Source organism: Thermobia domestica, chromosome 10 (assembly GCF_964235325.1).
Source record: "Thermobia domestica chromosome 10, izTheDome1.hap1.1, whole genome shotgun sequence".
Lineage (NCBI taxonomy): Eukaryota > Metazoa > Arthropoda > Insecta > Zygentoma > Lepismatidae > Thermobia > Thermobia domestica.
Window position 1 is genome coordinate 166,854,105 of NC_137463.1, and position 144,179 is coordinate 166,998,283.

The 144,179-nt window shown below is 35.0% G+C and overlaps 2 protein-coding genes across 2 annotated transcripts; one reads left to right on the top strand and one right to left on the bottom strand.

The window, feature by feature from the left end:
- Positions 1-2,004: 2,004 nt before the first annotated feature.
- Positions 2,005-43,694, bottom strand: LOC145661659 (uncharacterized). Its single transcript, XM_081726984.1, has 2 exons — positions 43,094-43,694; positions 2,005-2,117 (listed from the first exon to the last, which is right to left on the bottom strand). The coding sequence occupies exons 1-2, from the start codon at positions 43,692-43,694 to the stop codon at positions 2,005-2,007; spliced, it is 714 nt and encodes a 237-aa protein (XP_081583110.1).
- Positions 43,695-44,152: 458 nt separating this feature from the next.
- On the top strand, positions 44,153-62,604 carry LOC145661660 (uncharacterized). The gene is made up of 2 exons (XM_081726986.1): positions 44,153-44,831; positions 62,339-62,604. The coding sequence occupies exons 1-2, from the start codon at positions 44,153-44,155 to the stop codon at positions 62,602-62,604; spliced, it is 945 nt and encodes a 314-aa protein (XP_081583112.1).
- Positions 62,605-144,179: the final 81,575 nt, after the last annotated feature.

Consider the following 144,179-nt stretch of genomic DNA (forward strand, 5'->3'; position numbering starts at 1 on the left):
GATTAGGAACGTTTTGATGTCAGCAATCATATGCTAACGTGTGGACGTCTAGTGCTATTTGGAAACATAATACTTTGTACCAGGTTGGTAACACTGACAACTCAATAACTTCAAATGTTGATTAGTTTCATTTTCTATGTTAGTGTAAATGTATTTGCACAAGCATAATTCCACTTGATTTTATTATTCCTGTAATAGAACATTTTCATTCATTTTTCCATAGTGAATCATTGGAGGGACTCAACATTTGAACACCCTGTATCTCGGAAACGAAGTGGCATCGGACCCATGTTCATAGAAACATCTTTACTTATTTGGCAGTCACTTTTAGCAATGCACAAAGGCTGAAACATTTTCGTTTTGTCCAGGACATGCTAATATGGCACGATGAAATATGATTTACTAAAAAAAATGGACCAAAAGTTAGGAATATTTGTGTTTCTTAAGTCGCATGATCAAAGCTCTATACACAACTTTATTATACTCATTGTAAATGTAGAAAATTGCAAAATACACTATATGAGAAAAACGTACTCATAGGTTTGTTATCAATAGATTATTACGAAAGATTATAAAAAACCTTAATATCTAGAACTGCTTTCTAATTAAGTATATCAGTGATTTTCATTACAAAGAAACCTATATGTGTTCATTGAACATTAAAACATCTGATTACGAATAAGTACAATTGTTCAATTACTATTAAACTTATACTTCATGCAATAATATTTGGAAAGTTGATTAAAATAGTAATGTTGCCAAAGAATTACTTTCGTTCATGATTTGGAAAGAAATAATAAGGCTAAATAGAATGTCAAAACCGAAAGTCGCAAATTCAAGGTCCGAGCTCACGTGGTTGAGATCCCATGTTAAGCTTTGAATCAACGCCTTACATCGGTTGGTCTTCGGTAGGTCAGTGCACGAAATGGCGTTACTGTCTTAAATCTCAGGGTCTATGAGTCATAATCGATCGACTAGAACGTCATTTGACAAACGACAGTTGAAACTAGTGGGCGTGAAAAAGTGTCGGAATTTATACCATCTGAGTAATGTTAGAGAACGTTTCGTAAACTGTGCTACATTTTAAATATTTTATTTCGATAAAGGTGCAAATGCTATGCAGGCGTATGATTAAAAAATGTGCTGTTCATGGAAACGATACGTCATCAAAAGCAACAGCAAGAGATGGTTAAGTCGCTTTCGTTTTTGACCTTCCAAGATGCTTCCCACAGTGGGCTAGCAATCACAGCAAATGTTGATGATATTCTGACAAAAGTCGAGCATAACTTGCAAGCAAGCAATCATGACGACGCCAATGATCTAGGCATCCATCACGTAACAGTACTAAACTGGTTGCAGAGAGATGGCTACAAAAAAAAAAAAGAAAAAAACGCTCGACAACTGAGTGCCATATGATATGATTCAAAAAATATTAACTTGGTCGAATTTATATCTGCGCTTCTCCACTGAAACAAAACGATCTCGAGCCATTTCTGAAGCGATTCATCACGAGTAATGAACAATGGAATACAGCATGAAAGTCTGTTGGTTATTCGATGCCTTTGAGTGTACATTTTGTATCACGAACTGCTGCCACCGACCAGAATGGTAGAGATTTGGACCCGTACTGTCGATAGCCACCACGATTGCACCTAGGAATTCAAATGAAACGCCCAAAACTGGTTAACAGAAAGGATATCTATATCATGCTAACAATGCCAGACTGCATACATCTTTCATGAAATTCAGAGAACTTGCCTGGAATATTTTTACGATAAATCGTATAGCACTACTTGACAGTCATACTAGTATGTTTTGGTATCTGCAGAACTTCCTCAATAATAGTTGTTCCTTAGTTTTACAAAAGGCCTACGTAATCAAGTGTTTTCTTCTTTCTTGACAAGAAACAACAAAATTCAGTAGCAAAGGACTAATGGTATTGCCAGGAAAATGGTAAAATATCATTGAACAAAATGGCGTATATGACGTCTCATAATGTTATTTTCAAATAACAATACATGGATTCTCACTTTTGACCTCCAAAGGTTCAATGCAGTTTACACAATCTGATATAACCTCGATACTGAAGAGGACGTTGAACTTCAAATCAAACAATCCTACAAATAAGATAAAACATTCACATGTATAATTACAAAGCTAGCGAGGCTCTAACGAAACAAGGTCGTCAGTCAAACTCTGTTTTTTAAGACATTTATGACATGAAGGCGCGTACTGTTAGGTGAGTAGATTGTGACGGTGACGTTCTCCAATAAACTGGGAAGTTCAGTAAGACGGTAGTATTGAGACGGAGAACAACATGGTTTCATTGTTAAAGTATTGTATTTTACATAAATTGTGAAAGCAACTCGCATTCCGCCCACATTTTCGTCTACTACCTTGTCGTCCTGTCCCAGGAAGAAAAGTCATAGTTGGCTTCAAAACTACGAAGCAACAGATCAAACATGAAGAATAAATAGTAGTGCAAGAAGTGCTAGGGCTCTCGAAAATGTGGAGACTACGCCTTGCGATGACAAGAAACCTTCAATGATCTGTCCCGCGTCATAGCGCTGCTCTTGGAACTTCAAATCGAACACTGGGAAAAGTTTAGAATATAGCTATTCACAAATGAATTACAAAATAGAGCTTTGAAGTTTATCAAAGTATATCGACTATTAAAATATACCATATTCAAATAAGAAAAATACTAAAACCGTTTTCTTTACCATTAAATATTTACAGATATTTTGAACTAATTATACATAAATAATGTGTAGTCAAACATTCAAAAAAATGTCATTTTCTACTTTCGCTATTTGGTATATCTAGAAATGTTACAGAAGTCGAAATTATTTTATTTACGACAAGAAGTTTAATGTAACCAGGCAGTAAAATGTGAAAAGAGCATAAGTTCGGCAGAAATGGTTTGCTTATTTCAATTAAGATTTCTTATAGAACTATTAACATTAGCCATATTTTTTAAAGTGCAACTCCTAAGAGAACTGTTGTGTAGAAAACGAAGGAAAAGGAAATTATAAAGAATGAAGAAACACATCACGTCAATCTTAATAGGATGCGTCGCACTTGAAGTTGAAGAAGAAGGAAAAATTGCGTTCATTTTACAAAGATTTGCTAGCCAGTTCTACATAGGTTGAATAATAATAAGAAGGTTGTGTCTCAGCATTACAAGATTTCCGTAGCTGATATAGGAATGTGCTGCAATGAAATGTGGCGAGTGGTGATAGCTCTGTGTTATACAATCAAAGCCACCGATGTCGGGAAAAGAGGAAGAAAGTGGAAGCGCCATTAACAACATGTTTGGGAAACACGAATAACATTAATGAATTAACACTGAAGTAGCACGTAGGTACAGTGCACAACATTTGTAAGAACTTCTTAATGACGTTTTCGCCAAAATGAAGAAAGAACTCGGGAGTACTACGATACAAGAGAAAGCATTATCGGTTCTGTATGGCGGTTCCTGCTATATATCGACAAAGATTGACGCAGTGATGAAGTACAACGTCTCCAACAAATGTATTGTGACAGAAGATGACAGAGATGGAGTTGATTACACTGAATACGTGTAACAGGCACTCCTCTGTGCATAAAGCCAGGTACGAGTTATAATAATATTGAAATCACTTTTTCATCTAGCTCTTCTAGAAAAAAAATAATATTAAATGAACTGAGCAAAGAGACATCATATGCTAGACTATTTTATTTAATAGCTAAATGAATTTATAAATATTTTTAAAAAGTTATTAGTGTATCTCTTCTTCATGCTCCAAGAATGTTGTCATTTGAAAAGAAATGATAAAAACAAGAATATTTACGAAAACAGATTTTATTTACTCTCATGAAACCGAAATGTTCTGAAACGTCAACTATATATATCATGCAGAATAATGCCAAAAGTAGATATTAATGATATACTTGCAGAACAAGGGGGATTACTATCGTTGAAATACGCTTGAGAACAGAAATATCCAATTAAAACAAAACACGTCACAACATACAGAGGTTGATTCATTCATATTGAGTCGAATTTGGATGTGCCACTTACCTAGAAAATGCCGTGTTTCTATCACCGGTTAAGTTCAATCTGCAGGCTACTCCTGCTGACTATTGACCGCCAATGGAGTTTATTTTGCAGAAAACTGTGCTGCAGCTGGACTATGGTTATTGCATAACACTCTTTTCGTAGGCTTTCCCCAGGCCGCAAAAGATGCGGACTTGATGGGACAGGCACTACTTGAGGAGTCTAAAAGAACAATAGTCCATTGAGCTGTCATCTGGACTCTCGACATGGATGTCAGAGAAAAGAATTGGCGGAATTCGTTTCCTGTTTCATACAGTGACAAAATTCCAGCGATATTATTGCCTGTGGCTGGATGTCTTTCCTTATTGCAGCTCAATCTGGTTCATGTTTTGTCTATTTTGCTGAGATTTCAAGCTGGTACACTTCAGTCAGGACATGAGTCTGGTATTACGCAGCATTCATTTTGATGTTTTGCTCCAAACATCTTTCGGAGACATAGTTCATCCCTGTCCGAGAAACTGGCCACAATTATGAAGCTTTCTGTGAATCTTTCTATGCACTGGGAGAAGAACGTGCTTCGGCCCTTGGCGTCTAAAGGTTTGTACGAAATTGCACGAATTTTCTCAAAGTCTGTAAAGTAAATCTACTTATCAAGAGTAGCAACAAACTTCTACAGATCTCTCGCGAGATCACGTTCATACAGCCTGCTGTAGTTCCTTTTTCGCTCAGCTACAAAAGATGGTTTCAAAGCATGAACACTGCTCTTGCGAACGACCGTGAGGTGTAACACCTGTCAATAACATAATTATCGTATGCGATGTGCGGAATTTGCTGGCCATTGCACGTCGTGTGTGTGGAATTTTTGGAGGTCACCATACCCCGAACCACGGCCAATAGGGGCAGAATTCTCTTTATGGGCGGCCAGTTTCTAGGTGTTCGCGTCCGTGCTTCTCATATTTCCGCTAATATGATTCACAGTTGCAAGACTTACACAAAAATTACGCACTTGGCACATTTCTACGATGAGTGACGCCGTGAACGTAGCGTCGGAAAGGGTCACAATGAACCTTTTTCAGATACTGTTCAGTTACGGTGGCATCAGACTACTCTCGACCACTGCTCTACTGTGAGACTAACGGGATACTGATGATTTTCTTGTGTCAAGCTCACGGCGAGGGGCCATGCATGCGCCATGTAGTTACATATTGACTTCGGCTCAATATAAATGAATCAACCTCTGTATTAATTCAATGAAAAATATATTTTCAAGTAGAAACATTCAAATGGCTTTGAGTACTTTTTTTATTTGGTTATTAGAAATTTTATACTACATTCTAACTAGAAAATATTGTAAAATAAGTTAAGACGAAATTATATGTCAGCTCTGAACACAATATGAATTTCTAAAAACATGCGTATTATATGTCTATAACTTAAATGAAAATATATAATTTTATATAGGTAAAGTTATAATTAAAGATTGCTAGTTCAACCAATGTAAAATGTACTCTGCTAGATTCATTTGATGTACATCAATCAAGACAAGGAAGTTCCAGATGAAAAGATACTGTATCTGTGTAATCTTACATTTTGAAGTTTCCTGCTACGAGAGCAAGAAACAGAGATATAGAACAATTGTGGTCCTTTTTCACGCATAAACTATTACATCTTTCTTTCCAATTGACCTAACAAATTGATTACAAGTTGCAGAACATACAGCGAATGCTCGCTTTGCATTAAGTCGAGAACTATCTTTGTCTGTACTGAATATAAAAGCGTATAAAATCCTCCTCGTCGAATTTCCTTTTTTAATTTTATTTTATTCGTCACTTGTTATTCCACGCTAGTGGCTTTTGTCGTCATGGAAGCTTTTTCTGTAGTTTCTTTCTCAGATTTGCTGTGTCACGTTTTACGCAGTTCAAAACAAAAGCAACGTTCTTTCACAAGAAGCATTAATGGAAGAGCAGTATGGTCCAATGGTAGCGATATCTTTCGGTTGTTCTGCATGGCGTTACTGTGTCGATTATATGCAATATAATGTATGTAGTAGCTGATTCAGAATATCTTCTTGAAACACCTAAAGTTTTATAAATAAAGCGACAACTATTCTTACACTATTGATATGCCGTTATTAAAAGATACTCATATGAATGAGTCGTTATATTCCTTTAATTTTGTTATATAAATCAAAAAGATAGCCTACTCCTGTTGTCAAATGGTTAGCGGGTATGAAGTTTCAAAGCGTTAACATATCATGTACTTTCGGATAACTCACAGACATTTTAGAAGTACGCACAATACTATTGTCAGGAATTAGGAAAATATTAATTCTAAAGAGAAAGAACTACAGTCATGAGAGTAGAAAATTACGGCAACAGACGCAAAACTCACTTGCAACCGTTTTAGTACATACCTTCTTTAATTTGTAGTGTCAAAGAATTGTGTTTGTCAAATTAAAGCAAAATTTGAACAAAATTCCCACAACGATCCATAGAGGCGCATGATCTATTACGTTTAGTATAATTTCGTATATCCAAACACTAACAAAATTTATTCATTTTGAAGAAATTCTAAATATGGAATTCGAAACTTAATAATAATAATAATAATAATAATAATAACAATAATAATAATAATAATAATAATAATAATAATAATAATAATAATAATAATTATTATTATTATTATTATTATTATTATTATTATTATTATTATTATAACAAGAAGAAGAAGAAAAAGAAGAAGATAATCCGTTTTTTTCACTGGTATGGTAATCAGTATGTGAACCATTTGTGCACGTATTCACATGTTCAACTTTTAATAAGACAGCATTGACATTTGAAAGCATGATGATTCAGATTTTAACCACGGTGCTAAAAAGTGACGTTAATGTTAAATAAATAAAGAAACAACTAGCACTTCGTGCACTTTATCAATTATAGTTATGATTCATTGTTTCATGTCACGTCTCATAACATATGGATTTAGAATCCTTGTTTCTTAATATCAGTTTCGAATGTAAGAAGTATCCAGAGAAAGTACTTATTCGCTACTTTCGCTAGGAATCATCAGACACAATAGTTCGATAACTAAAATTGCAGAAAAAATCGAAATGCGAAAATTCTAATCATTGTCAAGCCAAATGCATATAACATTGGTAGAGAGCTTGCGAGATGTCTTCGTTGACTTCACTCTGATATATCTGTATAAGAGATGTTGGGAAACATTGAACTTATTTTGCGTGTTTCTATCTTTAGTAATACCTATAATAAACTATGTGTTTAATTGTCGTAATTTGAGAGCAAACCACACGGAACAATAAAACTAGCAATACATCTTAAAACGTACGTAATACTAGGTAACGTTACTTCTGTTTTCGATAACAGATTGGCTCGTGTTTAAGAATGACTTCATTATTTGTTCCAGGTATACCACAGCGACGGAATCGACTCTGTTATTAGTAACAACTTTGCGTCTTTCAGCATTTCGCTTGCTGTTTCAAGCATCAAAGACAAAATTTCAATTAGATTTAAATCTAGAAAATTTGGTGCACAACGCGATATGGTGTTTGAATGTTCTTCAAATCATGTATACCATGTATACCATGTTCTTCATATCATGTTTTGAGCCACGTGAGCACGACATATTTAATCTTGGAAGATAAGGATGTTTACTGCATATTAATCATGCTAGGAAAAGAAAAGAAAGAGAAAGAAAGAAACGTTTAGTATCTAAAAATATTCAAATAAACACTGGTTATGTTTGCGTTTACCTGTATGAGTGAGCATATTTCGTTGAAAAGAACGTGTTTACAGTATCACAGAATTTTGTCAAGTTTGAACAACTTACTTTACTGAACATTTGATACACTCGAGAACTTGTATCATTGAAATACAGACAGAAAAAAGTGCGACTCGTCGGACAACATTACACGTTCCCAGTGTTATAGTTCAGTCTCTATGACCCTGAGGTCGATTGAAGATCTACAGCCTTACTTGTGAGAAGTGACTCCTTTCGTGGTACTGGACTACAAATGCCTATTTCATTGTATGAAGTTGTCTGTCCGAAATTGGTTTGAATATATAGTTATATTCACAAAATTAAACAAGGAAGAGAAATCTTTTGTAAAACTGATCATTATGTTCAGACGAAAAATTTCAATGTCAAAATGAAGAGGTTACACTGAGAAAAAATATTGTAGGTGGCTTACATAAAAAGGTAGGTTACATGCGTAATTCCTGTAATTTTTGGACTTAACGTACAGCAGACGTATAACTGAAAACGCATGTTTTATAATACTTTCCATATAAGTGTTCCATCTATACGTACTTTCCGTATGAAACAATATAGGCAGTCAGGATATCACATATAAGTGGACGTACGAGAGGACATATAGCTGAGGAATGTAACATAAGTATATTCCTGTGATATAAGGAAAACTGTTAGATGTCAGACATCCTGCAAAGGCATGATGTAACATCTAAGGGCAGTACGTATGTAGCACATAAATAATGTATGCTCCATACTGATTTCTGTAGTAAGTAAGAGTATACCGTATATTTGTACAACATACCGCTGTCCGGAGAACCGATTTTTCTCAATGAAGTTAAGGGCTAATGTGGATAAGATAATCTAGAATGGCAACCTTCCAATGGTGGCAGAATACATATACGATGGTGATTTAGTCTAAACAAACAGTACTTTAAATCTTACTTTAATTTTTATATCTATTTCAATGTAGATAGTTCTATATTGTTCTGTGCATGGAGTTGTGTTGTAAATATTCACAACTTCCTTCTCAAAGTTAGTATTGCTAATATCCAAATTTGTGTCAAAGCGAGACACAGGAAAACAATACATTTCGACTGCACGGATAACAGCTAATGTAAGAGTATGAAACCAACACATACCCTTATATACACTCTTTCTTTCGTCATATAAAGTTATGTTATGCTGATTTATTACGATTAGTATGTTGTAAACTGAAGAAAGGTATTTTTATACGAGAGGAAAAGAATGAATAAAAAAGGAAAATTACAACCTTAATGGCCACATAACACCGAGAAACAAAACTGAATAATGTTCACTAGAGAAAATGGTAATAATATTCGTATTCAAGATTATAAAAATGAAATATGTGGTCTACAAATCATCAATCACCCAAACACTTTTACTTTTCATTACTTCAACGTAATACTTTAAAAAAATGTTTTGTGAAAAAAAAATAATGCAGATTCTAGACATACTTAATTACTGCAGAAAACGGTCTAACTTTGCATATTACATTCACATTATTTTGATGAGAAACACGTTCTATTGCAACAGCTATATAAATGTTGATAGTAATCTGTCTCTGTCAGGTTTAGTCATAAAATTCAGTTTTATGACAAATTTTGTATATATAATTTCCAGTCATAATCTGCAGATTTGTTTGTGGTAAGAATACCTCATAATAAAATCCATTCTCAACATTTCATGCGTTTGCTTCAAACTAGAATCATGTGCTATCACATTTTTATATAACGCGTAAACAATAAGAAAAGCTTATGAGTGTAATAAAGCTATTGTCGGGAACTCCTTAAAAGGCAAAACGAAACTGGAGCAAATAAAGATATCTGCTAATGAAAAGTTAACAAGATGCGGCCAAATAAATATGATAAAAGACCAGTATATCCATCTCACATCCAACGGATATATAGTATCACACGGTAATACTCAATTCTACTGAATAAGAAGTGCATGTCAAGTGGGTATTTACAGGAGCAGTGGCAGATCCAGGACGGACTTCTAGAGGGGAGATGGGGACAAGCGCAATTAAATATAATTTCTCTTTCACTTTGCTTTTGCAACACTAGTGCCTGTTCTGCTAGGGGAAACAAACGACCCTTCGCATCCCATTTTGATCCGTCTATTACACAAGATACATACATGTTCAAGAAGTATAGTATCTTGTAGAAAACTACATTTAGAGTCACAACTAGAAATTAACTGCACGTAAAGCATGTAGATAAAAAAAACTTTTTCTAATAATTTTTCTAATTTTCCACTTACCATTGCACACAATTTTTTAATATTGAATAATTATTTCAATGTAAGAGCAAATTTAGAACATAGCTTCTTTTGGTGTACCACAGCTTGGAATCAGCCCGATATATATATGTATTCTTCTTAGTACAGGTATCTTAGAAGTGTATTTTTCTGCAAGAATTCGTTGTCTTGGACACCCAGGAAGTCCGTCAGAATATGCGTTTAACCCTTATCCGGGCAACCGGGGCCTCCCAGGCCCAGTAGCTTCATTTTTCTAAAATTTCTCAATAACCATACATATTTCGAAGACATAAATTACTGAATTCTTCTATCTTTCGTCGAAGTTAAAATCATGAACATATCGAGTTGGTAAAGCTTTTTGTTAAATTTGAAAATCTTTTCCTGACGTAACCGGGCAACCGGGGCCTAGGAGGCCCCGTATAACTTTAGTGAAATTCCTGTCAAATATTAGATCAAATTGTCACATAATTATATATTGAACATGTGACTATTGTAACCTTTAGTCTGAACAGTAAGTGACAATAGGCATTGATTTTGTGTATTCTGCACTTAAAATATATACTGGGCCTCACAGGCCCCGGTTGCCCGTTTACGTTACAAAAATGTCTTGCCCAGATAAGGGTTAATGTTAAGTAGTAACACAGAATACAATGCGGACTAGATATAATGCTGTGTGATGAAGAAAATCACTTGACCAAGTCAATATTCTCTCAAATGTGTTTCTGTTCATGACATCATTCGAAATGAGAGGCTTGCTAAAATCTCTACTTTCGTCAGTTGCTTGCACGTAAACTGATGCTTGTTTAACTTCCTGTACAACTTGTTATCGAGGATAGATAAATATAATTTTACCAATGATAGGATTCTGTGAAAGCTTTCATTGAATAACTAGAGCTTAAACAAAGTAACTTTTTTCATTCTAAAGCGCCAACAGTTTTCAAAGACGAATTTTGTAAATTGTGCGTCACTTTCTCGTCATGTTCTTCTTAGTACATTTGTTTGGACAGCTTTCATTGTCTTCTTCTAAATAGATAATTTGTGCACTTTGACGTGACAAACGTGGATCTCACTAACGAAAAGTGTTCAGATGGTATGAGTAATTACAGGCACTTCAGAAGCTGAGTACGTACAACTCTGGAGCTGATACAACTGAAATTCTACCGAAATAGAACTGTAAATACCACCCAGTTGCTTAGTAAATTTCGTATCCTTGCAAAATTGTCGATGCGTTCATTTGACTATGACTGTTATGCTCGTGTAATTATGTATCAATGGTTTTGACGTACATATCATAATCGCTGAAAGAACTGTAGTCCACTTTATTTATTTCTTCTCTATCTATGTCGTAATCAACACTGACCAACCTTAACTGCATTCAAAAGTTCTAATATTGGGCTATGTGAGCGCAAAGTTCTAATGTTGGGCTCGGTTTGAACATGGTTTACATTGATGCTACGCACATACGCTTAAGCACAAACATTGATATCTTTGTTAGGACCTACAGATATTATACACAAAATTGGTGTAAAACATGTTTCGAAACCGAACTTATTAAGTTAAAATCTTTCCAAATATTAAATAAAAGAGTGCAAAATATAGCTAAATGTTAGCTCATGTGCTATCAGCATACAACATTTCACATTCTATTTCAGATGAGAACATACAACGATCAGTAACAATTGTTGTGAAATCTGGGGATGGTAGGACACGGTGGTACCTATCGTCATGTATATATTTTACTTTAATATTAATTGAAATATTAAAGTTACGTTTCTACTTTAGCACACACACAAATACGTATGCATAAAATAATTACAATTAGCTCTCGGCGTAAGCATAGGGGAGTTTATGCAAATAGTTTCACTCTAGGTGTATATGCGTATGTGATATGTGCAAAAATACCATAGCCAAATGGATAAAAAGTGTTATATTAGGTAGCCGGGACCAAGTAGACTTGTCTCGGCTGAACTTAGTTGTATGTGGCACTTCTCGGTAATTACTGGCTGGATCCGAAAGCGGGCAAATCGTCTAGGAAATAAAGATCGCTATATCTGGTAGAAGGGCTCGGTCGGGGAGAGGCTCGGATTGACAACAAAGGATGTGTTCTACACTCTTTGAACGTCGGTAGTTTCTGAGTTCGGTTCACTTCGGCTTGTTTCAAACCAACTTGTGAGTCTCGACAATTCACGGACGTTAGATAGCACAAGTGACCGTAAATATGGGTCTGGCGCCTAGTTAATTTAAGTCCGTCGGAAAAATGTTCTCAAGATATATATATATATATATATATATATATATATATATATATATATATATATATATATATATATATATATATATATATATACACCTAGGTATATATAGTACAATGCAGTGATGTCGAGGCTTCGTCGTAGTGAGAGGCTAGATAGTTCAGGAGATTTTTAAAGCAAATTTCCAACCAGGAGGCTATACCCAAACTGATGAAACACAAGATCAGAAAAATGTAAGAACGTGCAACAAAGTCAATTCATGGTTCACATTAGCTTTGAAATCACAAAACAAACCAACATTTATATAAAATAACTTTGTGACAGTTTCCACTGACGCTGATGAAGCCCAATATGTTCAATTAGTGGGCGAAACTGAACATAATTATTATTTTAAAATAAACGTTACTTTGTCCAGTGATTTGTTTTCCTAGGTCAAGAACATGCATTTCTCCCGCTTTGATGTCTGGTTTCTGGTGAATCAAATCTTAAAACCTGTAAATGAACATTCTCTATTTTTTTTATTAATGTTTCGTTGTATTACCGCGTATACAATATACATTCTGTTCTTTTAATTTACAGGCTTCCTTCTAGAAAAGAGATACTATTAACAAAAATAAATAATAAATAAGTTGTGATTAACTCACAAAAGATAAATGTATGTAACTGTGTTCCTTATTTAGGTGGCGCAAACCAGAATTTCGTACCGTTTTGTTATAGTTGCACGAATAACCTTTAGAACTTGACGCTTAACTATTCAAAATTTCAAGCTTTTAATCGTTCATTGTTTCTTGGTTTTCTTGTGAGAAAAGTAATTTGTGACACTGGACATTGAAGAAATGGTGCAACCGTAGAAGTATAATGTGCTGTAGTAACGTTTCAGTCTGCATGTGCTGAAAAGTTGTTGATATCCGTTTCCAGTTTAAAAAATGTTTTAAAAAACATTCCTTTCTGGCTGTACCCCGTGCGAACGGGTGCGTTAATTTAAGGGAGACAGAGGCCAACTGAAGTCTCTCAAGGTCCTGGTGTCCAATTTGCGTAATTACAGCAAAAATCGTTATCTTAAAATCCCGCCATACTGCTTTTTGAACCTGTAATCTTGCAGAATTCCTTCATGTCACTGTGGAAAGAATATTGGCAGTATATATAAAGTTGTCAAGGTCAGTTTATGTTGAGTCACTCGAAAGCTGAGTAAAGGAGAATTACGAATATTAACAGTTGTCGGTCTTCTCACAAGGAACAATATTGGCAATGGCCAATCATTGTAATCTATTATCACAATGGATGAAATATTTATTCCTCTCCCAACTTAATCCTGAGGCATAAAAGTAGTCTACAGAGTGGAAACACTCCTCTCATTTGCCCCCCCCCCCAAGGATTGCTACAATCCTTCAAATGAGAGTTTTTGTGACATCTTTTTGAACAAATGTAGGCCAATTTCTGTACCGAAGTGAGAAATGATTATCGGCAATTCATTATTCAAACATTGGTTAAGCAAATAATATCCAATGTCTGGACAGCGCAGAAACATCGTTTAACTTCACAAATCAGGTTTTTCGTCTACTAGAACAATGCACAAAGTAACAAATTCCTAACATTCACTTTTGTGCCCTTCGAAGTACTTTTTCCAATATTATATATATATATATATATATATATATATATATATATATATATATATATATATATATATATATATATATATATATACACTTCATAGTGCTCTTTGCAGTATTAAAGAGTATTCCCGTTCTGCAAAAAAGCCTGAAGATATATTCTATTACACACTAAAGTACTTGCACGCCGTAGCGAGATGTACCAACGAAATACTTACCTTCTTCATCATCATCATCTTCTTCTTCTTCTTCTATTATTATTATTATTATTATTATTATTATTATTATTATTATTATTATTATTATTATTATTATTATTATTATTATTATTATTATTGCAAGTTGAACTTCTATGCGCTTGACATGTTCCCACCATCCGTAAGTGATGTCATCGATTTCAAAAGAGGCATTCAAAAAATCTTAACAGAAGTTTGCAAATGCAGTTCAAAATTTTTAACCCTGTTTGCTTAAGAACGTAATCTAGAGTATATTTGAAAAGTAAGAAAATATCTGAAATTCCAAGTAACTTTTCCTCTTATTTTCAGTATCGTTTCAACTTTTAGTATCTTAACTATACGAGATAACAGGCACGTTGCCATCACAAATTTCAAAGGCAACATTAACTACAAACAAATATTTACTAAAATATGGTTAAACGAGTAATGAATAAACAGCAAATAATAATTTACTGTGGCATCAGTACTTTAGTGATGGTTTACAGTATTATTTTTCTATGCTGAAAATTTTATTCATTATAACATTTTATAGAATCATGTTTTTCAAGATCCTTCCTCTGGATTGATTTTAGAATGGATACCAGAAATAGATTTTTTATTTTGTTTCGGCAGTATGGCAATCTTTCTTCTGGCGAACAATTATATATCTTTAAATTCCCAAAATTCTTTGCCTTAGCTGGTTGATCTTTTAGAGTTGATAGTACAGCATGATTTTTCAGGGTTTTTTTTTTTTTTTTTTTTTTTTTGTTACTGTATACGGTCTAAGGTAATAGCGTAAATATTTGGCTATTTCGTTTCTTCCAGCAGAAGAGATGTGGTGCGTCTTCTTCAAAACAGAATTGACAAGTTTTAGTGTCACATTCCGTTTATTTTCTTAAGCATCTATGTTTTAATAGGTAATACCGGCTTTTGAACGGCAATCATTTTCTCGTGAATGTCCAATGGGTGCTCTGAATAATTGATCGATTGAGGTTTAATGGAGCGTCTACGTCACTTGTTTCCGTCATCGTTACGATCAACATCATGATTACGATAAAAATAAACATCAAAATATAACAAAAACTGCTGTAAAAAGAAACAAAAATCTACATGAAGAGATAATAATAATAATAATAATAATAATAATAATAATAATAATAATAATAATAATAATAATAATAATAATAATATATATGAATAACAAATATATAACAATAACAGTAAATTGGAAATGTATATCAATAACACTAAATAGTAATAATGGTAACAATAGGGAAACAATATAAAAATAAATTATAGAAAAACGATTTTAAAAATCCGAAAGTAACGCTTAACGCAAAATGAAAACCTACAATAAAAGATAATATAAGTAACATCCTCATCATTTTCATCTGATAATGTACAATTTTCACAAAATCAACAGGAATTTTTACCTCTAATATTTTCAGATGGTTCGTCAGGGACTTATAAATATTTTAAATGGTACATCGGCATACTGAAAGTTGTGAGCAACATTTTTTCATAACTGTAATCTTTATTTGCAAATGAAACCAAATATATAATCTCAGCCTACAGACCATTCTTTCATTTTTCCACATAGTCTCCGTTTCTTGCACACATTTTCCCCATCCCCGATATTCAAGTTTGACAATACCCTTGCGATAGAATATTGTTCCAGATGCCCATAGACACTGACGCACTGCTTACCGACAATTCTCCAGTGTCTCATAGCGAAGACCTCGCATCTGTTCCTTCACAAAACCGAAAAAGATTTTAGTCGGAGGGTGACATGTCGGGTCTGTAGAAAGGATGTGGAAATATTTCCCACCCAAATATCCTAATCTCCTCCATAGAGGCATGTGTAGTATGGGAACGCGTATTATCTTGTTAAAGGACGGTCTTCTTTGCAGAAGTTTATCACGCAAGGCACGTCGGAGCTCCAAAAGTGTCTGGATGTAGCAGCAAGAATTTATGGTTTGTCCAGGTTCTGATAGCAGCCCTCCCACACAGTCTATAAATGTAGAACTCCAATCTAAAATGTTGATTCAGAAAATGAAGTAGCCACAGCAATTCAGACATAAGTGTAGTGTCATTATGTGTTATTACATTTCAAAATGACGGGTTAGGTTTCAGGAAGAAAACCTTCGCCGCTTATGGCCAATTAGTTATGTATACTTTCCAAAAGAATTATTTATCCATATATATACAATATATTCTTTAATAAGTAACAATATTGCCCAGGTAACTTTCAACGTTTCTTTTATTATAATATTCTATTTAATCTGTTCTGTAATCTTTTCTCCTTCATAGACGTAGTCTTGAATTGAGTTAAATTTCCTGTTGCAATTTCTTGCTTCAAAAAGTATAATTTAGTGACTTAAAAGTAATTTTCGGATGTGGTTCAAAATGTTAAGCGCTGTCTACTTAAGAACTAAGATGAGAATATATTTTGGAAAGGAAAAAAGTTCATTAAAATTCGAGTAACGTTTTTTCTTCTTTTCATAATCGTATTAACATCTGAGTATCTTAACGGTATCAACCAATAAGCACGCTGCCAATGAAAACTTCAAACACATCATTAACTACAAAAAATCTTAACTAAACTAATATGTGGTTAAACAAATAATGGACAAACAAACAAATAATCTACAGTAACGCGATCACTTTAATGGCACGTTACTCACTAAATTCCACGTGAGGCTAACTTACCTTACTTTGTCCCAGAAAATAGGCTAATTCGTTAAGATCGAGTTTCTTACCTGTAGAAAGAAGAAAAATGAAATAAATACAACACATTATATTAAAGGTACGTACGAACAACAGTTACTTCATAATTTTTGATTCAATCTAGAACTGTTGGTTTTATATAATGCAAACAATATTAACAAGATTGTCATATTTAATTATTACAAAGCGGAGTTAGAAGATCTTAAGTTCACGAAAGTCAGTTCTTCAAAGAAAAATGCAATGAAATTAGTATAAAAGAGTCTGTAAAATAAAAAAAAATAACTATAGCTTTCAAATTCCCAAAAGACGTATTTACTACATAGTTATTAATCTACCTGTTGTGCTGTGTGGTTGCGAAACATGGTGGCTTACTCTGAAGGAAGAACATAGGCTGAAAGTATTTGAGAACAAGATACTGAGACGAATGTTCGGACCCAAGAGGAATGGGAATGGGGAACGGCGGAAACTTCATAACGAGGAACTACGTACATAATTTATACGATTTACGAAACATTGTTAGGGTCATTAAATCTAGGAGGCTCAGATGGGCAGGTCATGTAGCCAGGATGAAAGAAAGTAGGAACGCTTCCAAAGTCTTAACTGGAAGACCAACTGGGAAAATACCATTAAGTGGATCTAGGCGCAGATGGAGGACAATATTAAGATGGATCTCGGAGAAATAAGAATACAAAGTAGAAACTGGGTCCAGTTGGCTAAGGATACAAGTCAGTGGAGAGATTTTGTGAACACAGCACTTGAACCTACGGGTTCCATCGGCCATATAGTTAGTTAGTTAGTTACTTAGTTATTAATATAAACAATATTAATGTATGTAAGTCACTAGCATTGTGCTAAGTGAGAAATTTTTTAGGTCAATTTTAATATTTTAGAAAGCAACAAGCAATATAAAACCACTACCATTAAAATGCATAAAAATTGCATGGTGAATGTGTTTCATATCACTGTGTTACATCACGACGTTATACACAATATGACAATTAGACATAATGTCTATTACCTCCAAATAAATTAATTAAACCTGAAATGATCTGGAGACAAAAGCAAAATAATGATTACATATTATATCTACATATATATATATATATATATATATATATATATATATATATATATATATATATATATATATATATATAGTGAGAACAATATGGTACTTAATTTAAGAACTCTTTGATATGTCTTATTTCCTGAAGCAAAGCTATAACTGTATTTTAAAGCAATTCAAAATGGAAGTAAAATAAGTGGAAAAAATGCATTTCAGATGTATAACTATTTTCTCTGTGTTTGTATCGAGAACGGTTATAAATTGGGCAATTATATCTAATAAGTTAGTCAGTCGTCGTCAATAAATTAAGAAAACTTGCGAAAACCTATTTTTTTTTTAAAAAAAGCAATCTAAATAGGTGTAAATTTTTTACAGTGGGTGCTACATACGGCGAAGAAATATTATAATCCACACCTGAGTACTTATTTCTTTTCTATAAATATTATGTTAAATTGTGAATCGGTTGTACTGTATAATTCTCATTTATATACTTAGTGGCATAATTATGCAAAATATACCGGTAATTAAAGTGTAGGTTAAAAACAAGAAATGCAGATCGAAGATGAATGAAGTTCTATATATTCCCTTACTTCATTTCCACTTGAAAGTGCATTTCATTTTCTCTAAGTTTGTGAAATTACTTGCATGAATATGTCTATCAATTGTATGAACAGCAGTATTCTTAACTTTTTGACTGAATGTATATTCAAACTCTCCAGACGTTATTCTTAATCTATATAAATCAACTGAGATTGTGATGAAAATGTAAAAAATTCAGTAACCTATAAAGTTAATCTTTTCTTTCGTAAATTAACATAAGCCTTCCATAAGAAGAAGTTTCTTCTATGCCTACCGAATTAATTTATTAAAACACGATTGTTGATTCTTTTTAAAAGTTGTTTGTCCAATGCGATAGGACACTACATTCGCATTCGCGCGTATACGTATTGTGTTAGTGATTCTAGTTACGAATTCGTAAAAACTGATCGCCTGTTTTCATAAATTTTAAAGGAGAGACAACACATGCTGGCTCTCGATATGAAAATTCAATTAACTTCATATTACATAGATGTTATGCACCTAAAGCTAATGTAAAATCCGAACCTTTCATCAGGAAAGAACTTTAACAAAATCAGAAAATTGAATGAATAGAACGCAAATTAAAAATAATGTAACCTTCTTGCAAAATTTCGCACATATTTATTTGTGCATTATGTACAACTTACGACAAGTTACAATGACAAAATATTTCTTGTCATCTATAGTTCATTTTATCTATGATTTAGTAATTATATTCACGTCAAAAAATATGTTAAAGGAGAATTAGTCATTGGTATATCACGTAATTTACTCCATGAATGCTTGTCATTTTGGAATGCTTAGTCAGTACATTTCCATAGTTTATTAGTTACCCTACATTTTCGCATCTGAAGATGAATGAATGAGCTAAAGCTAAAGCACAAAATTATGTTGCAAATCAAGCTTATAAGAAAAGTGGACAAGCATGTACTAACCTCTACAATTAAAATTAGAAAGCACGGTACTCTTCTTCTCATGGGAAATTATCACATGTATTTGGTTATTAAGTTAGTAGCATAAAGTTTTGAAACAGTTAGCTAATTTATACGAAAAGCAAATAAGCAGACAGCTGCATGAAACGAGGAAGAGCTTCCTCCCATTTAACTTAAGAAGTATGATTGATTTAAATCACTTTACATTCTGCTGCTCTTAACAAAGCGAGGCAAAAAGGGGAGTAGTATAAAATATATCGCAAAAATAAAGCAGTCTTCTAAAATAAATAAACACTAACTGTGGAGCCAACACAATAACTCAAACATTATTGTGTATTACTCCTACGGAAACTACTTTAATATAAGTGATGTAGAAGGAAACAATATTTCATTTGTGGTGGGTCAAGTTGGAGATCACTTGAAAATTATATTTCAAATACCAAAAAGCTTGCACGAAAGCAACACGATCGTATCTTTTAAGACTATAAGTAGTGTTGCATTAATGTCTCGTAGTACCTTTGAGGTGAAGAGCTGGATGCCGGATCTGTGACTACGTGGTTATTGCCAAAAGTGGGTAGATGATTAGTTAACAATTTTTCGCAACAGAATGAAATCAGCTCTAATTATACATACATCATTCTGAGGATAAGAACTCTCGGAGCATTTCCCGCTGGTTTAATGGCTACATGACAAAAGGTTTCAGTCCCGGTTAGAGAGCATTAAACACCTGCACACATTACAGTGGTTCGGAGTCCACCTCAAACTGTACATACACGGCACTTACACCTTGCATTGAGAAAAGGAACGATCAACTTTAATGAATAAGTAAACCCTCCAAGACACAGCATAATATGCACTTAAATCAACTTACATATTCTATTGGTCCAGCGTCCAACCAATAATGTAAACGATGTTGTAGGGTTTGTTATGCTTTGCGAAGAAGATGTCAGTAAAGCCAAAATGCAATTGTATTGCGTGGCCCTCTGTTCGATCGTCAATTTGTGCAATTTTCTTTTGGCCATTGCTTCCCCATAAGCATCGTTTTCGTAGCATCAAGCCACTAACATCAATATTGCAAGGAAAGGCGCTTTCGCGTAGGCCAAAGATATGTCCTGTTTGAATGCAGTCTCCACTTCATACTGTGCCTTTTGACGTTAACGAGACACGGTGTCACTTGTCCTCATATTTCGCGTTTTCTTTTACACGCTTCATTACCTCGGTACCTCATAAAATGTCTGCTCGAACTTCTCCCCAAACTCAGAACTTCGTATGCATCTGAAGTCACACATACACGTTCTTGCTCTCATTCTATAACACAAAGCTTAGAGACACTCCCATCAATTCTTTCTTGGTGTTTAATTGGTAGCAATTCTCACAAAAAGCAATATATATGAAAGGGAAAAGTTGTCAAAGGGTTTTATGAAGATGACAATAATAACTACTGGCTGAGAAATCGAACTCAGAAAAACTACAGAGCTATTAGTCTCGTGTTATATGCAAAAGAAAAAGTATTTTCAAGGAAAGTATTCGCGTTAAGAAACAAGCATACTGTATCTGCATGAATTCATATAATATTTTGATTCTCTGAATGTGTTGGTGGGTATCGCTTCTATTTAAGACTGTGAAAACGTGCACTAACCGACACTGGAGTGGTAACGGTACACGCGAAACACAATACAAACATCTAGACTATAAACACAAGTAAGGACTGTCAATACAGTGCTCAAAATAATGTGAATACAAAACGCATAGTTCAGCAAAGCAAGTTGGTCACACAAAATAACACACTATCATTAATATCGATACTGAAAGCCACAGGAATGACACTTTTGATGCTATTCGCAGATTCCTCAATATTGTATAAAGTGATCTGGCATGCGTAACGGAGACCTATAGAGGTAAAACGTACCTTGAAGAATACAATAGTTGAGCTTTCCATTATCGTACTAGTAAGATAACATTACACAGTGTGGTTAGATACCGCTCAAAATTAATTAACTTTAATATTTGTTCAACGATAGAAGTCTGCGAAGGTGAGGCATATGTTTATCGATAGATCACATGGAATTAAACAAAATGTTGTTGTATTTGAGAGTAAATTTTCTAGCGTAGTTTTCATAAAAATTGAGGGAACGAACTTTTTCGGTGTTCAAAAGTATACATCGTTCATTGCCAACTTTATACAGTTTATAGAGTTAATTCTGCTGAAGTAGATTGTTAATTATTAAAGATACAAACTGCTAAACAGCAGATTACATCTGTTGTTGTTTGATTTCTCCTAACAATGACATGCATACTTCTAACAATGACATATAAGTTCCTAACAAATACAATCCTAATCCTAACAATGAAGCACATTCTACTTTAATAATTAAAATGTACGATTTTGGCCAGGCTCTAACTGCCATGCGTTACTCAGGACGTTACTATAACTTATTATCAGAGGCAAGTGTATATTTTGTTCTATCCTAGCAGGTGATGCTTTGTAACTTCGGTGCAGTACGGCAATAGTTATGAAGATGCCAGGGACTCCTGAATGCAAAGCCTTTTGTGTCTTGAAATTCACAAGGAGCATTTCAGCAATTGGGGTGCAATGTGCTTTTCAGTGGGAAAATGAATTTGATTCCCCGTCGAGTGACATACGAAAGACAGATAAGCTATTTAAGAATACGGAATGCCCGGATGGCTGGAACAGTCTGCCTTGTTTCAAAGTTGAAAGCAAATAACGTGAATAAAACTACAAATATTTTTAGAGGAGTTTAGCTTCCGAAATTTGGGTATTACCATTCGTGGATAACACTATAAGATTTGTATTAATTTTAGGCATGGAGCTGATTGACAGACAAAACTCATGGTTTGTTTATATCAGAAGTCCTGAACATTTAGGTTATAAGGTACAAGACCTGAGTGAAGGAAAGATTCCACACTTTCTACATTTCACCATATGCACGGGATAATGTAGTCAGTACAACAGTCTGGCTTTCTCATTAACCCAAATTTCTCTAGGCACCCATTTTACAGAAAATAGGTGAATTTTGAGTTGCATTTTAACTTGGGTAGAATGAGAAAATAATATTCTAACAACCGGGATCGAAGCCAGGCTGCCCGTTGGTAGACAGACAATTTACTTATCTATTTATATGTTTTAAATGGAATATACTCAAAACATTGAATTTGATAGGACTCGTAACTTCTAACGCACTACATGTCATTGCTCAAGGTCTCGGCATAAGTTAGTTCTGAAATTTTCATTCAAATATAGTTGATCGAATTACAACAATTTTAGAAGTTGAAAGGATGTAAAAGTCTATCTTCTCTTATGAGCATACGAGTTCGCTAAATTTAATACATGTAAATTAGGAAAGAAAGAAATGAAATCCTTGAGCACATATAGCATCATATTATAACCATATCTTCGTTTTATCTTATGCAAACAGTTCTGCACACAGTTTTATCGTACTTACAGTCATGGTGATATGCATTGGTGCAGAGAAGTTGTTCTAAGCGTAATCTAACAGTATCTCGCTTGCTAATAATTTGAATACCCTGTTTTCTATTCTAATCACGTAAATGGTTGGAATGTTTCATTCATTACTATTCAGTTCAAGAAAGGTCGGACGATAAATAAGGGAAGCTCTTCTCTCATTGTTTTTTTATCTGGAGATAAATGTCAGAATGGGTTAAACGACAAAAATTGCAAATTGAATTTCAATCTTATTCCTCTCAAATCATTCAGATTTCAAATTGAAGCTTTCAAATCGATTTAATCAAGAATAAACGAGGGGAAACTTATTTAATTTTCGTTCCTAGATAATCATTCGTTACCATATCTTTCTGCCCTTTTTTAAATATATTATTCTTGTGTTTCGCTGGATCTTCTGTCCCTTGATATGTGTAATCCTTTACCTAAGAAAATTTAATTTCACTGGGCAGTTACAAAATATGCTGAACATTTAATTAGAGTGAAAGGCTTCTTAGTTTCTTTTATTCTTTGAAGGTAACTTTATATATATATATATATAATGCAGTATATCTTTAACAATTATTTTAGATTTCTATTTCAGGTAGTTCAACGGAAAAAGGAAATGGGGAAATACGGCTGCAAGGAGAACAATTAAATTAAATAAAGAACTTCAAATATTCAGGGTCATCTGTTGCCAAGAATGGTGATTTGAATGTGCAAATAACACACATAATGCAAAAAAGATAGCGAAAATGGAAAGGAAGTACAGTATGTTGAGTTCTGTGTGACCGCAGAATTCAGTAAGAATAAGAGTATGATTTACAAAACAGTGGCTAGGACAGCAATGATATACGAAACAGAAACACGACCAATAAAGAAAGTAGGGGAAAATATATTGAATGTTACAAAAATGAAAATGCTGCACTAGGGGTATGGAATAACAAGAAGAGAGAGAGCAAGGAACGAACGAGTCAGGAGAACGAACAACAATGGTTATAATAAATAAGGAGTCCATACAGTATATAAGGAGTCCAAGAAAGATGACTGCGATAGAATGGTATTTAATAAGAAGAGCAAATGACTATGTGATCAGAAAAGTGATGGCAATGGCAGTTCATCGGAAGAGAGGAAGGCCTGAAGGGTACAAGAAGGAAATTGATGGATGTGATTAAGAATAATTTCAGAAAGGAAGGTGTAACAGGGAGAGATATCCGAGACTGGGTTTTATGAAGAATAATAATCAGAAACGTATATCTAACATGAGTGAGAAAAAATTGAGAAAAAAAAAAGACAAAGAAGAGGAATATATTAGAATCCCTCATTAAATTATTAGTTCGTGTCTAAAATATGTTGAAGGGAAACGTTAATTCTGAAGAAAATATTAAACTACAACGTGCTTTATATTGGTTTTAATGTATATTCTACCTTAATTATTGAGAATTATTACTATTAGTTTGTAGAAAACATAATTAATTCTAGCACTCTTTACGGTGCCCGAACCAACGATTATGCCTTGTTTATATTTGTTTTTCACTTGTATTCATACACGTATACATATTTTATATATTATTTATGAATATGCGAATACATATTTCAATGGTTTCAAAACTTCCCTTTCTAAGGGTGAAAATAAGAAATTTCTATTCTATACAAATTACTCTTTATTCAGAAAATACCGAATTTTGGGATTCGCTTAAATTGTAGGTGGAAACTTTAAAAATAATAAAACATGTTCCAACATTTTTGAAATTTCAATTTCTGAAGGAGAAAATGTGGACAGTTTTCTTTTACGATATTCAAATATCCTCCTTTATATTTGTTACTTATATTTTTACACCATAATCTCGTGGCGTTCCAAAATGTGTAGCTTTGCTGATAATCTATAACTTTCTTTAACGGTAGTTTAGAAGGAAAATTAATTGAGTTGATTTTAGTTTAGCGTCCCTTTCAGCAGCGAGGCTATATGAGACGTGGACCTACTGATTAACGTGGAATCCGAACCACATGAGCTCCCGCCGGGAATCGAACCCGGGACTCCCACGCCAAAGGCGCGTACGCTAACCGCTTAGCCACGGAGGAGCGCAGAAGGAAAATTAAGTAAACATATTAAAAATTGTTTATTGTTCGGAATCAAAAGTTTTATTATTCTTTATCATTACTATATTTACAATAAAAATAATAATAACCCTATGATTGTTCTTGTTAATTTCACCTAAACTCCTGAATCAAGAAAGAAAAAGAAAAGAACAATCATTTTGTACATCCATGTATTAACTTTATTGGTACACTGAATGGTACGTTTATATTGTTTATGTTTCTCAAAATGTCGAATTGAGAAATGTCAACGGAAATAGATTATCTTATTCCATACATTTAAGAACTGAAGTTTATTTCAAGATTTCATACATTTCTTTAGATATCGCAGTCCATTATCTTTAACCTTTAAAAATCTCTCAAGTATTCATGTAAAGATGTCCTGTCAAGATTTAGTAACTTCTCCTTAAGATTACTCCAACAGAGTGCACTCTCTTACTTATTGAGGACGTGATAAGCTTCTTACTTCCTCGAGGATGTATATTGTGTTTCTTTTCATGTGAAAATATATCATTCCGTATTAATTTTTGAAAGCATCCTTGTCAGTTGACGTGATCTCATTTTTATTTCGTTTTATAATCCCGAAATATCACATAACGTGGCAAGTATTTTATAACCAATATCTTTCGCTACGAACCATACAGAATCGATCTCACTGTGTTGATATATATATATATATATATATATATATATATATATATATATACACAGAAAACTTTTCTTTCTTTATTTCTATGGAGAGACTTTGCTGAGATTCTTGAATAGAAATATCGACATATTTTACGACTTCAGATTCACATCCAGACTGGAAGAAAGTTGACCCTGATGTTTTCAAGAAGACTTTCACATACAAACAAGAAAAAAGGAGAAAAAGTATGTGTAGGAAGAGAAAGGAAAATAAAATTACGAAAGTTTTGTAAGTACGCCTTAATTTGCATAAGGAACAAACATTTATCTTAACCCCATAGATAGGTTAATTAAAAAGAACATTCTTTTATCCGAAAGGGAGCTTAATTTAAATACGTTGTAACTAAACAAACTATGCATCTCCAATCCAGCAAGACTATATTTTCTTTTTAGCCAACTCCAAAGGAGAGAATATATTCGGTTAGACGTGATATATGCAAGGATCATTTCAGAAGTCATGTCAGCGTGCTACAGGCGCCAAAACAGCATCGTTATTAAGCTTTTCCGCCACCACTTTGAATTTCGAGATAATTCCTTTTGCATTCTCTTGAGCTCTGTTTGTGGGATATTTCCACATTTTGCACACCAACAAAAGTGGGTCAACAATTGCCTCCAAAATGGCCGAAAAAGCATTGCTGTTATGTCAACATTGAATTTAGAGATCATCCCACGAAACGTAGAAATAGTTACAAAAATCGGTACAAGACAAGCACAAAACGAAGCAAAAGGCATGATATATCTTTTCGATGTAAAACAAATGCCAAATTCGCTGGTGTTGGAAGAATATAATAACGCTCAAAACAGTCTCAGCAATAGCAATACACTATCTGTATTCCAAAGCCATGAAACATGCTTTCGAGTGATTTAATTGGTGGTGTCTATGTACAGGAACTAACTGCAAGAGCAAATGCAAGATAAGTATTACTAACCTAACAATTTCGTGGATTTGTTTTGTAAAGTCGTTTTTGTTGTGTTTATATGCTGGTATTGGTTAAAGGAGTTTTCAGAAGCAGAGGCGGATCTAGGAGGTAAAAACTGGGGGGCCTGATGGAACACAGACCATGATAGGCATATCAGGCATATACAGGCCTGGAAAGTCAGAAATAATGAAACCTGAAAGCTAATCCGCTCCGCTCACCATGCAGTACTCAGTTGAACGTGCTACATGTGGCTAGCCATAGTCCTTGGATTGTAGTAAGTTTACTACCCCTTCCTATCTGTTAATTTCATTAGTATTTCGAACTAGTATGACTAAAGAAAACTGAAAAGAATGTGACTTGTTTCTTGTCCCCTCTGTAATTCGGCTCACTTCTATGTATTGAAATAAAATGCTGTGATATCACAAGAGTACACAAAAGTCCATCCAGTCATGTTGCTATATTTCAGCCGGTGACGCATGGTTTACACGACTGCTTTTATTAAGTATGATTCAGTTCAGCATATCCTTTTGGTTTTCATGAAACATTGTATGTGAAAGTAAATCAGTACGCCTGCCAACCCTGCCAAGTGACTGACAGTTGTAAAAAATATGGAAATTATTTCACAACTCTGTCACATGCACAGATAAATGAAACGAGTAATATATACGAATTCACTGTTGTGTCTACATTAAACATGCAAAAATTAAGACGAAGTACAAATAAAAGTATGGTACCTATATAGCAAAGGACTGAAATCCAAATTTCCATAATATTCATACGTCCATAACATCCATAGTGCTAAACTTTCCTGCGATGTTTTGTGAACATCTATGATTGCCATAAAATACGGATGTATTACGAAGGTGCAGTAGATACATCTGCGCGTAGCATGACCCTGCCTCAACAATTGCCCACAGGTGACTGAGATCGGTCTCGTTCCCAAGCTTAGATCCCCCACCAACTTCGTCGCCCCGTCAACCAGCGTTGCCAACTACAAATAATCATTTCGTGAACTTCTGGGACAAACCCTGTATATATGTAAATACTTGGGACTGAAAGTATTAACACAATTGAATGAAGGTACGCAAGGAAGCCAACTCACTGCGAGAGAAAAAGAAAACTACACCCGATATACAAGAAGATGTTAATAAAATGTTAATGACTAGTAGCTGAAATAAAAAAAAAACAGTCTTAAACAAAATTTTGTACTAATATTCACTGATCTAAACAACAAGAACATGAACAGAGCTGATGTAATTTTTCAATGTGTTTCTTTCTTTTCTCCTCTTTTTCTTTTGTGATTGCATAGTAGTCAGAAAAATAGACATTTTCCCGTGATCCATATACAACAGATGAACAGTGATTATGAAGAGGACAGAAAAGAAAATGATGTAGTCAATTAAGCAGTAAAGTTAAGATCCGATTATATGCATATATACAAAAATAGTAGAAAGTGCTATACATGTACAAGCAAAATTCATTTTCGATATCACTCTACTAACGGGTGATTGAGCTGGGTCAGCTTATTCCTGTCTACGCCACTGATAAAACTTTGTAATGTTAACTTTTAATAAAATATCCCCTTTATACCAATGCGTCTCGCAGAAGTTTTAATTATGAAATTTGTTAAACTATTGCAAACTACTGTAGGTCATTTAGTGCACTGAGGGACGTGAAAAATTAGATGGAGTTTAGAACACCATCAATCAAAAGTAAAGTATCATTAGGTGAAAAGTAAAAACATACATATAATCGAATTGTAAAGCCGACTTACGAATGTAGTGCACGTCTGACAGATTATGAAATGAAAATTTCGTTGTTTGGATTTTCTTGTTTGTTATTTGGAGAGGATTCATAGTGGACCTGAACAGGTATTATAAGCTTAAGACTCTTGAGTGAAAAAAATAAACAAGCATAAAAACTGTAATAAATACGAACAATTTGTTGAACTTGTGAAAGCTCCAAATATTCTATCACAAGTTGGTTGTAGTTACTACACTTTCATTAAGGTTAATAATGAGCTTGTCGGAAAAAGATCACATTTAGTCGTTTTTAAAATTTGTTGTATATTTCAGTTGCATTTCAACTTGCTCCGTTTGTCCGTTACAAACCTAAGATTCAGATAATTCTGAAGTTTTCGTGGTGTTCTTGACTTCATGAAATGTCGGGCTCTCCTCACTGGTGTAGTAGTTACTGTATGACTTGTATTTTGTTGCGCGAGATCCTGGGTTCAATTTCCGGTAGGAGAGCATCAAACACACTATAATGGTTCAAATACCACTTCTAAACTGTCTTGTCCTATATAGCTCAGCTGCTTCTAAGGGACGTACATGCAAGTAAATCAATCATGAAGTATATTGAGATGCAGTAATGCAATAGTGCATGAACAAACGCCTTAGTTAAGGGCACCTCTGCAATCTTATATAATAATTTGCTTTGTTGAATGCGAGATGTATGCCATGAACACAATGCAATAAAACTAAACACATAACATTTCTTTCAATCAAAGTATAATAGACAACGGATTTTTCGAGTCTAATGCAAGTAGTATCAGTGTATCTCAACGAGATCGATAGTGAGTCCACAAAAAGATATTGAGAATTATGGACCTCCCATCGCACACACATCTTTAAAATCATAGTAACTATTCCGATGTCAACTTCAGAAACCAAAAAAAGTCCTTTTACCATATTACAGAGAATGAAAGCAATTAAAGAAATGATATAACTCAGTATTATCTGTATATTGGCTATACCATTAACAGAAAAATAATACATTAGACTATAAAAATTTGTAGAAAAGTTTGCTGCCTAGAAGAAAAAGAGATTGGTTTGCATATGCAAATAAAGTTGGACGTTGGTTATGAATGGATATTATTTAGATACACTAATCAGTCGAAACTTTACGACCACCCGCTACTTTTGAAATAAATCGTTGGTCCGATGTAAGGGGCATAGAAGACAACTGAACCACCAGACACACGGTAAACAGGGATCTCACTCACTCAGTGTGATGTTTGTATGTAGAATTGGGAAGGCCAGCGATACATCAGAATTTAGGAGGAACAAGATTGTAATGGTCAGACCGCTGAAAACGAGCATCTCAATAAAAATTTTCTCTTTCCTTTAAATTTGATCATAATAGCGATTTTCGTTTCATCTGTTTAATCAAATAAATTAGAAGAATATGACCATAACCAAAATAATTTATTTTTTTCAAAGAGTATATAGAAAGTAATTGCAACCTTATTATAATTCGTACTTGGCTTTATGCACAAACGAGCACTGTTACATTCCTTTGATGTAATCGCCTCCCATCTTTTTCACTTTCTACCCATGCGTAGAATGCGTGGTACTTCGCTCTGCACATCAATTTTTATCGATACCTCGCAGGGACGGCCATACGATATAGATGGCTTTCTCTTCTGTCATAGTGCAGATTGAGTCCTATTGCCACTTTAATCTTCATGCACGAACGCTGTTCGTCTTTCCGAAACATATTGTTCTGAAGCTTCCACTTGCCTCCTGTATTTTACGACACTGCTGCTTCTTTTAACTGAATAACACTTGCTACACGTCATCACTTTACATTGCCTTACGAACTACAAACTGTTGTAATGTTGAGATACTCCCGTTTGATGTAAGAACGATATTGCCATTACTTTTGATCCAACCTGCGTAGTTTCCTGCTTACTTTTAAGTTACACGATAATACGTTTTACCGGTATTTGCTGAAGATACTTCAGATGATCAAGGAAAGTTGTAATATGTAAATGAAAATGACATTGAATGATAAGTTAATTGAAGCATTTACTCATCCCCATATTTAAGGAAATATTCTTGTTTAGTTATTAATATCACCAGTATGAATACCAGGACCAATTGCCGAATTGGGGTTTGGGACTTAAAATCGAGCTTTAGCCGAGGTGTAGTACGTTCAGCAGAATTTGAACTGTAGTGTACGAATTAAAGGCTGTCGAAGACACTAGTACAGGAATATTCCATAATATTTTCAAAGGGGGACACTGTGTCTCAGTGGTAGAGCGCTTACCTCTGGTGAATGGGATCCCTGGTTCTATCCTCGTCCAAGCAAGTTTGTGGTGAACAACATCGTGTCCAGGGGTTTTTCAGGGTAATTTATTTCCTCCCACTTTCTCATCCCACCAATTCTCCCATCATTCACTTGCCTTAATCATCTTTCTTCCTTATCTGCAAACGTATAATCGTGAGACGGTAAAGTGAAATATTTCATTTCATTTCAATGTTGCCATAGGTTCAATGAATGACAATTAAATCGAATCATCAGCTAGGTTTCTAGAATTCGAGTTATCGATTAACAGCAATGAGGTTTAGATTTATGTAAAATTGCAATTAACATCTCACATAATAGGTTAAAATCTGTTTATATTTAACTCTTTACTATTAACTGAATACTGTTTACTGAAATATTTTTTGTTTATCTATTAACCACTCTAGAATACATATTGTATTTACGGACTTCATTATACAGACCACTGCATAGATTTAAATCATTGAATACCAAAAAATAGTGCAGGTCGCGACATCAATTAATTTGAGTATTTATTATTAGAAATAAGTGTGAAGCATACGCTGCCAGCATAGAATCCTTGGTTCGGTCCAAGCTCGCGTCAAGTGGGCTTTGTGGTGGACAAACACCATGTGCATGGGTTTTCTCGAAGTTCTCCCGTTTCCTCCCACTTTCTTCATTTCACCACTTCACTCATTTCTCTCATCACCGTCTCCTTTATCGTAGCACGCATAACTGTGGAACGTAAAACTTTCCATTTCATTTTCACAGGCTGCCAGACTGGGACATTAGCTTTTATTAGGAAAGCAGATATATGGACGACACATAACGCTATCAACTAAAAAATGAATATGTTTATGTGATGCTTCAAGAGGGCAACAAATATTGTTTCAGCATTAAGGATGCATGAGTCTGCATACAAAACCTTTGTGGCCTAACACGTTAGTATCAGTGAAATATGGAATTATATCATGTCACATTCGAAAGTAAAAATTTCCATTTATTTTACTTAGAACTCTCATTTAAACATATAACCAAATTTGCCTTATCGAAGAAATACTTTTACAATCAGCCATGCGACACTAATTCTACTATCTATGTAAAAGCAATAATCACGTAAATTTCATAGAAGTTCCTTGTCTTGTCTTTCAGATTTTATGATTCCTTAGCCATACGGGAATATGCTAATATACTTTGGCTAGGAAAAGAAAATACATAGAGATGAAAATTTAAATTAAGTAGATACCGTAAGTAACTGAGATTTGAATGCTTTTAATTTGCTATAGGGAGAGACGGTCTTTTATGTGAAGAGACTAGACAAGATTTCACCACAGCCTTTCAATGGGGTAAAGTGAAAGTAGAAGCAAGTTCGATGAAATTAATCTTTTAAGAGTGGGAGCCTCTAGAATTCTTCGTAAGAAGATTGTACGTTTATTATGCGCGCACAAGACAGAAAAGTCCAATAATGACTCTCTTTCTGAGAAAAAGGAATTTCACAGTCTTTTTATTTTTCCTTTCTTTTTTCTTTAATTTACATTTAGTATTTAATATTAGGAGCACCTGAACATTATTTATTTTTTTCGTTGAAAAGCAAAAACTTATCCCTTTCGGTTTTATGTGCTCTCTTCAGCTATTCCAAACATTCATGTATTATGTTCTGACAGATTAAGTGGAGTAGCTGCATATATTGATGGTGTAATCATATGGGAGTCAGACTTGAGACAATGTTACGACAGAACGATTGCGATTGCGCAACTTTCAAAAATTAAATATAAATGTTAATGCAAAGTGTATTTTCTTCAAAACAACATCAAGGAAATAGGTTCGACATTGCAAGGACGGGCAGATTTCGCGCCAAAAATAAGCTAACGAAAATTATGGATGCAGAGACATAGAAAAACAAGCTAGAGTTCCAGTCCATTATGGGCGTGATAAAATTTTACATCTGCAGCATTTTTATGAGTATTCAATCCTAATATCACTTCCTTAGAAATGAAATTACTTGGAAATGAAGTCCTCTACAACCAAAATAATTCTATAATATCAAATCACTAGTATAGTAATGTCGGCAAAAATTTTACAACTTTTAGATGGATAATCACTGTTGGAGATAATGATCGATAAAGAACCATTCAGAATAAATGAGCAGTTATCTTCAATCAAGTTGGTGGTAAACTAGTTACATTAGCCTGCGCTTTTTACAAAATGATAAGCAAGTCATTAAAACAATAAGGTCTCAGGAGAATTGCGGACTTTTAACTACATGCCTCTTCATATATTTTCGTCAGTACAAAAACCAACATCACTTATTAAGGTTTCAAATTTTAAACCTTCCGTGTGGCTCTCCATAACAACTCTCAAATTCAAAGAAAGTAGAAATACTGTAGAAAATCCAAGAACTGATTTTACTTATCACCAGGTAATGTAAGAAATAGCTGGTATGTGTACTGAACTCTGCGTCGCAACTTTCTAAAATTCTCAAAGGCAATCCAGTAAAGAAGACACAGAGCTGATTGTTTCATATGTGAATTGCAGACCAATTGAGAACACTACATAGGAAAATGGTGAAGTCATAAAAAGAGAAGGAAGTTATTAAAATACACAAAGAAAAGCAATAAGAATGGAAACACGGAATTAAAAACACAGAAATTAAATAAAAGAACTGAGCAGAAAGAAGAGATCACGACTTATCGTGAGGCACGGTGTAGGGAAGAGGAAGGAAAATAATAGAAAGACAGGTAGTATAAGATGAAGGAAGAAGAAGATCTACAAAAGAGAAGAGAGATTCAGTGATTCAATAAGTTTATAACTCATGAGTCAGTTCTTTCAGTTGTATCTTTTAAGACTTTTATTTAAATTGCCTTAGTAAAAGAGGAAGTTGTAGGAAAGTAAGTCATTTAATTGTAAGTACTACCTTCTATTATAATAAGAAGAAAAACAGAAGCAGTATAACTAAAACATTGAAAAAATATTCTGTAATCATTTTGATGTTCAAGTGCAATCAACACGGAGTCACATTTAATTATTACTATGGTTCAGTGGATATACTATTTAAGCAATGTTAAGTTTTCAATAGTCTTAAACTAATAATACAATTAATCAGAAAACGACAAATGTTTATTCGTATAATAATACATCCGCTATTAATTAGAAACCGAAAGACTTTTATCATAAGTTACAAAGAAATGTCATTAGCAAATGAATATCTAGACAGAAAGAAGATTAGATGTAACTCATCTGCACCTCTGTTAGCTACTTGATAGTGCGTAATACAGTGACTTAAATAAAATCCCATTTTATTAATTAATTGATTCTACAGGAATATTAATTCATGAGCAACATTACATACGAGAGTTAATAGCTAATCATTATCTGGAAACTCGTTGGATGTACGAAATTTTCTTTAAGTTTAAAGTATGGAAGAAAATGGCTTTTCGAAGCTATGACCATCGGCGTGCACTTATATTTTAGTTATATTTACGACTTGTAAATGCTAAACCTGACCTTAAATGTATTTTGGAGACGCTTAGTCGACTACAGGAAACCACCTTTCTATTTCTATTACTCTTTCTTCTCCATAGCGATTAACAATAAAACCCAAAGTGGTTATTTTCTGCCACTTCCTGTTTTACTATAGAGATGAGAGTGGAGGTGGAAAATAATTTTCGGTTGGTTGCTTAATCAATTGCAAAAAATCGCTTCTTGTTATCCTATACCATTTTTATTTTATAATAATCAACGTCAAAACCAGAAGTACTTTTAACCATTTCCAGTTCGAACAGGGGTTTAAGAGATACCTATTAGTAAAACACTAAATTGATTCAATAAAACCGCTTCTTGCTATCTACTAGCATTTCTACTCTATGTAGGTCCTATATCAATATTGAAACCGGAAGTCGTCGTGGATTACTAACGTCTCTTGTTTCAGTAAGAACTTAAGGATATAAATGGAATGTGTTGTAAAGATGCGTTACCGTTGCGGGAAACCGCTTCTAGAAATTAGTTTGAGGTGGATTCTATTCTTGGGGCGCTTAATCGATTGTAGACAACCGCTTCTTGTTTTATGTTACCGTTTCCAATCTATAACGGTCAACGCTAAAACCGCAAATGGTTGATTTATACCATTTTCGGTTTCAGTAGAGATATTAGAAATAGAATATATTTTTGAGATCCTTGATCGATTACAGAAAACCGCATCTCTCTACCCTTTACAGTCTTCCTTCTATAGTAATCAACGTTAAAAGTGAAAATGATTAATTTCTACTACTTTTAATCCGAGTATCGGCTGCAAAAACGAACTCCTTTCCTAACGTTTGACTTTCTACATTTTTGACCAAATTTAGTGATGGTTAGTAGCGTAGTTACTGAGATTTTTTGCGTCCCGGATGGACTTGCGTCCCGGTCCCGCTTAAGCCGCGTCAGTCATATGTGACCGGCGTTTCAAGGTTTCATTTGGAGACATATAAAGATGACTGGCAATTTGACCGGTACGGTACACTGAAGCAATAAACTACTTACCACGCCGTGCCGGTCACATAGGATCGGCACTATAAATTTGCACTTCCCAAAATAACCGATGCTTAATTTTCAAAATGATTATAACAGTCCTCCATATTAATGCAAGCACAACCCTATAGCATGCATGGCGTGAATGGCAAAATCCCAAAATTAGGATAGCGGTCAAAGTGTCAAAAAAAGTTTCTGATATCGCGTAGGTTAAGTGGTTAAGATCTTCTCTAAAACGATAGTTAACCAATATACACAAATATATGAGTTCTCAGTGTTGTAGCTTTATTTGGAATGTGCCTGAAGAATCCGCAAGAAACTCTATTGGTCCCGGGTTATAGAATGGGAAACCGTAAAATGCCGAATTACAGATAGCCTAGTGTAGATTCACTCGTATTCATTTAATTCACTCGTATTCATTGATATGAGGTAAGCCAGAAGACAATACACTGAAGTTTTTCAAGAAGTATTAAACGGAGAATGAAAAAGACTGATCAATGGAGTTTGACATTAAATTTAATTTCGAAGAGAAAATAATTTTTCAGCAAAAATGATGCTTTTTCTTCAGACTGCAATAACCAAAACGTGAATAAGATAAACACAATAGGTAAAATATACGAATTCTCCTATTAAGTTAATATCTAGTACAAAAGTGAATCTTAGTTCAGCTTTCATTTCTCCCTCATCGATCTTTTTTTGAGGTAGTCGAAAAAACTGTCCTGACGGTCCTGCAGTAATAATCTTTTCTTATTAAGATGGAGTAAATAAATTACTATTCCCCCCTTTTTAGTAGTTTTATTTCTTCCTTATTTTGTCTGTTATTATACACAACAATGTTATTTATAATTCTGTATTTACTAACCATACTAATCAGACTTAGCCTAAACAACAGGAGAAACGTTAAAGAAATGGAAAAATTTATTCCGTATATATGCTGCAAATAATTCCATTATGATAAACAGAAACAAAATTGCTGCACCTTACGGCAAATTTCCTGTCATTGTATGGGCATATTGGACAATTGTCTTGTTTACTTCTTTATGCCTTCACTTTAGGTGTTTTCTTTTCATTGTATGTTTCTCCGGGAATGTCAATTATCAAGCGTTTGAGCGGACTCTGGATGCAGTCTTGATTTCTACGTATGTGTAGGAGGGGGGTAAAAAGTTGTATCCCAAGATTTCGTAGAAAAGCGCTCCTTGTTGCTCTCTCCTCTTCTAACTTTGTTGAATGCATATATGATATTGGCATATATGATGAATGCATTTATTCCTGCGGCATTCAGTAGTCCATACAAAATGCACATTGGCCATCTCTTTGTTCTCCTACTGCAGTTGTAGCTGTGGCATAATTGATCAAACGTATCCACTCCCCGTTTTGTGGCATTATAAAACTCAATAATTTCCTGCTTCCTGTTGCCTTATCTGCATCTCGATACTGCCCTTTCATCTGCTTCATTTCCACTGGTATTTCTGCTTTGTTTTTCTTAGAGTTCCTACAACAATCAGCTTGTGATCCTTGTACACCTTTGTTGCTAATGGGATGCTGGTAAACCACTTGTCGCTGGTTATGTTCCTGTTTTGTTCCTCATATAGGCTTTGCCAACTCGGTTGCGAAGTACATTTCGAGGGAAGCACCACTTGACTGTGTACTTTTCCCCAGATACGGAATAGCATTTGCCAGGTAGAAGTTCAGAGTGATTCATTATAACGATTTTGATTCCATATTTGTCCGACTTAGGAATATACGGACGATAAGGACAGTTCTCTCTTAAATCTAATAGTTGTTTATCTATAGTGCAATATACCGATGGTTGGTAGTTGTTCTGACAATGAGTAATAAACACCTCCCACATTTCCCTGATGTGCGCAAAGGCATCATCTTTCTGTCGTTCATCTCTGCTTTCCTTGTCATCAAACCTGAGGCAGTTTGTCAAGAAACAATAGTGTTCTTTCGATATTGTAGCTCTGTATACAGGACGTCTACTGTGTGTCACAGAACTGAGTTATATTCAGACGGTATCTTTGTAAGCAGCAGCAACATACAGTAGTCCAAAATACGCTCTGATTTCATAAAGATTTGTGTCTCTGAGCGTGTGTACGTATTGCGAATATTGTTCACGTTGGCGTACTATTTAACTACAATTTGCTGCAACAAAATATTATCGACAAACAGCTCCGAAGATTCCAACTCAGACTGTACATCACGTTCATGTACAACTGGACCTGGAATTAAGCGGATGTTACGCACAGGTGTTTTTTCCTACTGCATTTGGCTGATTGGAAAGCCAAATATAACCATATTTCCCTTGAGAATTTTCTTCCTTGGAACTATTACAACAGATCCATCTCTGTCTGTGAATCAGTATGAAGCATTTTTAGATTTATTCCTTCGTTTTGGAGCCTTTCTGTCCTCAGACGCATCACGTCCATTGCTATGACATCTTTCCGTCTCAGCGCAAGGGCTGTTCAACTAGCTTCATTAACACTCTGATCACTACCAATAGATCCATTTTCTCCGCTTGCATGTAAATATTCATAATCTTTTAAAAAATGTAAGATTTGATCCTGTGGGACTACCTCTAAACCAGCCTTCCTTGACATACTGTAGGAAATAAATGCCGTGCACAATAAAGAAACTACTGCATATTTTTTCACGGCTTGTGCCACAAACTAAAAGTGAAAAATATATTCAATAAAAAGTTGCGTTATTACTAACCCAGGGTGTATTTTTACACTTTGTTCAATACGGTAGTCAAACTACAAACGTCTGTACACCTCCACTGCCATTAGCACACTTAGTAATAAGAGAAAATAAAATACACGGAAAGACAGTTTTATAGGTGCTAATCTTTTTTGGGGTAAACGAAAATAATTCTCTTAGGTGTTTCTTTATCCAGGGTTAGTAATTAAGGGTTAAAATTGATATAATAGAATTGATGAAATGAAAGTTATAGGATGGAATTCAGGGAAAATTTTCAAATGCGACATTGCACACCATAAATACAACAAGGGAGTGGAACCGGAAACGTTTCCATTCAACCTACTATCGTTGTGCCATCGTGCCCTCATATGTGTTGAATAGTTGCTAAATTGAATAAAGGATATGAAAACTATTATTTTATGCGAAATGTCTCAACAATTATCGTGTTTGATACAGAAGAAAATTATTTTTTCTACAAAGTCACCTGTTACAAAAATGCTCTTTGTTTGCTTGTTCTAGAGCTGTTACAAATTGTAAACGCATCTCTATTGGTAAGCAAGTCATTATTTCATTGCGTAGCAGCCACATCATTTTCAAATTTCTTTCCACGAATATGCTATTTTAAGTTAGGGAACAAATGGAAGCCGCTGAGTGTGAGATCTGGAGTAGTAGGGGTCCCCGTATATCTAGTCGAGTCAGCAAAAGAATTTGTGACGTCATAAGTCAAAGGGAATGACCTTGGCCCAGGGTCAACGAGCTAGGGGTACTTAGGACCCCCCGTTTACATTTTGACAGGGGTACCTTGGCCCATCCTCTAAATTTTGGCAGGGGTATATAAGACCACCCCTTTTAAATTTTGTAAATTGCCAAATCTAAAAATTTGGTATGGTAGCCTTAGACCATATTATGTACCTCTATCAGTATTGGGGATCCACCCTGTTCCCTTTCATGGGTAAAAAATGCCAAAAATTCAAATTTCGGGGGTTTTGACCTAATTTATCCCTTTTGATGAGGTCTTGTTACCTTTATGGTTATATTGGAGTGTACAGAGGTTCATTCCCTTTCATAAGGCATGGGTACATTAATGCACTCCTTTAAATTTTTGGGAAGGGTACCTTGGCCCACTCCTAAATTTTTGGGAAGTTTACCTTGGCCCACTCCTAAATTTTTGGAAATTACCAAATTTAAATATTTGGTATAATAGTATAGAACCCTAATATGTATCACTATAAATTTGGCTGGTCCACCTCGTTCCCTTTCATGGAAAAAATTTGCCAAAATATAAACGTAAGCGATACGTTGTACTACATTTTTTTTATCTAATTTATCCCCTTTGATGAGGTTCTATTACCCTATATAGTTATATGGGCATGTATAGGGGTTAATTCTCTTTATGAGACATGGGACATTAATGCACCCCTTTAAAAATTTGGGAAGTTTACCTTGGTCCACCCCTTCAATTTTGGAAATTGTTTAGTTTAAGCATTTGGTATAATAGTACTGGACCATAATATGTATCACTATTAATTTAGGTGGTCCACCTCGTTCCCTTTCATGGGTAGAAATTGCCAAAATATAAAAGTAAGCAATTCTTTGCAGCACGTGTTTGGTTTTTGGCCCAATTTACTTCTTTCATAAGATCCTATTACCTTATATGGTTATATGGGTATATATACGGGCTCATTCTCTTACAGAAGACATAGGTACATTGATGCATCCTTCTTAAAATTTGGGAGGAGTACCTTGGCCCACCTCTTAAATTTAGGCATTTGTTCAATTTAAGCATTTGGTATCATAGTAAACGACCACAATATGTACGACTATAAATTTTGGTGGTTCGCCTCATTTCCTGCCATGGCTAAAGAACTACCAAAAATCAAATTTCGGAGATTATTGACCCCACTCCCCTTGATGAGTTTTTATTACCTTATATTTTGAATATTGCCCTATTTAGACATTTAGTACAGTACTATAGGACAGTAATACGTATCACCATAAATTTGGATGGTCCATTCGTTTCCTTTTATGGATAAAAAATTTGCCAAAAATTTAAATTTCGGAGGTTATTGACCCAAATTTTTCTCTTTAATGAGAGCTTTATTATTTTATATGAACATATGAATATGTTTAGGGGTTTATGTTCTTTTATAAGGCATGAGTACATTGAGAGTCATCTTAAAATTTGGCAGAAGTACATTGGACCACCTCTTAAAGTTTAGAAATTGACCAATTTGTCATAATGTTACCGGGCCCTAAAAAATATCATTATAATTTTTTTCTCTTTCATGAGTGAAAAATTGTGAAAAAAATGTAAATGAACTCTTTGATAAAGATGGATGTACAGGGATTCATTTCCCTTATACTTTGATGATCACTTTTTAAAATATGTTGGTTACATAGGACCATTCTTTAAATTTGAAAATTACCAAATAACAAAATTCGGTAAACGTTCTCTAGAACCCATTGTAAATGTCGGCGTCCCTCTTATGGCCAAATATTCAAATTTCGAAGGTAATTGACCTATTTTATCTTCTTTGATACGGCTTTATTATTGAATGAGTACAGGATTTATTACTTTTTTCATAAGACACAGGTGTGTTGGCGCACCAATCTTAAATTTTGGGAGGGGTACATTTATTATTGTAATTGTTCTTAAAATTGGGTGGTATCCCATTCTTTGGGTAAATCATTGTCAAATATTAGTATGATCACGTGGTCATCTACTGACCTATGATGGGATTATGGGTCCAGGACATTGGTACATTGATACGTTCCTCTTAAACTTTGTAGGATAACTTGAGAATTGTTAAAATGAAATTACGTCAGCGGTCTTGAATATTCCAGCCTATGGGCCAAATATAAACGTAAGCAATACGTTGTATCACGTGATTGTCCTTGATGAAGTACTGTACAGGGATTTATTTCCTTTTCAAAATTCGTGGAAACTATCAAATAACACGTTTCTAGACAACAGTTACTTTTGCTAAGGTAAACAAATAGACCTCATTGAGACCTAACTACAACATGTAATTATATGATTAATTCTAAGACTTAGGTATATCGAGAGAAGTATGTAGGACCATTCTTTAGATTTGGGAATTGTGATAAACAAAATTTTAGTATCAGGCGCGAAATTTGAAACAATACTTTGAACTTTAGTCATAGCTCATAGTCTAAGATCATTGGTGGTGGTTGATTTTACCTTGAGTGTTTCAGAAATCTGATAGGTAACCTTATTGAATCTTATAACTCACTAGCAGCGTTCACCCCGCTTCGCTGCGGTCACCCCGGAACGCAATAAACTTTGTTACTTAGATAATTTTTACTTTTTCGCTTTCAAGTGATATGATAAAAACCATAGAAGATTGCAGTAAATCTTAACATTATATCGCCTGTCATTTATGTTAACCCGCCCCGCTTCGCTGCGGTCATCCCGGTGCTGGCATATTGTAAAAGTGTCTGTAAAAATAAGCAAATCAATTAAAAAATTTTAAACAGAAGATTCAAGCTATTTTCCGCTGTATATCGCCTGTCATTTATGTTAACCCGCCGAGTGACACGGTCATGCGGGTTGCATATAAATACGTTTATTTTTACCTATGATGAACTAACAAAGGATTTGTGGACACCTGAATGGTCAATTATCTCAAGACACTGGTAATTAAAAATTAAAGTGATATGATAAAAACCATCTAGGGTCCAAATCCTAATAACCCCCCAAAAATGAAAGAAATTGGTTCAGCCGTATTAGCGTGATGAGCGGACAAAGGATTTTGTACGTTCTCTTTTATATATATAGATAGATAGTCTAAAGGCAATACATGCTACAACATTGAAATTTAGTCACAAGGTGATGTAATCTGACACTGACAAATTTATTGTTAATGCAATTTGATTAGATGATCATTATATCTTTCATGCAATAGGATGGCTTGATCACTATCGTGCAATCTGATTGGTTGATGATTTCCAAATCTTAGCTGCATTCAGTTTTAAGTTTTGATTTATCGATTACTCTTTAAAAATCTTGGTTTGAACATTTTCGTTCAATATTTTGCACTCACTGATAAATATGACCAAAACCGTTTATTTGTTAATCGAATAGTTAAAAAACGGATAGTTTACAGTTAACCGTGAAATTTTTAAGTTTGAAAATTGTAAAATAAACACACTGCTGAACAAGACTGCACTTATTTAATATAAAAACACATTTACACGTGACGTTTCAATCTTCTAGCCAAGATCCTCATCAGACGTACACTGAGTGATACAAAAAATTTACTCAAGTATATATACACAATTCATCTCCCTATCTGCTCTCTCATTGGCCCGTTCAAACAACCAATCAGAAGCGTGGAAATCTATCTGAACTGACCAATGGGACAACATAACATTTTACCAGAAAGAAACAACAAGGAGCAAGCAACCATTGAATACATCAACTCATATACATTTTTCTGTATTTATCAATAATATTTCTCCACTCTTTATTAATGGTGATACCCTTGGTCCAATTCATTAAGTTTACATCCCCTTCCTTTTCTATCCACCAGGCCTCTTTCCACTCTCCCGGCCACAATCTTTTTTCCCGTTCCAGTACAATAACTTCTTCCCAGTTCACATCATGTCCCTTTTCTTTTACATGTTTAAAGATTGCGTTAGTTTCTCTGCCATATTTCACATCACTTTTATGTTGTTTAATTCTTTCTTTCAATAATTTCCCCGTCTCACCAATATATTTCATATCACAATCCTTACAATTTATACAATAAATGACACCTTTCTGATCTCTCTTTTCTTTTTTCTTCCCTTTGCTTTTGACCATGTCCAACAACGTTCTGCTACCTTTTCTATACACTTTGACCCCTTGCTTTCTTAACATCTTTTTTAAAATCTCGGTATCTTCTCCTAACCCTATAATGCCTTTCCATACCCCCTCATTGTCCTCCCCACTTTTACTTTTCCCCGAGACCACAGATGCTTTAACGATATCCCGTTTACTATAACCATTCTCATACAGCTGTCTTTTAAAGATTTCCACATTCTCTTCTACATTTTTGTTACAAATTTTGGAAATTCTTTCTAACATATTTCTTATGAAATTAACTTTTGTACTTCTATCTACATTACTTTTCTTATTACAATAAATACCAGCACTACATTCTTTTTGATACCATTGAGTCTTAATGCTCTTCCCTTCCTTACTCATTAAAATGTCAAGATAATATAATACACCTCCCTGCTCTGTCTCTAGTTCTAATTCTATTCCCTTCTCCTTATCTTCAATACTGCCAACGAACTCTATCAACTCTTCTTTTGATCCTTCCCATATCCCAAAACAATCATCAACGTATCTACATAAAAATCGAATTTTTTCTTTCCCCTTTTCTATCACATCCTTCTCCCACACATTCATAATGATATTAGACAATACCGGACTTATCTTAGATCCTATACTTAAACCATCCTTAATCTTGTATATGTCATTCTTAACTTTACAGAAACCAAACTCCCATATTAAGTTGAGGGCTTTTCTAACTTTCTCCCATTTCCAGCCTTTAACACATTCTCCCCCCATAACTCTCTTAATCGTATCAAGTATAGCACTTCTCTTTAGACTAGGGAACATGGCTTTAACATCTAAACTAAACAAAATACAATCATTATTAATTTCAGCATTACTGGTGTAGTTTATTACTTCTCTATAGTCTTTAACTGCCAAAGTCTTTTGTCTGTCTCTAACCCACTCTAACACTGGTTTCAATTCACTTTCTAGCGGTTCCAAATAATTATTCCTACAGTCCATAACTGGCCTAAGCTTTACTTATTTTTGGGTATTTTTGGAAAACCCTTTAACACTGGCACTCTTCCATCTTCATTCATCCATTTCTTAAGTCCCTTCCTTTTACATTCTTCTTTTAATTCTTCTATAATTTCTTCTTTCTTCTTGTCAACTAATTCATATTGTCCATCCACCAAATCATTCACCTTGTCCTCATACCACGCTTTATTCATTACCACTGTCGCCCCTCCTTTGTCAGCTCTCTCTACCACTATGTCCTTCCTTTTCCTAATGCTATCATATCCTCTTCTTTCTTCTTTTGTCAAATTCGAAGATCTTCTATGGATTTCTTTCTTTACCAAAACCATTGCCTTCCTTCTTAACCTTTGGTGGATGGACAATATGAATTAGTTGACAAGAAGAAAGAAGAAATTATAGAAGAATTAAAAGAAGAATGTAAAAGGAAGGGACTTAAGAAATGGATGAATGAAGATGGAAGAGTGCCAGTGTTAAAGGGTTTTCCAAAAATACACAAAAAGGAAGTAAAGCTTAGGCCAGTTATGGACTGTAGGAATAATTATTTGGAACCGCTAGAAAGTGAATTGAAACCAGTGTTAGAGTGGGTAAGAGACAGACAAAAGACTTTGGCAGTTAAAGACTATAGAGAAGTAATAAACTACACCAGTAATGCTGAAATTAATAATGATTGTATTTTGTTTAGTTTAGATGTTAAAGCCATGTTCCCTAGTCTAAAGAGAAGTGCTATACTTGATACGATTAAGAGAGTTATGGGGGGAGAATGTGTTAAAGGCTGGAAATGGGAGAAAGTTAGAAAAGCCCTCAACTTAATATGGGAGTTTGGTTTCTGTAAAGTTAAGAATGACATATATAAGATTAAGGATGGTTTAAGTATAGGATCTAAGATAAGTCCGGTATTGTCTGATATCATTATGAATGTGTGGGAGAAGGATGTGATAGAAAAGGGGAAAGAAAAAATTCGATTTTTATGTAGATACGTTGATGATTGTTTTGGGATATGGGAAGGATCAAAAGAAGAGTTGATAGAGTTCGTTGGCAGTATTGAAGATAAGGAGAAGGGAATAGAATTAGAACTAGAGACAGAGCAGGGAGGTGTATTATATTATCTTGACATTTTAATGAGTAAGGAAGGGAAGAGCATTAAGACTCAATGGTATCAAAAAGAATGTAGTGCTGGTATTTATTGTAATAAGAAAAGTAATGTAGATAGAAGTACAAAAGTTAATTTCATAAGAAATATGTTAGAAAGAATTTCCAAAATTTGTAACAAAAATGTAGAAGAGAATGTGGAAATCTTTAAAAGACAGCTGTATGAGAATGGTTATAGTAAACGGGATATCGTTAAAGCATCTGTGGTCAGAAAGGTGTCATTTATTGTATAAATTGTAAGGATTGTGATATGAAATATATTGGTGAGACGGGGAAATTATTGAAAGAAAGAATTAAACAACATAAAAGTGATGTGAAATATGGCAGAGAAACTAACGCAATCTTTAAACATGTAAAAGAAAAGGGACATGATGTGAACTGGGAAGAAGTTATTGTACTGGAACGGGAGAAAAGATTGTGGCCGAGAAAGTGGAAAGAGGCCTGGTGGATAGAAAAGGAAGGGGATGTAAACTTAATGAATTGGACCAAGGGTATCACCATTAATAAAGAGTGGAGAAATATTATTGATATATACAGAAAAATGTATATGAGTTAATGTATTCAATGGTTGCTTGCTCCTTGTTGTTTCTTTCTGGTAAAATGTTATGTTGTCCCATTGGTCAGTTCAGATAGATTTCCACGCTTCTGATTGGTTGTTTGAACGGGCCAATGAGAGAGCAGATAGGGAGATGAATTGTGTATATATACTTGAGTAAATTTTTTGTATCACTCAGTGTACGTCTGATGAGGATCTTGGCTAGAAGATCGAAACGTCACGTGTAAATGTGTTTTTATATTAAATAAGTGCAGTCTTGTTCAGCAGTGTGTTTATTTTTCTGATTTTATTCGCAAGACGTTGACTATGATTGTGTGTCAGTTTGAAAATTGTGTTTTCAAAAATTGTTTGAAACTTTTTTTGAAATTTTTTGTTTCAATATTTTGTTTGACATTTTTTGCTTGAAGTTTTTTTTTCAAATTTTTAACTTTTTCATTTGAAAATTTTGTTTGAAAATTTTTTTCGTTTCAAATTTTTTTTTTTTTTTTTGAAAATTGTGTTAAACAGAATTTTAGTATGAGGCTCGAAGTTTAAATGTTCAATAATCGATCGATATAAAACAATACTTTGAACATTAGTCACAACTCACAGTCTAAGATCGTTGGTGGTGGTTGATTTTTACCTTGAGCTTTGAAAAATCTGATAGGTAACCTTATTGAAAATGAAATTAAATTTTTAAGTTTAACGTCCCATGGTTATGCCGGTTAGGCTAAAGGTGACGGTGATAATGAGAAATGAGTGAAATGAAGAAAGTGGGAGGAAACTGGAGAACCCCGAGAAAACCCACGAGCACGGTGTTTGTCCACCACAAAGTCCACACGGCGCGAGCTGGGATCAAACCAGGGACCCCAAGCACCGGAGGTGAACGCTCTACCACTAAGCCACCGCGCCCCCTAGGTAACCTTATTGAATCTTATGACTCATAGACTAAAAGCAAAACATGCTACAACACTGAAATTTAATCACAACTCACTGTCTAAGGTGACGTAATTTGATTGGTTAATCACTAGCAAAGTTATTGTTCATGCAATTTGATTGACTGATCACTATCTTTCATGCAGTATGACGGGCTGATTGGCTTGTAAGATATGGAACAGAAACTTCCCAGATGATATTTTCAAAAGGTATCCAACAAAAATCTTCATTTTCTGGCCAGTAGAATATAGAAGGCCCAGAGCGATTCATGAATGTCACTCTGATGTACAAAAATAATTATTACAAAAATATCAAAAACACCCTTTTTATTTTTAAGCAAATAATGTATGTGCTACAATGATTCTATAAAAAGTTTTCAAGAGTTTCACAATTGTAATTTAGGAGTAATAACACAATTTATAACAAAATTTAAAACTGTATATTTCCGTACAAGCAAAATACCAAAAAAAGTAATAATTGCAAAAATACGAAGAGCACCTTTTTTTGTTTTTTAACCATATCATGTATGTGCTAGGATGATTCTATTTAAAAAGTTTCAAAAGTTTTATAATTGTAACTTACGAGCAATGACACAATTTGTATCAAAACTTAAAAGTGTATATTTCCGTACATGTAAAAAAAATCAATAATAACAAAAATACAAAAAACGCCCTCTTTATGTTTTAACCATACCATGTAGACCTACGTACATATTAAGAAGAATGCACAAAAAGTTTCAAAGGTTTCATAGTTGTAACTTTTAAGCAATGGCACAGTTTGTAAAAAACCCTAGAATTTCCTTTTTATGACCATGAATGTTTAGCAGTGTAACCTCTTGCAAGGCTTTTTAAGATCTACTGAAAGAGCAGAAATTAAGCTTTTATTTGAGAGCTGGATGAGCCCAATAACTTCAAAAATAAGGAAGTTATAGTAATTTCAGTTTCATGATGCTGAGTGCCGGAAAATGAAATTGGCGCCAAATTCACATTTTTCAAAAATTTATTCCCGGCCCATTTCTCATCCAAAAAATCGGAAAAAAATAATTTACCAGAATTTCATTGGTGTTTACGTATGAAAAAATTTCGAAGAGAATCTCAGACATTGAAGCACATTGCTCTAGGTGATTTCACACGGAATGACCCTTATATGTTAAGTATTATCCCGGTATTCGCCTAATGTGAATGAAGAAATCCGAAGAAAAACCTCACTCAGAATGGGTGACCTGACAAAGCCCAAACAGTTTTTCGACCGAGTGTCCTCCCCGGGAATCGAACCCGGGACGACTCGCACCAAAAAAGCGAGAGCATTAGCGTCTATGTTACACGGGACCACAGTCGTGTGAGAACAAAATTGAAGAGTTGGCTTGATTTTGAGTTTAACGTTGCTTTCAACAGCGAGGCTATATAAGAAGGGACCTACTGATTTACGTGGAATCCGATCCACACGAGCTCCCACCGGGAATCGTATCCAGGTCTCCCACCACAAAGGTGCGTATGCTAACCGTTTAGCCACAAAGGAGCTCAACAAAAGTAAAGAATAAAAGCTGAATGAAAGGAGGAGAGCTCAGAACAGCATTCGCCTTTTCTCTCTTCTTCCTCTTCTCCTTATTTTAGTTTATTCCCAATATTTCTCCTGTCCATGCATAACCAATTACTTGTATTAAGTTCTTTGTCTTAATGTTTAAGGGATCAAAAATCGATTTGTGCATTCTACGTAATTTCAAATTACGTTGGTACGCTTTGCCTAAGCTTCGAATGCTAGTATTACCTAGAGTCGCCTACGACTGGTACACTAGCTAGGATCTTTTGTTTCATGCAACAAGAAGATCGGTTTAGATGTAATGGAAGCAGAACGGTGATTTTTCCACGTTGGCTGACGTAAGTCATTCAACAGAAAGCTCAAGTAGCAGTGGGGTTTTCGTCCGAAATTTATTGTCTTTTGGGAATGCTGGCCAAATGCGTGCGCCAACACAAGATTTGTAGATAATTTCGTCTGTTTTGCTTTATCTCTCTACCTCTGTCATGTTTCCTCTTGTCTCTTCCCCATTGTCAGAACCTGCATTCTGAATATTCTATCTGTTTCGCATTTGCTCATTTCCAGGACTTCTGTCCTTGTTGCTCCCTTATTCCCAGAAAATAACTTTACCTGTAACTTAATAAGGGAGATATGGGAGCTGCAATGTACAATATGAGGATGTATGTACAAAAGCAATTTTATAATAGAGCCTGGAAGAGAGTCGCTAGAGTGTTTTCTACTATATTCCATCGCACCAACATAAAAAGATCATATAACCCAGTTATGCCACTTGAGATTACAAGATAGGAAATTTAATATGCTATTGATTAGTAATGTAAGAGGTTCACTCCACTGATATAAACTGAGAGTATTACACACAGAAATTTAGATCCTACACCTTACACTGTAATTACGAAAATATCTCTCAAATTGTGATATTATATTTAATGTTTCATGAAGAATTATTAGAATAATAATGAGATTTTTCTTGTGTCTGTTAGATTTCTTATTGCAGTTTCAGAAGCTTTCATTATCTTAGTTGTTTTTTTTCTCAATTTCTTTATCTTGATACGCAAGTAGGACTTATCTATAGAATTAAATATGTATATGTAATATTTGTACATCACTCTACACATGCGTGCCTACTACGTGGGTGCTCCGGAGCTCCAGCACCCACACAACTAATCTTGTTAGTGCGCCGCACAAACAAGATTATTAGTTTGATAGAAACAAAATAAATATTTCTCACTTGTCATTATCAAAAAATAATAAGCAGTTAAAACATTGAGATGTAAGTGAAAATTTCTAACCTCTAAAACATAATTGTTTGTTTCAAATCTGTTTGTGTAAAGACAACTAACCAGCATACTCCCCTCTTCCTTGCCTGTTTCTGGATTAGTCAAAGACAGTCCCCACAATAAAAAAGGGAGCTATATTGTGAATACAATCTTACATAAATTAGGCTATGGAAATGCACAACAACAACTAGAACAGTGGGAAAGCAAATGAAAGGAAATTGATATTATATATATATATATATATATATATATATATATATATATATATATATATATATATATATATATATATGTATGTATGTATGTGTGTGTGTGTGTGTTATTGTGTGAATGTACTATCCCAGTATCCGAATAATGGAACTGAGAAAAAATCCATGGTAACTTCTCGCTCAAGCTGGCCACCAGATTCACACCAGCAATTTTCCGAATCCGAGGTTAATTGACATTTCTTAAATTATTTTCTATTACTGTCACCATTTATTTCATCCCCTATAAGGCAATTTTAACTCTCCCTACCATAAGACAAGGAAGCCCAACATAATTTAACTTTCATGTATTCGAATTATAAGATGTATGCACTTCTAAATCCCCTTACATTAGCTTAACAGGATATATAAATCAATAGATCTTTCTTTTATTACCTTAAGTAAAATATAGCCACTCAACCGTAGCAGGAGAAAGTCTGTGTTACAAAATGTCCACATTCTTGATTTTTTTCTTTTGAATTTTTGGGACTCTCTTTTCGATATTTTTATTTTGTGTCAGTAAGTGTCTAAAATGTTATTTCTCATTAAATAAATATTTCTCCTTGGTTTCCGTTTTGAATAATTAGTGAAAATCATGGATGAAAAAAAAAACCTCTATTCGTCCAATTATGATCTTGAATTTTAAGATTCTCTGTTTAGTTACAGTGAAATGACATAAAATCTGTAAGTTCTATGTCTCACGCTTATGCCAGGTAGGGTAAAGGAGACGGTGATGATGAGAAGTGAGTTCAATAGCAGAATGAATGAAGTGGGAGGAAATAAGTGAACCCTGAGAAAACTCACGAACACGGTGTTTGTCCACAACAAAACCCACTTGGAGCGAGTTGGGATCGAACCAGGGAGCCCATGTACTAGAGGCATGCACTCTACAATTGAGGCACCTTGCGTCCTGTTTAGTTGCAGTCTTTAGTTGGCAACTATGTTGACAAGTGATCGTTTATATTTTCACTATCAGGTGTGGAAAGGTAACAGTCATATTTAGAACTAATTTACAAGTTGCGAACATAGTATTCTTGAAGATTTGAGAGCGTCAAATATCAAAGTACATACAAGTTAGCATGTTATATTAGTTAACTGCAGTATTGAAACCAACAGGTTTCGTTGGCTGTGTATGTATTCTGTCAGACTAGTGTAACATTACCACGGATTCATATTGTATGCTAATTTCAATACACAAGTTCAGAAATAATGAAAATCTAGTTCACTGTTACTTAGAAATTATATTGTAAGAGGAAAGTTCATGTGCACTTCTTTTCTGTGATGAAACGGTGGAAACCGCCGTGATCAAAATTAATTAAGCTACAAAATAGCCAATTGTTTCATAATGACGCTCTGTTTCCAAATAAACTAATATATTCTTGTGTTTTCTTTCATAACAGTGCCTTTCTTCAAGAGAAGTGGTGCTTATAAAATTTCTTTCGTGTGTAAACATCAAGAATACGGAAGTTAAATTAACCAGACCAAGAAACGTGAACATTTCTTTGAGTTCGTACACGAAAAAGAGAGATAGAAAAAAGAACTCAATGAAATGCTAGTTTTCGTGTGATGAAAGGAAGTAATTCAAGTGAAAACCGAAATCAAGAGAGATTAAATCAACTTGTTTGACTTCAAATAAATATCGTTCTCCTATTTTACCACTACTATTATGTTTTTCTAAATTCTGAATATCTTTTATTTTCATACAGGTGACATTTTGATTCTCGAAAATAAATACTTGAACTTTCAGCTTACTTTTAATAAAAAGAACGAAAGTTAAAATGTCTTGAAATCATGTGATAAGCTTCAATTTCAGAAAACCAAGTGTAAAACTTCAAGTTTGTTTGAAAGTAAGGAAAACAAAGTTAATAATTTGGTGTTGTTTGGCGGTGACAGGAAAAGTTGGGTAATTGCTTTAAAGAGAAATTTCATTTCTAATATTTGTTTTAGAGAGTTACGCTACTTGTAGGTTCAAGTTCATTAAACCAAAACTAGAATTATTGCTGCACTAATAACGATAAAAGAGAGGTAGGTAACTCAGTACATTATATTCTTTTTTTAAAAATGTTCCTTTACATTGTGTCTGGCGATCGAAAGCTACGCCCAACACAGTATTTTTGTCTATCTTTCTATGTCAAAGGAAGGTGAAAATTTCATACTTTTTATTTCCTCTGTCTCTCACTTCCATCCATTAAAATTTGGCAACCAATTGGAGGTAAATGTTCCTTAGTAGCAAATCATTTATTTGGTTCGATCCTGATTACTGATAGTTTAGGACAGAGACAAAGAAATAATAGACATGTAATTTTCTGCTTCAAGATTCTGATGATCGTGCTATATAAATCAAAACTAAAAATATTTCTAACGAGGTACATTCGCGAAGTGTCCCTTCGGGATTCGTGTAAAATTCGCGTACCTTGTAAGAGTTTTCTTTAATTCTTAGAAGCAAATATCTGAAACCTTTAAGCTCTAGGCAACTTTAGTAACTTCGTTTATACCAATAGCCTTAAAGGAAAACTTTCTTCTTTTCGACAAAAGTGACACTTTAAGGCAGATACGAGGAAGTCTGTTTTGATTTTCTTTATCTGGTTATTACTGGATAACCTACAATACATTTATAAATATTCTATGTTGAAATTATTCCTGCAAGTCTACTATGAATACCTAGTTTCCGTATACAGTTTCTTAAAATTATTGAATCTATCTAACTTCCTTATTAAAATGATTTTGAATAATGTAAAATAAGGATAGTTTGCGCAAAATTCAACAAACGCATAAAATTGCCAACATTGAAGCAATATTTTTAACAGTAACGTAGTGAGTAGTTGGGTTTTTTGTGCATAATACTAGACCTACAATTATTATGAAAGTGGTTATTCTCTTAGTGATGACCGTTTTTCAAAACTCCTATTTTGCGCGTTCATTCCTGCACAACGGTACGACGGTGGTACTAAGAAATAACCTGACATCATGAAGAAAGTAAGAAATACCGGTACTCTTTTATAGGAACATGACAACTCTCAGCAAATATTTGTATCCAATTACACGATACATTACTAATCGGTAGTATGAAAACAATTTAATTGTTTCGATGCTAAGTGGCCAAAAATTAAAAAAATAAAGTGACAACTCCTCTCATTCACTTATAAAGTGGTTGTTTTAAATTATTTTTGTAAACAGTAAATTAAAAGAGCATAAACTGCATAATTATTGTTCTGGTAGCAAACGAAACAAAAACATGGATTATTCATGAGATATTTGAGTTCAAAGTTTACTTCTGGAAAATTTCGATTTCGGAGTTAAACCACTTGCAATCCAAACTGTTCAATTATTAACTGTACCAAACGAATGCTACCAAACTACAATCAATTCTGAAATATACAGTCACTTAACAGATACCCGCGTTGAAACAAATATTTATCTCAGCCCAGTAGCGAGAACACTAAGATAAGGGAAGTCCAGATTATAATTTGAAGGGCTCATTTGAATTCACCCCTCATGCATAGAGGACTACATTCCAACAAACAAATACAAGTTTCAGGAGTATACAGAAAGTGCTCGCAGAAGTGTTCAGACTCCTTGCCACCCTCTAGCTACAGGTCTGCTTTACCTACAGGAACAACTGTAATAATGGCATATTTTCTCAGTACTCTCTCTAGTATGACGTTCATGAACAGTATGTTATATTAATGGCGTGCGCAATCTGTCATTTCGTTCAATCATTGCCTGCGTGATCTCTCGTACTTCATGATTGCGCGAACCATCCTATGGGTACGGATAACGAATCCGCTTACTTTGAGATGAATTTCTAGAATATTTACCCGTCTCCAATATTTACGGTCTAGCATGTTGATAGAAAATTAAAGCTTTCTGATTATATACATATAAGGACAAAAGTTATTCTACTAGCGCCCTGGGTTCATAGCGAGGTTTTGAGAAACTATGAACATACGTTCATGGAGACACCTGGCCGGGAAACCATAGTTATTCTGATTAAGTTACGGAACGCATGTTCCGGTAATACCGAAATGGTGCTATACTTCGATTTTCTGTTAAAATGGCCAGTGTAAGATATGTCTATTCTAGTGGAAGTTAATGACCTATAAGTGATTATAATTATTTACTTATTTTGTGTGTTTCGATCTGTTAAGTGGTGTTTCTAGTATTACTATTTATAAGTTGATTATCCCACAAAATTAATGATATTTGGATTTACTTCGAAGTATAAGTGAGGTGTCCGTGTGGAAGTTAAGTGGAATGTTCCATTGGGAATTAGTAGGCATATCATATTCTGGCAAATGTATGTATCTTCAGTTATTGTGTACTTGTGGATATACGGATAAGCTGAACTATGTTATTTATTTTAATACTATTATACCCAAAGTACGATAAGAACATTTAATAGTGACTGTTGTATACGAGAAAAGTTCTAATTGAGGATTCAGTGTTACAGTTTGATGGTTAATTTAAAGTGGTTACTAAGAACTATATTGCACAGTTCAAGTTTTCAATTGATATCAAGTTGGATGTATTTTGTATTATTATTGAGTTTTTCACCACGAAAAGACTATTAAATAGCCACTATAAATTTTATGAAGGAATTGTGTTTGAATGCTCCATTGGAACTAATAAGTCATTCTATAATCAAGATACCTCGTATGTTCTTATTACTTTGCACGTTATATTTATGATCACTCAAACTATAATTTATTCAATTTGTGTGAGTAATTATTACTCGGCAGCGGGTAGGTTATCTTTTATGCAAGACGCGTTGTTAAAACAGTGAAACGTCCCATGGTTATACTCTTTAGGCAAAGGGAGACGATGATTAAAGTAAGTGAATGATAATGAAAGAATTGAGAAATGAGAAAGTGGAAAGAAACGGGAGTCCTCTGAGAAAATTCACGGACATATTACTTTTCTAAGTGTTTCTTCATTAACGTATATAAGAAATTTCAAGTTTTTTTGTGAGAACCTTTCAGAAAAAGAAACATATACTTCACACGAATAAAATGCATTTTAGTGGTGTAAAAGAAAACTATAGTTTTTGCCATTAGGGAATTTTTACTTCTTAAATTACCAGTTCATGGTTTTATACTTTGACATTCGTATATTATTATTATTTTATTCAGCTTCTTTCATGGTAATTGTAAGTAATAATTACTACACACACATTCTAGTCTTCACTGTGAAATATTAATAACATGTATGATTGAAATGGCAAGAACACATGTATACAAGTTGACATCAAACACAGAACATAACAGTGTGTGTCGAATTACTCTATATCGTTGTCTCAATGCATAATATATCTGCTGGAAATTATTGAATATTTTTTATTTTGTTTTTTACCAAAACATTTTTTCACTTACATATATGTTTCTTCTATATGTTATTAAATACAGCGTGTCACTATGCAAGAGAAATAAAACAAGATATGAATGATTTAAATTAACATTTCAGATTTTACCCTGCAGGTGAAACCAGAGATGTCAGAAATGAAACTGAATATTTTTTTCTTTTTTTTTAACTTCAGAGATACATATGTTGCATAATGTAATCATAACCCGAAGCATACATGAGGAAAAGATTATAATTCTACTTTTGCTTATTACTATATAATAATAGAGTTAATTTTGTTAATTAATTTTGTTTCTGCAGGATGCATTATTCCATACCAGATTTTTAATCATCTTAAGCTAAGTCAAAAATATGTCAAAAAATTTAAAAGTTCCATGGCATACGAAATAGACAGATAATGTTAATGTGTTTGGAACACATTTATTAAACCAACAGAATGACCCTACAAGGAAACATATTTTCGAAATTTTCGTGCATATTTCATAAATTAACTGTGTACACGATGTTGGTAAAACACATGTATTACTTCCTATCCTTCTAATTGTTAGTCTACATGGGAATTTGTTAAATCCTGAATATCAGCCAAAAATAAATTGGTCGTCCCCTCCCCAACATACACACTTGTAATGCACATTATGAGTTTGTGTATACATAAACATAGCAGTAAAAGCTGAATTTAAAATTTTATCAATTAAAAGAGAAACACTTGTTCACTGACAAGATACTAATGGTTGAATTTTGAGTTGTTTGCGAATGATGTGTTCAGTATTAAAGACCATATCTAAGTATTTTTCTTTCTTTCTTGTTCGTTTAAGGTCTAACGTCCCTTTATAAAACTAAAGCAAAGTCGTAAGTGGAACTAATAATGGTTCTGAAACACATGTTTCAATACCAAACCGAACTGGAGTCTGTATCATGAAAGTATAATGTGCAACACCATGTACAATCAATTGTTGTTTAAGTGGTTATCTGACAGAAACCAGTGTTACGCGATATTAGATTATTCTGTTCGTCATCGTTCTCGAAAATGGGTATCGGCAAATGGCTATTAGTTCAGAATCAATACTGGTAATTTACCTAGCCACTTTCAATATCATGATTTGTCAGAAATCTATACGGTAAGACTTTCAATTTATCTTTAGCACGTGTAAGGTGAAAGAAGCCATCGAAAGATTAATTACAGTACTATTGACAATTTATCTACCAAATAACAACGTTATTACCTCTATGTCTGTATGTAGCATTGATAGGAATTTAGTGTAACTGGATTGCCACTAGAGGCTGTGTAATCGACAAAATAGCATTTTTAGAAGATGAGTTTGGTACATTAATTGAATGTCGCTGAAAGATTGTCTTCTGGTAGCAAGTAATGAATTAATCTGCACCTGTACACTAGACTTAATCAACATTACCTTCACTTGAATGTTCCTCATCTCAATCACATAGCAATGAAGTGCTGGGGTATTCAAATTCCTTTATTATATTATTTCCAAACTATGCTATGCATACGTTGTAATAAAGAGTATTTAAAACATGGTTAACAAAATAATAATAACAAGGAAAACGCTTATTCCCTAACGAATGACTGTGAGCCGAAGGATGCCAGAAAAAAAAATATGCAGAAGGGAATTGCCAGCGCGATATTAAAATGAGGAACTGAAACCGTCAGTTACACTGATTGTAAAACAACTATTGAGTCGTCAACCTAGAAACAAATACAACTATTACTTAGAGCAAAACAATTATATGGTTATACGTTAGAAGAACCTAGAATTTACTTTAGAACATGATAATTAGGTACAAATCACAAAATTAAAGTAGTTATTTAAGTCCCAACTTGAACCCAATCTTGCCAACTCAGGGAGAACCCAATTTTGCCAGGAAATTTGAAGAGTATATGTTTATTTAAACTAACAAAATAAAATATACAAATTTTGGCAAATGCATCTACTGAATGAAAGTAACCGATGTAATAAAATTAACTGTTGTATCAAAAATTTGACTTACAGAGGATTAATGATCAACAAGTAGCGTACTAAATATATATCAATGGCAATTTCTGTTACCGCGTGTATGTCGATAAACCAATAATTAAAGCGTAATTTATTATGGAAATTCGTAAAAAATAAAACTTTAAAATATCAATCTTGCTTCCGCGATGTCTTCTGTGCTTGTCAAAGACAAAAAGTAGCAGGACTTTATAGTGAACAAAATAATAATTCAAATATATCGCTACAGCATAGCAAGCAAACACCCTATACGTACCAACGCACGAGTCGTAAAAGAGCATTGAGGAAATGCAACAGAGTAGCAGGTAACTTGAAAGGACTAGCTCAGGAGAGTAATGCTCCCGGAAGTAGGAACGGAAAACACAGTTCTGATTGGTTGGCGTTATCTATGTCTTGCCACGTTGCATTCAGATGGCAGAATTCAGACCGTCATTGTTGTCGGTCCTCGTGGCCTAGTGGACTAGCGCTATATGCTAGTAACGAAAATCTCTTTTGGCGTGAGTTCAAACCCGGCCCGAGGAAAGTTTTTTTAACTTTTTTTTTTACATTTTTATAACACTTTTTAAATTAAAATAATACGAAAATAATGTTCAAAAATGTGATTTACTCACTTTTGTGCAGATAAGTAGTAGTAGTAGTAGGAACGGGTTAGAAGCCCCACAGGGCTCGTTTTGTTGCCCTTGTACTCCATGATATAAGGCTCGTTTTGTTCTCCTTGTACTAAATGATAGAGATTTTGTGACGAACTTAAAAACAACTGACTAGGATAGCGCGTAAAACAGCTGGCTAGAGTAGCGCGCGAAAAAAAACGTACTTCCGGGAGTATTACTCTCCCGAGCGGGTCGTGTAACTTGAACGCTAGGTGTCTGAAGAACCACCAGCTTTCTACTCAATTGTACAGAGGAAGAAGCAATTTTAGTGGTGGTCTGGAAATCATTTGGGGCCCATTCCGTAATGGTTTGTGTCAACGGAACAGAAAATCTGCGCTTTGATTTGTGATAAAAGTATAACAGTTATAATAAGTGAGTATTGCACGTTTTGCCTTGGGTTATGCTCCGTAATTTCTCCGAAGGTTGGTATGGAATGACGCGCTTGGACCAAAATATACTGTTTCCGTCAATACAAACTTAATTTTATTTAGTATATTTTACCATATTAAGTACTTTTATTTGTTCCGTATCCGTTCTAAAAAATGCTTAAATTGCAATATTTTACGTTTTTCTATGTTATTTTGATACTACCTTGATCACTTTTGGATTCTACTCTTCAAAATAAAACAGGTAAGGTAAAGTTCGGCGAAATAAATAATTGATTGATTTCTATTAACATCCTTCAGCAATGAAGTTATGTAAGACGAGACCTACTTAAAATGGGATCTGACCACTAAAGTGCGTTCGATCCGGGACCCGATGAGCCAACAGTGCGCACTCTGGCCAGTAACTAACGTAAGAAGAAAACTAACGTAAGAAGAAAGAAGTACCAGATATTTATGAATAATAGAACGACAAACATCACACATAAACAGAAGTTAGTAGAGGTCAGGAACGAGTTTTGCAGAGGTCACGCTCAGGTAAGCGGTATCAGGCGATAATAATAACAATTTTCTGCAAAAAGAAAGGCTTTTCCTGTTTCTCTAGGTAAAAATTGTGATTTTCCAGATATTTGAGCGCTAAATTGAAACATGTTTACCGTTTTTCATCATTAGGCATAGTCCAAATACTATATACAGGGTGTTTCGAAACAACACCAACTACACCTGACTTCAAAATAAGAAGAAAAGTATAGACCAACCTGGGTACACAAATGCTTCGAGAAAGTGAACATTAAAGGTCCATGGCTCCAACTCTATGGGACTTATCGTAGTCGGATCAAGACTTCACTTAGGAACTAGTATGTGCCCTATCCAAAAATCCGTATTCCAAGATCCTGCGATTTTCCGCAACAATTTTTATAGAGTTGGTGAGTACTTCAAATTATATGGCAATAGCAAGACTGCCTCCATAAAAATTATTGCGTGAGTAGTACTTTAGAATTCTGAAACATGCATTTTTGGATAGCGCACGCATTAGTTCGCAAGTGAAGTCTTGATCCGACTATGATAGGTCTCATAGTTTTGGAGCTATGAACCTTTAAAGTTCATTTTTCGTGTTTTCAACAGCCTATAACTCCGAAAGGAAGTATTTTTGCACCAAGATTGGTCTATAATTTTCGTCTTATCTTGGTGTCAGGAATTACCTTCCAAACGTTGTTGGTGTTGTTTTGAAACACCCTATATATCAAACTGTCCCAGTTAGCAAATGTCTAATATACACACACGAAAAACATAACCCCACGAATGTACAATGAACTGTGAGATGAATCTCACAATGGCAGTTGCGCAGAAGACACAAACAGCTGTTGTCATCAGCGCCCTCTGTCGTTAGTGTCAGCTCAGTAAAGGAATCAGAGTTAGCCAACCGGAATATTAACGCGATCTACTGAAAATATACAGCTCGCGATCGACGGTTTGGCTCTATGAGGGGAAAGCGTCTATTGGTATACGAGCTTTCCCTCACATCTATTCCGTCTATCAATACAAAACTTGGTACACAAATTTCTTATCCCCTATAGTCTTTTTCCAGATACATTTGGATTGCATGCTCTTGTCCGGGCCACTCCAGAGGAGTCCAAAGTTGATGAGATTGATTTCTTAGGGATTTTCCCGACATTCTAACAATTTTCTCTGTTCGAGTACGTTATTGTCCACAATACATATCCCCTTTGGAAAGCTTGTTTCATGCTGAAGCTATAAACCATGCTATGGACTATAACTATGACTATGAATAGCTATGGGCTATAAACCATTACCTTCCAATGAACAGTTTTGATGCAATAGCTATTTCACTGCAATTCGACGATTTACTTTACACTAACAGGATTAATGAGCCCCAGGGACTTAGACCCTTATCCATGGCGCCTAATTTTTTTGTGCATGAACATATCTTTCTTATGTTTATCGAATGGACTAGGTTTGATTCGGATGTCCGGATAATAACACGTTCATGTCCGTTCCTTGTGAGTATCCTTGTCTTGGATTATAGTTCAATAATAATTAGCTAACATTGTGGATATAAGAGACACATGAAGGATGTTCTCCAAGGAGGAAGCGAAATACTGATACAAAAGCACTGTTGCGAATGTACACTCATGTCCAAAATGATTATCGCATATCTATAACTGCCTTTTTGTAAGAATATAATTTGATAATGATTTTGGAGGGTAGTTTTAATACTGATACTAATGTATAATCGGGAAATGTATATTTATGGTAAATTTCATAGGAAAGGAATTATAAATACAAAAATTAGAATGAGTAAAACAAAATATTGCTGAATGGACAAGATAGTTTTATTTTCGTTTTATTGTTCTTATTTACTGCTCTTTTGACATGAAATTTGCCACATACATGTCTTTGCCGATTATACATATACTAACATTATAAGAAATACCAGGCGAATTTGTTATCAAATTATATGCCTTCAAAACATATTTATAGACATGCGACAATAATTTTGGATATGAGTGTACATACACTTTTATCCACGCTTGCACATAATACGTCGTATAAAATAAATTATTTACGCAAATACCCTTATTAATTACAGGAAGTACACTCTAGTACTATAGTATTTAATAAATATATATATTAAATAGTATAATATATAAGTAAACAGTTTAGGATGTATTGACATTGATTTCCAGAAACTAAACATCATTTGAAAGTTCAGAGCGGCTAACTGCCTCAAAGCCCCAGCTACGAACGTCCATATGGGCACTCATTTTCCTTCACATTATTTCTCCATAGTACCTATATCTTTATGCACATTTCCCCATGATCGTTTGATACGTTACTGCAACCTTCTGAAAAAAGTGAAAATGGACAGAAAATATCAAATCTGAGTGACCCGTTTCCAAATCCAGTTAGAATCTGTTACCCGGTTCTAGACGGAGAATCGGATACAAGATTTCGGACCAATATCCGTATTCAGTTCTAGAACCGAGAATCCAGTAACCAAATCTATAATCAAGAATCGGGTACCCGAAATCGGGGGCTGGATATTGTAAAAAGTGTCCAAACTCCAAAGAAGAAGTAGAAATTTGAATATGCACCTAATTTACTGGCAGTACTTTTCTTTCGATAAAACTGATATTGCATGAATACAAAGTAAAATCTTGTTGAAAACAATATTGGTAACTTATCATTTCTACAGATAATGATTTGTGATACCACTTCTGTTGAAGAGGGGGTGCTCCACTATAATTCCTATGAGAAGAGGGATAGACAATAAGATAGTTTATTACATTTATATTTCATCATATTTCTCCCATAAACCACCATACAGCTTTCTTTTTTCTTCTATTGTCATCATTCTTCGTACTGAGCCCAGGTGTTCACCACCCCACGCGAGCCCTATCTCATATATTTCCAACTCAATGCTTATATGCTAGCGAAAAAAAGAAGTGCTCGTCTTCGCAGGAACAATGTGGTTAATGGAACACAAGCAAGCGAGGGATCAGTGTGGAATTCAGACCTTCTTGCAAGAATGTGCCAAGAAAATTTAAGAGGTTTTGGCGTTGACAAAATTCACATTCACGAAAATGAATGTGAATAAAATTGTCATATTTCTCGGAAGAAAAACGCACACAAAACCAATAGTAGCAAATTTAGAAGTGTAAAATAATCTACCTACTCGTACTTACATTATTTTAGCACGAACAATCAATAAATGCTTAATTAGATGACTTTCACTGTTAAAATTTTGCATTTTATACTTTTCAGTTTCGGTTTAGAATTGCTTTTTGTAATCACTTTTACGTAAATTTAAAGCATTGTGTTACATAAGAATTCATGTGACCAAGAAATATACAATGTACGGCGATTGGACCCTATAAACTTTCCTCGCTTTAACCAACTAAAACCGTTCTGGATAGGAGTAGCTCCTCTTCACTGTAGTTCCATTGAGTCAAGACATATGCAGCGGGTTGGTTTTAGGGATCCTGGCCTTACCAAGACTTTGGACTCTCCCGAAATCAATTTCCCAGTACTTGTCTGCACTGCAGTACTTATAGTCCAGGAAATATACGAGATAACCTAGAACAAATTGCAACTGAACTGATTTTTTTTTCATTTTTGTACCTATGTAATGTTCTGAATAACATATCAAAACTTTACCAAAATCCCATAGGAGGAAATCCGCCATATTGGCCGATATTTTCAAAAGTCTTATTTTGAACTGTAAAACACAGCTTACAGTACAGAATTCACTGTAGCTTGGCTCCTTTCATATAGTTGCTACAAATAAGTCAAAATATAGGAAAATGTTTGCACTAAGCAATGCATATATTTTTAACATTCTACTTACTATAAGCAAACTTTATTATTTTTATTATATTAAATTGTGTAACTTTCCTCATGAGATCAAAAGAGTGGTGTTTGACTGCGAGTAACAAACTTAACTGTTTGAAACGTCTTTATCACTTTCACTTTCGTCTTCTAGTCTAGTGACAAGGCTGTAGTTTGTGTAAGAAATACCTTTGCACTCAGAACAAGCAGGAGAACATTCGATACCATGCTTCCGGCAAGTGCAATGGTTTGATTTACATTCTGATTTACAGCCACACTATACGACGGAAAGCAGAGTCGATGGTGCTGGCTGCATACCATTCAAAATAAGAAGCAATGCACCATTCAACAGTCGTCATCCCCTTCTATTGGTTGTAATGTACAATTTCCAAGCCATTGCTGTACCTGATAGTATACATGAAAGCTATGAAACTTTGCATCCGTTGATGTTGGTGGTAAAGATTTAGGATGCACTGAAGTTACATTTCGCGATATCTTGTGCAAAAAAATCTATATCAGAGTGTGTTTAGAGATTCTGATTTTTCCCCATTATAGATGGCAACTAGGGCTTTTTCTTCAGCAGATGTCACCTCTACTTTGATTGCTGATGATCGATTAAAGATATCAGCACACTCGATTATTACCTGACGATGAGTGGTAAGAAATTTCATCGTATTTCCTTTTCCAATACCAAACAATTGAGACGTTGTATCACATCCTAACAAAGCATGAAGAAATGGTAATATATGACGAATGTCGTCGTCTATTTCTTGTACTACTGAAATTATATCCCAAGTTTTAGACTTCTGGCCGTAGGTCTTGACTTCTGGTTGAAAGAGAATTAATATAGCAAAGTAGAATTAATATATGAGTGTCATCAGCTACAACGATTGTTTCACGTTCAGCAGCAATAGACATCGCTGTATGTACTACAAGAACATAAACATCGCCTGGTGAATGCTTGATCTCGTATCATGCTTGAACGAGACTATTGCTAAGCAAGCGAATAAACTTTTGCTTATTTTGGCTATTTGCTACGAAGTCTTCTTTCTTAATGGTCAATGTAATTTCAGGTGTTATCTTAGCCAGAGGCGTACCACGACCTTTTCTCCGTCGCCTATGTGCTGCGTCTTTAGTGGAAGGAGCCTCTGAAAATCCGCTAAATATGATTATAGCCTTCCTATTCCTTCCCTGAAGCTTCTGTACGTACTTCTGACATATATCTGAAAACCTCATTCCACTCGACCAGAATATTCGATGTAAAAGAGCGTCTCCGTCAATTATGTGCATAGGGATCTGCAAAGATGTCTGAGAACTACAGGTGTAGGTATAGAAAACCAGAACGTATCTGACAATGGTTATTTATTGGTTAGGCAACTGTCAAATAAAGATGCTGGAAAACTACATAGTTCGTAACTGAACATTTCGTCACTTCCACAATTATAAGACGCTGAGCGCCTTATGCAGAGTCGTTTTGTTGTATGATTAGCGTCATACTAAAGGTCTGACTACTACAGGAACCTTATGTTAGTCGAACTCTTTAGCATGGCACTAATCACGTGCCAAAATGACTCTGCATACGGCCCTGAAAGATTAGGAAAGGATCAAATTGAACAATCACACTTGATGTTCTTGAATGGGGATATGTGTTATTACTACCATTGTAATAGCCTGTGTTTTACGACTAAACTTGTAATCCACTACATTCTTTCCTTCATTGATTGCATCACACTGATTCCCACTCTCTCTGCTATATCTACATTTACATTCGCAGGAGCAATCACACTGGAAGTTAAGCTGTGCAGCGATTTATCCGTTTGAAATGAGTTTAGTGTGCTTAAGAATTCTAGGATCTTCCGAACATCTTGAGAATCACGCAGCTGTCTTCGTTGAGAGGCATACTTGTGCTCAGTGGCGTATTTACGATTTTGTTTCGGGAGGGGCTTTGCTAACTTTCAAGGGGGGCTTTGCCTGGAAATGTGAAAATTCTGCAAGATATTTCATTTACTTTACTTAAGTAAGATTTCGGGGGGGGACTTAAGCCCGGAAGCCACCCCCTAAATACGCCACTGCTTGTGCTGTTCACTAGTTTTGTATATGATCCCTGTAAAATCTTGAAGTGCCCTATTAACTTCAGAACAGGTTGCAATTGACTGAACCCATACGTGCCGTTGGTTTCAATCATACCCCGTCCTCTAGTGATTCCACCCCTTCCTTTGATGGATCTCATGAGCACTTGCTCAACTACCAAGTCCTTTGATAACCCACCCCAAAATTGATCACTTCGTCCCACAATGTGAAAACCATGAAGAAACTTTTCATGGACTGCAGGATGAGTGACATGAAGGTGCTGCATGTTCTGAAGATGTAAGTAAATGCATTTTGTATACTGGTTGTGACCTGTTGCTGAATAAACGAAAAGCATGTTGTGAAGACTTTCCAAATGTAGAAGCAAGTTTCCAGTTCTTTCTACAATCAAAAACTTCTTCAATATATCAACCATTCTTGTATACAATATCCATAGCGAGCTCGTTCGACTAGACTCTTTCCTTTGGGTTTTCAGTTCATTCAGGGATTCTGATATTACACGTAACTTGTTCAAAGCAGAAGTATCTGAGTCTGAATCAGAGTTTATATGGAATGTTACTGTGCTGCAAAGATGTTTAATGTCATTCAGATGTGTCTCAATATTCACTTGATCACTTTTGTGTTCCTCTTCATCATCATGTGAATTTTCTACGGACAATTTTACGCTGATATCTTCGACTTCATTGCTGTAAAAATTTGCTGAAGTATTGTCTGTTTCAATGTTTTGAGCTTCAGAATTGTACGAGGCTTCTAGATGAACAGGGATTCTTAATACTTCACCTAAGAGAAGGACATTCAAAGCAGCATCAACGAGGATATATCCTCTTCTTCCTCTGGTTACTTCCTCTCTACTTAACATGTGTGTAACACCATTAGGTGCATAAACAACCTCGAGAATTTCCTGGATATTTTCCATGAGACGACCGATACTATCAAGGAAGCACATCTGGAAATGGTTCCGTAAAAGAAACCATAAAGGAACTGTAAGAAAATTTACCATAAAGGTTCATTAAAAGAAATTAATTAATTTACCATAATTAGAATTCGTAGAGTTTGGAAGTGTTCCCGCCCCTTCAGTGCTCTACAAGTTTTAGCATGGTATTAACTTAGAAGTTATTATTACCTCAAGGGCTAAACTACTTTGAATCGTAGACTACTTTGTTATAGTTAGATTAGTATGAGTATACGTACAAGAATAACCAGAAATTAGCGACGTCACAAAATATCTCTACTGCAAACATATTGCTCAAAAAACTACTTCATATACATACATTAGAATCAAGACTAGTGAGTTATAAGAGGAAGATTATTTTATGAAAATATTTACCTCGCTTGGTGCAATCTTTTCCCTACATTTTAGCATGAGATTTGTAGCAATCTTACGGATAGGAGCCAAGCTACAGTGAATTCTGTACTGTTAACTGTGTTTTAGAGTTCTATATAAGAGTTTTCTGAATGGCGGTCAATATGGCGGATTTCCTCCAATGGGATTTCGGTAGACTTTCGATATGTTGTTCAGAACACTTCATACGACCAGAAAATAAAACAAATAATTTCTATTGCAATTTGTTCTAGGTTACCCCTATTTTTTTCAGTACCGCTCCTGGATTATTAAAGACAGCGAATCCGTGGACACCTATCAATGATAAGATAACGTTTCTTTTGTTTAGCTGGTGTATTACATTGAAAATGAAATGAAATGAAATCTAAGTTTTACGTCCTATGGTTATGTCGGCTAAACTAAGGGAGACGGTGATGATGAGAAATGAATGAAATGGTGGAATGAAGAAAGTGGAAGGAAACGGAAGAACCTTGAGAAAACCCACGCATACGGTGTTTGTCCACCACAAAGCTCACTTGGCGCTAGCTGGGATCGAACCAAGGACGTCATGCGCCAGAGGTGAACGCTATATCACTGAACCACTGTGCTCCCTCCATTATTACAACACTGAATATTTCTTACCGCCCGTTTTGGTGTCATATATAACTTCGCGATATAGATATTTTTTTCTATGGGTAAATAGGTTCAGAATAAAGATAACCTATATCCGGAAGTTTATGTTGGTTCATTTCTCAAGAAACAATGAACTTTTCCTCCTTAAATCTAGTGCATAGTCACACGATTTTAGCAGTATCTTTCATCAGACTATACAAAATTAGAGGGTCGCGGAAAAATCTAAGGAGACTTCACTCTCTCTTGAATGTGTCTAAATTTAACACTAATGGAGATAAAGTAGGAACCCAGAATTTCTGCATATTACAATCGTAAGATGATGGATCATATATGGTTGAAAATTCAATTGCTATTCTCTGTTGGCACAGAAAAATTAATGCAGAAAACCCGTCTATTCAACTTCAATCCATGTAGTCAACTACTTTTCTATATCTTAAATTTAATGCAATAGTCAATATTGCAAATGATTCTTGGTATTTTATTTCTGAAATTCAGTTCTGATATTAAGTATACATTTGTCATGTGAACTGCGAAAACCGTGCGATTTTTTAAACGTTATTTGGTTACACAAGATGCGTATGCGAAAAATGGAACATCGTGTAATTGTATTATTATTTGTGGGTTCGGTTTCGCGTATTCCCAAAACCACTACACATTTTAAATGTTAGCTCATGTACTTCTTTTTAATTATCGCTTTCGTTCATTAAATATGTTATTAGTTTCAACTTGACACGAATAAAATTAGTTGTAATATACAGGTTGACTTCAAATTTGACCGGAAAACTTAAAGAGAAGATTCTACTTGCAAAAATAAGATTAAAATATTCTTTGACATTTTCTTCTCATATGCTTGGTTTCTAAGAAATAAACTTTTGAAAGTTTTCCAGGTGATTTTTAACACACTATACATCTGAAACCAGAAAAAATACACGCACATAAGCACACAAAATGGAAGACGCAATGCTTTAGACAGTAATAAAAATAAAAATCAATTGACTTCACACAGTGGTAAAGTACTTATCTCTGGTGCATGTGTCCGTAGTTCCATCCCAGCTCCTGCCAAGTGGGCTTCTGTAGTAGACAAAATACTATGTGCTTGGGTTTCTCGAAGTTCTTCCACTTTCGTTATTCACCATTAACATCCATCTTATCACCACTGTCGCCTTTAGCCTTCGCAAGGTCCTTCGTGGCTATGTGGACAGGGAACGCATTTTTGTCACAGGAGACCGGGGTTCGATTTCCTGCGGGAGCTTGTAGTGTTTAATATTTTGTAAAGATCAGTAGAATTATTTTTGTATGCATAAGAAAAGAAAAAAAGAGAAGTAATTTAATTGGTGGTATTACATTCTAGTTGAATACACTGAACGTGGAAAAGTTACTCCAATAAGTCAGTTGAAGATGGACGACTCTAAATTAAGACGTCTGTGCAACATTGTAAAAGTTATAATAGTTAAGGCCAAAATGTACTTATTGAATATCTTAATGAGCAATAATTTAACATACAAAAGGTATTAACCCATCCATGAGAGCTTCTATTATAGTGTGTTATCGAAAGAGATTTATATAAAATAAGTTTAGTGGAGTGAGACTACAGAGGACCTTATACTGTCGATAAAGAAAAAATTAACATTGCAAATTGAAGACCTCGACGTGACCCAAAAGTACGTGCTGCTTCGGGTGCCATTCTTTACGTTTGGGAATTGTGGAAAAGTGAGCTATTTCTATGTTATGGTGTTTTGGAACTTATAGTGTTTTAGATTTAAGTGGCCATGTTATTTTGATAATGTTGGACATGAGCACGGAAGGTGTTTGTTGTGACGATAGTGGATATTCTGTGGGTTGTGATGTTTGCAATAAGTACTAATAAAAACATTTTAAGTGTTTAAAAATGACTGAAGAGGGGCGGAAGAATTATACGCAACCAGACACTTCATGGAAGTCCGACAAATGTACGAAAGAAGATATACGCAAGGAAAAGTCGGCAAAAGATGACAAGCTGGATAAATTAATAAGTTTAATGACAGGAATCGACGGTAATATCTAAGACGTGCGTTCTAGACTCCGGGAAATTCGTTTGGAAGTGAAAAACAGTCTCCAGCAAGTTCGTGCTGAAATAAAGAAAGATATGCAAGAAATAAATAAACGTTTAAAAGAGAGTATATTGGAAGTAAGAATAGTCTATAATAGGACTGTTTGTGAAAAAGAAAGTGATCAGCTTCAAAAGGAAGTGGAAAAATTAACGGAGAGATTTGATTCCCTGGAGAAACTTATCAAAGAGCGGCCAGACGACTTGTGTGTTCGTGAAAAGGAGACTGCGAGTAAAACTACAATCTGTCAATATGACGATGAAGTGGAAGAACAGGGCTCAGAGGTGCCAAATGACCGAAAAAAAGCAGGAAGACGTGTGTTTTGTGCAAGTCAAAACGTCGAAGAATGAACACTAACCAAGCTGTAAGTACATCTCCTCAAGGCACATTTGGCAACATACCGCGGTAATACTTTTGTTGCCGACTGTACTAGGAGTTTAAACTCTCATATTGTGTCCAACATCAGTAATAAGCATTGTTCTGCTTATGAAGAGTCTAGCATAAAATTTTAGTTTTCATATAATGAAAAGGATGAAGGGCCTGAAGGATGACTAACCCATGTATGTTAAGTCAAAGTTGATAGATTTATTAATCAAATATAAGGATTTATTCTCGGATGAGCCTAGGTTAGGCAGCTTGGAGCCGTATAAGATTGTTTTGAAGGATGAAGAGATAGTCAATGTAAATCCTTATCCTATACCAATTAACTTCAAGGATAGTTTTAAAGAATAAATAGAGAAATGATTAGCGCTAGGAATTATCAAAGAAGCTACTAGTCCTTATGGTAATCCCATGTCGTGTGTTACCAAAGCGATGGTACAGCTCGCCCTATTCTTGACTGTAGATTTTTTCAATGAGTAAGTGGTATCTCCTAAAGTGCAGGTTGAGTCTACTCAGACTTTGTTACATCAATTCTCAGGTAATGAGACTTAGAAGTCTTGTGATTTGAAGGATTATTATTACCAGCAAGCCGTGCATCCAGATTTGTATGCATGTATTATCTGTCAGGAAAGTAAATGTACACCTATTCTTCGAGTCTGGCATTCCTGCGCTCCATCCATAGAGAGTATGAGAATTAAATCAATCAAATGTTTACTCAGGAGCAAGAAGAAAAGTCTAATTTGAATAAGACATTGCAGAGGGGCACAAGCTATGAATACGAATAATGCATAGTGTAGATAAAGGACGACACCGAAAGGGAAAGCCAGAAACAGCTGCTAAACGAAAAAGAAGAGTAAAAATTGTCGAAGTGGGAACATAAAACAAATAGAACAAATACACCGACAACTCAACGTTCACCAAACCATGATCTTGGTGTAGTGGTTAAGATGCTGGCTTACAAATGCAAAGGACGCCATTTCAAATCTCCGGCAAGTACATTTTTTAATTGTTTTGTTAATAATACATACAGCTCATGAGAGATGGTAAAGGGGGTCGTATTTAGTCTTTCGTAGCAATTATTATTGGTAATGTTTAGTACTGATAATACTTTTTGTCTTTGCGTATTGCTTTTATTCTTGTCTACATTTCGAAAGAGAAAAACATCCGAACAAATGCCACCAAAATTCCTCTTATTTTGAATGTAAACGCCATTTGCAATTAGTAAAGAATAAAAATTGAGGGTTCGAAACACATACTTATGGTTATTAAAAATACAATCACTATATGCCTTAAACCTCTCGACCATGTCTCGACGTTAACTACTAAGAGGCTTCTGTTTAGGTTAGGCTGGTTAATACGTTATGCAAAGAGGCCCGGTTTTGCTCTGACACAGCACAGGTGCGAGAAGGATCCAAGACACTTTTTCTCCCTCCCTCTGTATGACAATCTATCTATCTGTCTGTATTTATATATATAACGCTATTTGTGAATGCCATAACGACCGTAATTTTCAGCGGATTGAGACGAAACTAGGTACAAATATTAATTGTTGAAATATCTTGACTTAGTTCGTTAACCAGAATAATCAGATGAAAATGTTCAAAATGGCGGCCCTTCAAACTCTTAAAAAGTTCCAAGGGAACCAAATTTCGCCCATAAATGGGTATTCATAAATTTAGGGTAACTTTTCCTTTTTTACTGAAATATTTGTGTGCAGGGTTTTGAAATATTGGACCCTATTAATCACATAAAGATGGTTCACGCCTTTTCGATACGGTCAGGCATTTTCTTTTGCAGGGGGAGAGGATATTTTCCTATCGGAACAAGATGATTGTTAGTTAGGATATGAAGTCACACATTGAAAGTGAAGTAACTTGTGAAACGTGTTATTTGAAAAAATAATATATTAAATGTGCTTTCTCCTGACACAGAGAACAGTAAATCATGTATTTCGAGTTCGGGAGCGTGAATGGCGAGGAGTGTTATTTGATTTGCTTTTCAGTACACATTGCATTGCATTGCATTTGATAATGAAATGAAAACAGGACTTTAGAAAAGAAATTTTTATGATGCACTAGTCACAACATGATTGCCTGTTTCTACTCCTCATGTTAAATTGTTTCATTTTAGCTATGCGAGAGGAAGCATGTGTCTCGTCTCGTGGCTATACCAGTGTCATCTCGTGTTTCCGAAACGAGACAAATTGTTATCTCCTCTCCTTTCGCCTAATTTTCTTTCGTAAACCTTATAATTATAGAAGTAAAATTGGAAGCCATGCGACTTCGAAGTTTACAAGGTAGAATTGATAATCGGGCAAGAGAGAACTATGGAATGCTTTCGAGACATTTAAAACGCGATGAGTCAAGACAAGGACATGTCACGTCTCGTCTCGGATTTAACAAAGCCTATATTGTCTCGCCCATGCTGAATTGGAAACCCCTCACCAGAACTGAAGTGGGTCTTGTGTCAAGTGAGACATGTGGGTCAAGATGTGTAAGTCGGTTAATGGGTCGTGGGTCAACATGATGCACCAAGCAGAGTGTGTCGGTGGGTCGTAGTGGGTATGAATGTTATGGTGGGTCGCTGGTTTATGGTGGGTCACGGCGGATTGTGGGTTGCAGTGGGTCACGTCCTGTTCACCCACGACCCACGATCTACTTCATCTCTGGTGAGAGGCTTCTAATTCAGCATGAGCGAGACAATATAAGTTGTGTTAAATCCGAGACGAGACAAAGCCTCTGTCTCGTCTTGTCTTCCTAGACGAGGCGTGACAGATCCTTGTCTGGACTCGTTGCGTTTTAAAGGTCTTGAAAGCATTCCATAGCCCTCTCTTGTCCGATTATCAATTCTAACTTGTAAACTTCATTACGATGCGAAGCCGCATGGCTTCCAATTTTACTTCTATTATTATGAGATTTACGAAAGAAAATTAGACGAAAGGAGACTAGATAACAATTAGTCTCGCTTTGGAAACACGAGATGACACCGGGATAGCCACGAGACCAGTGTCGAATCTAGAAGGTAAAAACTGCGGTGGATGCCTGAATTTAGATTATGCTAAGTATATCATGACCTTACTATAAATTTTCAAAACTATATAAATGATAGCTTAAATTATTTTCGTCAATCTGAAAGTGGGGGGCCTAGGCCCCCGCCCCCGAGCTAGATCCCCCACTGCACAAGATGAAACGTTAGCTTTTTCTCGCTTCTCTAAAACGAGACATTTTCACATGACGAGACGAAACAGGCAACCATATTGTGTCTAGCGCATCATAACCATTCCTTTTATAAAATTCTGTTTTCATCTCATTATCAAGTTATTTCTCAAAATCCGACCTCGGATCATCTTCTTTTTATTGGTCGTCATTGTTTCCTTCACTAACTTGTGTTCATAATTGTAATTTTAAAAAAAATATTCTATTTTCTACGGTTTTCATTCCACGGTCCGTCTACGGTTTTTATTCTACCACGTGTGAAGTGGAATTAACATATGATGGTGTTGTGAATGTTTGTTATGTGTCTAATTGTTTGAAACCAGTGTATATTGAGACAATCGATATTATGTGGGGTTAATTGCATTCATCTATTACTACTTAACTGTCTATGTATGTTATATCTATAGGTGTAGTGTTCTACGTTTCCCTTCGTAGAACAAAGTTGTTTGAAGGCTCTGGATTAAGTGTAATGGAATTGTATAATAGTCTAGGCATGTAACTTTGATGGGGAAATGGAAGTTAGAACTACAGCATGAAGTGTGGAAAGAGGGATCTTTCTTTTTTCTCTTGAAATGTCTGTAATGCATTGCTTGTTCCATTCACAGTATCGCTATCTCTCCTCGCTGCTTCCTCCAGGCGTTATTCAGCGTTCCTCGGTGGCTAGCCTCTACATAGCAAAATTCACGAGTGTAATATGCATGATTCACTGTGTAACGCAGTGTTGCAATAACTTCGCTTTGTCGTTAACAAATATAGTGCTTTTGCTGTCTTGAATATCAATAAAACTGGTTGCGGAAAACAATAACTGAATACGAATCTGCTAAAAGTCTATTATATAGTTTAATATTGTACTCTCAATATGGTCCCTCATCCCAAAACTTGTGATTGTTTTCACAGGACACATTTGGGGAGAGAGGGAGTTGTGTAAGTCACAATATTTTGGCATTCGGGATATTAGTGATATGTTGTTCGGATCTTGGAACCTTAGGTGATAACGCTTGCAATTATAACTTTGCTGTTTTATGGCTGTTTGTATTCGACATTCTTATTATGTAAGCGTCTATTTGTCATTTCTTTGATTTGAATGGAAGCACCATACTCTCAGTTCCGGGAGCATCTCTCTCTTCGTCTTTCTCTCTCCCTCTCTCTCTCTCTCTCTTTCTCTCTCTCTCTGCAATACGCATATTTCTGAAGAAATTTGCCTGTCGTAGAGACTCACATTCGGGGACATTTCTAGTTTTTCCGGTCACCACCCTATGATACAACCTCTGATTAAATATACTTGCTTCCTCATTTTCATTGTCTCACGTATCTAATAAATTTCACCAAAATTTTTAACTCTTTTTCACTTAACACATTAAACGCTTAATACGCTCTTTTACTACCTTTCATGTGTTGTATGCATTATTTAAAAGAATAAAAAACATACTACTTGGAGCAGATTCGAACCGCCGTTCTTTGGATTTGTAAAGCGCCTTAACCACTACACCAAAATCGTTGCTTGGTAATCACTTAGTTGTTAGCATATTTGATGTATTTGTATTTTATGTACCCACTTCGACAATTTTTACTTTTTTTTCTCCGTTTAGCAGCTGTTTCTGGCTTTCTCTTTCGGTGTCGCTCTTTATTTACGCTATGCACTATTCGCATTCTCAGCTTGTGCCCCTCTGCAATGTCTTATTCAGATTAGACTTTTCTTCTTGTCCCTCAGTAAACACTTGATTGATTTAATTCTCATACTCTCCATGGATAGAGAGCAGGAATGCCAGACTCAAAAAACAGGTGTACATTTACTTTCCTGACAGGTAATACATCGTTTCTTTGTGAAGGTAGACAATATATATGGAAACACTTACCCATGGTGTTAAAGAGCAGCGCCTCGATTTTTCAAGCGGCAATGAATCAATTATTTCGATTAGAAACTACCAAATTTCAAGATATAGCTACTAAAATATATTTTTCCTTTTTCGAAACCTTTCGAAATTCAGCAGCTTTGGTATCATCAGATAATAAAAAGCAATTAGGAAAATATAGCTTTTCGAATTTGAAGAAATGTAATTGCTCAGAGGAGAGAAAACGAACTTTTGGGTAAAGAATAAAGAAAGGATGAATAGATTATACAGAAGTTATCTGTAATAGTATATATAGACTTATATAACTGTTAGTGTACTTTATAGAAAAATTAAGCTTATTTTATAGTATTTAGAAGTAAAAAACTAACTACGTTAATTTTCTTCAGGCAGGGAGAGCCTGAAGTGTTAAAGAGTTTGCAAAGATCAGTAGTTCAATAAGTCAGTTGGAGATGTACGATCCTAGTGTTAAGACGTCCATGCGACATTGTAAAAATTGTAATATCTAAGGTCAAAATACACTTATTCAATATATTAATGAGCAATAATTTAACATATGGAAGGTGCTAACCCGCCCATGCGAGCTTTTATTATATTGTGCTCTTAAAGGAGATTTATATAAAATAAGTTTAGTGAACTCAGATTACAGAGGACATTATCCTTTCGAGAAAGAAAAAAGAAACATTGCAAACTTATGTGGTTCATCCAACATTAAGATGTAAGTCCACCTCTCATACAGTCTCAGTGGTAAAGGGAGCCTAACACAACGCAATCAATCAATCACTAAACCTACGTAAGAAATCATTTCTATCAAGCACTGATGACACGATAAGCAATTATTACAATACTGATTTATCATTACACTTCCTTAATTTTCTCACTAGGTAGAACTTCTCTTCTTAATCATCTTCGACAGTAAAAATAGACTGTGGCTCAAGTAATGTTGTTGATGAAAAGTTCAAAGGTAATCCATAGAGTACTATTACTTTCAGTCGATTTAAGTTTGTTTTACAATAAGAACATACGGCAAATTTAGTAGTTCCATCCTCCCTAAACTGCTTCCAAACCACACTTTTCCCCATAGCAAGATGCAACTGCTCTGTATCAAAGGTAACAAACAGTTGTGAAAATGTTTATTCGTAACACACGAATTATTGTTGATCTACATGTAGTTTCTACAGTGGCTCAGCTTGTTTTCAACTTGCTGTCAACAGAGTTCAGTGAATTCACTGTTTGCTACTATTTGGTCTTTGTCAGCTTTTAGCCAATGTCAAACCAAGTATTTATTTACAATCACTTGCAACGGGTAATGTTTAGAGAGTGGAGTATTCCCCAAAGAAGGAACTGGAACATCACAAAAAGCACCAGCCTTCAGACTACCAATAGTGAATGCAAAACAAATGACCTTATTTTCAATACTCAAACTACGATCTTCCCCTTTCGTCGATGTCACCCCTCCGCACATTACCATATTTTCTTCATAGTACTATGAATTAGCTAGGTATTTAAGTCTATCTATCAGGCTCTCTGTTTCGCACACACTTTTTTGTTTGTTTCAAAAGTGTAAATCAAGCTGCTGAACAGAGCACAAAGTGTCTGATGTTCAGCTAGGTAAAGATCTGAATATGAATAATAAGTAATTTTGTGTGCTGTCTGATCCAGCTTTCGTTTTAGAGTTGAAAATTTCTACTGCTTTAATACTATTATCATACTTGATATTCCTATGCAGTATGCGTTTGGATCTGTACAATAAGTACCCGAATCTAAAACCAAGAACTGGGTACTCGGTTTCAGAACCGAAAGTAGGTATGCGGTTGCAGAACCGAAAATCGAGTACCATGTTGCGGAACCGAGAATCGGGTACCCGAATTCAGAACTTCGAAACCAGAACCATTATTACCAAGAAAATGAGTATTTTTGGAACCAGTTCTCGCTATCCCTAACAAGAAGTCCAGATGTGAATCCGTGAAACGCACTTTCAGGAACACACTGCATGCTAAATCTTTGTAGTCTTTGATCATTTGACTAAAAAGCAACTTGTATTTGAAGTCTTTTCGCCCTAAGGAAAATTTTTGGTACTTTCTTGAATCACTCATGTTCCATTTTCTTTGCATGCTTATGTATGTTTCAAAGCTTCAATTTTGAATAAGTTTTGCAATTTGATGGTTCATATATGCACGTTTAATTTTAGCATCTGATAGAAAAAGAAATTTGTCAGGCCTGTTTTTACAAGTTCTTTAAATACGTCCAATTTGATAGAAAGCAGGTAGAAGTATATTTTCGCCAGAAACCGGATTTTCCAATGCATATTTTCACACTACTTATACATTTCATTTAAAAACATATTGAAGACATATAAAAACAGAAAAAGATAATTAGCAGAAATACTACGAATACATTTTGTATCTCCGAAGAATCGAAATAAAGCAACATAATGTTGATATATATCGATACTTTCTCATTGTTACTTTGAAGTTAAAATTCTGCTTTTCGTAAACATAAATTCCAGCTTCTCAAATCATCAGAAATTCAAAAAAAATATTACCAAGTAACTACACAAATTCATTATATTTGATGCAAATAATGATGATTCATACTACCCGTTTGTTCAAATTACTGCAAAACCATCTCTACCAGCGAAATTGAGATATTTACATCTGAATTTACCACTGTAATGGAACTACTAAATCTCATCCAAGAAATAGAACCCCTTAGAACAGTAAATTATCTTTTAAAATCCACTAATTATATCGCAAATTTGTGTATATGGTAGAAGTCTAAATTGGGCGACGGAAAGGAAACATAAATAACAAACTACTTACGAAAAACCGCAAACAGAAGCAAATATATTGACATTGTCTGAGGGGTATTTCACGAATTTCAAACGTTAAACATCGTTTGCAATATAAAGGACATAAAGCCAATGAGGACTACATCTTTGGTCTGATTATGTCCTGATGTTTTTTGTAGGAGACGGCCTTCGATATTTAGTTATTCATTTTAATGCTAGGCATTGATATTACTAAATAATCGTATATTATACGCCGGAAAGTAACATACAAGCACTAGTCTCATAATGAAAATACTGTTCAAAATAATGTAGTTATATGTTACCTAGAAACTACTTCAGGTGTGACGTGACGAAGGAGAGATGTTATTTAACTCACAGAAATTGTAATGATCCACAAATTCAAACTGATGAATATGATGATCTTAGGTACAACATTAGTTGGTGAATGTTAAGTTTATTTAAAATTGAAGTGTGCCAATGAAGATTTGCTCCATTTATGAAATGTTAGGCATAACAACCATTACTTGATTAACCATGTAAATTTATGTAAAATATAATGTACAATCGAAGCAGAATAGGTATAAAAACTTACGTATTCTTGTTACATTATAATTATTATATTTTATAAGTAAAAACCATATAGAAATATAAACGAATACATATATAAATTATGACAATTACTTCACAAATAAGATCTACTCATTGTAGCCATAGATATAACCACAGCATGTCTTTACACTTCTTCTAATTTTTACCAGCATAGACAACACATTTACTTATGAATAATTTGTGATGACCCGTCTATTTATTGCATTTCATCCTAACACTCTCCTCCCTTCTAAATGATTGAGACTTTTATGACCTATAAAAGACTTCAAGATCGACGGATTTTTCTACCTGACTCAGCCATTAAACCATTATTAACCCAAGGGACTTATTGTCAATCTACGCAGGATTATATAACCAACCACACAGAATACTGCTTATGATCCGCATATACCTTCAAATCCACTAAGGATATTTCTCTAGGGTTCAAACAAGATACCATCAAATCCACTAAGGATACTTCTCTAGGATCCACACAGGATACCATCAAATCCACTAAGGATACTCTCAAGGATCCACACAGGATACCATCAAATCCGCTAAGGATACTCTCAAGGATCCACACAAGATATCATCAAATCCACTAAGGATACTTCTCTAGGATCCACACAGGATACCATGAAATCCACTAATGATACTTCTCTAGAATCCACACAGAATACCATCAAATCCACTAAGGATACTTCGCGTCCGTAATACCACTTTCAGCCTTATAGGTTTTTGTTACTAATTTCCAACTGCTCAATCTGAACTTTACTCCTACCCAATTACATTTTCTATTGGTTGAAATTCGTAGTTCTTTACCATGGCTGCGCCATAGTAACTAATGGCGCAATCGGTAGGATCAGGGAGCTTAGTGCTCAACAGGAGCTGTGTGCTTGGAAATTTAAGTGGAGCTGTGCTCAGGGAGATTAGTGCTCAACAGGAGCTGTGTGCTTGGAAATTTAAGTGGAGTTGTGTGCTCATGGTACTTAGTGTTCAACAGGGGCTCTGTGCTCGAAAATGTAAGTGGAGCTGTGTGCTCAGGGAGCTTGGTGCTAAACAGGAGCTATGTGTGCAGAATTAGTGAGAGCTTAATGCTCAGAATTAGTATGGCAAGGTATTTGATAATGAAGGAAGATAGTGCAGAGGTAGACGATCAATTTGGTCTAAGGAGGAAGGAAAGGAGATGGTACAAAACATTGTCTTGCAGAGACCGGGGGAAGATGTTGGGAGATTGGAAAGATGTGTTGATTGCAATAATACTTACCAGATCATTGCAATGTAAAATTGTTGATAAAAGAAGAAAAAGAAGGATGTATAATGTTCTTGTTTATATTGTAGTTTTTGAAGATTCAGTTATAAAATGTATTGGTTCTTATAGCTAAATTTTATATATATGTTATAATTTATATCAGTATATGTGGGAATACAAAATGCTATTAAAATACATGTACACTGAAATGTTTCGATAATGAATTGTTTGCAGTATGGATTTATAACTGATTTATATAAATGTGAGAATGTTTATTTGTAATTAGGCCTATCTAGTAAGCCTAACGATATATCCAAAGTTCTTCTTGAATTATCAACTGCAACACGTATAAAAAATTTGCAATGAACCATCTATTTATTGAATTTCATCGTAATCGTGAGGCTACGTGCAGTATCTTGATATAACTTTTAGTATTGGATGCCTGTATTACGGTTAGGGTATTCTAGTGTTTTCTACAAAGTTTCAATAATAAAATGCGAGCTGGACTCATAATATAAATTCAACATCAGAATTCCTGAATTGTGGAACACCAAACTGGACAACTTCTTCCGAAATGGCCTTTTTGGGCAAACAATATGCCGCCAGATTTTACAATTGGTACAAATGCATGAAACATCTAAGCAAATTGTAAAACTTCTATCTTTCTTGAATTTCAGGCCTCAGTTCCTTCATGTACATAACAAGCATCTAAATTTCACGTAATATGGCATATGTGCTTCGTTTCATAAAGATAACAATCAAATTTTATGTAATATGTCATTTTACACCGTTATTTTATGGAAAAATCTCTCTTAACTCAGGTATTTGCAACCGTCGGCAATTTTCAAATTAATTTCAAGTTTGTAGACTTAGGTATTAGCCTTAGGCAACCTGGAAACTTCGACCCCAGAACCCCGCATTTGCTGGGCCTACAGGCTTACAACGATAATGTATATTTTGTATGCACTTCTAAGTATTGTTTGTATTTACGGGCAGAAGAAGAAAAAGAAGAAGAAGAAGAAGAAGAAGAAGAAAAAGAAAAAGATATAAAGATAATTTTAAAAATTATTTTTTATATCGATATATTTCTTGTTTTTCGTTGCTATGACACTGGAACAAGTAACCCAACCAATAGTACAACAGATGTATTTAAGATTGGAACAAGTGAAACTACAAATAGGATAGCAGATAGGTTCTAAATTTGAGCAAGTAATGCAGTAGATAAATACCAAACTAGAAATAACCGACAATAGGATAGAGCAAATTATCCATAGCTTTGCAGTGATGAGGAGTACCGTTGGCGTAGTAGAAATGCAAGTCAATGAACATACAAATCAAAGACTGCAAGAAGAGGTACAGACCATCAAAGAACAAATTAATACTGCAAAGTGTAATTCTGATCCTCCTCTCAACGTAGTGTATGAGGAACATAGGAGAACTAAATCAAGAAGGCACCAACCTGTGAAGAAGGCACCAACCCCTGTGAAGAAGGCACCAACCCATCAGAAGATTATTCTGAAACCATCTCTAATATCGAGGACAAAGAAATAAGACCACGTCGAAGGAACCACACACACGTAAAACCTAGACATCTAAGGTATTTTAGTTTTAAATATAATCGCGTGAAATTTAGTGAAATCAGATCCTTAACTAAATTCAGCGGTAGAACTGAGGACATCCCGGCGAGTACCTTTTTAGAAAAATTGGAAGAATGTGAACTAATTGGTATAGATAAGGCTAATTTCCTCAAAATATTGCCACATGTATTGTTACGACCTTATTCGGTATGATATAAAACGATCAGATGTAGTTTGCGTAATTATAGTCTGGAGGAAAAACCCTACTTGTGGACCAAACCAAAAATTTCAGTATGTCAAATGTTTATCAGCGGTTTTTACCTCATTTGAGGATGCTGAATCTGAATCTGCCAGGTGTACAAATGTACACATTGAGCATTTTGAGTAATTCAAGATGGCGGCCAATATGGCGGCTGTAAAAGTGATATGAATAATTTTGTATATTTTATCAAGATGGGTATCAAATTATATGTTTTTTGGGTTGCAGATTCCAATAATAATGTCAGAAATGTTATGAAATTGATACAGATCGAGATATTCAATATGGAGTCCAATATGGCGGCTGAAAAAGAAGTTTATGTCGTCATTTTTTATACCTATTTTTGAAAAAAAATATTTACTGACATGAGTAATAATAAATCGTAAATATCTTAATTTTGTGCTCACAGATGTCAGCATTTTCATAGAATTTAGGAAAAATATCTCAGAAACAAAATAAGAGATAGTTGAAAGAAAATGTTCTGCATTTATTGTCACCAAAATAGTAGTTATACTCCATAAATCTGTCTGGTACTCATGTCTGGTAATGGCCTACAACAAATAATGGACTCTGCTTTTGGGGGTACCAGCAGAATGTTGTCAGGTAAAACGTTTCCTCAGAGTGTGAGAGTATTACGCCTGGTTGTTGAAGAGTTACTTCGACCACTTATCTCTAGTACGCATCTTCAGAACTATGAAGATATAATGGCATTACTGGAAGAAAGAGCAAAGAGTAGCCGAACCTGCAAACTTTGGTTGGATATTGTAATTAAACATGTTTTCATTATGATGCTTTACGTACGTGTAGAGAGAGAAGGTGATATTCCGTTACATTTAGTTGCTGTAAGGTTGATGTTACCATAATTTATTTCTGCTGGTCATGTTAATTACGCTAGATATGGTCTTCTTTATCTGCGGTCAATCGAGCGACTTCCAAGTGAAATACTAGAACGATTTATGAAAGGTGAACATGTTCTGCGTCACAAACCAGGTATCTGGAATGCTATATGGTCAGACATGTTCATTGAGAATACATTTATGCGTTATGGCCATGGACCTGGAGAAATAATCGGACTTACACTAAATCCATCAGCAGTGAAGCGATGGGCTTTCAGCCTTCACACCTGCAATCGTTTACTAAATTACCTTTATGCCATGAGAGATCTTGGACGATATATGGAAATAACTAAGCATAAGGAAGAAATGCCATCTCTAGTAAAAGGAGATGCCGCAGACCGAATTAAGTTAAAGGAAAAGCTGTCTCATTGTATAGATCCTCTGAAGACCGATGATCACCCAAAAACTATTGTGGATATTGTGACAGGGAAAATTTATTCCCAGAAAGTGAATGTTGATAATGCTGTTGAGATAGGTGAGAAGGCGTGTCCTTACAAAGAAAAACTACCAACTGGTTTTCACGATCCAATCTCAACAACGGTTCGTAATGTTTCCTGCGATGACGTCAAAAGAACAGCTAGTAGTGGTGTCATTGACACAGAACTCTTGTACACGCGTGCAATGTGTCTCACATCTACAAGATATGTTGATGCTAAAGGAATGATTTCATATGAGCTTTCCGCTGTCCCCACATCTTTGTTTGATGACTATGGGACTCCCAGGTTCTGCAAAAGTAAGTCAAAACTGAAACAAATATTACAGGTAGAGAAGTCTATGAGATCGTACAAACACGAAGATGCTATCATGCTTGATGGTTGTGCTGTTTTGTGGGTGATCAACTGGCCAACTAACGGAACTGTTCTTGACTTCATAAAATTGTATCGGTCATATGTGCTTGAAAAATTGAAAAAATGCAACGTGTACCTGATATTTGACAAATACAAGGAATTCGGCTCCAAGGGAGGAATAAGAAGCGTCAGAACAGGATCAACATGTAGCAGATAACATAAATTGTCTTTCAACACGTCCTTGCCCTCCCAACAAGTTGTGCTGAATGTTACGAGGAATAAGGTCAACTATTACAGGTGATCTGCAAGTATCTAATGGCAGAACGGTTGCCATCAGATTCCACCAAAAGCCTATTCATCACAGGACCTGACGATGTTACAACAAAAATAACTGCTGATTGTATCAAGGAACGTCCAGATATGAAAAACACGAAGAGGGTGATGTCCTAATTATCACACAAGTAGTGATGGTAGCCAATCAGCTGGACAGTAATTGTACAATAAATGTAATTAGTGATGGCACGGATATTCTTCAACTCCTGATGCACCACTACCACACACAAAAACTTACTTGTAACATTTTTATGGAGGCAACTCAAAGTCAGAGAGGAGTTATTGACATTGGATTATCTTTGTCCAAACACAATGATATTGTTTCAAACTTACTAGCACTTCGCTCTTTCTGGCTGCGATACAGTTCCTACTCTTTATGGCATATGAAAGCAGAAGGCGAAGAAAGTACTACAAAGTGGGAAGGAGCTTCAAAAGCTTGGAAATAAGATATCACTACTTGAAGATGTGATTCAGGAAGCAACCCTAGTTTATAGCTTCTTGCTATGGTAGTAGGATAACTGGCCCTACAATGTCTGATGTCAGAAGAGATGTCTGGCTAAAGAAATTGCCAAAGAAAATTGCCGTACGTATGCCAAAATTGAAGAGCTTGCCACCAACTACGGAGTCATTCTCTAAAAATGTAAACAGAGCTCATTTCCAGGCTTGTATTTGGAAACAAGCAGGTAAACCAGACCCACCAGACATGGATCCGACACATTTTGGGTGGTATCGTGATGAGCTCAATAAAACATTGTAACCAGTTACTGTACTACCGGGAACTGTGATGCCACCGAAAGACATCTTGAAGATGGTGAGTTGCGGCTGTTCTTCTGAAAACATGTGTAAAGGACGTTGTGGCTGTGTGGCAAATCATAATAGCTGCACTGGCTTCTGCAATTGTGAAGCCTCTTAACGATGCCAGAATATCTTCACACGTCAAAATACTAGGAATCTAGAAGACGAAAACATGGACACTTCTTCTGAGGAAGACTGACAAGTCACAGATCTGTGATATTTATTATTTTGTTGCGGAGTAACATAGAAACATCGGCATTTTGTATTGTAAATGTGGCCAGCAACATAATCCTTGATTAAGAAAACGCCCAGGAAAAAAATATAAGAAAATCTTCAAACGTAAGCTTGTGTTGTTTGTTTTCTTTTGCACACAGAAAGGAATGGTTTTGTAAATAAGTACAGAGAAGCCCAAAATGTGGAAAAAAATGTTCCGGAGCGCAAACAAGATGAGTTGCGGTGACGGAGAAAGCATCAATACTCAATCCAAAATTTCAAGTGTATCAGATATTTTTCTAAGTATGTACCTAGCTCGAGGGTCGCGAATCTGAATATTTCATATTGAATATATTGATTTCTATCATTTTCATAAGATTTTTCAAGTAACTATTGAAATCTGCAACCCAAAAACATATAATTCGATACCCATGTCGATACAATACTCCAAAAATATTCTTGTCAATTTTACGGCCGCCATATTGGGTGCCATATTGAATATCTCCATTTGTATCAATTTCGTAACATTTTTTAGATTATTATTCGAATCTGCAACCCAAAAAACATATAATTTGATACCCATCTTGATAAAATATACAAAAATATTCCTATCAATTTTACAGCCGCCATCTTGTATTACTCAAAACGCTCAACGTGTACATTTGTACACCCGGCAGATTCAGATTCAATACCCTCAAATTAGGTAAAAGCCACCAAGAAACATTAGACATACTGAAATTTTTAGTTTCGATGGATTTCCTCCAGACTATTATTCAGATCTTAAAAATGCGCTGTTAGCAAATTTAAAAATGATTTTATGTTAGCAGACCAGGATGTCCAGATTAGAAACCGACGTTTTGATCCTAAAGTGGACAAAAGTCTTACAGATTCTGTAATTTCAGCATATAATGACTTGAAGCAGATCAATCCATATCAGTAATAATCACACATTATTGCATCAATAAGATTATTATTATCCTTTAGGCTACAGCAAGTATTGATCTCTTCGCAGTATATTAATTTCAATCACTTAATAATGATAGTTAAAAATTATGAGAGTCAGTCCGGATTGCAAGGTAATAACAACAGAAATGAAGCGAATTATATTTCGGTACGAAATGTCAATGTTAGAGAAGATTGTAGTCGTAGTACGAGAGATGTTAGATTTTCTCATAATGGCAATGTGACTGAACCTAATTTTAGAAGAAACAGAAATAATAATCTTACCACCTTTAGGAATAATTAAATAATCGAGCTACTTTCTGACAAACTCCTAGATTTCGTAGTAATTACATAGATGGCAGAAATTTTCAGAATAGGAGTCAAAGGACTGGTGAAGTCAATAGTATACAGGACTGTACTCAAAATTGTAAAATTAAACGCAACCTAATCGAATCTCTCGACAACGCGAATTTAATCTAGATCCGGCTGACGTGGAATGGGTTAAAGCCACGTCAGCAACTTATTCGCAAGAATATAAAAACAGTGATTTAATCTTAAAAACAATGCTTCAAATCTTTTAAATGACAGCAACCAACAATATAGTGATTTAAATTCATATGGAGTATCTTTGATTAGCTTTACCCTACATGAAACTATTCCTAAAGCTTTAGATTATAGTAATAGCCCGCAATATCTTCATATAAGTATTTGTCATTAGACGTTTGATGATGATGTAGAAGATATGTGTTTACCCGATAATAATTTTGTTTTCTTGAAGACATTTTGTACAGCTAAAATACCTATCAAAATTATTGGTATTCTCCTTCAAGCTCTGATTGATACAGGCGCTTCCATATCACTTCTTTCCTATTTATTTTGGTGTGAACTTACAAAAGAACATTCTAATCCTAGAATACAAAAGGTGAACAATTTAATTTTAGTTGATTATAACGGTAAACATAAAAGAGTTATGGGAAAAACTCAACTAGTAATTTCTATACAAGACTACGAAATTTCGATTCCTATGTTGGTTATAAGAGAATTGAATGAAAATGTATTAATAGGCTGGTTTTTCCCTACACAATTACGAGCGGTTTTAGATTTTGAGAACAAGACATTTTCTATATGAAATCTTGAAAAATTATTCAAGATTTGATTCCCGCCAGTGATGATTTTGCTTGCCAATGCCAACCTCTTATACATAATATTGTTTTAAGTGGAAATGATTGCGATGATCATAAAATAGATAGCGGGGGACATAGGAATGAAGAGGCTGTTATGGACAATAGAGATCGCCAATTTATAACTGTGTAGATGAAATCGTAGAAGCTATTGATAAAGCACATGGAAATTGTTTATCCCAAATCAAGGATATACTTTATAATCATAGAAATGTATTTTCTAAAAGACCTGGATGTTGTAAAAATTTTGTGTATGATATTGTGGTGGATATTGAAACTTCTATTGTAACGAAACCGTACATTATACCATATAGATTTAGAGAGGATATAAGAAAACAAATTAGTGAAATACTACAAGACGGTATAATAAGTCCCTCTCAGAGTGTTCATTTAAATCCCTTACAGGTAGTGCCTAAAAATGATGGTAAACGATTGAGAATTGTGCTAGATTTGAGAAAATTAAATAAATATATAAAACTACAAGTTAGATATCTTTCTGTTGAAGAAATCCTTAGTTCCTTGCAAAGGCCTACTATATTTGGAAATTTGGATTTGATGATGGCGTATAACCAAGTATTATTAAGTGAAAGTTCTAGACCATACACAGCTTTTTCGTTTCAGGGACAGTTGTATGAACATAATTGAGTAGTCTTTGGTTTGATTAATGGAAGAGCCGCTTTAGCTTCATGTCTAAATAAAGTGTTAGACAAGATCTACGAGCAAACGTAATTTTTTATGCAGATGATATTTTAATTATGGAAAAAACACCTGAGGATTATTTAAAAAATTTAGATATTGTTTTGAAACGTTTGGAAGGACTGTTAATTTAGAAAAATCAATTTTTTTAAGAACTCTATTGAATTTTTGGGGTATACAATAGATACCCAAGGAATGTGCTTCAGCGAATCTAAAATACAAGCTATAATGGATCTGCCAGATCAAATAAATCGTAAAGAAACCCGGAAAGTTTTATGATTATTCAATTGGTTTAGAAAATCCATACCTCGGTTTGCGGAATTAGCTCAGCCTTTATTCTCTATAACTGAAAAGGGGATTCCTTGGCAATGAGGTGTTCTAAAAGAAAGGAGTTTTTACAAAGTGAAAGCTTGTATTATGGAAAATATTCGTTTGAACCACCCTAGGTTTGATCGTCCTTTTTATGTACAATGCGACGGATCGTTGTCTGGAATTTCTGGTATTTTGTGGCAACCTAATTCTACTGTAGATGAACCAACAGTCACACATTGCGTTAGTCATACACTGGAGAGTTCAGAAAAAGGGTATACGAAAACTGAAATTGAATTGCTTGCAGTACACTTTGCACTCCGAAAGTTTGCTCCCTATGTAAGTGGTTGTTTTTTTATATATAGTTTTGACTGACCATAGTTCTCTACGACATCTTCCGAGAGTTCAAAGGTAGAAAAATCATCTATTGCGATGGTCACTGGAACTTCAATCTTTTGATTTTGAAGTACAACATATTAAAGGTTAAGTAAGGTCCCGGTTCTCAAGATTGTTTCCAGACGATAATCACCGAGTGTTGTCTATAAATGCCTTCAAAATTTTACAGGATGAGATAGCTAAAATCTCCATAGATGAATTGAAAGAACATCAAAAGAATTATGAAGGTTACTCTAAAATAATGTATCATTTAACTTCTTGCCCTCAGGATTGTGGTTGTCCTCGTAATTGGAATTCACTGTATCAATTGTCTCATGAAGTACTTTTGATCAAAGATTTCAAATTGAAAAATAGAAAGAAAATTTGCATTCTCCCGACGTTGGTGTCTCGTATACTAAAAGCATATCATGACGATTTTGGTCATTTTGGATATTTTAAAGTATATTTCCTAATTAGTAAATCATTTTATTGGAAGTCACTTAGGACGCAAATTAAGAGTTATATTAATGATTGCGAGCAATGTATGAGAATTAAGCATAATTTCCAATCTATATATAAACCTATGATGTCAATTATGCCTGAAAGATCTCATTCTTTCATTTCAATTGACTTGTATGAACCTCTTCCTCGAGCACCTACTGGTGATAGTTTTGTTTTGACTGTCATGGATGTTTTTACGAGGTATTTAGTGGCGTATCCTTTACGAAAGGCAACTTCATCTGCGATTGTGCATCGAATTCTGAATGCGCACATACCACATTGTTGACAAATTGAACATATTTTGTGTGATAATTGTGGACAATTTCGCAGTAATGTATTGATCCGTGCGATGAATAATTCCAACATTAAAGTACATTTTGTTACTCCACACCGTCCAAGTAGTTCTATTGTTGAAAAAGTTCATTGAAATCTTGGTATGTTATTGCGACACTGTTGCAAAAACAGACACACAGATTGGATTAAGTAAGTGACGGAAATTACCTACTATTTAAATTGTTCAGTTTCCGATACCATGGGAGTTGGTCAGGCGAATATTTATAATGGAACTGATCCCATACAAACCATTGAACAGCATTTTAATACTAAACTTATTGAGAATGATGAATTGAATTATTCACACCTTGTCAGTATGGTACGTCTTCGTGGAACACGAAAATTTCTTTCGAGAAACCAAAAGATCGAACATCAACAGACAGGTAGATCCAAATTTCAGATCAATGATCTGGTTTTTGTGAGGTTACGTTCTCAAAGTGATGCCTAGTTGAAGAGAATTTATAAGTTCTTCGATTTATATGTTGGACCTTATTTATGTATTAGACATGTTAACCCTAAAGTTTTCGAATTAAAGGATATAAAACTAGTAATACATTTTTGCGTTTACTAAATATTGACGAAATAAAGTTATAAGTTACAAGAAACAATATGATACAATAAGTTGAAAAATTAGTTCTTACAGAAGTTCCATCTAAGATCAATATAGATAATATCGAAGTTTCAGAATAATCCTTGGTAAAAGTATTTCTTTATTGTGTGATTATTTTTTGTGATATCAATTAGTTTTTGTTTTGTTTCGCTTTGAATATTGTTATGATTTCATTGTAATTTTTACTTCGTTCACATTCTATGCAATCACATCTATATATTAATAGAAATATTGTTTATCAAAGTTAGGCTAACTCTGCCCGAATAAGTGAAATAGGTTATGTTGTATTTTAGTTTACATTGACTTTATTGTTAACAAGTATAAATGGTATTGAATTAAAACATCTATTTAGGACCTAAATAATCAGCAAACTTACCACATTTTGAATATGTCTTTCTCATCAATAAGTTTATAAGATTAAAATAAAATTGATTATGGAAAGATATAAGAATGATATTGAGATAAGATGAAAATAATATATTGTTTTATGAATTGTAGTTTTTATATGCAAAGACAATTCAAAACGTAGAGTAACTATGTATATGAAATGTTTAACTGTCCAAAATTCTTTCTTCAATTCTAATCAATATAAGAAGTCCTACGGTTCGGGAGCCATACATACAACGATAATGTATATTTTCTATGTACTTCAAAGTATTGTTTTGGGCCCCCGTCTAGCGTAGTCGCTAACGCTCTCGCCTTCGGTGCGAGCGGTCCCGGGTTCGATTCCCGTTGGGGCACTCGGTCGAAAAAGTGTAAAACTCTTTTTCACGCCAGGCACCCTGAATGAGGCTTTTCTGGGTTTTCCTTATTCCCACCAAGCAAATGCCGGGATGGTACCTAACTTATAGGTCCCAGGCAGTTTCATTCCTTCCTCCATCCTTTCTTCCTTCCCTTTCCCCGGATTGTGTGCTCGCCGAGAGACGTCATCCCTCGAATCGTGAAGGGCTAAATGGCCTTAGATGCCGAAAGCCCAGAAATCTAAATCCTAAATCCTAAATCAAAGTATTGTTTCTATTTACAGCCAAAGGTGTTTTTTAAAAGGCAGGCACAAGCTGTTAGGAAGAAGAACAAGAAGAGAAAAAGATATAAAAAAATAATTTTAAATATTTTATATTATATCGATATATTTCGTTGCTATGACAACCTGTTTATTTAGCATATGGTAACTAAAAATGATAGAAGGAAGAACCATCTTGTAGGAATGCGATTGTTAATTTTTTCAATGTGACAAATTCGATATATAGTACAAAATATATACTCCGAAGTGTAGACTTGAGGTGTGATTTTATAATAATCTTACGTAGTATATAAATATTCAATATATATTTGGAATCAGGGATTGTAACGGAAGAAATAACGTTACAGGCTCATGCTTCTTCTATTCCTGAGATATTTCTAATCTTAAGAATTTCGAGATATAGCTATTTTATTATAAAAATGGCAACCCCACCTTTTCTTCTTAGTCTCTTTTTTTTCATTCAAAGGAAAACATTAACAAACGATAAGATACATCTTAAGGTAACATTATTCTACTGTTAGGGAATTTCGAGGTATGGTCCAGTTATCTTAATAATTACATCCACAACCCTTCTTTCTCCACGCTGTTTCTTCCGATGTAAGAAATACATCAAAAACATTTAAACATGTCTCTAAATTAAGAACCAAAAACACAAATTTTCATACCTTTAAGGAATTTCGAGAAACGGACATCTTATTTTAAGAATTTCAACAGCACTATTTCTTTCCAAACCACTTTCTTCTTCTCCTTTAGGGGAAATATAAAAAGATGCTGAAACTGGTCTTTATTTACTTTAAATAAAAAAAATCTAAATACAAAATTTCATGTCTCTAACGTTAAAAATTTTCGAGGCGTGGCCATCGAATTATAACAATTATAAACCCAAACTTTTTCTTTCCTTCTAGGGCAAATATAACACAAAACGCTGAAAGACGGGTCTAATTATTTGAAATGAAATGTCCATATACTAAATTTCTTATCTGTAACGTTCAGCGATTCAGAGAATCTGTTCACTTCTGATGGGTGGATTATCTGCATCAATGAACCCGATTCTTCAGTTTTGATCGTAACCAATAACCTTAGCATTGTCGTAACGGATATTTGAAAATTTCTCATTATTTAGATAGCCAACGGAAATTAATCACATATACAAAAAAGAAAGAAACATTCTTTATTTTACTTGAAGAGAAGAGTAGAGAGGAAAGTTCTGAGATGTTTTCGTTTTTAAGGAGAGAAATGAATTTCTCTGCTCTTTGTGTTATGAAGTATCGGAAAAGAGCTGTGAATACGGAAACATTTAACTAGTTGAGGGAAACTTCAATTTAATTTTCTGTCTTCTTCTATTCAACAAAGAAATGTAATTATTCAATAGCGGCGGGTAATGGTTTCAAATTTAAAGCAAGAATTAATTTATCCAAGACGAGTTAGGTACATTTTATGCTTTAATTTTAAAATTTTTAAGATACGAAGGTTTTGTTTCATTACTTCATGAGACGAATATAAAATATAGTCATTCAGAAAAGACCGACAGTTGGGTAACACTTACACTTCTAAGCTCACAACACTGTCAATGCCACCTGGAAGTAAAAATGTTGGCGTAATCAGTACTAAGAGAAACTGTGGGATGTGTGAAACGTATATCTGTAAAAGTTTAAAAATAAGTAGAATAATTAGACGAGAAAGGTATAAATTTATGAGGTAAGGTGTCAGAGATATGTGAGAAGTAAGCTCTCTGTACTAGCTCACATTTAGCATATCATTTTTAAAAGGAAATTCTTGTTTCATATATATATCTTATAACTGAACAAATTTTGTTATCATTCTTTCCCTCATTTGAAACTCAGTGAGATTTCGTAATATTTTTTGTAGCTGTAAATAAAGGTATTCTACATTTCTAGTCATATACATTTCCGTGTTTGTTTAAAGCACATGAACTACTTTACGAACAGTAATATGTGTTGTGGAATTATTAGTGGCACTATCAAAGTACGTAATGTTCTCATGTTGATGTCGATTTTGCCCCAACAACATGTCTGCCTTCTCCATGAAGTTGAAGAAGTCCGACACTTCTTCATCGTTCATTTCAATTGTGGCTGCACAGCCACACATTGCTTTGTGTAACATGTGTTGTATCTGTCAACTAGTTGCAATAGTATACTTAATCATGGGCTATAATTTTTGTTTCTTTAATAATTCATTACAATCTTGTAGTAGTGGTAGTGTCTTTATAGTGTCAGTGTTGCCACAAATAACCCTATTCCCACATTTCTAGCAGTGCATGCATATTTTTTACATTATTCCAATATTCTAGGTGTTTGATAAGTATATTTGAATCTTAACTTTGATACTTCGTTCTACACACTTCCAGCCATCTCTGAATGTTTTCTTTACTTTCAAATAGCTTTGGAAATAAAGAAGGCCTTATAGAAAGAAATATACAAACAGAAATTTTATCGCTCCTACCATGGAGACTTCTAATATATTTTTATTGCGATATAAAATACTTCAGAGCTACTCGGTTATGGAAGAAACTTCACTTAGCTTATGCGTGATTCCAACTAATGGAATTTTGTGATTGAATTTCAGTCTGTTATTGGCGCTTAAAACAATGATCGGCATGTTTGTACGTCATTTCATGGTTCTGATTCCATGCTTCAAGGGAAATAGTTTGCGCCGCTCAATAGAAAAATTGTTTGCAACGTACATTCGCAAAGTGTCCCCTCGGAATTCGTGTAAAACTGATTCAAATGTTCTCCGCGGCCCAACGTTTGTTGTACTAATTTTAGCTGCCAATACCGTTAAGTTCCAGATTTATGGGTCTTCATATATCCGGAATTCCATCACACACTACTATAATTCTCGGACACTAATTACATTTACATTTGAATCAATTTTACATGAATCCCGAGGGGACACTTCGCGAATATACGGTACCTTGTTAGAGAAACTAATTACGAAGTATGTTTCCTAAGTGTGTATCGTTGCTAATAAAAGGAAGAATAACCCAGCAACAGAAATTAATGTTTCTTTACAAAAATCAAATATTTCTCTATTTGTTTATAATCAATTGTTTGAATATACTCGAACATCTAAGGACATACATTACAGTGTACAAATTCACAAGATTAAACAACAAATGTATGTAAGATAATCGAAGTAATAAATTCAATGCATTGAATTTCCTGAACTACTTAAATTTGTAATTAGTGTTACTTCCTTTAGTAGCATCTACAACATAATCAGTGTCTTTGAGCATATACATACTCATTCAAGTTTTACAGTTCTTTTAACAGCTATAATAAATGCTAGAAAATAAGCACGAGAAGTCAGTTGTGATAGTAATTTTACTTAGTACCTTTACGTAAATGGGCATTGTTTGCAGCCTGAATTAATACACTAATTAATATCATTATTGGGTCACCAACCGACGTTACGAAACAAATTTTCTTCCTTCTTAAGAAAAAATCAATGACATGAAAGCATGAAGATTTGATAGAATAGTGCTAATTTCTGATTACAAGTTGTATATTAATGATTCGGGTGGGAGCCTGAGTAAATTTACCCAAGAGGAAATATTTACCCAAGTAAAAATACTATGAATTCTCAACTGAATTCAACACTAGGATGCTAAAACTTAACATGATAATTATGTCCATGGACTTCCTGGGAATTCTCTAGCGCTATTATCAAACTACTCTACACTTTGACATTAGTATTTCACCATAATATTTACGTGTTTACCACAATTTATTTTAATCAACGTGACATGCTCGTAAATTATTTATACTAATCCATGTGACAGTCTACAGATCGACTGACGGTTTTAACACATAAGTTAACATTTAAGTCAACAAATAAACAGAGAATATAGCACAATAATGATAAACTAGTTTTGATTGGCTAATTACTGATCAAATAAAATTTTTAATTTCACGTCGCACGTTTATAACCTGCAGGATCAGAGAAAAGGATGATTAATTAAGTGAATGATTATAAAATAATTGCTGGAATGAGCATGTTAAAGGACATTTTAGAACCGCGAGAAAACCCACGACACGGTCTTATCCAACAGAAATTCACATAGTCTGGGGGTGAAACAGGGATCCCTCTACCAGAGATGAGCACTATCCCACTGAGCACTATGTCACATGATTACTGAATGAATACGAACGTTTGCTATATTACCATGACAAATAATATACACAGTATGTTCTTTTTTCTAGTCAATGAAGCGATATAAGGGAAACCAACTCGCACTAACGAAACTTACAGGGTGGAACTCTCAGAACATTTACTTTTATGAATATTTTTTTTTCTTATGGACTTCAAACAACTTGCGAAACTCAATTTCTCGATGTAATTTTTTCTAAGTATACCACCATATATATATATGTAGATAGATAGATAGATAATATTTTTTTATAAATTGTAATATTACATACTTATACTTTACATGGGTAAAACATTACCGTAATTTAAATTTGGAGGATTTTGATCGCATCTAAGAGAAGATACATTATTATATTATATGATCATATGAATAAGCTTAGGACATAGTGTAAAGTCGTTGGTGAAAAGTTATCTTTGTTAAAATCTTTATTGTTGAGATCTTTTTGTTCTACCCAGTAATTGTAAAATTTTCAGTAAAGCTATAATATAAATTTTAAGATAGTGAGAAAATTGAACGAACTCTTCAAACTAGAAAGAAAATTGCATACTTTTCAATTGTTGGAAATAATTTATAAAACATTAATTTAAAAAAAATTCAAAAACTGTTTAATCAATGTAGTACCTTTCAACTTCAAAAATTCAAACAAATCATTTTTTAAACAGTGATCATAAAACAATTTAAACCAACATTTTCGAAAAAAAAACAGGTGAAACTATTTTGGAATGAAAATTTTCGGACTTAAAATTTCGAATTTTCCAACTAAAATGTTCGAAACCAAATTTTCAAACTCAACATTTTTGAACTATAAATTGAAAAATTCGACTAGTAAACGAAAAATTTGAGGGGAAAAATGATACCTTTTACAAGTTTTAAATAAAGATTTGAAAGTGATCAGCCAATCAGATTGCATTAGAAATAACTTTGAACAAATGACCTTAAACGTAATTCCGTAATTCGTATAAGTCGTAATTCCAACACTAGTGTTCAAATATTTTCTAACCAAAATTTTTAAAAAACAAGACCAAAAAGCACTCGAAAAATATTTTTAAATAAAAATGTAAATAAAACTTTTCGAAAAAATTCAAGGAAGATTTTAAAATGATTACCCAATCAGCGTGCATCAAAAATAACTTTGTTCCAATAATTTTAGATTATGAGTTGTAAATAAAATTCAATGTGTGAAATATTATAGTTGTTTTTTGTATGTCAATTGGTTTTAACTCTCACGCTACCTAGGTATTTTTTGTAGCGCGGACTATCAAGGGGGAGCATTTTGTAAATATATCTCGCAAAAGAAATAAATTAGAAACTCTCACAAAAATCTACAGTGACTGAAGTGAACAGTACACGGAATAAGACTACAAGCTATTTATTATATTGTCACCTAAGAGTGACACTTCTAAACGCCAGTCACGTTTACTACTAACGAGGAGGGTATTTTGTGGCCACCAACTTAAAACAGCAAATATGAGACATACCAATACGTTTTCTGATGTGAACAATACACGGGATAAGGCTAATCGCCAAATGCAGAAAAGGCGAAATACAGCTATTTATTTATTGCTATTTAGTAGTGACACTTCTAAATGTCAGTCACATCTCCTATCAACAGGCCACCGACAACAGGGTATGCCCACCACCCTGAAATCACCACTATGGAACCTTTGTACACATTACTGGATGTTCCTGCGGTCCAATGACTTTCCCTGCCATCATATACACGAAGCAATTTGTGTCGAATGCATGTGGCTGAGTAATTCCAGGTCTTGTACAGGAATTCAATGACCGACTATTTGGATATATCTGTAAATAGAGGAAGCCCACAGAACTTCAGCACAAAGGACAAGTACAAGCACATAAAATTTCATGGTACTAGTGCAACTATTAAAAGTTATGGCCCATTGTACAAAACTTTTTGAACGTTCTCCGTATTATGTACATCATCTCTTCTTCTCTCTCCCATGAACGCTACTCGTTTTCCGTTCTCAAAAGCTAAGTATCTACATGTCAACATGTTCACACAGGTAAATATTTAGATGGAAGTATGTTAATGGTCTCGCGGCTATGTGCTTTGTAATTAAATTAAAATAAGAGTCTATTACCATTAAGTGATAATAGTCGGATTCCTCTCCTTCTATAAAACGTAATTTTCTACCCGTCTACCACACCATACTTAGGAATACTAAAGAAAATTCATATCAAAAATTAAAGGTGACGCAGCCTTCCCAAGTGGATGAAATTACTACGGAGAAATTGAGCCGATTGACCCTGCAGTGGAGTCGCTACTCCCGTATACAACTGCACAAGGGAAATCAAGGTACATCGATAAGACATGAGGTTTCGTATGTGGGAACACACAATCACATTGTAAGGTAGAGCTTTGTATCGTAACGCAAGTTTTAAATAAAATTTTGAACTTACTCATTCTACTCATGTAAATAAATGGGAAACATTTCACATCCACGAAATAGTGTATTTGATATTCTTCGAAAATGTAATAAAACGTATAACAAAATGTAATGGAGTATTGTGTGTAGAACAAAACTTATAATTAGTACGAATTCTAGTTCATTCCTCTTGATGGATTACTAGAAACATTTTACCATCAAACGAATATGTTAAATAGTTTTGATCGTTGATAACCAGGCCCGTATTTATATGCTGTGCGCCCTTGTGCTCCAAATAATTTGCCGCTCCCCTTCCCACCGAAAGCGACCTATATTCGAGTTGAGTTCACAGTTTTTGGAGTCGCTGAGATGAATACTGACAGATTTAATCCAATCCAAGGTCGTACTCCACTGCCCAGGGAGGGGCGAGATCTTAAAATTATTGGAAAACGACAGATATAAGTGTTGAATTTATTGTTTTCGAAGTCGTTGAGTTTAACAGTCTCAGTTTTCATGATGTTGAAGTTTATCCTCGCCCCTTGGAGTTGGGATGGGAGAGGATGACTTTTTAAAAATAATGAGATAAGCTAGATAATTAGTACTACTGTACTTAGAGCGAATTAAACACATGAATATATTTATTTTCTCACGCTTGTGCGGGACTCTGCAGGTTGTTGGTTTTAAATATTACTTTGTGATTAAAAAAAAAAAGAAAGAATCCAAAAATTTGCCGTACCCTAAATTCTGACGCCCTGTGCCCGAGTACAGAATAACACATACCTAAATACGGGCCTGTTGATAACCAATCACGTTACTTATCCTTCGGTATGAACCATAAAGAAACAGAAATAAAGTTGTAATCAATCCGGTTTATTTGTTATGTATCTTTCTTAAATTTGCACATAGTAATTGAATATTATTATTGTGAACGATAGAAATATTTGGGAGGGGGGAATGAAATCTTGAAACTTTACGTCCGATTATGCCGACTAGGTGGTGGCGTTAAGTTAATGGTGTTAAGTTAAATTTCGTAAATGTTACTTTTGTTACTACCATTGTATTAAATATTATTTATATTACTTTATCCATTTTTTATATTCTTTTGTATTATTAAAGCAATATTTTTTTTCTGATTGCAGGTAAGCCGATTTCAAACACACAGGACTAAAGAAATTTCTATACGAAATTAAATATGCGATCAACGTAGACAGTCCGCATTCTAGTTTATGAAAAATACCAGGTAAAAAGACGCTTCAATAGTTTGTTTATATGTTTGTACGCTCAATTCATCGTAACAGTAATTGCTAAATACAAAATACAAGAATTCATATAATACTATCGGAGATGCAAATCTAACAGGATGGTAAGGCTGATGTATGCAATAAATAGCGTTATTAGAGCTTAATAGTCAGATGGAATTTTGGTTAGTATTATAACTGAATTTTCTATTTACTTTCTCCTAGACATTTGAATTTAGATGAATTTACGCTGCAAAATATTAAGAGAGAGAGAGTCTCTCTCGAACTCAAACGATAGACAATTATTTTGGTTACTCTTGCCATTAAAAGGACTTCTATTCTCATTATGTTAAGGCTTTATCTGGTGGTATATATATATATATGTGTATATATATATATATATATATATATATATATATATATATATAATGATAGATAGATAGATATAGATATAGATACTAGCTTCTGGCTAGCTGCGGGCTTCGCCCCTTTGAAACTAAGGTGCAGCAAAGAACCTTGTCATCTCTTTCGTTAGGGTTTTGCGAATTTGATGTTTTATTCTATGCAGAAAGGAGAGTAGCACAATAAAATGACGCAAATAACCGATACTAATGTTAAGTAATGCGCCCTTACAATTAGAGAATAAGAGCGCAGTACAATTATTGTTTTCCTAAGTAGCGATTTTGACCTGATAGACGTTATTTCAAACCATATTTCCTCAAACCGAAAATTCCATTGTTGAAAGTAGGAAAAGTTATGAACCACAGTTTTTTTTTTTTTTTTAATGTTGCGGTTAGTGGAACTGAAACTTGTGTAGAATTTCAACACAAAATAGCCAAACATTAAAAGACATAAAACAGAAGTGCAACAAGTAGTATAAATTTAGAGTCTTCTACATTTCCTAATCCCTATTTAGAAAATTTCCACTCGTAATTCCAACTCTCGTAATTTCTCTCGTGATTTACCCATATTAAAGAGCAATTAATACTAATCCATTGGTTATATTACTTTATTTTATGGTTTAAACCGGCGTTCCTTACACTGTGGTCCTCGGACCATTAGTGGTATTTGAGATACATCATTGAGATCCTTCTAAATTGAATATTAAAGAGACAGAAAAACGAAAGTCAAGTAAAGTTCATATCGCACAATATAATTAAAAATTTCAAACAGAGCTTGAAAATTACATAACAAATGATCTTTCACTTTTTCTTCCTGGACTAACATATGAAAGAGCCTATCGAGTTTGCCATAAAGATCAGACTGTGTCAAGCAATCAGGTCAATAGTCACATGGGTGCTAAGTCGGGTCTGGAGATTCCAAATCCAGATGTGAAATATATTTCAAGCACGGGGTGCTCTGGGTAATTCGAGGGAGATGCATGTATTTTATCATTATTATTGATTTTACTGAAACTTTTGATAATGTACTATCCATATTTACTTTACCTGCTATACATCTTTTTTTAAGCTCTTCATAATGTCTTTGCAATAAGCTTTCAATTAGCCATCTCATTATTATAGTTTTTGAGATATGAAGGCGACATAATTTTTTTTATTGATTTTCCATTGATATTAATGTTCATGTTTCGTGTTTCTTTTTACTATATTCTGCCGATTTGAGGACTATTTCTTTTTCTGAATATAGAATCTACATAGTCTCTTATATATTTAAGTTAATTTTCAATTATCTCCTTTTTTAGGTTTTTGATATAACTGGAGGAATTGTTTCTCATTGCTTTTTCATTGATATTAATGTTTCGTGTTTTGTATTTTTTTTTTGGTCATTTTAGGACAGTTTCTTTTTTCAATGTACACTCTATAAAGTCTTCTATATATATGCTAATTTTAAGCGATCTTCTCTTTTAGTTTCTGTGATAAATGAAGAAAATATGTTTTTCATTGATTTTTCCATTGACATTAATATTAATGTTTCGTGCTTTTTCTGACTATGTTTCATCCATTTTCGGACAATTTGCTTTTGCATCTACATAGTCTCTTCTACATTTCAGCTGAATTTCATCCATCTTCCTCTTTTGGTTTTAGAGACAAGTAGAGACTTTTTGTTTTTCATTGATTTTCCATTGACATTAATGTTAATGTTTCGTTTTTTTTTACTATGTTTCATCCATTTTAGGACAACTTTCTTTTAAAATATAGAATCTACATAGTCTTTTCTCTACTTCACTCAAATTTCAGCCATCTCCCTCTTTTAGGTTTTGAGATAAGTGGAGGAAATATTTGTTTTTCATTGATTTTCCATTGCAGTAATACTTTTAAGTTTTATGTACATGTATCTGATATACCCTAAAACAGCACTGCGTTGCACGGACCCAAACACAGCACTGCGTTCCACGGAAGTAAAACAACAGTCTGTATGTGTGTTTACACTCGCGTGTGAGGTTTGTTGGCTAAATAAAAAGTTCTTTACACATTAACGTTGAAATGAGTGTACCTAATTAGGGAGAGGATTTTCTGTCTTAATAATAAGGCAACTTTTTGTGCATATTTGAAGACGTCAGTGACATTAATCCTCATGAAATACGAAATTCACACGAAAGTGTGCTTCTGATTGTACCAAGAAATGCTGATACACGCGTCTCTGCCAAAGATATTGTCTTTGTTGCCCACGTTAATTTTCCAAATAGATACCTACCACCTGAGTTTTACACAATTACCAGCAAGACAAAATAGCAGATATTATATATAAACTGGATATTCTCTGTAGCATACTGTACTATAAACCAGAAACATGTATATTACAGTCACGACCAGAATTCATGAAAATTAAAGAGTTGCCTTCGTAAGGTAACTTGTGCTTTAGTTTATCAGGATTTAGGACAGTATTAATATCAATAACAGTAAATACGTGTTTTACGATCTCACAAGTTGTCAATATTCAGGCCACTGATATACTGGATAAATTTGATTAATAGTACAACTATAGTGCTGAGCATAAAACAAGACGGGCATACGTGAAAACAGCATAATGAACAAACTAGTCGTTGAGGCACGGCTTTCAATAACAAATAAGTATAGTTGTGATGATTTTAGAACGGTTGGTGACGCGTTGGAAGTAACTTTTGAAGGTGAAATAAAAAGATAATAAAATCATCAATTTGTAAAATAAAATGAATAACGAAAAAGGAATTCTAGCTGATTCAGCAACGAGTAATGAAATATATTAATGAACATGAAATATCCAATAAAAACGAACACTAAAGTTCTTGTCAAAGCTGTCCTAATCCAACCAACTAATAGCAATCACTACTTTAATATGATGAAAACTAAAGACGTGTGTATAGTTTTAGCAGCAGCTGGAAGATGCAAATACATTATCATCTTTGTACGAAGTACATTATCATTTTAAAAAGCTGAGTTGATTTTGAGTTTAACGTCCCGTTCAACAACGAAGCTATATGAGACGTGGACCTACTGATTAACGTGGAATCTGAACCACATGAGCTCCCTCCGGGAATCAAAACCGGGTCTCCCACGCCAATGACGCGTACGCTAACTGCTTAGCCACGAAGGAGCTCCCATTTTAAAATGTTAATTAAGTACAAGAAACATGGGAAATTTATTACAATTATTCTTCTTATGATTCATGAATAAAATTTGTAATGATGAGCTGTAACAGCATCGCACAATTTAAACTATGCGTTCCATGTTTCCTACGACTTAATTCACGTGTTAGGAAAAGGATCACTAATTGGTGTCAAGAATTAAACATTGAATAAGAAGGTGAATTTAATTATTGTAGAGATGAAATATTTACAATTAAAAGTAATGTCATGAAAATATGCAAACTGTACAATGTCCAGTATGTTATTAACGCTCATCAGCTTAAGGTGGGAAACGAAATGATAGCTAAGAGAAGTCTTTCAGAACGATACAAAAAACATGTTAGTAGTAATTCAGATTGTAGCATTAGTCAGATATTCAGAGTCACTTTTCCCCAATGCATTAAGGGCATCGTTCGTATCTTTCCAAGAACCTAATGGAGTTTCTGGTATTCTAGATTGAAGCAAGGGACTGAGAAGCTCCTTCCAGTACGATAAGTAAAACTCGGACGAACTCGCTCATGATAATGTGAAACGGCCGGTAAGAGAAGTGTTAGTTCCCTACGTAAAGGAACGCTAACTAGTTTTTCTCAGCTCTTGTAGTAGTTGATTGATTTTGAATGTCAGTGCCGAATAGACGGGTGCAGTTACTTTCAGAGGTAAAGACACTTTTAAAGGGTGATGTAACACAATTATTTACTTTAAAGCAGGGATGCAAGTAAGCAACAAAATTTTACTAGCCCAAGAAGAAAGCTACTAGCTCACATTCTACAATAGGAATCATTTACTTACTTTCTAAATTTCAATAGTGATATTAAGAACTCGCCCGCACCGATGAATCACTCGCCCCAGGCGAGTGGTTATTTGCATCCCTGCTTTAAAGTAATACAAAAAAAATCATTCAACAAAGTGTGTGAGTACATTTAAGCCGATTTACAGCCTTGACGATTACGTATTTCAAATATACATTTATTATTACCAATACTCAAAAGAAATTTCATCGAAGACTTTAAAATGACAATGAATTATACATCTATCTATTCCTCGATCACTTGCGCTGAAAGACATGATCGCATATCATGAAACGAAAGTGGATATGATTAGAAACGTATTTCCTATATGTGGATTGATCTAGATACTGAATTTCAACTTAAGTAAGCTGCGCGTAATTAAGAAGAGAGTGTCAAAGAAATTTTGAAAAAATATTTTTACAGCTCCACGTTCTAGACTCACGTCAATTTTTAGACTAATCTTGCCATAGATGAACGGAAAAAATGCAGAAAACTGAAAGCTATTTATGTCTTTGTTATCACTATTTATGCAATTATATTTTTATGTTAGAGTCTACGTGTTTCCGGGAGCTTGCAAACAAACGAAGAACGCAAATAAAAAATAGTAAAAGTTACACGGAAGTTGTAAATTATGTTATATTGGAATAGAATAAATAGATGGGTAGTTAAACTGGTACTGCCGATAAAACTATTTCCCAATAGGTGCTTTATGCTAAAATCCAAATCGTACACAAATTAAAATCGCTTTGTATATATAGGCGACCCACAACCTCAATCACCAAACTATTCTCTGCAATTTGCTGATGGCACTGCGTGTGTAGCATTATGCTCCTCAGTGGATCCTACTAACGCTATTATAACCGACAATCTACAAACTTGTTAGTTGGTTTCTCAAATCGAAACAGAAATTAAATGTAACAAAATCTCAAATGACGTTATTTGGACTTAAATGCAACAAATATTGACCGACTTGAAATGCTGAACGTTTACATCTCTCACTCACAAGTTACGTCCACATTAACTTTCCAAAATAGTATTAAGTGTCTTCGCGTAACTTTTGAAAAACATCTCACTTGGAAAGCTCATGTCTCTAACCTCGAAGCTAATATTCGCCGTCGAATCAAATTGTTGCGTAGTTTACGAGTCACCAACTGGGGTCTAATTCGAGACTGATACTTTATACTTACAAGATTTTTTTTACACCCTGCTCTAACTCGTAAATATCGCCTGGTTGTCAGCTCCACTAAAGTTTTATAACAGTTTACAAGCCCTGCAACGTCATACATTACGCCTTTCAAGCTCTCTACCACCTAGCATTCCAACACAAGAAGTCTATCGTCGCACAGATATACCGACACTTCTTCCACATCTTTACCGTCTTCATTACGTTATATTCACAATCGATCAGAGATTCTTATCCAATACTCTACAAACTTCTCGAGCAGACTTCAGCCTTCCCACTTTAAGCTTATTCGCTACTCGACCATCATCTTGCAATTTCCATAACCCTCATCGTCGCATTTATAGTCGCCATCCATAGATTGACAGTGGATTGCAGTGATCTCATTACTGCACTATTTCGCTTTTACTAACAGAGCTCCAAGTGTCCTCACTCGCTTTGAGTATTCCCGGAGCAGAAGGTATCACACTTGTCTAAACATCTTCTTGTGTTTTGTTCACTGCACTTCACCTCATCATAAACATCATATGCTCTCTCCTTACATTTGTTGCGTAAGATATTGTGCTTACGAAACTGTCGGTCTGTGTTATAAGTGATGGAGAGTACTTTCAACATGTATTTCTTCACTTCACGTCTAACATATGCATTCTTACTTTCATCCGAACTGTTTGTAATATTTTGTTGATTGTGGCCTTTCTAAACTATTTGGAGCCATTTGGTGGGGATGTGTCTCCCCTGCAACCGTTTTCCCGCAGCAAATAACAAATACGTATGTTTTACTTTTATATGTGAATACGCCTTTTTCTGCAATTATTTTGTATCCTTTTGGATATTTTGAGCTTTTTCGAAACTACTTCGGAAGGGTTTGGGCCTCTTCATACCGTTTTCCCGCAGAAACGAAAAAATACTAATTTCTTATTTTTACGTCTAGCATTTGCGTGCATAGTTCCCTCGGAATTGCTTGTGCGTTTTTGTTGATGTTGGCTTATAATAATAATAATAATAATAATAATAATAATAATAATAATAATAATAATAATAATAATAATAATAATAATAATAATAATAATAATAATAATAATAATAAATATCTGGAAACAACTAATTCAATTCTAATATTCACATTTTGAAGAATATTCGAAGCCAAATAACTTAGTTCCTAATAAAAATTACTTTATACGGTAATTCTATGAGGCATTAATTAGTTTGGCTTGGTACGGACTTCCAAATTTTCAAATGGGTCGATGGTACGGAGCCTGGGCCCAAAGGTGTGCGTATTACCTCACCGTGGTGACCTAGGGCAGGATGTTGTAGCCCTACTTACCAGAGGAGAGTGATCGGTGCCTCTCAAATGGAAATGTCTGCCTGGTGCTGATGGACTACACCGCCCATTGATACCTGTAATGCAAGGTGTACGTCTTCCATAGAATGAGGTAAACAGAACCTGATATCCTGTCATTCCTACTGGGAATGGAAAGCCTTCGGGATATCTCCCAAGTGGGCGACTAAGGCGTGCCCTTGGGTCCAGGTGGTTATTGGTTGTGCGACTGCGCGATACCTCTTGACGCATGTGGAACGACAAGTAAGTAGGCAGAGCGTAATTGGAAACTGTAAATATGCCAATCTTATTTATACATATTTAGTTTCAATGGATTTATATTTTTGGTATTTAATCAACATCGGAAAAAACTTAATGTATTGGTCACAATTAAAACATATTAGTTTATAGCATTGTTACCTTCAGACATTATTATGAGATGATTGAGGCACATTTCTTTTATTGGAAGTAAATTTTGTTCCACTAGTTTGGTTAATTCATATTTGGGTTGCAAGAGAAGTTATAGACGTTAGATATAAAGTGCCTCGAAAAAGTATTTGTACAGTTACTATTTTTTAAGAATGAACGCCTATTTACGATTTGTTTACCGCGTAAATTAAGTTGAGATGATACGTACATGTCATATATATGAATCCTATGCAGTTATGTCCATACTATCTTGCACCATTAGTTCACCAGTTGTGCCTCCTATCCAGTGTAGTTTTCTGGTTTCACGTCTTACTCCCGTCGAAAAAGTATTCGTACACTGTAATTTTGTTCGTAGTAAAGATACCTCCAAGTACTGTTAGTGCAATTACTCTTGCATGGTGTTTGAGAGGGTTGCTGACAGGAGTATCAACCTATGTCTCGGTCTCCGTTCATCAGAAACATTTAGAGAAAGAATAGTATAGGTACAAAGAAAAATAAACTAAGGAGGACTAAAGAAAAATTATTGTCAGGTTTCACAAGTAGGCTAAATCGGTGTCTGAAACATGTAAAATCATCTAATTACTTCCCTCAGTGGTGTAGTTGATTTTAGATAAATTCAGCGTTATGAATTCAATGAAAAACGAACATAGGACTGGTCGCCCAATAGATACAAGAACATAATAGTGCATACGATCAAAATTAATCCAAAGATAAGTGTCCCTCAGATTAAAAATGAGTAAAGGTATCATTGGCTACATTGTTCGCTAGTGGTCTACTATGCCACGCTTAGTTGCATGCATGGGGAGCATGCCCGCGACCGTTCGGTCTATTTTATGGACGGGTACCGCTAAAATGTGTCGCACCCCGCCCGTAGTTCCTCAATATATGCTATGTATTCTCGTGCACAAGGTGCACCGTCAGAATTTGTCCCCTAATTCCGATTTCGCCTAAGCGATGTAACCCCCATTCACTGAGGGAATGGGATACGCCCACTGCGCGGCCGGACCGAAGTCCTGAGTCCTACCAGTTGACCTACTGGTTGAGGCAGACTGCTAGCGAGTCAGTTCTACCATGCTCTGAGGCATGGCGCCCGAGCGTTATAAGGCTAGCTCACCTCCCGCCCATGTTCACCGTTACCCAGATTCCTGGGATTGGCTCCCATAAGCTACCGAATCCCACGGTATGACCACAGCTCGGCAGAGTCCAACCCAATTCCGGGGCCCCAGGCAATGCCCGAGGGGGCTTGTTCAATCCCGGCCCTGTCTACCTCTATCGTCAACTGGCAATCGCCTTGTCGTGTAGAGGTACCACGCACACGTCGAGATACTCCCGTATCTCATCCCGGACCCAATGGTACAGTCACGAACATAAATAAATGGAGGTTGGAGCCATTATTTCTTATGGCTCAAACCTCTATTTATTTATGTTCGTGACTGTACGTGTTAAGACACTATTTGAGTTTGGTACCGGCCCATATCCCACAGAGTTTCCTCCCTTTGGCAGGATCAGGACCGTTACCCAGATTCCTGGGATTGGCCTCTCCCCCACCTCCGTTTGGTCCCTCCTCAGGCAGGAATCCAACACTTCCCCCCCCCCCGGTAGGGTCGTCCAAACAATACGGGACTTCCCCTAGTTACAGTAGAGGTACACCGTACATTACCAGAGCCAATGACTGATGTAGACCGTTTGCTCAAGGCAGACATTGTCATTTAGGAGCCGTGTCTCCCGAGGGAGCCGTATCTCCCCTGGTAGGCCCGCCCAAACAATACGGGGCTACTTATCTTTAACGTGTTTAGGTACCACGTACACGTTGTAGCTAAGCTACTTGTCCGAAACCCAATGGTACGTGTACATCACGATTAAAAAGGACATCCACACCCTTCCTCGGTAGGGCCGTTCAATCAATCGTTATTTGAGATCATTGGCTACAGTGAGGAATGCATTGAAAATAGCACGCTATAATTGCCGTACCTCAAGAAACAAAACTTGCAGGATTAACAGTAGTCGCAAGAAGCGCCTAGAATTCGCTCTGAATGGCGTAAATAAGTCCTTTGACATTTGAAACAAAGTTATTTTCATCGACGAGACTTAAGTACAACTTGTTTGGGTCAAATAGGAAAAAAGCTATAAGAAGAATGACGAGAAAGATCGATTCCAAAAATCGTACTCCCATTGTGAAACATCATGGAGGGTCTATACATGTTTTGCAGTGAATGAGTGCTATTTGGGTAGGAAATTTGTGTTTTATAGCAAGAACGATGAACCAAATGAACTATATCAATAGCAATCTTAGGCAGACAAAGCAAAAATGGGTCGAAATAACGACTTAGTATTTGTGCACGATAAGGATCCAAAACATACTACATAGTATTAGTACCCACATAATACTAGAATGTGGGTACTAATAATGTAACCAAACAAGTTCTCTCTCTCTCTCTCTCTCTCTCTCTCTCTCTCACACACACACACACACACACACACACAAACACACATACACATAATGACCGGACAGCAATCTCAGAGATCATTTATGGGAAGTTTTTGGCCAAAAAATAAGATACAGGGTTATTTCTACAAAGTTACAGGGATACAAAGAAGTTCTTTGAAACACTTTATGCGGACTGTGGCAATATTTCACCTGAAAATACAGTGTCGATCCCATTTACAGAAGAATGCAGGGAATTATGGCTGCTAAAACAAATCCTACAAAGTATTAATCAATTAAAAAGCTATGTGATTATTATGCCAGCTATATTTTTTTCACTGGCATTTATTGTCCATTTGTTATCACCAAGTTAGTTGTTAGCTTCCATTTCAGTAAACTTATGTATGAGTCGCAGAATTCTTTCATCCACAAACAGACGAAACGCACTTACGTAATTGTTATGTATATACATGTCAAACTGCTTCCACGAATGATCAGGCTGTTCGCGTAGGATACTGTACTTATTGATATGCAGGTAGTTACCCATTTTGGCCCACCTGTGGTTACAGAATCGCTTGTGGGGACAGGAGATAATATTATTCTATCATCTTCCGAACGTTCATTACTGTCGTCGGACCGCAGTGGCTCAGTGGTAGACCGTTCACCTCTGATGCTTGGGGTCCCGAGTTCGATAACAGCCTCCTCCAAGTGAACTTTGTGGTGGACAAACACCGTGTGCGTGGGTTTCCTCGTGGTTCTCCCGTTTCCTCCCAGTTTCTTCATTCCACCATTTCATTCATTTAACATAATCACCATCTCCTTTAGCCTAACCGGCATAAACGTGGGACGTAAAACTAAAAAAATTCATTACTGTCGTCGTCATGTAAGAAAATATTTTCATTGGAATGTTCTCTGTTTACACATGATAATTCTGGCGTGCGTGTGTAAAGTCGGATAAGTCAGAAAAACACTAATTGAGAAAAATAAATTTGAAAGTTTGAAAAATTGCTGTAAATCCCTAAATGAGGCCATAGTAATTTTATTTATTTTTATTGTTATTTTAATACAAGAATAACGATTTTACACGTACATCTCAGCAATTTGAAAGTTATTTTGGATTTTAGACAATACTTGAAAAATATACTTCAGTTCAAGCTTGGACTTGTCCGACTTTACACGAAAAATAATATGACTTGTCGTACTTTACACAAGACTTGAGGCAAGCTTTACGGGATATAATTATGATTTTGTTTGTTTTTATCGCTTTACTTAAGTATATTTCAATGACATTAAGGACATATCTGTATGTGTTTCATACAAATTTACTTCAAACAACACTCCAAAGAATACTAAAACAAAAAACAAATAAAAACACTTTACAATACTTGACTGACTGAATTCTTTGCAATCATTTTTATTATGGGTTCATCTTTTAAAATATGAATTGTCGATCTATATGTTGCTGCAAAATTGCTTCTATTTTGACATCTGTAAAATATGTTCTTAAATGATTAAATTACCACTCTGCATTCCTCTATTCCTTGCAAAATTCGGAACTTCTTTGGTAATATAACACAAACTTGAAAAAAAATAATGCACTGAAGCTTTATCGTCACTGAACACATGAATAATATGAACAAACACTATGCTTTACGAAAAAGCTGCACATCATGTTTAAGACTTATCACAATATTACTAAAATGACACTTGTAGGCTCCTAGTCTTCTAATATGAAAAATATACTAAATTTTTTACACTTTTTGTCTCACTGTATAGCTCTAGCATTTGCAAAATAGGCACTTTCTGCTACATATAGCACAGAAACTTGGAGGCATAATGCACAACTACAAAATACACAATCACTTCTGCAACACACAATGCGTAATGAAAACTAATATAAATAAAAAGAATAAAATGAACACACACTATTTGGATAAAAGATCAACCACATTTCACAGCACAACACAATATCACCACACTGACACTTGGCTTAAGGAATATAGTCTTCCATGTCTTCATCTTCAACCGCATCAGGCAAAGTGTTGCGGACATCTGTGCTTGTTTTCAGGTTCCGATAGAATTCCCAAAACGTCTCGGAGATGAATGGCAAAAGATCAAGTAGATCCCTCTTCTTTTCCACCGATATAGGATTTGGTCCATTGTAGCAAACCTTTGGTACAAGCTTTCTTGTCTGTCTCCCTCTCCTCCTGAAGCTGACCTTTCTGAAAATTCCGTCCTTGTCCAGATGTGTTTTAAAAGAAAAGCTGCCTGGATTCTGCTGATCGTAACGAAGCCACTGAATGTCTCTCCAAAAGATCCGTTCTCCTTCCATGTCAGTTTTTCGTAAAATTAAATCCTGTTTCAGTAGTGATGAGAAGTCAAGGAAGTCTGCAGTTGACATTTCTGTAACAAGGAATGGTGTTTTCCTGATTGTAACACGAACTAATTGGGCCCAATCATGTGGATGATGTATTGGAAGTCCATACTTCTTCTTCTTTTTTTCAATTAAGCTGTGGTCTCCATCACTTTCCATATGAGTGTGACCAGGGATTAAAAATTTATGGTCGATGGATAATATATTTGGATTGTTTTGGATAGCGACCATGCACATCACAGCCATATGGCTATTTTTGTTTTGTCCTTGACAAGAATCAGAGTACATTATTACATGACGTACATTAGGTTCTAGTCCCATTAAATACTTGTAGATACAGGAAGCAATTTCGTTGGCTCCTCTTGCAGCCTGCCCTTCATGCCACATGAAACAATGCGCTTGTTGCGTTTTACAGTTATGAACTGTCAGGTTGTAAGTCCAAAGCTGCCTCTTATAGAATGCAATAGAGTTAGTAACAACTGGTGTCGGAAGGCACTGTTGAAGATCGAAAGTGAGGGTAAGAGTATCTGGATTGTTCCTTGATATTTCCTTATCTCTTCTTTTTTCTTCGTATGCCAAATCTGCCTTTTCAGTGTGCTTTTCCCATTCTTCTTTCATCATTAATCTATCGTTACCTTCGGACAGTTTCATTCTCATTTGAAATTTGTCACATACATGGCATGTATCAGTTTTATTTTTCTTAATAGCTATGTTAAATTCATGAAAAATAGACTCGTAAATTCTACGACTCACGGGATTCTCTGGACATTGTTTTGTGTATTCCCTGTATAGATCTGACAAAGTAAAGTAACTTGGTAAATACGTTTTGTCAGATTTTTTCCGAGTATAGTGACTCTCGTAAGTTGGTATAGAGAGAATATGTCTTCTAACTGCTTCTGTTGTCTGATCTGGCAATTTAGAAACTGCTGGATGTATCCCTCTCATGTCCTGGTCTGGAATTCCAGATAATTGTGACCGTTTCTTTTGAATAACTGTTTCAATGAAAGCCTTTGTTTCACCGAATGTTTTTATAAAACATGATTTACAAATTCCCTCAAGTTTTCCATTTATACTTAAATTGTATTTTACAGTTATCTGTCTAAATCGGTGTTTATTAGGATCATTTGTCCGTATTCTTGTATTGGCCTTATCTTGAATATCGATCAAACTGGAAATGTACAGAACCCGTTTGTCGAAGCTTCCCATATTCCAATAGTCTTTGTGTAGTTCTACTCTGTATTCGTCTTTTATTCTTTCACTACACTTCATTCTGCATGATCCTAGCGGTTGCATAACTTTTTCCTTCACTACTTTTCCTGATTTTGTTGTGTATTGTTTTCCTGTGTTTCGGGCTTCTTTTCTTTGTTGCCGTACTTCTCTTGTATCACCTTTGCTTCCTCTCTTTTCTATCCCTTCATGAACTGATTCGTTTGTTTCTTTCTCAATACTAATATCTTGACGTTGGCTGAAGAGATCTTGATCACGTGTTACATCTTGATTAGAAGTACTGGGTAGATGTTCGTGTGGTTCTCCAAAAATCTTAAAGGATTCCTTATAGCGTACTTCTTTACCTCTCACGATAACTGTACTATTGTCTTGTATTTCGATGTTTTTAGCATACTGACGTTTAACCTTCTTTCGTCTTTTTATTCCACCACTTTTCTTTTCTCTCGTTATTACCTTCCTATCATCCATGTTTTCATCTAAATCCGAAAGTGTTTCTGAATAGTCGTTTGGGTTAAAAAGAGGATCTTTATCGCTATCATCAGAACAGTCAATTATTTGCCTTAAGTTATCTGATTGCTGAATGTCATCAAGAGAGTCTTCCATTTTGCGTCTTTTAGCTAACGCAACAATCATCTTACTCCTGGAAAGCATTTCTAACAACTGCTGCTGTAGAGTGTGCTATTAATTTCACGTAGAGAAGGAAATATGTAAATTTTCCGACCGTAGTCATATTAGTGATTAAATAACGTTTCGAATGAAAGATTTCTATTGTATTGGCGGCGGCTTTATTAGAAATTCTTGAAGCTAGAATTTCCTTTTCAGCTTTGCCTTTCAAAAGCTAGCTTTAAAAAAGGAAACAAAACATATAAAGGAACCGACATTTTATTTTGAGCTTTGCTTTTATTTTCAATCTAAAGAAACTACACGAAGCTATTGTTGTGTTATTACTATAATTGTTTTCGGCTTGTAACACGAGTATATCCCTCGCACCACCTGCAAGCATAGTAGAATACACACACACTACTAAAATATTTTTTCAAGGACAGAAGGAATAATATCAAGTTTCATACAGCATATCGATGCAACTTAACCGTATTTGGACACTCAGTATACTACAAAATCAGGTGTAAAATCGGACAAGTCATTCAATCTTGACTTAACCTACTACGCACATAAAGTAAGAATAGTTCAAAGTCAGACAAGTCATGTTTTTCTGACTTAACCGTCTTTTCACACGCAAAACATTAACTTTGCCCATTTGTCTGATTATGCACACTTCCATATCTCTCTTAAATATGAAGTTATGACTTAGCCGACTAGACACAAAGATGCAGAATTTTTTTTTTTTACACAAGACCTTGCAAAAATCTCAATTTCTGATTTTTTTGACTTAACCGACTTTACACACGCACGCCAGAATTGGTCCCAATCTTCAGATCTAAATTCCTGTTTTTACAGATCCTGAAGCGTGAGAAGATATTCTCAAGAGTTCATTTCAGCAGAACACTTATTATAACCAAACATTCACGATAATATTCCTATAGTACAAAAATAAGTAGTCTGAAGCACTGAGCCCACATTTCACCACAGCGTGTAAAATGTATAAAATTACTTGGTAAGCGGAATAAAGTGCCTTTCTAGAGCATGATATACGAGAGGTCAAACAATCTGAAAACCCAATTTCAGCGTGCTGATGACACAAATTAGTAAAAAGAGGGAGCAAGCTATAACACTGAGCTTTCGAAAATCATTTGTAATAAAAATGTGAAAAAGGAAAACAAAAATTAAGTTATATAATTGATATTACTGTTACTTGGTGTCCTTTACGTAAAATATACTTATTTTTTAAAAATAAAAATCCCTTTTCTGTTACCCACAAAGTAACACGATAACCAACAGTAATTTCATTCATTTTCCCATTACTTAACATTATGCGGTCTAAAAAACCTCTCGGTGCTTCTAGGTATATCATTCTAAAACTCCCTCCCCTCACACTATTTTTTATTCAAACTTTTTGTAAATACATTGAATATCAAATAAATAAAAGTCATAGAGTATGAGGGACTAGTCGATAAAAGTAACTGAGAACTGACAATATGTATATTTAGAAGCGGTCTGAAAAACCGCTTGGTGCTTCCAGTGTTAAGGTAAGTATTTAAAAGATACATTTTAATTTAAAATAAAAATCTTATAGTCTTTATGTGTGATGACAAGTGTCTTTCTCTTCAGCTCACAATGCTATTCGACATTTGAGATGGCGTTGTCTTGTTCATTAGTTCTATGGTTCCTATGGTTGTTTCGAGATTGCGTAACCGTTATGTGCCTAGCAGAACTAATACAGTATTAATACAAATATTTCAACGTTGTTTAATATTTCGTAAATGTACTGTGATAAAATTATCCTTACTATGAAAACATATCATATTTCTTTTTCCATAGACGCTGAGGCACCATTGTTTTCGTGTCTGAGAAATTTTACAAAAGAACTTTAATCTCATTGTGTGCTGAAAACTTAATTACTTTCTTCTACAATGATTTGCTCAGCACGACGCTTCTGTTCGATACGATGTGTTTATATAGTCTTATTAATATCTCATGTACGAGGAAGCTTTTCATATCGGCTTTTGGCACTTTTCAATGTGAATGAAGACATCTAGCGTTATAATTATAGAACGGAATACATTTTCCTCAGATGTGCAAAGCATTACATTGATTCTCATATTACGCAAACAAAAGCTCTTATTAATTTTATATGTTACTATAGCTTTTAGTCTGTTCTTTTATGACGCACAAATGGAGTCAAATCTATGAAACATTATACGATAGAGAAATGTAATCAATGTGAGACTTCCAGGTTACTACTTTTCACATCTCTTGTGCTACATTGCAAAACTGTTATTTATTATTATCATAAAGTTTCAAAGGGAAAGAAACTAACTAACTAACTAACTAACTCTATGGCTTATGGAACCCGGAGGTTCAGTGCCGCGTTCACAAAAGCTCTCCACTGACTTCTATCCTTAGCTAATTGCATCCAGTTTCTACTTTGTATTCCTATCTCTGCAAGATCCATCTTAATATTGTCCTCCCATCTGCGCCTAGGTCTTCCTAATGGTCGTTTTCCTATGGGTCTACCATTCAAGACTTTGAAAGCGTTTCTACTTTCTTCCATTCTAGCTACATGACCTGCCCACCTAAGCCTCCTAGACTTGACGACCCTAACAATGTTGGGTAAACCGTATAAACTATGTAGTTCCTCGTTATGAAGCTTCCGCCATTCCCCATTCTCGTTCCTCTTGGGTCCGAATATTCTTCTCAGGATCCTGTTCTCAAATACTTTCAGTCTATGTTCTTCCCTCAGAGTAAGCGACCATGTTTCGCAACCATACAGAACAACAGGCATGATTATCGTTTTATATATTTTAAGCTTCAAATTCCTCGACAGAATTCGCGACGACAAGAGATTTTGAACCGAATAGTAACACGAATTCCCTGCTTTTAGTCGACATTTAATTTCTTCGTGAATATGATTTTCATCTGTTAATATTGATCTTAAATATTTGAAAGTATCCACTTTATCAAAAGCATTATTTAATATTTTAACGCCTCCACAATTTGCCGTATTACGGTCCCGACGCACTTCCATGTATTTAGTTTTCTCTGCATTTACTTCTAGACCCATGTCCCTGCAAGCGTTTAATAAGATCTCTGCATTTATTTCTACTGTTCTCCTATCATCCCCTATTAAATTTACATCATCAGCATATGCCATAACCTGGTGAATGCCGTTCAACTCTAGGCCCTGGTTGCTATCTTTGATTTTCCTTATGGCGTATTCCAGCACAAAGTTAAATAATAATGGCGACAACGCATCTCCTTGTTTCAGGCCATTTTCGACGTGGAAGCTCGTGGACAAAAATTTTCCTACCCGGACTTTACTTTGGGATTCACTTAAACATATCTTAATTAATCTAATTAGCTTTCTCGGTATTCCAAGTTCTGTAAGAACGTTGTATAATGTTTCTCTCCTAACCGAGTCGTAAGCCTTTCTAAAATCAATAAATAGTTGATGTACCCGGGTATTGTATTCCTACTTCTTTTCGAGTATTTGGCGAATGGTAAATATTTGGTCGATAGTTGATCGATTTCGTCTAAATCCGCACTGATAATCTCCAATAATTTCATCTGCGTATGGGGTCAATCTTCCTAACAGAATATTTGAAAGGATTTTATAGGATGTTGACAGAAGAGAAATGCCTCGATAATTATTACAGTCAGTTTTGTCGCCTTTCTTGTGAATTGGAACAATGATTGATTCTTTCCACGCTTGGGTCTTCCTTGTTCTAGATAAGAAGAATGAGTTTGTGTATCTTGTTCCACAATTTTTCGCCTCCAGCTAAAATTAACTCAGCCGGAATTTCATCTACACCCGGAGATTTGTGTTTCTTCAATTTCTTTATAGCGGCTTCCACTTCTATTCGATTGGGTTCTGGAATATACGGTTCTGCGGTGTGTATCTCCTTTTCTCCACGCACATTAGTTTTTGGCTGCGTGTTCAGCAAATCGTCAAAGAAATCTCTCCATCTATTTAAGAGGCTATCCGTATCGGTGAGAACTGTTCCGTCAGATTTCTTTAATATATAAGCACGAGGTTGATAGCCTTTCTTAAATTCGCTGATCCCCTTATACATATCCCGAATATTTTTATTTTTACTATTATCTTCAAGTTCCTTAATTTTAGCTTTCAAAAAATCCCGTTTCTTTGTTCTAAAAGTTTTGGAAGTTTCCCGCCTGATATCTGCGAAATTTTGTGTAGTTGTTTCATTCGGATTTTGTAGCCACCGTAATTTTGCCTGTTTTCTCTTCTCTGCTAGTTTAATGCATTCTTGGTCGAACCATGGTTTGTTCCTACGTATTTCCGCGTGTCCCAATTTTTCTACTGCTGAACTTTTAATGCTATCTCTAATTTCAATCCAAGTATTCTCAACACTAGTGCACTCCGAGTCTTCTAAAACCGCGAATCTATTCGAAACTTCAATCTGGTATTCCTCTCTTACCTGGCTCTCTTCTAATTTCTTTAAATTAAATCTCTCCGTTTTCGGACATTGAATATTACCTTTATTCAACGATAATCTCTCCCGTATTATCGCTACTACCAGGTAGTGATCAGTGTCACAATCAGCCCCTCTAAACGACCGGACGTCAATTATGCTAGATTGTCTTCTTCTATCTACTAAAACGTGATCAATTTGATTATGTGTTTTTCCGTCTGGTGATGTCCAAGTGTATTTATGAACGTCGCGATGTGGAAATTTTGTACTCTTCACGATTAGGTTTTTGGATGTTGCAAAGTTCACGAGTCTAACACCGTTGTCATTACTTTCCTTATGCAAACTTTCGTTCCCTATAATCGGTTTGAAAATATCCTCTCGTCCTACCTTCGCATTGAAATCCCCTAATAGAATCTTCATATGGTATCGCGGGAGTTGGTCAAATACCCGTTCCACTTCTTCGTAAAAACTATCTTTTATATCGTCACCCTTATCTTCAGTTGGAGCATGTACATTTAAAACAATAATATCACACCACCGTCCCTTAAAAGTAATAAAAGAATGTCTGTCAGTAACAAATTCAACCCGTTTAATTGCTGGTAATATTCGTTTGTGGACAAAAAACCCTGTTCCTAACTGGTGATTTTTATTTCCTTCCCCGTAAAAGAACGTAAAATTTCCGGAATTTTCAGATCCATTTCCTTCCCACCTAACTTCCTGAACTCCTACCAAGTCCATCCTGTATTTCTCTAACTCACTCGTTACAGATTTTAACGCGCCTGCCCTATAAAGACTTCTAATATTCCATGTTCCAAATCTCATGTCCATTTTCTTTTGCTGATGTCGTGCCAAGTTATCAGTCCTTGTCCGAGGTTTTTGTGAATGTTTCTGAACAAGTACCTTTTTTTACAGGATGAGGGTGTTAGCCTTACCCAAACCCCCAAGCTGGAGGACCACTCCTAGTCGTCTGTCCGCGACTGCTTATTCAGTATATTCGCAGCTAACCTCTATATCTAGAGGCCTTCTCCTCGATCCGCAACCTGAGGACGCGCCATGCCGTGGTGACAGGAACCCACGTTAATTTTAAGGGAAAGAAACATTTCGTTAAAATAGTAACATAAGCTTAGTGAGAAAAGCGTGTGATTGTTTATTATTAGGCTCCGGATTCTTAGGTTCGAACCTATTTTATTCCTGTACAGTGAATGCAAAAAATTCGTGTTTTCTTTACATTTCAAGTTGCTATAAGTAGAACTATATTAGTTTTATTGGACCTGAAATGTTCTAATTGGGGGGTTAGAACCTAAAAAATCCTAAATTAGCTTTTAGAACCTATAACGCCCTAAATGATTCTTTATAGTTATTTTTAACTTGAAAAATACTTTCAAACACGTAGTCAACCAGTTTTCGACAATGCAATAACAAGGTTTCCTTCAAACAGCATGTTTCTTTGTAATTTGCGGCTGCGATTGTGAATAAGCGGGGAGCAAGTTTATTTTTAGCAACAACAGGTGCGCGGTCATTTGATAGAAAGTTCAAACTGATGGCGTTAACCTCTTCTCCCAGTCAGCAATGTACATTGTGTCAGTGTTCTAACCTTGTAAGAAGGGAAAGGAAGTGTGTTTATTGGGATTGCATTTGGATCATATCAAATGTGTACGAGTTCTCTTAACTTTGAAGATTGGAATTGAAAAGGAAAGATCATGCCGAACATTAAAGCCAACTTTTCTCATCTGCCTCAAGCCATCACTGAATTGGAGAAGAAGTCTCTTCCACTAAAAGAAGCTCTTCAAATTCTTCAAGAAGTGAAAGAGAAAAAAGTACCTGGGGAAGTTGAACAAAAATTGCGGACAAGTTGGAGGCGGTTTTCAAACGCAGTCCTGATTTCACACAGATACAACTACTGGGCCAAATTCTTCGTGGAGACATTGTCCAAGAAAATTTGCTATGGAATCCCGAGGAATTAGCCAGTACGAAATATGCGCCTCTTACATCGTGTGATGTGAACGCAGTTTTTTTTGCATTCAAGAGAATGTTGTCAGACGACCGGAAAAAGTTCACAACAGAAAATCTTGCCAAATATTTTGTTGTTCAGTGCCATTACAGAGAGTGAAGTGACCACTTTTTGCGCTATAGAGAACATGAAAAGTGCCGGAAAAACAATATTTGAACATTCGTATTTCCTCAGTGTATCGTTAAAAAAGTGAAGTGATATTTGTGGTGTTGTATAAAATTTCAAATATAAGAAAACTGACAAAAAACTACTACTACTACTACTACTATAATACGATAGGCTATACATATGTTAAACTATATTTCAGCTATGAAAAAAAGTCCAAGGTAAGAAGAGTTTTATTAATTTTATTACGCAGAAGACTGGTTAGCATAAAGCTTACTAAATTAAGGCTACCATTAAAGTATGAAATAGCTAACAAAGTGTTTAAAGTGTAGTAATATTCCGTTTTCAGTAATATAACGTTAAAAATCCTAAACGGTGTTTTTAAAAACCTATAAAATACTAAAATGCACTTTTTAAAATCCTAATTTGAATTTTTTGGGACCTAAAAATCCGAAGCCTATTTATTATGGTGATTTCTTCTCGCTCATGTGGTAACGAATATTGAATTTCCAAATCAGGAACCATGATGTGAATTATATCCAAGGAAAACCATAATTTCGACAATTATGTCTAGGGTACAATGCCTTCTCAAGAACCTACAGCAAAGAAGCAATAAAGAAATTCATCGTAAAGTAGTCATAGGACAGTTTCCAGAGAACGGAACTGTGGCGAAAGGACCCAAAACTAAATGACGAATGGTGTTAGTACAGTTAATAAGCTATAGGGCTATACACAGGATGTCTTATAGTAATATTCACATTTTTTGAAACAAATTATTTCACTAATTAAAGTAGATACAAATCCTATGTACAATTTTCGTAGTGTTGTGTACCTTAAAGACATACATGTTCTAAATACCCAGCTTTCGCTGGAATATATAATCGATAACGACATAGAATTCGTTGAAACCATTTTCCGAAACCACCACAAATCTCGGGATAATACTAGATCAATTTCTTAAGTAGAAACCTCACATCAACACTGTACGTAAAAAGCGTTCTAGTCTTTGCATGCGCTCACTAGACTAAAGAAAATTCTACCCACAGAAACAAAGTTACTACTTGAAAAATCTCTATTTCTTCACCTTGAATATTGTGATGTACTCTATTAGACTTAAATTAAAATTAGTGTACTGGTTACAATGTATCCAAATTTTCTGTATACAGTTTGCTTATAATATCAAACGATTAAATCATTTAACTCCATACTACAGAACCTCTGGTGCTTGGGGTCCCGGGTTCGATCCCAGCCCCCGCCAAGTGAACTTTGTGGTGGACAAACACCGTGTGCGTGGGTTTTCTCGGGGTTCTCCCGTTTCCTCCCACTTTCTTTATTCCACCATTTCATTCATTACTCATCATCACCGTCTCCTTTAGCCTAACCGGCATAACCGTGGGACGTATTTTTCATACTACAGAAAGCTGGTCCTTCTGAAACTTCCCGAATAACATTATCTGCATCTACTAACACTTATCTAAGATACTGCACTTTCAACAACTTTCCTAGTTATTTCAACGATTGCAATCATTCATCAGGATTACGATGCAAGATCAGATGTAAATAAATTCCTTTTTCCTCCTCTACACTCGTCGAAATATTAACTCAAATTTGTTCTTCGTATCCATTATCTGTGCATGGAATGACCTACCACTTAGCATACGACAATCTCATTCAATCGATCTATTCAAGATGTTGGTTGAACAAAACATCTCTCTGGCTTACTAATATCTGACAAAAATGCTTATTTTTATATTTCTTAGCTTTTATTATTTTCTCTTATTCCCTAAATGTATCTGAATATACGTATTGTGTTTATTTGTAGTAAACTGTGTGTTCATATGATATTATATATATAGGATGACTGGTAATTCGATGCATTCTTTGCAAGGGAATATTCTACAAGTACTGTGGAACATTTTCATCTATACGAACCGGGGGTCACAAATCAATAGTTTCTGAGTAATTTGCATATGTGTGATTTCCTTGAAATTTGCCAGCTAACGTGAGGTGCGCGAGGAAATTTTAACCTGGCCCACTTTCACATCGTAGAGCGATGAAATTTTCCATGTGTAATCCTGTATACCTATGTAGGTCACGTGGTAATGCACAGCTCGTAACTCTGCACAGTTGTCGTGCTATCATTCCAAGTAAGAAGTAAGGTGTAGTGGTCCAAAATCCATTACTGCACCTCATAAAGCAGCGTGGCAATGTCGCAGAAGTACCATAGGAAATGGCTACATGCTTGGGAAGAGGTGGAATGAAGATGGTGTGCGATCAAGAGAAAGCACTAACTATGTCGTATTTCATACCCAGGATCGTGCATCTGTCTGTCGATGATTCTCACAATGAACGAGTGCGTTGTTTCCCTAGACGCGGATACCTTTTGCCAGCATGCCACGCTCTTGGATTTCACAGAATCCCGCAACGCACGATCCTGGTGTGAGTCATAGTATATCCTGGTTATTTTGATCATCTTTGCCTAGAATGCAAGTACTAATACCCTATGCTTATCTCAAATAAACGTGATCATCACTTTGGTCGCTCAGAGTTGAACACCGACTTTCTTTGATGGTGGTATGTCGGCACGCTGTTATTGGTTTGACTAGATTTTATGCATGTATTTATGCAAGGGAATTACTCAAGGAAATGATCTGACCTCCAACTCCGGGGTCACATCGGTCTTTAAGGTAGGTGTAGGATCTGGAAAGGAACTAGCCCTGGCTTTCTAGAAGGAACCATTCCATTCTCCGCCTGGTGGGAGTGAAGAAAAACAGAAAAAAACGCCAGGATCATGCGTTGCGGGATTCTGTGAAATCCCAGAGTGTGGTATGCTTAGAAAAGGTTTCCGCCTCCTGGAAAACAACGCACCTGTTCACTGCCCAAATCTTGGCCAGACAAATGCTCGATCTTGGGTTGAAATCCGTCATAGATCGTGTTTTCTCTTGACTGAACACCACCTTTTTTAGCCACCTCTCACCAATCTTGCAGTTATTTCCTAGAGAAGTACTTCTCTGATGTTGCGACGCTGCTTTATAAGGCTCAGTAATCGATTTTGGACCACTACAGCTTTACTTCATGTTCAGACCTATAACACATTAATACTGCAGAGTTACGAGCTGTACACTGAGAAAAAAATTGTAGGTGGTGTACTTAAAAAGATAGATTACATGAGTAATTCCTGTAGTTTTTGGACTTAACGTACAGCAGACGTATAACTGAAAACGCATGTTTTATAATACTTTCCGTATAAGTGTTCCATCTATACATACTTTCCGTGTGAAACAATATAGGCGGTCAGGATCTCACATACAAATGGACGTATATAATATATAGCTGAGGAATGTAACATAAGTATATGCATCTGATATACGGAAAATTGTTAGAGTCAGACATCCTGCAACGGTATTATGTAACATCTAAAAGCAGTGCCCATGTAGCATACGCATAAGGTATGATCCGTACTCAATTCTGTAGTAAGCAAGAGGATACCGTATATTTGTACAATATACCGCTGTCCGGAGAACGCATTTTTCTGTGTACATTACCACATAGGTACGCAGGATTACACACGTAAAACTTGATCGCTCTACGATATGTGAAAGTGGATCAGGGTAAAATTTTCCCGTGCTCCTCACGTTAACCGGCAAATTTCAAGGAAATCACACATATGCACATTACTCAAAAACTATTCATTTGCGACCCCCAGTTCATATAAGTGAAAACGTTCCACAGTACTTGTAGAATATCCCCTTGCAAAGAATGCATCAAATTACCAGTCACCCTATATATATATATATATATATATATATATATATATATATATATATATATATCATATGCATGTGTGTGTGTGTGTGTGTGTGTGTGATTATGAGTATAATTTTTGTTGACATTTCAATTATTATTTTCTATAAATACTTGATTTGTCATATTAATCCCGATCGTTGCATGGTCAAGTGGGAGAAAAGAAATGATTAGCTTTAATTTCGCCATGTAAAATAAGGATAAATAATTAAAAGTAATATACGTAGAACAAAACGACTCATCGACTGTATTGTTCTAATTATAGCATTATAGATTTGCTCTCTCAGATCTTCCAGTGTCTATGTTTCTCTGCGTACTTCGTGCCTTTTACAGTTCTCCAAAGAAAGAAGGCTATATGAGTTGAATCCGGAGATCGAGGTAGATCGGGAGATCGAAGTACCCCGTCATGTTAAAGGTAGTACCTATTTAATTTGCCAAAATACATTTGCGTCATTAAAGTAAACTTTAAAAAATGAATACCCATCTACTTCACTTAGTGAAATATTCTGCTTAAGAATGTGTATACGATAATTTTAGACACTTTATGTATTGAGTTTGCATAAGCCAAGGCAAAACCTTGCAAACCAGTCAGAGATTTTATTTGAAAATTGTCTTAGGACATTGGGTGCTTTTAATATGGACTCTTGACGCGTGCCGGACACCGTTTCCTCCTGGACAGAAGTATACGTATAAAGTACAACGTAGTAGTTCATGGATTTGGAAGGTAAAACAGGGAACGGCCATACGATTGATAAGTCTAACAAACAATGCTTCTTCTTCGATTGCAAGTAAATGCTTAAAATGTCCAAGACCGCGTAAAAATAGTAGACGCTCAAAGAACATGATTCTCCACATCCTGTAGTATAAAGAACAGGACGGAGATATTTCAGAACTTGCAGGAGATAAATATTATCTCAACAAATATTCCGGTATTGAAACTTCTATCCAAAAGCTTATCAATTTATTTTAATTTCTCAACTGAATAAGTTAATTTACTATTTAAAAATGCTAACTTACATTAATTTTAGTAGCACTTAAAAGTTTCAGACACAAACAAAGCATTAATTCTAAAACTATTTATTTAGCCTCTCGGCTGGTCTAGTGACTATTGCATGCTTTTGGAACATAGGATCTCTGATTCAATTCGCAGAGTGAGAACATCGACATTTGAACGCATTATGTTGATTTGGATTGCACCTTGAACTGCTGCTTTATGTCTTGCATACCTTTGGTGATGAAGCATTTGAAATGCGTTTTTAAACATTATTAATATCTACCTTTATCTACGTTTTCATCTTGTCAGTATAAGGCGAGAAAAGGATTCAAAATGTATGCCTACAATAGAATATTTCACACGATCCTCATGTAATGGAGATGGAACTTGGTATACAAACTTTTTATTACAATCAAGTGTTCGCGCATCCCAGCCTTTTCAAAAAATTGCACTGCCAGGACAGGGAGAAGGCAGTTTCAACGTTGAATGTTTCATCATCATGGAAATAGGCTGAATGGTTAATCCTAAAACTTTCTAGCTGAATGAATTTAGCACTTCGCTCAATCAGTTTTTTGTTATGTTATTCTCATAAAACGTGCGTACTAAAGTGGTAGGGGGTTCAAATATATCTTTCGTATAATTTTCATGAATCTCTTCCTTCCGTGCAAAGAATGTATATTTCAGCAGGAAAGTTTGAAGTAGAAACTCAGCCTCCACAACAAGAAAAATAAAAGAGCAAGAGAGTTATGAAACGAAGTCCATGTATGTACTTATGAATTTATGAACACTAGAAATATCTTACGTAAGACAATTGAAATGTTTTCTGATAATCTACTGCATGACGAATTAGTTAATTATCGATAGGCTAGAATAATAATTTGGTGTATGCTTCTTTCTTGGACCCAGAATACTATTACATATAATTAGTTTCTGTCCCAATACAGTTCTTGTAAACAAATAAACTAATAAATAGCTGTTATTTTATGATTTTTCCGTGCAGTTAATATTATTTGGTTGCCTTCTATAAATTTTGCAGAATATGTCATACAACGTTATTCGAGAGCATGTAATATATTACTATACACAATATATAACTCCTAAACATTCCAATGTTTCTATAACAGGTTAAGGTGTAGTTGACAGATGCACAAAATGATCTTAAAAGTTTATATGGTCATTTTGTGTGAGATTCTAGAACTATTCTCGAAAAAAGAAAATAATATTACCTAAGTAACGTTCCGTACGTAATTCACGACTTCAACGTTATAGGTATTGAAATACTTTTCTCTCAACAGTGACCAGGGAAATAATTATTGGAAAATTCATGTATATTTGATTAGCATCCATTCGCAAAACCAGTAATTAAAACATAGTTCTAGAAAAATTTAAGTTGAAATCCAACATTTGAATAACACAAATATTAAAACTGAGAGTTTAAAAGATGTAGAGTCATAAAACAGTGTTTACGCTAAAAATAATGATCTCTTCATCTCCATCTATCTTCTTCATCATTGTTGAATTAAGAGTAACCTCAGACCATACCATTAACTCCTTTTAAACTAGGAAGAAACGCAAACATTTGCTCTAGAGCATCAGCATTCTCTAACAATTCCAGAAACTCACATTTTAAAAGGTATTGCAATTTATGATTACGAGCTTCACCTTTCCTTAATTTCATGTTTCCCTTTCCTTTCCTCGTTTGTTATTTCGAAGACTCATAATCTCCCACTATTAATGACTTCCTTTTGCTTTGAGATTTATTGTTACGATATGAACAAGGAAATATCTAGTCTATTTCACCACTTTGTAAGAAGAAATAAATGCATGTAGACTATGAAATGTGGCTAATAAATTCTAAAAAATATGTTTGCTTCTCGCATTTAGAATTTATACAATGCACTTCTGCAAGCTCTTTAAGTATTCCCAGAGAATCTGTTTCTAACTGCGCAATTTACAACAGAAAACCAAGTCAAATTCTCAATTTTGTCTCTGATGAAAGTCAAGTTAATCATTATCTCCTATCTTGTATAGGTGCCCTATGTTATCTTATCAATATCTTTAAGAAAAATTGAACAGTTTAAGTACGGACTTTGATAAGTTTCATAGAATTTAATTATTTTTATTCATTTATTTTTAAGAAAACAATATTGAACAGAAGCTCATCCATTTCTTCTAAAGCCATTGAAAGTATAACACATAAAGAAAGTATACACTTTTGTTTTCGAATAAATTAAGTTTTCAGCACCTTAGGAAGATACAATTCAATTTGAGCAAACGTATTATAAAATATACTGCTGTTTTGATTCTTTGTAGAGATTTGTTTAAATATTGCGTGATATTCGCCATTGTGAACGATATTTTGCCATCCCTGATATGTTACTTGCCACATAAATTTAAAAGTTAAACTTAGGTCCTGAAATGATATCTTCATGTTAATGTTCGAATAATTTACTCTAAAACTGTCCAACAAATTATGTTCTTCTCTTCACATTTCCTACAATCCTACTACTCCATACCCCAAAATAAAACTTCTCTATCTCTGGTTTCTACTAGTTGGTTTCTTTTCTTTAAGTTAACTAACATAGTTTTTTTTTCATATAAAACTTGGAATAACGTGTTTCAGACCAGCGATTTCAGGTTTAATAACTTTCACAGTAATAGTAAAAATAAATTTTAATATGACTGACAGAGATGTTCGTTAATTTTAACGAACCTGAAAGACTCAATGTATATTGATAACATATCAAAACTATATTCCCTGATAATCTCCGCAAAAATTACCTGTTGTAAAAAAAAAAAAAAAAAAAAAAAAAGTGGAGAATTTTTTTTTTTTAATTTTAAGTCAACAATCATCTCCCTTTCGTTTAGCTAATTTTCAGCTCCCTTTTACGTATCCGAATTCCTAATGTCTATTCTTTCTTCGTAACTTTGATGCAGTATTTATGTTTCACCTTTGTACAGAACAATGCTGCAAGCAAAAACGTTTAATGAGTATTTTTCACAACTCTTTGATTTACCCAGAAAAGTATGTTTCCTGCTTCCAGATATACGTATAAGTTTCTTTAATCTTATCTTTGTTTTGTTCTATTCACATGTGAGACCTTTACTACATTTCCAGGTAACTAAAACTATTATTGTACTTCCACCTATATCAAAACTATATTCATCTTAGATTGTTCACTTTCAACTGTCTAAGACTTTTATAGATATAGTATTGTTTCAATTTAAAATTCTTCGCGCTTTTTCGACAGTTTTCTAACATTAAATTTTGCAACAAGAACCATGTCGTCTGGAAAAGTGGTTTCCGACCTTGTTTACCTGGCATCCTCATTCGTAAACTCTGCATATTTTACGCCTTCTTTGTTTCAGTTCGTTGTGTTTATAGTGATTATATGTGCTTTTAATCTGAGCCCTCCTGCGATGCACATGCAGCATCGAATTTTCAAATCGTTACTACTACTACTACTACTAATAATAATAATAATAATAAATATGTAGCAATTTGAAATCAAGACTCAACGCGTGGCGCATCTGTGCAACTGAGCTTTCGTACAAACAGAGGAGCAATGTTTCATAAGTACCTAATAACAAGTACACTGATTTTGAAAGGAAATCTTTCACTTTAATGTTTCACTAAAGGCTCCGGCTATGGGAGACGATGAGTAGAGCAAGAGAGTGATGATGGGAGAAATGGAGGAACGAAAAGTGGGAGAAACGAGAGTACCCCGAGAAAACCCACCAACACGATGTTGTCCACCACAAACTTACTTGGCCGGGGGTCGGATCAGGGACCCCAGCACGAGAAGTAAGCGCTCTAACACTGAGCCACCGTGGCCCCTGCACTGATATTGATTGACAGTTACGTGTATGGGCGTGGCCAGTGCAGACAGGTGTTGCTAAGCTGCATTGTTAGTTCAGTATAGAACAAAAAGCAAACATCAAGTTTTGTATTAGTTTGGGAAAAACTGCTAGAAACTTATCAAACGTTGCAACAAATGTAGGGCCACTTGTTTATCCCATGGGAGTGTATTTGCATGGCACAGGCTTTTCAGAGACAAACAGCAGTCGATTGAAGACGATGAACATCTGGGTGCATCAAGGACAATAGAAACACAGGAATTGATGGAGAAAGTGACGACACTGATCACGGAAGAAGAAGTGCGAACTACGAATCAGTGTTGAGGAGTTGTAAGTGAATAAAGAAACTGTGCATGAAATAATAACTCATGATCTCAACAAGAGGATGGCCTGTGGTCATTTCGGACTTCATTTGTTAACAAATGACCATCAAAAGGACAGGGTTGATCACTGCCAAGATTTCATTACTATCGCTAATAGGAATCCTCACTTCCTTCTGAATACCGTTAATGGGGATGAGACATGCGTTTTTCTACGACCCGTCGACAAGACGTCAAAATGCAAAGTTGAAGATTCCTATTCTTCACAAGCCAAAAAGCTGCTCCAGTCAAAATCCGAAGTCAAGCTTTTGTTCATTGTTTTGTGTGATAGTAAGATACTGTGTATATGAAATTTGCCTCTGCAGGACAGACAGTTAATACCTCATTTTACCTTGAGGTACTAAAGCAGTTATTCCAACGCATAACATGTGTGAGACACGAGTATCGGGGTGATGTTCAGTGGTGTCTATTCAATGACAATACCCCAATTCACAAATCAGTGATTATGCAAGACCTTTTGTCCTAAATTGGGATCTGTGTGTTGTCTCACTCTTTCTATTCACCAAATCTGGCTACGTGAGATTATTTTCTATTTCCTAGAGTCAAGTCTACAATCAAAGTTTCGTGCTTCGATGACGTAATGTCCGTCAAGAGAACTAAGATAAGGATTTTCAATAGCATTCTCCAAGAGGATTTCCAACAACCCTTCTATGCACTGACGGCCAAGGTGAAACTGTATATTGATGCGGCAGGGTCGTATTTTGAATGATCCAAGTACTACAGTATCATTTTTTCTACAGCTCCAATCTCAACTTCAAATTGCAGCACAGACTGACAAAAAAGAAGGTAACCTTCTGGAAGGAATGGTATGATGACAACGTAATTTCATACATGTACACATCATCGGTGGATATGTAAATGATTAGAAATTGAATGATTTGTGATGACTAGAACGGCCACGAGAGTGCGTTAGTGTTGTCACTACGAGACCGTGTTATTAGGCCTGATAAAGTACATAAGGGGCGTGCGCATCGTCAGACAGTTAGTGAGCACTATGTAGGACATCAAAAAATGCCGGGGCTCGTGAGACAACATTACCAGAATCTGATAGATTTTTAAATTGGCTAAATTGTGACTCAATGTGGGGTCGGCTGTCGAATCATGCAATATCCAGCATGTGGGGCGTTCAAATGCAAACACGCATGTTCAATGTTTTAGTTTACTAAGTCTGACAACATCAAGGAAGAATCGGCGTATTGTGCCCCAAGCACATCTCAACTCTACATCCATGCCTGCCTTCCGGGAACAATTAACGGAAAGACTACAAGACTCCTGTATTCCTGTGCTATTGGTCTGAAACTAGAAACAGCCAGAAAGGAATATCCGTCCCATGCATAGGTTGTCGTAATACCACAACACACGCAGCTACATTTAGGAGTGGTGCCATATCCGGGAAGCATGGATTGCTGACCAGTGAAGTCACATCATTTTCAGGGATGATCACCGTCTGCCAGCACGATGGCGCCGAGGGGAGAGAAAATATTCTGATAATATTTTGGACACATACATGGGTGTTACTCCTGGCATCATGATGTAGTGACCCATCGAGTATGACCCACATCTTTCCAATGGTGTAGTGACCCACATTTTTCCGGTTTCTTCAAGTTTCAAAAACACTAGCTGCAACACTACTTCTTAGCTTTGTACATTGTAGCTACCCCCCTCAAAAATGATGGGAGCCTCCTACATAAACTTGCTGGCTACACGCCTTCATTTCCAACAAATATTTAGTTTTTATTGAATTTCTCAACATCTCTTCAGCTGGACTTGTGCGGTTATGGAAGTCACGGCTTCAATTCAAGAACTCTGGCGGAACAACAATACGTCACTGACGCCCAGTGTCCTCATGTGCTACCTCTCATTAGATAGTATCCTGCTACTCTTTCCAGAACAACACCGTCCATATAGCTACTACATATGTCTTATGAACTAACGCATGATAGTGAGGTATTCCCTTGGCCAGCAGCTAGGACGTTAAATATGTCCAATCCCTATATCAGGATATCGTGGGCGAGTTACTACAGTCGTGATACAACTGTCTCACGAGTGGATATGAGAGATGTATGGCACCCTTCATAATCAAATCAGAGTATGCATCTAAGCCTGAGGAGATGCTGAATTAAAATCGCATTATAACGTGGCGACAACATTAGTGTACCCTGCTGGCCGTTCTAGCTGTCAAAGGCCATTGCAACTCTAATTACCCATAGTGTATGTGAGTTGTATTACATGACATCGGACCATTCCTTCCAAGTCTCCCTGTGAGTCAATGTAATAGTAATAATAATATACGGTATAATGATCATTTTTCATAATTTATTTTTATTTCATCAATACTTCTATATACCATTGTAATTCAGTATTGTGTTCTACAGTTTTGTTCTTAATGAAATGTACTCAATAATTACTTAGCACAGTTCTTTTAGTAATTGAATGCTTTCTTGTTACAACACTGGGGGCGCGGTAGCTCGGTGATAGAGCGTTAACCTCTGGTGAATGGAATGCTTGGTTTCATCCTAGGTCGCGCCAAGTGAACTTTGCAGCGGACAAACACCGTGTGCGTGAGTTTCCTCGGGGTTCTCCCGTTTCCTCCCACTTTCTTCATTCCACCATTTCATTCGCTTCTTATTATCATGGTCTCCTTTAGCCTAGCCGGCATAATCAAGGGACGTAAAACTTGAAAATTTCATTTTATGTTATAAAATTTCTAATACAATATTTATAAGTTAAATAACTGTAGTGCTCTCAAACGGGTCGGGTCAGTCGGGTTAGCTCGGGTCGGGTTATCGGGTCGGGTCAGTTCACTTTGATCAATTGAGTGTAGATTGAGCTTAAACTCGGCTGGAGTCGAGAGCTGCTGTTTTTCACTAGCTGCCTAATTAAAGATAGCAATTTTCAATTGATTTTATAGAAGCTATAAATCTATTTTGAACACTTGCAGCTAGTGTTTTTATGGTAAATGCTTATTTTTGTACTTGTGTGTACTTTAATTTTTAAATGTGGAAGATTGATTTTACTAATCGACAGTAATATTAATATCTACGCCAATATGGAGTCTGGATTTAGAACAATATTAGAAGTTGTTTAAGAAGGCCAAAAGAAAGATGGGATATGGACGACCAAGCCCAAGCAGGGCCGCGGTAGCTCAGTGGTAGAGAATTCATCTCTGGTGCGTGGTGTCCATGGTTCGATCCCAGCTTGTGCTAAGTGGGCTTTGTGGTGGAGAAACGCCGTGTAGTGGGTTTTCTCGAGGTTCTCCTGTTTCCTCCCACTTTCTTCATTACACCATTGCATTCATTTCTCATGGTCACCATATCCCTTAGCCTCGGTGCAGAATCGAGAGACCTTAAACTGAATATTTCATTTTATTTCATCAAGCCCAAGAACATCGATACAGAATAAGATAAAGATTGGATATGCAAGACAAAGTGCATAATAATCTTGCTCTTGGCCTTGTTTTGGTGATCACGAAGTAGCGATGAGCATATTTTCTTGCTTTCCATATAGTATGAAAGACCATAATCAAAATCACACTTGGTCTTCATTTGTACCGATAAGGCGAGCATTCTTGGCTCTTGTATAGTATGAAAGACCACCAAGACTACGAAATGCAGGACCAAGACTTGACTGTGCAAGACAAAGAATAAGTCGCAGTATTGATGACCAAGACCCAGGGTGTAAATTGTTTGAATTTCATTTGTTGGGCTGAAAGTGATGAAATAAAATTAGTACTTTATAATTAATTGTCATACTGTAGTTTTAAATTTTAAATTACAAAATTCATATTATGTATCTTCTTACTTGCAACTATGTATACTGTAAAATACGTTTTAATTACCGAGAAAGAAAAATCAAAGTGGCACGGGTCCCGGAATCATAAGAACCTATTTTGGAATGAAAGTTGAAGGGTTGGAAAAAATCACAGGTGTTCTCCCGTTTCCTCAACCCTTATCATTGTAGTTAAACGATTTCCTTTTGTCTCCACCAAGAGACTCTTGCTACTGTCTTCCGAGAAGATCCCCTGCCCAGGCCGGTAGCCAGCCCAAAAATGTAGGGGGGGGCGACCGAAGTTAGGGGGGGCCCGATCCAACCATATTATAGTTCATCACCATATAATAGTTCATTTGCAAGCCTACCGTAAAACTTTTAGGGGGGCGGCGTAAATTTAGGGCCCCCCTAGACCCCCCTTGGATACGGGCCTGCCCCTGCCGTCCGAGCAGGTGAGAACACTGACCTTGAATAAAAATTTCGTCAGATAGAACTAAAGCAAGAAAAAAATAAATTTCTCCCACGTCGGACATTGATATCAGTTATAAAAAGATATAACCAAACCTCAAAAGTGCCAAATATTCATTAAGATGCATATACAAATCCCCTGCTTGATCTAGCTAGTGGTTAAGGTGTAAGACTTCGGTACACGTGGTCCGGGTTTAATTCCCAATGGGAGTGCCTTTTGGCGTTCACCCAGTGTCGTGACCATAGTGCTCTCAAACGGGTCGGGTCGAGTCAGTCGGGTCAGCTCGGATCGGGTTGTCGGGTCAGGCTACTTGGGTCGAATTGTCGGATCAGGTCGGGTCGGGTTGTCGGATCAGGTTCATCGTATCGGATCACGGGTCGGGTCACTCGGGTCGGGTCGGGTCAGTCAATTCGGGTCACGGGTCGGGTCGGCCTTCAACCCGATCCGACCCGACCCGTTGAAAGCACTAAATAACTGTAAGAAACAGCTTAATTAACTTTATATTCTTGGCACCTTATAAATCTGTTACAAAGTATTTAAATGTAGCTTTTATGCTTTTCAATACTTCCAGTAATATTGACAATCTGTCAACATTTTTTTTTTTTTTTTTTTGAAAGTCAATACTATTGATTAAACATAGCTTTAAAATCAAGTTACGGGCAACAGAGCAGTATTTAGAGGTCAAATACTTAGCGTTTGTAAAGTTTACTAAAGTTAAAAAGTAAATGGTCACTACAAGTTCTGCTTTATTTATAATTTCATGATTTATTTATGAGAGTGGTTTCCGATCCCTTGCTCGCTCTTCATGCCTCAAGGGAGGCTCGCTCCCCATGTTGGAAACTATTTGTCTACGATATCAAAATAGTTAATATCTTTGTCCTTCTCTTGTAAAATCAAAATCTTTATTATTAAAAATTAGGATAGTGAATTATGCATGAGGGGGTTGCAGTCGCTCAGTTAAACATCTCTCACCTCTGGTGCGCAGCGTCTCTAATTCGAAGGATTATGATGGACATATATATATTAATAAAATAATATATCGTGTGATTGTTTCTTCATCAAAAGTATACTTCTCAACAAACTTTTACAATTTTTATATGAATATAGTATTTAGCGCGAGGCAAGCTATTATTATGTCACTTTGGTGATATAACTATTGTGTTAATTGTATTATAATTGATCACCACACATGTTCATCGAATTTCAGTGGAAAGATGGTGCATGTGTTCTGACTTACAAATTGATTTTCTCCTTTATCGGAATTCATGTAGCGATTTTTATTTCTATTATCATTTTCATTATCTTTTAGATTTATCTATATTTTCAACAGTACAACGAAAAAGAAAACTGGCAAACTTTGGACATACTTTAACAGAAAGCTAATCAAGTGAAGGTTATCTTGTTTTGATTGGACTGGAAATATCGGCTGTCCAAACACTTTGATAGAAATTAATATTAGTAAAACGGAAGCAAAAAACATATTAATACTCTTCGGTTCTTCATTCATCCCACATTTAGGAAAACGTATTTGACAAGTAAAATTCTTTCTCTAAATGAAAGGAAGGTATGAACACTTCCGTACCTCATTTATAGACCTTGTATTAGCAATCGAAGTGAGAAAATGGTATGTACAATGCCCTATTCCCTCCAAATTCAAAGCACTCCTCCTGAATCTCCTTGTTTGTTCAGCAACATAATTTTCGATAAGTTAAATTTTTGCTAAATAAGCGTTGATTTTTTCATTCATTCATTCATTATTTATTTATTTATTCACAGCTCTCACGATTGTGGTTCCACATTCAAAATGAATCAATAGCGTGTAACTAATTACTCCAAGTTATTTTCTTAATCTTTTTCATCGTCAGAACTTCTAGGTACTTTTCTGGCTATGCCTATGATTCATGTACTTTATTTCAACTTTGGAGAATGCCTTACTCTCGCCATGTTTTTTCTATACAATAAAGCAAGATTTCTTGATATGTTTCTAAATCCTGAAATTGTACAATGAATACAACTGTTTTTATTACTAGTAGTAGTAATAATAACAGCAAAGCTTCCAAAACCTCTCACTCTATTTAGTAAAATACATTCTTTAAGTTAAAAATATAACGCGTATCGGCTAGTAACTCAAAAACATGGCACAAATAATAAAATATTACCACACACTACATTGTTTTACATTCGTTTCCTATACAATTTTATTTTGTGAGTCTAATTACTTGTAATAATTTGATAGGAAGAAAAGCGCATTGTGTGTTACAATAAAAAAACATTACATACGTTACGCACACAAAAATCCTTCAAAGAAATGTAAAATAATTTATATTGTTTCATCAATTTGTGTTTCATTAATTTTATTTCAACTTCCGTTTCAAACGAAATGGAAATTCATCAATTGTTAATGATGTTACATTGATTTTGTATATAATACTAAGTGTGGAATACAAAACCAACAAAACATTATAAAAATAAAACAAATTGCAAAACTAGTATCAGATCAAAAAAAATTCATTTATTTGTAAATTTACATACATTATTTTCTGTGTATTAATTTTTAAACTTTACTCCCAAGTCACAAACAGGAAAACACTTATTGAATATTTGATACAACTAAATCTTTTTTAAAAAATGTGATTTTTCCCATTAGCCTGTATGTTTAAAATAGCTGCTGTGGTTATAGAAGATAGCAGCAAGATATGCGTGTACTTCTTAAAAGGTGAAACCGTGTTGAATTCCATGAACATAGCATGCAGAAATTGAAGAAAGATTTACCTTATGATTATTTGTCTTCATGATAATAATAAACTATAATATTGAAAAATATAAATGGTACAAATTAAATATCTATTGCAATTGATATTTTGAAAAACATATTTTGTTTCATATCATTAATACTGGTGATCTTCTCAAGTGACTTTTGCAGATTTATTAGCGTTCCGTTTCTATACATTAAAGGCTACTGATGTTGATTAATCCTAATTTGATTTGTCAAATTTATTTACTACAGTGCTAAAGACTCAGAGGAAGACATTTAGCTAACACTAAAGCTAAAAATATTCAATAAGCTCTAGGCTTCATAATCAGACATTGATTTACACGTATCTTAATCACAATAGAGTAAAACTTGTCTCTATCACAAAAGAAAATCAATACGTATGTATTCAAGTATTGAAACAAACTTGTAAATAGTACTGTTTATATTATGGGCTTTATTCTTAAACATAATCTTTAATTTCCTAAATAACATTACACATTTTTACATACATTGTACAACACATATCTTGATATGCGTTTGTTATTTTTAAACTAATGAAAAAAACGCAAAACTTTGCACCCTGCAAATATCTCCTGTGGGACATTGTTTAGCATACTCTGTGATACTGCAAGACTAATAATGTTGCCAACTCAACATAAAGTTGTATTTTTTCATATGACAATACGTGAGGTTACTACATATTTCAAATTTCAAATCTACGTGTAAAGTGAAACACAATATATCCCACTTGTTATGAAGTATTGCAAACTAAGTACGCAACAATATTACAAATATAAAAAAAAGATTGGAGAGTTTTATAACAGTAATAACCCAAGTGAAACGACGGTTTACTGCACATTCAAAGTATCTTAATGTAGAAGACTACGGTCATCATATGATGTATTCCGCACAAAAAAAATATATAGTTATAAGCAACTGAAAATTTAACTTATTTCAAAGGGTTTTATTTAGAAAAAGTGTTTAGATATATATATAATCTCGAATTACTTACATGGTTTGCAACAGAACTAAAAGTCATACTTTCGTTTACAGCAATTTGAGATCTCAAACCATTCGGAAGATTTGAATAAAAACTTTCTTTTAAAACATGTGAATCCCTTTCAGGAAAAGGCACTGAAGGCAAAAAAAATAATGAAAGCACTAAAATGCAGACAATAATAGTAATAAGAAAGCGCTTGAAAGCAGAAAATAATTTATTACTATAAAAAGTTTTGAAGTCGTGCCAAACCGGACAAATTATTGCCTAATATAAGATTATTTCTATGGTTTAATATAAACTAATTATATACATAATATAAAATTACCATTTTACTGATAAGTTTTGCTTGGCACCTTTTTCGTAAATGTTTATAGATAATACTAATAAATTTCTTTCTACTTTCAATCCCTTTCATATTATTGTTATCGTCTGCTCTCCAGCACTATTATTATTATTATTATTATTATTATTATTATTATTATTATTATTATTATTATTATTATTATTATTATTATTATTATTATTATTATTGCCTTTTTAAAGTATGTTTAAATTTTTTTTAAAAACGCTGTATCTTTCGCTCTTTTTTTAAGTCGGTTGTTGATCAACATGAAGATAAGCTACAGCAAAACAAAAGTTACAAGATGCGGTAGAAAAGAAACAAGAAAAATTAAGCTCAAAACAGAAGATCAGATGTTGGAAGAAGTGGATGAATTTATTATTTTTGGATTAAAATAACGTGCCATAACAGTTATAAACAAGTAATATGATCCAGAATAGCTCAGACGAAGAAGATATTCGAAGAAAAGAAAAGCTCCTAACAGAAAGTATCGGACAGAACTGAAGAAAAGGATGATGAAAGCGTATGTATGGAACGTGACACTGTATGAATGTGAGACATTGGTACTAGAAGAGGGGGAAAACGGAAAAGGGAAGAGTTTGAAATTGGTGTTATAGTAGAATGATGATAATTAGATGGACGGGCAAGGTAACAAATGAGAAAGTATTGCAAATGGTAGGAAACAAAAGTAGTGTATTGAAGAATATTTTCCAAGAGACGAGATAGGATGATTGGGCACATTATGAAACATGAAGGAATCACGTTAATAGATATGGAGAGAATTGTAGAAGGAAAAATACCTAGAGGATGACCGTGGTTGAAATATACTGACAAAATAATACAAGATGTAAGAAACAAAAGCTACAAAGAAATGAAATGTTTGGGTCATGAAAAGAGAGGGTGGAAAGCGGCACCAAATTAATCGAGTGATCGCTGACCTGAGATCATGATCAGCATATACCAATTGTATCGAAAAGTTTGCTTCTACCTATGACAAACTAGAATTATATGCAAGGTCTTATATGTGAAAGAAAAATATTTTTATTTGAATTCAGTTATAATTATGAATATATTTATTTTATACTATGATCAAGAAAATAATTTACAAGTTCTGTGCAGAATGAAACTTAAGCTGCAACTTTCAGGTAAAAAAAAAATCATATAGAACCTATAATAATTTTATTACTTTGAGTAGTTTATACTTTGATACCACATGAAGGAAACATTTTCTACTAATTTCCTGTTTTCATAACTGGTTAGTTTAAAGTGTACACTATACTTCATTTACCACACAAATATATATCACTTTAGATTATTACGTCTTAATTACAAATGTAATCATTTTCGTTTACCAATTGTCCATTTGTTTACTAATAGCATAGCTATAATTAGATTTATGATCTCAGTTTTGTTTCAAGTTGTAATTAATTATTTTAGCTTTTCTTACCGTTTCATCACTTAGATTCACTAAACTTTGATAATTAAATTTTATTTACTCTCACCAAGTTTTTACACTTTGATTAAATTTAACTTTTCCTAAGTCTACTTCTGCTTTTTTTGTCATTATTATAGAAGAAAAAATCCTGATTGTAATTAGTTTTCTGTAACTACATTTTAGTATCCAATCTTCTTTAAAAAATATAACCAGATATGGAAATGTAATCCTACACTGAGAAAAAAAATTGTAGGTGGCATACTTAAAAAGATAGGTTACATGCGTAATTCCTGTAGTTTTTGGACTTAACGTACACCAGACGTATAACTGAAAACGCATGTTTTATAATACTTTCTGTATAAGTGTTCCATCTATACGTACTTTCTGTATGAAACAATGTAGGCGGTCAGGATCTCACATACAAATGGACGTATATAGCATATAGCTGACGAAGGTAACATAAGTATATACATGTGATATACGGAAAACTGTTAGATGTCATACATCCTGCAACGGCATGATGTAACATCAAACGGCAGTGCCTATGTATCATACGGATAACGTATGCTCCGTATTGATTTCTATAGTAAGCAAGAGGATACCGTATATTTGTACAATATACCGCTGTCCGGAGAACGGATTTTTCTCAGTGTATATTTGCTTCTGGGTTTACCTTCATCTGACCAACACAACCTCTTTTATTTAAGTAAAAACCAATATGCCTAGTATTGTCTTAAAGAATAACTGAACACGGACCCACTATGTATAGTAATAGAGCACAAAATCCCCTGGGTTAGAGAAAAATAGTCTCACTCAATGCATGCCTTACAAAACTAGAAAATATCTCTATTCCTTTGTACTGTAGGCTCTCTACTCTGTTCTAGGGTTAGTGCGTTCGGCTCTGGTGCACGAGGTCCCGGATTCGATTCCCAGTAGAGCAACATTGAAAATTTGATCAAGTTACCGTGATACGGATTCCAATTTAGACTGTAGATCTTGCATAGCCTCCGTGGAGAAAGAGGTGCTAAACTGCAATCCAATCGAGCAATCTTTGTTCTTTAAAACAGTATAATAGATAGTAATGTTTGTGTTTTATTACGAACACAACATGAGTCATTTAAAATATATTGGTGTTTAATCAAAAACTTTAATTGTACATTCATTCCTTAAAGTTTGAAAATCTATAACCGTTTTAGTAGTCAGAAATGGTATAACCAATGGAATTCCTCAAATAAACTGTGTTATTTGAAGAATATACCTATAATTTCTTTGTTAAGAGCTTCTATTTGAAAAACTCGTTATAGTCTTTTTTGAAACGTCCGCAAAATAGATACGTAACTAAAGAAAACACGAATGGAACATAAAAAACCATTCCTTTTTTATATCGAAGATGGCGTTTTTATAGTGTCTTGGCTAACTTTAAAAAACTATTTTTGAACTGTTCTCTACTTCATTCTGAATTGTACCTCCGAAGTCTATTATAGCTTTCTTCAAGTCCATACAGAATGCAACAAAAACAATTCCATATATATATATATATATATTAGGATGTCCCTTATTTTGGGTAGTTTCGTGTTGCGATAGGCACAGCCCCCAAATGTATTTTATGTGACCATAAACACGCATTAGTGAAGTAGAAGCTTTCTACGAGAACGTTAACCCGTGCCGACTTAACGACAAAATCATGAAATCATGTTTCCACATTATAAAATAATTTGAAATTTCCAACCGTGATAACGGAGAAACTAAAAGAGGCTGAGAAACGAAACTTTGCACCAAGCAACTAGAGAAAGGGCGACATCTGCACATGTATTAACAAACAGTACCGGATGAACAGTGTTGCCAACCCAAGAGAAAGTTTTGTTTTTGCAAATGGAATGACTTAAATTGAATAACATCGTTGGAAGCAACAATAAAAATAAAGACAAAGGAGATGGTAAACGCAGATCAATGTTGCAAACTTCTTGAGAAATAACGTGTAATATGTGTTGGGGCACACAGGGAGTGGGGTATACCTAAAATCAGATATTAACAAGAACTGTTTGCGTTGACTCTAAGTCTAGAAGGATCCGCTGAACAGTGTCGTCATGAGTAAAAGAAAAAAAAATAAGTTTGGAAAACATACAATAACTCGGAAAAGGTCACTAATGCTTTATGCTTGAAAACCTATAATGCAAGGCGGTAGAGCATGAGGAGTAGAACCTTGGTTATGTGATATTGATAACTCAGGTACTGACAGATATATTCGGTATCTTATTAAAGCAGAAAACTAAGGTTTGTAAAAGATGGCAACGCTGCAGACGGGCGGCTTTTTTACTCTTGATGCTATCATGCTTATCAGTATCCTCAAAAGCCCACGAGTACATAAACTCATACAAATTGAACGCTGCTTTCATATTTTAACCAGGTTGTTGGCATTTCAACCCGCAGCGTTGCCACCTTTCACAAACCTTACTTGTCAGCTTTTACAAGATATCGTATATCTCGGCCAGTTATCGATCTCACATAACCATGGTTCTACTCCTCATGCTCTACCGCCCTGCATTATAGGTTTTAAAGCATACAGCACTAGTGAACTTTTCTGAGTTATTGTATGCTTTCCAAACTCAACGTTTCTCTTCTGTTGATAGCAACACTGGTCAACGAATCCTTCTAGACTTAGAGTCAACGCAAAAAGTTCTTGTCAATATCTGATTTAAGGTGTACAAAATGTTAGTACCTCACTTCCTGTTTTCCCCAAAACACATTACACGTTATTTCTCGAGAAGTTTGCAACACTCATCTGCGTTTACCATCTCTTTTGTCTTTGGTTTATTGTTGCTTCCAACGATGATATTCAATTTAGGGCATTCCATTTACAAAAACAAAACTTTCTCTTGGGTTGGCAACACTGTTCATCCGATGCTGTTCATCAATATACGAGCAGATGTCGTCGTTTATCTAGTTACTTGGTGCAAAGTTTCGTTTCTCTGTCTCTTTTACTTTCTCCGTTATCACGGTTGGAAATTCGAAATTATATTATAATTTAGAAACGTAATTAATTGTCTTTGTCGTTAAGTCGGCACGGGTTAACGTTCTCGTGGAGAGCTGCTATTTCACTAATACGTGCTTATGGTCACATAGAATACATTTGGGGCGTGTGCGTATCGTAACACGAAATTATCTAAAATAAGGGACACCCTAATATACTGAATATAGGCCTATAGTTTAATATCAAACAACTATGTACCGGGGCTCCTTCATGGTTAAGCGGTTAGCGTACGTGCCTTAAAGTGGGAGACCCGGCTTCGATTCCCGGTTGGAGTTCATGAGGTTCCGATTCCACTTTAATTAGTAGATCCACGTCTCACGCTGCTGAACTGGACGTTAAACTCAAAATCATCATCATCACGACTATATAATAAAACCAAGGAAAGCGGTGATGATAATGACTAAACTGGTTTAATGAAAAAATGGGAAGAAACGGAAGATAACTCACGATTACGGTATTTGTTCACCATGAAGGTCGCTTGCTGCAAGCTGGGTCGAACCAAGAATCTCACACACTTGAACTGTGCGCTCTAATACCGAGTTTCCATGATCCCCGGAGTGTTTGTTTCAAAGTATGATAAAGTATGATTAAATACGAGACCTTATGTATGAAAGAACATAATAATAACAACATTAAGAAGAAGAAACTTTTATTTAATTTAGGTAATATTCCAGAAACTCACTTTGCATAAAATCCCATGTACTTCAAGTCAGAATATGTAATTAAAGTACTATGTACTTAAATATTTGTACTTAATTATAAGTACTCAATTCCATGCACTTCCGCATTCCTGAATATTATTAAATGAACAATAAATAACAATATTAAGTTTCCATATAAATGAAAAAATACTAAGACAGTTGACAACTTATAAATTCTCCTAATAAGATAAAGTGTTTATTATTTTTTCAGGCTTCTACTTAAGGATAAAATTGAATCTTGTTAAATATCTGAGGGAAATGCTTTAAAGCACATGTTTGGAGATCACATACAATGTTTTAAATACATTGATAAAACTGTGTAGAAATTATAATTATTGTAACACCAAAGTTATTATTAAATACAAATAATGTAGTTATTATATGCGTGGTAATGGAGACGTTAATTTGTTGAGAACTGGGAAACATTTAATTAACGTCTGGTAATGTCATAATTGGTTTAAAATTGATCTGAAAACTAATTACGGAAATTATTACCAATCTACAATTTAGAATGAATGGCTCGTTGTACCACTTAATTTACCTTCAGAGCACTTGAGACGGATCAAATTTCAATAGTATTGCTTTCCATATGTGCATTTAGACAGGATATCTTTCTGCAAAATAATTGCTTTTCAGAGCTTTTGTGCTACATTCCTATTCCTAAATTGCTTCCTCGAACTCTTATATTAGATAGAATAGTTATTTAATATATTTGATACTCAAAATGAAGCAATAACATAGCTATGCATTTAAATGGGATCTTCAGAAAACAACATCGAATACTTTTACTGATTAAGGACATTTTTCAATTTTACGGGAGTATTTTCTTTCAATCTCGGATAACCCACTAAAGAAACCACGAAACGAGGATAAGACAAAGTTGTTCATTGGATGTCGCTTATCTCCCACCACGATGGGCAGACACTAGCACTCAATCATTGTGGAACAATAAGCATGAAAGCATATCGATCACAATCGAAGCAATCGCCAAGTATGAACTAACTACCTAACTAACTCCATGGCCTATGGAACCCGGAGGTTCAATGCCGCGTTCACAAAAGCTCTCCACTGACTTCTATCTTTAGCCGATTGGATCGTTTCTACTTTGTATTTCTATTTCTCCGAGATCCATCTTAATATTGTCCTCCCATCTGCGCCTAGGTCTTCCTAATGGTCGTTTTCCGATTGGTCTTTCAATCAAGACTTTGAAAGCATTTCTACTTTTTTCCATTCTAGCTACATGACCTGCCCGCCTAAGCCTCCTAGACTTGACGACCCTAACAATGTTGGTTAAACCGTATAAATTATGTAGTTTCTCGTTATGAAGTTTCCGCCATTTCCCATTCCCGTTCCTCTTGGGTCCGAATATTCGTCTCAGGATCTTGTTCTCAAATACTTTCAGTCTATGCTCTTCCCTCAGAGTAAGCGACCATGTTTCGCAACCATACAGAACAACAGGCATGATTATCGTTTTGTATATTTTAAGCTTCAGATTCCTCGACAGAATTCGCGACGACAAGAGATTTTGAACCGAATTCCCTGCTTTTAGTCGACATTTAATTTCTTCGTGAATATAATTTTTCTCTGTTGACATTGATCCTAAATATTTGAAAGTATCCACTTTATCAAAAGTATTATTTAATATTTTAACGCCTATACAATTTGCCATATTCCGGTCCCGACGCACTTCCATGTCTTTAGTTTTTTTCTGCATTTACTTCTAAAACCATGTCCCTGCATGCGTTTAATAAGATCTCTGCATTTCTTTCCATTGTTCTCCTATTATCCCCTATTAAATTTACATCATCAGCATATGCCGTAGCCTGCTGAATACCGTTCAACCTTAGGCCCTGGTTGCTACCTTTGATTTTCCTTATAGCGTATTCCAGAACAAAGTTAAATAATAATGGCGACAACGCATCTCCTTGTTTTAGGCCATTTTCGACGTGAAAGCTCGTGAACAAAAATTTTCCACCCGGACTTTTCTTTGGGATTCATTTAAACATATATTAATTAATCTAATTAGCTTTCTCGCTATTCCAAGTTCTGTAAGAACGTTGTATAATGTTTCTCTCCTAACCGAGTCGTAAACCTTTCTAAGATCAATAAATGGTTGATGTACCGGGGTATTGTATTCCGACTTTTTCTCGAGTATTTGGGTAATGGTAAATATTTGGTCGATAGTTGACCGATTTCGTCTAAATCCGCACTGATAATCTCCAGTGATTTCAACTGCGTATGTGGTCAATCTTGCTAATGGAATATTTGAAAGGATTTTATAGGATGTTGACAGAAGAGAAATGCCTCGATAATTATTACAGTCAGTTTTGTCCTTTCTTGTGAATTGGAACAATGATTGATTCTTTCCACGCTTGGGTCTTCCTTGTTCTAGATAAGAAGAATGAGTTTGTGTAACTTGTTCCACAATTTTTCGCCTCCAGCTAAAATCAACTAAGCCGGAATTTCGTTTACACGCGGAGATTTGTGTTTCTTTAATTTCTTTATAGCGGTTACTACTTCTTTTCGGTTGGGTTCTGGAATATACGGTTCTGCGGTGTGCATCTCCTTTTTTCCACGCACACTAGTTTTTGGTTGCGTGTTAAACAAATCGTCAAAGATATCTTTCCATCTATTTAAGATGCTATCCGTATCAGTGAGAACTGTACCGTGAGATTTTTTAAATATATAAGCACGAGGTTGAAAGCCATTCTTAAATTCGCTGATCCCCTTTTATATGTCCCGGATGTTTTTATTTTTACTATTATCTTCAAGTTCCTTAATTTTAGCTTTCAAAAAATCGCGTTTCTTTGTTCTAAAAGTTTTGGAAGTTTCCCGCCTGATATCTGCAAAATTATGTGTAGTTATTTCATTCGGATTTTGTAGCCAGCGTAATTTTGCCCGTTTTCTCTTCTCTGTTAGTTTAATGCATTCCTGGTCGAACCATGCTTTGTTCCTACGTATTTCCGCGTGTCCCAATTTTCTTTTGCTGAAATTTTAATTCTGTCTCTAATTTCAATCCAGGTATTCTCAACATTAGTGCACTCCGACTCTTCTTAAAGGATTAATGTATTAACGTGGTGTTTGCTGTGTATGGTGCCCATCTGACACTTATATGAGTCATGTACAAACAGAAAGAACCAGATGTCGTGCCTGTATGATTTTCGAGGTGATCACACTCTGTGCGCTCCTTTTTCAAAGCTTGTGTTCTTTCTCATATTCAGACGTTCATGCAGAGGTATCGTAGTTCTGGACATTTTAGACACCCTGTACACAACTTTGAATTCGTGTTGTTCATTTGTCTTGTATTGTGCATCTCAACCTCCTTATATGCATTACAGTTGGTGAAATGATAAAGATAATTTTCTTCTCTTTTAGTGATATTTCCTTCGAATTTCATAAGTTACTGTATGTGGAGGACTGTAATATGAAAATAAGCCTGGAAGTTACTGACAAGATAACTACCAGAATTATTTATAAATACCTGTAGTATCGATGTTTCTACCATGAATTTCTTTGTTGTTTTCTTGCATCACAACCCATAGTATAATGTAAAGTACAGCAGTGACAACGGGTTTTAGCAAGGACTTACTATATGAAATGTTATTCTTATTGATACTGAAAAAGGAAGCATCAGCTATTTACAAAAGCAGAAAAAGAAGTTAGAAATAAAATGATATTGCTCATAAATGTAGTCTTTCTTCCATATTTTAATTTTCGCTATCCTGAAAAGTTGCATTCTTGACATAAAACATTACATTTTTAGATATCGCACATTTTGCACTACAAATATCTGTAATATGGGGCACACAAATTCAGTTCTAGATTTCAATATTGCATGTAATTAATACTTAGAAAAATACTTTGAAGAAGCTTTGATGCAGCGCAACTCAAAATATTTTCATATCTTTCTTTTCAGAATTGCTAGCACACTTAAGCAACTAGATGGTAGTGACGACAAAAATATACTTTACCCAGCAGCAGAGAATCTGGTGCTTGCTAGAACTTGCCAACACAAGCAGCCCAAAATGCATTCAAACGGAAGTTTGATGTTTTATCCACCTACATGTAAATTCATTGTAAAATGGGATAAAACATTTGTTAATACAGGGTACATTTATGATAAACCAAAATGACATTCTGGCCGACCGTTCGTCTCTGATGATGGTGGATTGTGTGAGAGAAACTTTTGTATGTAGTCCATGG

Bases quoted from the DNA above. Each gene is read 5' to 3' on its own strand.
- LOC145661659 (XM_081726984.1), bottom strand. From the start codon at position 43,694: ATGGACTGTAGGAATAATTATTTGGAACCGCTAGAAAGTGAATTGAAA. The intron at 2,118-43,093 runs GTAAGGAAGGGA...TCTTATTTGTAG, and splicing joins TTATCTTGACATTTTAATGA to GATTGTTTGATTTGAAGTTC.
- LOC145661660 (XM_081726986.1), top strand. From the start codon at position 44,153: ATGAATGAAGATGGAAGAGTGCCAGTGTTAAAGGGTTTTCCAAAAATA. The intron at 44,832-62,338 runs GTAAGGAAGGGA...CTTTGCACTCAG, and splicing joins TTATCTTGACATTTTAATGA to AACAAGCAGGAGAACATTCG.